Here is a 144,179-nt window from a genome sequence, read left to right as displayed (position 1 = left end):
ACCTGAAGACGGTAAAAAGGAATGATACCAAATATCTATGAATAAGTAAAAGTAGGTCCTAGGGAGACCATGGATCAATTTTATGAATATTTGTCTTAAAATAAGGTATTAATCAACTTAAAGTTCTAGACAGAAAAATAATTTCTTCGTTTTTTTTTAAGATTTTATTTATTTATTTGACACAGAGAGAGAGAGAACACAAGCAGGGAGAGTGGCAGGCAGAGGGAGAGGGACAGGGAGAAGCAACCTCCCCACAGAGCAGGGGGAGCCTGATGTGGGGACTCCATCCCAGGACCCCGGGATCATGACCTGAGCTGAAGGCAGTCTCTTAGCCAATTGAGCCATCCAGGCACCCTAATTTCTTCAAGTTTTGATATGAAAACCTTACCATTTTAAGAAGGGTTGAGCAACAGAATAAGCTCTTAGAGAAGAGAAGGGAATCCTATAATGTGAAATCCCTGAAGTCAGGTTAATGGATAGATTAATATTGATGACATCAATCCTCTAATGCAGGAGAATTGCTTAACTCACTTGCTGGGGAACATTACTGATTTAAATTATGTTTATCTGCTTGGAAATAATACTTCATGGGAGTCTGGATAGCTGGAAATATATTAATTCTTGCTTTTTCAAATCATCCAAAGTAAAAAGATGTTGCTAGAAACTCAAGTCAGTCAATAGAATAAAAATTTTGATCCTTGATTCTTTTTAAATTTTCAAACTATATATACTAAAACTTAATTTCCACCTTGATTTAAGTTGTAGGGACTTCTGTAATATTGTCTTAAATTTTCTTTGTCAGTGTCTTATCAGTAATAGCCAAAAGATGGTTTTTATATTTGCCAATTTTTTTTGCCATAGATTCCTATTTCTTATGTGAGATGTGTATTTTATTTTTTTAAGATTTTATTTATTTATTCATGAGAGAGAGAGAGAGAGAGAGAGAGGCAGAGGAAGAGGGGGAAGCAGGCTCCACGCAGAGCAGGGAGCCTGATGCGGGACTCGATTCCAGGACCCTGGGGCCATCACCTGAACTGAAGGCAGACACTTAACCGACTGAGCCACCCATGCACCCAAGAGATATGTATTTTAAAGAAGCAAAAATGTGGTTTGCAAAATAAACATATGCTTCATTGGTTGCAAAAGACAAATTTCTGCAAAAATGTGCACAAACTCAGTTTCTGGCTTAAAATGGCTTCTTGGGAACTCCTGGGTGGCTCAGTTGGTTGAGCATCCAACTGTTGGTTTTGGCTTAGGTCATGATCTCAGGGTCATGAGATCAAGCCCTGTGTCCAGCTGCACACTCATCAGGGAGTCTGCTTGAGAGTCCCCCTTTCTCTCCTTCTGCCCCTCTCCCCTCAAATAAATAATCTTTTAAAAAATTTCTTTAAAAACGGCTTCCTAGTATTCTCTTAAATTTCCATCAAATTACTTATGAAATCAAAGGAAAAGTTAAAAGAAAACAAAGCTTTGTAGATTTGATTTTGGAGCCACATAGTTAGAAAAACCACCAACCAACCAACCAACCAACCAATCAACCAACAGTTTCAAACTTACAAGAATGCTGTAAAGCTATTACAAAGAACATCCACATAGCTTTTTTCCAGAGACCCACTTCAACCCTCACTAGTTTCAATCAGATCCATTATAGCAAAAGAATTCGTTGCAGGATTATGTGTTCTACCTGATTGTCTTTTTAGTATCTTTTTTTGAAGAACAATTTTGTTCCCCAGTCTTTCCCTTATTTTTATGACTTTGACATGTTTTTTTAAGATTATAGGCCACTTTCTCACTTTGTTATCCCTCAGTTTGGGTTTGTCTACTGTTTCCTTATGATTAGACATAGATTATGTAGTTTTGGCTGGAATGTCACAGAAGTGATGCTGTGTTCTTTCCATTGTGTCTTTACCAGGTAGCACATGATGTTGAATCACCATTACTTGTAGTTGTGGTTTTGGTCACTTATCTGCAGGTTTTTCCACTGTAAAGCTACTTCTTTTCCCTCTTTAATTAAAGCTTTTTTGAGGGGTAGATATTTTGAAACTATGCAAAGTCCTATTTCTCATCCTACTTCCACCCACAAGTTTTAGCATCCATTGGTATTGTATGCATGAGTTAATTATTATTGTAATGGTGTCAAATACTCATTTTCTGGTTCCATCATTATTTCTGCATTATTAGTTGGCATTCTACTGTAAGGAAGTTTTGAAGGTTTTCTTTCCATTTATTTATTCATTTACTGATTTATGTGTGTAGACTTACAGATTTCTCTTTTTCTTAAGGTGCTGTGTTTTACATAATTAAAAAATAATATAAAAATTTAAAATAACTAAGAATGGAAAATAAAACAAAACACATAGACTTAGATTTGTACCTAGTGGTAAAATAGCCTCGTAGGGTTGTTCTAAGTAAATTTAAAATGAAAAAAGATGACTATTCAGTCCTGGTAGGGTATCTTTTTTTTTAATTTTATTTTATCATGTTAATCACCATACAAAATTAGTTTTTGATGTAGTGTTCCATGATTCATTGTGTGTGTGTATAACACTCAGTGCTCCATTCAATACGTGCCCTCCTTAATACCCATCACCAGGCTAACCCATCCCCCCACCCCCTCCCCTCTAGAACCCTCAGTTTATTTCTCAGAGTCCATAGTCTCTCATGGTTCGTCTCCCCCTTCATTTTTCCCTTCCTACTATCTTCTTTTTTTTTTTTTTAACATATAATGTATTATTTGTGTCAGAGGTACAGGTCTGTGATTCATCAGTCTTACACAGTTCACAGCACTCACCTTAGCACGTACCCTCCCCAATGTCTATCACCCAGCCACTCCTTCCCTCCCACCCCCACCACTCCAGCAACCCTCAATTTCCTGAGACTAAGAATTCCTCATATCAGTAAGATCATATGATACGTATCTTTCTCTGATTGACTTATTTCTCTTAGCATAATACCATCTAGTTCCATCCATGTCATTGCAAATGACAAGATTTCAGGGTTTTTTGATGGCTGCATAATATTCCATTGTATATATACTCCACATCTTCTTTATCCATTCATCTGTTGGTGGACATATTGGCTCTTTCCACAGTTTGGCTATTGTGGACATTGCTGCTATAAACATTGGGGTGCACATACCCCTTCGGATCACTACATTTGTATCTTTGGGGTAAATACCCAGTAGTGCAATTGCTGGGTCTTAAGTTAGCTCTATTTTCAACCTTTTGAGGAAACTTCATACTGTTTTCTAGAGTGGCTGCACCTGGTAGGATATTTTATTGTCAAAAAGAACATCCCCCCAAAATCAAATTTTAGTAATTTTTTTAATTTTTTAAAAGATTTTTATTTGTTTATCTGAGAGAGAGAGCATGAAGCAGACTCCCCACTGAGCATAGAGCCCATTGCAGGGCTCAATCCCAGGACCCTGGGATCATGACCTGAGCTGAAGGCAGAAGCTTAACCTACTGAGCCACTCAGGTGCCCCAAATATTTCAGTAGTATTATTGTTGATGACAGTATTGGCTGTTGTGATGACTATTGTGTCAGCAATATGGAATAAAGCAAATAAATAGTTATTTCCTGTTCTGTCTACTGAAAAGGCCGAGGGAACAGAGCTGGTGCAATAGCAATGAGCACTCCTAACTTAATTTTCCACTAAAATAAATCAGAGCTCCTTGAAGAATTAGTGATTCTAAGTCTGGGGCAAGATATGCCCAATATGAATTTTGAACAACTTGTCATATCAGAAGGCAGGACTAACTACTAGGGTCATGTCCAAAAATAACTCAGAAACCATTAGGATACCAACTCCCAGAAAATAGCAAAGCAGGTAGTAGGGATGTGGAGATGGGGAGGTGAGCCAGAATGACACATTGTACTCTGGGAAGTTTAATCCCAATATGTTAATTACTCTAGAGAGGAGTAGAAGAGTCTATGTTAGAAATTACAAATTTGCATGTATTTCACTGAGTTTGAGCATCAGTGACCAGATAGTGGAGTTAAAAAAAGACACTGACCTATTTCATTAGAGCATACCAAATGAACGCATGTTCTAGACATTGGAAACTGGATTAGGTAATGTCCCAGTTATAGATATCACTGTAAGTCTGAGGGGATTCCCACACTCTTATTAGAAGAGAGTATACAAAGTAAAAAATAGTAATAATTTATAGACTTGTCTCTTAGCAAATACCAGATCTGGAAGCCTCTTCTTCATTCCAAGATGATTATATGGAAATATCCAATATAGAGGCTACAACAAAATATAACAGATGATAGTAATATCATCCAGAACAATGTAAGTGCATAGCTCTGAAGACAACGTATTAAAGGAGCTCAAAGCAAGTATTTTCCAACATTAATATTTGAGAAAGCATGTATTCTATGTTCATGATGTCTATATGTGGTTATTGAAATTAAAATTAAAGGAAATTAAAAAAATAAAATTAAAAATTCATTTCCTCAGTTTCACTAGTCACCTCTCAGTCACATATGGTCACATGTGGCTAGTGGCTAGCACATTGGACAGAATAGTTGTAGCAGATAGTGCTGCTCTAAACAAAAACACAGAAAGCCATTTGGAGAGAAGAGTTTAAAATAAGAGGGAAACTGGCTTAAAAAATTTTCAAGTGTAAGAAAATAAAGAGAACAATTGAATAATTAAAATCAATATTGCAAGCAATAGAAAATGGAATTGGAATTGTAGAAGACTAAATTCAGGTTATGGCAGATGATTACAAAAATTTCTATCTAAATGGGGAGAAAGTAAAGATGCATGAAGATAGCATATGCTTTTGTGCGCCTGTGTATATGTACACACACACACACACACACACACACATACATACACACATAAAGATAAAGAACAGAGAGATAATCTAATAATTTTAGGTGTTCCTAAGGAAGAAAACTTAACAATTACAAGAGAGGAAATACAGACAAATTGTAAGATACACTTCTGGAGCTGAGAGAAGAGACTGAGAGGCTTTACTACATTATGAGGCAGAATAAATGAAAATGGATTTAGCCTATGGCACACCTGGCAAACCTTATGAATTAAAAGAACAATTTAAAATTCCTATCATCGAAGGAGAAAATTAGGTTACTAATGTAATGTAGTAGAAAATTTTTGCTCATCACAATTCTTAGGATGTTCTCTCCTTTTCTTTTGAAGAGTGATTTGATCAGTAACCCCTCCCCCAAAGTTACTTTCGTCTGTCCTGAATGGATCTTAATTTTCTCTTCTCATTCTCTCTCTCTCACTTTTCCTATCTCTCTCATTTTTCAGGAGCATTAAGAAAAGAATTTTGTTGGTGTTTGTTCTCCCTATAAGGACCCTCTATATAATGCTGTTTATAAAATTAATTGAGGGAGTACTCTAGTTTACTGGTTAAGTATCAATCAAAGCTAGGCAATCAAGGATAAGAATATTATGGTGAGCACTGAAGCAATTAAAACAGAATTTTAAAAAAGTATTTTTGGTTAATATGCTTACAAAGTTGTATGCACAGATTAAGTATATATATTTATGAGGATATATATTGTAGTCATGTTCAAAGTTATTCTCCTACTAAGCACATGGTAGGTCTAGTTTTCTCAATTTTTCCAACTCCTTGAAATTATTCATGGCCTTATGAATTTCTTTGGCCAATGAAATGCTAGTGCAAATGATGAGTGTTGTTTCCAGGTGAAAACTTGAACTGGTTCATGATTTACTACATTCTCTTTGTCCTGCTGTGACAATTATGGAAACAATGTGTAAATAATCACTACCCAAATGGCATATAATGTGAGCCATATGTGTAATTTGAAAGTTTTAGTAGTGACATTCTAAAAGGAAAAAGAAAAAGGTGACATTAATTTTGATAATATATTTTATTTAACTTATATATCTCAAATATTTCAACATGTAATCAATGTAATAATTATTGAGATATTTTCATTTATTTTTTAGCATTAGGTCATCAGTATCTGATATGTATTTCACATTTATAGCATATTTCAATTTGAACTTGCCACATTTCAAATGTTCAGTAACTCTATGTGGCTCCTGGCTTCCTTGTGGCATAACATAGACTAAGACAGAACACCAATCAACCTGAGTCCTTAATAATTATACTGAACAGAGATCCCAGATGACCTGCATTGGACATAGAGCATATGAAAACTAAATTTTGGTTGGTTGAGACCACTGAAATTCTGCAGTTCTTTGTTAGCATGGCATAATCTTGCTTGGCCTAATTGACACAACATATATTTATAAAAAGTACCATAATAGCAATTAAATATTTTATATATTTTTATATTTTTCAAATCTTCTACCATAATTATGTCAGTAGGTAAAGGAACAGTCAACAGAATCTTTAAACACAAAATCTTATTTTCCAAGGGATTAGTTATATTATTTCAGACACTATCTTCAGATTAGGATAAGGAGAAAAATTAGAATAAATAAAATAACTTTTGTGTTTGGAAGTTCACTTAAAATGAATCTTGCTATATGATGGCAGTTACTGTTATATTTAATAAAGCATTAGCAAACATGAAATGTATTAAGAGATTAAATAAAATCTGTGAGGTAAAAGTACTTTTGTCTTCCATAAGAAACAATGATAAGAAAATCCCACCTTCACTCTCCAATGTGAAAAAGGGAGGCTCCTTCATTGTTCCTGTTTGGTATGTGTATAATTTATTTAACAGAAATTATTATTACTAAATTAATGAGAAACATCTTTATACTCCTGCATTTTACCTAATAGTCATCTAATACTGACTGTGGTATTACTTGTAAGGAATTATTAAAAAAAAATTAAGAACTACTTGTCTTGCTTTCAAAAAGGTATGAGGTGATTGAGATGTGTATATATATATATATATAAAATACATATGTATTTTCTTTCTATTTATCACGTGTATATATGTATATACATACATGTACACATACACGTACATACACAGTTTAGTAAATCAAAAGCTAAACTGACCGTTATAAGCAAATTCACAAGCTGCTGATCTTGAATGGGAGTCTTAGTATTTATATTTTTCTTCTATTAATGTCAAAAATTATATATATTAAATGAACAGAGTATGCATACATTTATTTGTATGTGATAATTATATATCAGGATAAAATGGGCATAGCAGAACAAATAATATATATCAGGATAAAAAATGAAAGAGAAAATTATTGCAGTAAAAAGAAAAAAACTAGGGATAAGAAACAAAATTATGGACAAGGTGAATGCACAAAAATGCATGCCATATTGTCCTGTATAACAATAGGTGTGAAGAAAATTTGTTTCTGAGTTACCTACTAGTTCTGAGAGCAAAGAAGGGAACAGAATCATTAACATGCTTCATAATGTTAATAAAATAGAAGCAGACCATTTGTTTTGGATTAAACTGGAAAACATTTATGAATCCTCAGATTAAATGTACTGTAGTGAAGAATGTTTTAAGATCTCTAAAATAAATACATCAGCAAAATTTCAAGCATAATTTCTTGTTTATCATGAGAACTGATGGCAAAATATAAAATTGCATTTTTGTAAAACAATTCTATAATATACAAAATTTTTGAGATTAATGTAAGAAAAGTGCTAATACTAAAATTCATGTTTGGTGGCTCATGAAGCTGTCAGGGCTCTTCTGTTTAATTTTTGAGTGACTAAGTGCATTTTCAAAGTACTGGAGCTTCTCTCTAACAAATGAGAAGCTATGATTCAGCAAGGGCAAACCTTCCTTGGATTCCATCCAAAGAATTTTATTATTGAATGTACCACTAGGAACTTGTTACAGTTGTCTCACCTGTATATAATCATCCTAAGGCTATGTCATAAACCAAACTCTTTGTGGATACACAGTCTCCTATTTGTTCAAATTTTGTACATATTCAAGACCAAGTAGGCTATACTGATAGACCCTTAATAAATATTTCATTGACTAATTGAATTGGTGATTGCTATTCATCTACTTTACCTTCACTACTACCTCTGCTCTGTTCTCTCCATGTTCCAGAATCAGTTATTAGCTTATATTCTGAGTGAACTCTTAGCCTTCCAGGGCTGTGCTGTTAAATCTAGATTTGTCTTCATTTTTCTGCTTCTCCTCCTGCACCAGTCAGCCTCTGGTCCTGTTTTCCTGTAGTTGATAAGCTTTTACAGAGCATGGTCTAGTATATGACCTTAATACATGCCTTTAAAACTATAGTTGATAAACCGTAATTTGATAATGCACTTGGTGTTAATTGTGATTTAGTTCCTCACTGAAGTAATATATTTTAAATGGTATTTGATGGGAGAAAGCCCATTATATTGAAAGAGATAATGGGGATAACCATTTATCAGTAGGGCCAATCTCTTGAGTGGAGAAGCCACAGAAGCATTACTACTTCCCTGGTGTCTGTAGACCTGGCCATTAGCTAAAACATTGTCCATGGCATGGAATTTTGGAAAACCTCTTTACACTGAGTTGCCAGTATTATTTTACTTGTTAATTCACTAGGATATATGTAGGGGAGGTGGTGGACAGTGACTCAGAATGTGGGCAACTATTTTTATTGGTGATTAAATGGCTATGTCTATTTTACTTACTTATCTTAATCACTCCCTCTAAAAGACAAAGATTATTTGTTCAGTGCAATCAGTGTCTTTTCAGAACATATAAAGCCACTTGTAGAATAAGTTAAGCATTCCTATTTGAATTACTTAAAAGGGGGACTGTCTTTAAAATGAGTGGGTTTTGTACAGAACCCTACAATCCAGGGTTTATACAGAACTGAGAAGAAACATTGAATGTTTGCAAGAATAAATAATTAAAATTCTTTGTAAAAGCAACAGAATGTGGACACCTGGGTAGCTCAGTCGGGTAAGCGTCTGCCTTTGGCTCAGGTCATGATCTCAGGGTCCTGAGATCAAGCCCCGCATGGGGCTCCCTGCTCCTCGGGGAGCCTGCTTCTTCCTCTCCCACTCCCCCCTGCTTGTATTCCCTCTCTCACTGTCTCTGTCTGTCAAATAAATAAATAAAATCTTTAAAAAAAAAAGCAACAGAATGCATCACAATTATACCATTTCTCTTAGGCAATACAAGTTTGACCCTGGATCATATTCAATTACAAAAAATGCCAATTTATCAAAAGTTTAGAAAATTGTCCATATTACTCTTATTTAATTTGAAATTCATCTAGACCTAGTGGAAATTTAGTGTTCCGGAATATCAAAAACCTTGGAGGGGAAATTGTAAACAATGAGATGATATGACTTTTAATATGCTATCTAAAGCATTTTAAATACTAGTCTCTAGTACCAAAAGAGTTCTAAATTTTTTTCATAAAATGTCAAACTAAATGAGGAATATGGACTATAATAACCAAATGGCAAAACAATACTAATACTAATGAATAAACAAATGAATGTTTAATACAATAAAACAATATAAGCTAATTTTTCTGTCTTTCAGAATATTTTTGTGCAGATATGGTTGTTGAAAATGTCTGAGCTGAATGGATTTTTCTATATTATATAATGGAAATATATGTAATACATTTTATGGAATATATTATTCCATATATATTATGGGGAATGTATAATATATGGAAATAATATAATATATACATAATATATATAATATAGATGTAATATTATATATATATATACACATATATATGTGTATATATATATAATCTTGGGTTCCTAGTGAATTTCTCATCTTGTTTTGTTGGATGAAGAACTCTGGGACATGCAGATTCTTTAACAGGGACCACCCAGTAACCTAAAGCCACACTTCAGTAGACAGGCAGGCTTCTCTATGATTACCATTAAATATGATGTCAGAATAATCTCTCTACCCCTTGCCACAAATATCAAAAGTCCCTCAGCACTAAGCACTCTTAGCTTCAGTGGACATTGTGAATATTTTTTGAGTTGCAAAGGAATGGAAGACTATTTATGTCACTTGCTAACTTTCTATGTCTTAGTCAGAAGAGATCTGCTTTCATTCTTCATTCTCAGCTGTCCTGTCTATTAGCGTTACAGCAGGAAAAGACCTAGGCAGAGCAGACAGGTAGGTCTTAGAAAACTCTGGAAGCTTTCTAGCCAATTTAGTAAATTTAGCAGTTCTGTTCCTGAGCTCTAGCTGTCTGTAACTTTGAAGAAGCCAGGGTTTCCCTACCTGAGAGCTGAGTCACTTCTTGAATTAACAGAAATGAGACTATGTCAGATGAAAAGGGCACGGCATACTCTTTTTTAAATATCTTTCACCATAAAACCTTTTCCTGACTGATGACCTCCTGAAAGGAAATGCCTTGTTTTGCCTTGTCCTGAATCTCACTTCATGGAATATATTTTACCAGAAGTCAACGCTAACTGCCTTCTACCTCTGACAGAGTAAAAGGGTGCTGAGCTAGGAATTTTTTTAAAAAGCCCCAGAAAGGCCTTTACACGGGACCCAGAGTAAATATATATTCATACAAAGAGACACACACCAGCATGTGCATATATAATATTCACATATACATATATGTATGTACATGCGTCTATAATACATATTGCCATAAAAAGCTCTGTTTTGCCACTATTTTACTGTTTGACCTTGGACATGTTTCTTAGATTTTATGTCTTCAGCTATAAAATATGTGTTTATGAGACTAAGTAAAGTATAAAGTGTCTATTAAAGTGTCTGGTATCAAGAAGGTTTTTAATACATGATAGTTACAAACAGTACCTTGGTGTCTTATTAAATTTATGCAGCAATGCCAACCCAGCCTACCACCTAGGGTTATCATGAGACCCATGAGAGAATTTGTGTGGAAGTGTTTTAGATACAGGAAAGTGTCATCCAAATGAAATAAAACATTATTATGGAAGGAGTGTATCAGATGGGGCTAAAGAAGAAAATGAAGAAAACAGGACATAGATTGCAGCAGCACTTAGTCCGAATGGAGAGGTGACAAAGGAAAGTCTTGATACCTGCTGCTGTGATAACAGTTTACCTAGCCCACACAGTTTCATGATCTTCACAAATACTGTAGCTCCAGTAATGTCCAAAGTGGCAGGAGTAAGGTTTAAAGCATTATGACACCAACGTGGAGGCAGCACGTGCCACATTATCAGCTGAAAACCTTTTTTTTTTAATTTTGCCCCCTTTTCTCTTTCATAATTAACCTAATGCCTATCACAATAAAGAGGGAAGCACTGTGGCAAGAGAAACAGAGATGCTTTTGTGATACTTGAAGGCAGGCAAGTCCTTCCTATGCTAAAAAGAATTGTGGAAACAGGCTGGTAATCTATCACTGGGTACTGGGGTCTTTTCCTTTGTGTGTGTGTGTGTGTGTGTATGTGTGTGTGTGTGTGTGTGTGTGTGTTATCTAGTATAGCTTTAGAATTGTATTAAAGTAAAGGAAAATAGAATTGGAGATTATGTAGTAGTTCGATGATTACAAACCCTCAGAAAGAGAGCAAAGAAAGTATTATAGTCTCCTAGAGGATTTTATTTAGACATTTTACTTTCTTAATTATTACATAGAATATTATCTATCTATCTATTTTGTTTTTTTTTAAGAAGGGTGAAGGGGGGTCAGAGGGAGAGAGTGGAGCCCCACATGGGGCTCCATCTCACGACCCTGATATCATGACCTGAGTCGAAATCAAGAGTCAGATGCTTAACTGACTGAGCCACCCAGGCGCCCCTAAATGGAATACTTTTTAAGGATAAGAATAACCCAATTTGTAAGGATATTGTCTTGTGGTTGCTATGAATTAAAAATTAAAACAAAACAAAGTATAAATCACTCCCTCAACCTTTATTTTCTTAGATTACCACTTTTCATTCTAATTTGGCTAAATTGGAATAAATGGCTCAAAAATTAAATGATCAAATAGTTAAATGGTTAACATTTCAAAGAATGCCATTCATCTTACATAGTCATACTTACATTTAGTATTGGTTGAAAATATCATTCGATGTTTTTGAAAACTTTTCATATGCCAAGCACTGTGCTAAATGCTAAGGGCTTAAGGATAAGTAAAATATGCTTCCCATCACTTGCAAAGAGCATATGAAATGCTCACTGTTCAGAGAGAGAGGGAGGCAACTAGATTAAAAATTTTAATACAATGTGATAAAAAGTGATGTAACAAATATAAACTCTATAATCAAAATTCTACCGGAGCATAGTCCAAAGGAATATAAAAGTTATGATTCTTTAGAAATTTAAAGGGAATCCAATAAAGTGGTTATTCAGTTGAAGGAGGGGCATCTTGGGCAGGTGGTGAAGGGGATTCTATGCAGAGGTTATCGGAAGCTGGAGAAACAACAACAAAATGGAGCCATGGGTATGCCATTTAATGAGGAAGAGAGAAGTTCAGTGTAGCTGAGATGTAGAGAACCCTTGGGAAAGGAAATGGCAGGAACTCAGACTAGAAAGTACTGAAGAGTATTGAATGCTTTTCTAGGGAATCTGGTTTTATTTTGAAGGCAGGGATGGGGATAGCCACTGGAGGATTCAAAGCAGTAGAGTAACACCCACAGATTTTCATTCAGGAAGATCACTCAAGTAGATAAGCAGAGATAAGTGGTTGGGAGCTGGATCACACAGTGTCTTCTCAGTCATTGTAAGTGCTTTGACTTTTATTCCAACTGAGATGGAAAGTTTGAGCAAAGGAATGACATAGTCTATATCATTTTCAAAGCACAATTCTATCTCCTTGGGGTGAATAAACTATGTGGGTAAGGACAGCAGGAATACCAGTTAGAGGGCTAATGCACTTAAGTAGAACAGAGGTAGGGGTGGCTTGGACAAGGGTTGTAGTGATGGTGGAGGTGTGAGGAATACTTGTTTCAGGATATACTTAGAATGCAAGCTGAGAGGATTTGCTGCTGACTTTAACGTGACTGAAAGAACAGCTCTAAGGTTTTTGGCCTTAGCAATTGGAAGGATGGAGCTACTATGCTGAGATGCTGAAGAGACCCTTTTAGGAAGAGGGGTGGTGATATCGTGTGTTTCACTGTTACTGTTGGGATCTCTATAAGCATCCAGGTGGAGATTATGTGTAGAAAATGGTATTTATGAGACTGTATTTGGAGGAGAGATCTGGGCTGGGGAAATAGAGCCTTGGGAATTGTCAGCGTATTTTAAACCAAGGAGATGGGCCATTTTCCTTGGGAATGAGTGTACATTGAGCAGATGACTCAAGGACTAAGTGCTATAGCACTCCAACATTTGGTGGTTGGAAATAAAAAGAGGATCTGGCAAAGGAGCATGACCAGGAGTAGCTAATGTTATTGGCAGGAGGAGAAACCCATATTCCACAAATCAAACAAGAACATGTTTCAAAAAGGAAAGAGTAAAACTACAATATTAAATGCTATTAATAGAAGGAGGAAGAGAAGAAACCATTTGATTTTATACTTGTAGATTATTTGTGACCTTGACCATAACAGTTTGATGATGTGGTAGAGACAAAAGCCTGTTTGAAGTGGGTTCAAGAGAGAATTAAAAAAAGTGGAAGGAGAGAGAATGCCAAAAGAAGTGGAGGTAGAGTTTTGCTCTTCAGAGAGAATAGGGACAATGGCTGGAGGGTTATGGGGAGTCAATAGAGACTTTCTGGTTTTTACAATGTAAGATAATAGAGCTTGCTTGTACATTGATGGAAATGATCGTGCCACGAGGGCAAAATTCATAATGCAGGAGATAAAAATGATCAAAGGCCTTGAGTAATTAGAGGATGCTGGATCCACTGTAAAATGGAATTTAATGTTAGAAAGTAACATAGACAAAGTTATTCATTATAATGAGATGAAAAATGTATATAGGTACAGATGCACTTTTGTTGATATAGTTGGACAGTTACAGTTGTCCAGGTGAGAAATGATGGCCTAGATCAAGTTGCGCATGGAGGTCGAAATGTACAGAATCAGAAGATATGTAGAAAGCAGTATAGACAGGACTTAGCGCTTATTTTGGAGTGGGAAATGAGAGAGAAATCTCCTCAAACTATCTACAATTCAGTTAGTCTAATTTTAGCAAAAGATAAAGATTTCTGAGTCATTAATTATAAAAAATAAAGATGCACATAGAGGGGGATAGATTATATATCTTCTAATATGGGAGTTTCTTATGCATATTGTATTCAGAAGTGTGAGTCAGTTGAAGTAACAAGGTTCAGGGTAGGAAAGAGTGGATAATGGAGTAGAGAGAGGACAGTCTTTTAAAAGCCTGGTTTGAGGTGTGCCTGGGTGGCTGAGGTGGTTGAGTGTCCTACTCTTGTTTTCGGCTCAGGTCATGATCTCAGGGTCATAAGATCAAGCCCCGCATCAGGCTCCACACTCAGTGCAGAGTCTGCCTGAGATTCTCTCTCCCTCTCCCTCTCCCTCTCTCCCCACTCATAAATAAATAAATAAATAAATAAATAAATAAATAAATAAATAAAATCTTTCAAAAAAGCCTGATTTAAGAGCTCAGATGGATGGATGGATAGTATTTGAATAGAGGGAAGTAAGCCATTTTTTTCTGAGGCTGTAAAGACTGTAGAACTAGATACACACAGTGGGGAGAGAAGAAAGAGCCTTAAGGTACTTCCTAACTTATAGTTTCTACCCTATTTATCACAAATCGGAGATAATGGGATAAAGACATCCTGAGGAGTGAGTGGTGGATAAGTGCTTGGTATAGCCTCTTTGGGAAATGGTAGAAAGAGTAAGCCAAGTAAAAATCAGATACTATAAATTTTTAGTGACACCAATCTCTATGTTTATTAACCATTTTTAGCAGGATTCATAGGGCAGGAATAAGAATGGAAAACCTGATGGCAGGGAGAGAAGGTTCTTGCGAATAAGGGTTTTAAGGATAAATGAGACATATAGACGTGGAATGGGAGATGAGAGTTAACCTGTTACTTATTATTAACTTAAATTCCCTGATATAACAGAGTTCTGAGTATATGACCATAACTTAATACCCATTTCTGAACTAGTAGTATATTTGCTTCTAGGATATAACTTGGTCCTTTCCTATCCACATCTAATTGTTCAGAGAAAGATACCTCGTCCAGAGGGAACTCATCCAGGGGCTAGGTAATCCAGAATAATCTGCACATCTCCAGGTCAACTGATAAGCAAATGTTATTGCATATTCAATCTTAATTCTCTTTTATTATATAAAGTAACATATTCACAAGTTCCAGCGACTAGGGCATGGACATTTTTGGGAACCCATATTTTGCCCACCACAACATCATACCATGACTGCTAGTGCACCGCGCTATTTAAGATCTCATAAGATTTAATAAAAATACTCTTCTGCAACATGTGAACATTCTAATGTACTCTAAGATCCCTGCAGATTTTTGTACAACTTATATTTTAATAGTTATCCCTTATGCTGAGTTCTATTTCTACTAAAATGCTTCTCAGTCCCACCCTTTCTGTTTCTGTTCTGCACCATGCCAGACAAAATGGGAATTGTGATTTTGGGATTGAGGGTGGGAGTGCAGGGGTGGGGTGGTAGATAAAATTAAATAAAAATGTCGGTCCTACAAAGCCTATCAGTACAGAAGACTTTATTAAAAATTTGGTAAAATTGAGGGGAAGAGGGCATAATGGTGGCAATTATATATCCAACATCAAATATTTTAAAACTGAACATCCCTAGTCTTAAAAGATCTTTCATTCACCCCATCCCCAGGGCTTTTTACTTTTTTTGTTCATTTTTAATTTTTTAAAATTTTAATCCCAATATAGTTAACATACAGTGTTACATTAGTTTCAGGTGTATAACTAGTGATTCAACAATTCTGTATGTTTTCAGTGCTCCTCATGATAACTGTACTCTTACTCCCCTTCACCTGTTTCACCCATCCTCCCACCCACCTCCTCTCTAGTGACCATCAGTTTGCTCCCTATAGGTAAGAGTCTGTTTTTTGGTTTGTCTTTTTTCTTTGTTTGTTTTGTTTCTTAAATTCCACATGAGTGAAATTATATTGTATTTGCTTTTCTCTAACTTACTTCACTTAGCATTATACTCTTTAGGTCCAAATATGTTGTTGCAAATGGCAAGATTTCATTCTTTTTTTCTGGCTGAATAATATTCCATACACACACACACACACACACACACACACACACACACACACACACACACACCCCACACATCTTCTTTATCTATTCATGTATTGATGAACATTTAAGTTGCTTCCATATCTTGCCTATTGTAAATAATGCTGCTATAAACATAGGGGTGCATATATCTTTTGAAATTAGTTTTTTCATTTTCTTTGGGTAAATATCCAATAGTGGCATTACTGGGTCATATGGTAATTCTATTTTTTAATTTTTTGAGGAACATCCATACTGTTTTTCACAGTGATTGTACAGTTTGCATTCCCATCAACAGTGCATGAGGGTTCTTTTTTTCTCCACATCCTTCCTAATACTTACTGTTTCTTGTGTTTTTTACTTTAGTCATTTGAAAGGTGTGAAGTGATTATCTCACTTCACAAAACCACAAAGTGGTTTTGATTTGTATTTCTCTCTTGATGAGTGATGTTGAGCATCTTTTCACATGTCTGCTGGTCATCTGGATATTTTCTTTGGAGACCTTCCTGTTCACGTCTTCTGCCCATTTTTAATTGGATTATTTGGGGTTTGGGGGTATTGGGTTTTATCAGGTTTTTATATATTTTGGGTACTAACTCCTTATCAGATATGTCATTTGCAAGGGTCTTTTAGTTTTGTTTTTCCTTTGCTGTACAGAAGCTTTTTATTTTCATATAGTCCCACTAGTTTTTGTTCGTTTGTTTTTGTTTTGTTTCCCTTGCCTCAGGAGACATATCTAGAAAAATGTTGCTACAGCTGATGTCAGAGAAATTATTGCCTGTGTTCCCTTCTAGGATTTTTATGGTTTCAGGTATCACATTTAGGTCTTTAATCCATTTTGAGTTTACTTTCGTGTCTGGTGTAAAAGTGGTTTAGCTTCAACATTTGCATGTAGCTGTCCAGTTTTCCCAACACCATTCGTTGAAGAGACTTTTCCCATTGTGTGTATTTTTGTCTTCTCTGCCAAAAATTAATTGACTATATAATCATGGGTTTATTCTTGGGCTCTCTATTTTGTTCTATTGATCTATGTGTCTGTTCTTGTGCTAGTACCATACTGTTTTGATTACTGCAAAGTTGTAAAATATCTTGAAACCTGGGATTGTAATACTTCCAGTTTTGCTTTTCTTCTCAGGACTCCTATTGACCTAGTATACTTGAGCCTGTGGCCCCAGAAAATAACCTACATTGCAGAACTACCATAATTCCAATTCCTTTACCAGAGATTCTTGAGGCATACCTCCAGGGTCACCTCTAAATAAAACTTCTACTTTTTCAATGTGTAGCTGTACCTAGAATGTAAACAAAATTTAGCCATGCCCAACTGATTTGCTTTCAATAGTCTGTAAAAACTGATTTGGCCAAGGTACAAATAGGTTTGGTGAGTTTCTGCACTGACCATTTTTCCTGCCACTTGTGCCTTTCTAAAGACTAAGAAGAACAGGGGCAGTCACTACACTCTGTTACTAGTAACTAAAATGTCACTTCTGAGAAAATAAATAAAAATGAGACTATGTACTTTTATGGCAATTGAAAGAAAACAAGAGATTGAGACTAATATATATTGGATAGTTAGTATGTGTGAAGTACTACATCTGTCTTATGATAGATGCTCTTTAGATTAGGAAGCTGAAAATTTGTCTGGTTAAGTAACTGGCCCAAGGATGGACCATGGTGTTTTGCATAGTTTAAGGCTGGCCCTAGCAAAGTTTAAAGCTTTTACTTTGCCCACACTCCACCCTGCCTCTGTTCTTCTGAGATATTTTCAAATATTGAATAAAAATTCAGTGAGTAGACTATCATCTGTTTAACTTATAATAATGATTTTAAATTGACAAGAACTTATTTTTGCAAATATGAACTTTTCTCTCTTCTCAAACAAGTGGGTTATTCTAGTTCACTGCTTTGGACATCAGACCAAGTGCTTCATTTATTTTTTTTTATTAACATATAATGTATTATTTGTTTCAGGAGTACAGGTCAGTGATTCATCAGTCTTACACAATTCACAGTGCTCACCATAGCATAGCATAGCACATACCCTCCCCAGTGTCCATCACCCAGTCACCGCATCCCTTCCACTCCATCCACTCCAGCAACCCTCAGTTTGTTTCCTGAGATTGAGAGTCTCTTATGGTTTGTCTCCCTCTCTGGTTTCATCTTGTTTCATTTTTTCCTCTCTTCTCCTGTGATCCTCTGTCTTGTTTCTCAAATTCCTCATATCAGTGAGATCATATGATAATTGTCTTTCTCTGATTGACTTAGTTCTCTTAGAATAATACCCTCTAGTTCCATCCACGTCATTGCAAATGGCAAGATTTCTGGGCTTTTGATGGCTGCATGGTATTCCTGTATATATATATATATATATATATATATATATATATATATATATATATATATATATACACACCACATCTTCTTTATCCATTCATCTGTTGGTGGACACCTTGGCTCTTTCCATAGTTTGGCTATTGTGGATATTGCTGCTATAAACATTGGGATGTACATACCCCTTCAGATCATTACATTTGTATCTTCAGAACAAGTGCTTTAAATAAATGTACATCAACTTAAATGTTTTAAGCATGTTCTTGATGTTTTGTTTTTGCATTAGACATCTTCGAGGAACTAGAAAGTAGTATGAACGTTCCTGAGAAAATTACCCATTTGCCCAAAATGTGTTTAGAAAGCCCCTAAAGCCTTTCCTTATACCCAAGTTTTAAAATCTCTGAAAGAGAGGACTGGGGTAAAAGGGAGGTCTAAATAATATCACAAGCATTTGTTTACAAGCTTAAAAGAAATCATGGGTTAATTTTTCAGAAAACAAAGAGTTTTAAAAAGTAGCATGAATTGTTGAAAATTACTACTGATCGAAGCACACATTGCAAAAGGCATTAAGTATTAGTAAATGATGACAAGATTCAATGTAATTATTTTGCTGCTTAAAGACAGATATAAAAGTTTTTGTTTAGTTAAGAAATACAGTACATGTGCATTAGAAAATTTTATCATGCTGATTTTTTAAGCCAATATATGTGAAATCTCCATAGATAATCATTTTTAATTCTTTGTAAAAGTTGTATTTGTGCTATGCAATGAGTTTATTTTTGCTTTTTTCCTTCTTTGCTGCAATGTCTGGTTAATGCTTAAATCCCTCTAGACTTCAGCTTCTGCTGATGCTAGGCAGCCTTTCTGTTCAAAGAATAAGAGTAAATAATAGAAAGAGAACAAATAAGCTTCATTTGTCAGTGTTCATTGGTCTTTATTAATCCTCTGGGCCACACTCTATGTCTCCACAGCTAACTGTGCTATTTTCCTGGATGTGTGAAAATAGTCTTTAATCAAAACTATGGCAGGTCATCTGTGGGAACAACTCTTCCCATTTGGATGAGGATAACAAGCTGGACATTGGGTGCTATTTAAGTTTGGAGAGTAGCTAAAGAAAAACAAACTAATTTGTTCAAGAGCAGTAGCAGAAACTCGAGGGAAATTGCTTACTGCTGTTGGCATTAGAAGTATTTAAAACTCATGGTGCCTTGTGTCCAGGGACCATATTGACTAGGAAACATTAAAATTCCATACAGTCAGCCCTGGCCATGCTTGGAAGGATTCATGATCCTTCTTCAACAGGATAAGATTTGGAGAGTATAAATATTTTTAATGGATTCAATTTGAGTTCCCTGCTCTCAGTAATGTCAGCCAACAAGAAGGTACTTTATAAGTACATATCAGAATTGTTATTCCCTTTGTATTTTTGTTCAATTTTATCAGAAAAAAAGAACTGATAAATAACTAATAAATTGGCTGGTAACTCTTCTGAAGTGCCTAGATAAGATTTATTTTACTCATCTGTCAATGTTTGGGGCTTTTTTTTTCCTAAATACAATCTGTATTTACCAAAATATAAAGGGGCAATGTCTACATTTTCTAAAGAAATCTGAGCTGTACCTTTAATTTTCAAACTGTCTACTAACTCAAGGATACAAAGTCTTCGTATTTGAGAGAAAAAGGAGCATAGAACTTTCAGGGTGCATTGAATTTGCCCAAGTAGATTTCTTTACAAGTAGAACAAATATGTCAAAAATCAGAATCATTTTAATTTGCAGCTATATTTGGTTAATAACACAATTAAATTTTATCTTTTATATTAATCTTAGCATGAGTTTTATTTAGCCAACTTTAAACCATATCTGTAAGTTACCTTTCCATTCATTTCTGCCTTTCTTTTTTAAATAAAACTTTCAGACATCAAAAGCACATTTTTTTTCTGATGTCATTTTAATGAAGTACCTCCCTCCTGAATTGGTCTGGCATATAAAAAGTTTGGAGGTCATCACTGTCCTAATAACCATTAAAAAGCTGAAGAAACTAAAAAAGAAACAATTTTCAGATTCATAACAAAGAGAGGTCACAGGGGAAACTGCTGCCTCCACAACTGGACAGACAAACAGGTGAACACAGAGAATTACGACTTACTAGAGCAGAACACACAAGTTTGAAATCTCCGTGGGAGTCAGTGCCAGGGTAGGAAGATCTGAATTGTAATTGGCAAATTGATGAAGGCTCATTGTGGACAACTTTGAGACTTAGAAACAGCAGGGGCACCCAGTCATATGGGGGCCCCTTGCTACTGAGCTTATCACCAGGAGGCCCACATAGTTCTCACAGTGAAAACTATGAGAAAAAATCCTTTGTGCTTCCGCAGAGGTAGGGGGAAAGAAACCATTTTGAAATATACCAGAGCATTCTGTTCTTTTTGAAAATGTTTGCTTTCAGGAAAAACTAATGCCAGAGTCTAGTGTGCTGTGGTTTTATCAGAGTCTTACTGAACGGGGAGAAAGGAAATACCCAACTCTGGCCTGTTTAGCCATTCTGTACCTCTAAGAGGGGAGAAAAATAAACTGAGAAACACTTGTATAGTTCACAGTCCAGAGTCCTAGTGTCACTAAAAGACTGAGGCCTAATTATAGACCTATAGAATGACTCCCCTCCCCCAACACATTACCACCACATTCCTAAAGGCCTAGTTATAGCAGTTCCTGTTACCTGGCATATCATGAAGAAATTACAAGACAAACTATAAGGCAAAAAACCAGGATGAGGAGACAGAACAAGCATCAGAACCAGACTCGGCTATGGCAAGGGTGTTAGAATTATTAGACCAGGAATTTAAAACAACTATGTTTAATATGCAAAGCAGTCTAAAGGATAAAGTAAACAGAATGAAGGAACAGATGGACAATATAAGTAGAGAGAAGGAAATTCTAAGAGAGAATCAAAAAGAAAGGCTACAGACCAAAAACACTATAAGAGAAATGAAGAATTAAAAATTTGATGGGCTTCTTAGCGGATTAGACACAGTTGAGGAAACAATTTTTGAGCCTGAGTGTATCTCAATAGAAACCTCAAAAACTAAAAAGCATACAGAAACAAAAAATGACTAGGAAAAAAAAACAATACAACAGAATATTTAAAAATTGTGGGACGATTACAAAAGATATAACATACCTGTAATGGGAATCCCAGAAGGAAAAGAAAGAAACAGAAGAAATATTTAAAGCAATAAGAACTTTTCCAAATTAATGTCAGACACCAAACCACAGGTCCAGGAAAACTCAGAGAACACCAGGGAGGATAAAGGCCCCAAAAACTACACCTAGGCATATCAGTTACAAACTACAGAAAAACAAAGATTAAAAAAATTCTTAAGGAAGCCAGAGGACATAAACACCTTACCTAGAGAGGAGAAAAGATGCAAATTACATGTAACTTCTCTTCAGAAACCAAGAAGAGAGTGACATATTTAGTGTTAAGAGAAAAAGACTCATCAACCTAGAATTCTCTACCCTGTGAAATTATCTTTTAAAAAGTGAAAGAGAAATAAAGATTCTTCAACGCAAACAAAAATTGAGGGAATTTGTTGTCAAGAAACCTATCTTCCAAAAAAATTTTAAAAGTTCTTCAGAGAGAAGGAACATGATATAGGTCAGAAACTCAGATCTACATAAAGACGGGAAAATAATCAGAGAAGGAATAAGTGAAGGTAAATAAAACTTTAATTTTTTGTATCCTTAATTGATCCAAAAGATAAGTTTATTCAAAATAATGGTAGCAATGTCTTTGACTTTGTCCATATATATTATGTATGTATATGTATGCTTATCTATGCATACATATACCTATGTGCACTTGTATATAAGTGAAATGAATGATAGCAGTGATATAAGGGACAAGAGGGAGGAATTGGGATAATTTTGTTATTATAAGGTATTATACTGATGAAGTGGTATAATGTCATTTGAAAGCGGACTTGGAGTACTTATAAATGTATATTGCAAACCTTTAAAAAAGTACAAAAAAAGTGGAGAAAAAGGAGTAAAACAGATATGCTGGCTGGAGAGAAAATAGAATTACATAAAATGCTCAATTAAAACCACAAAAGGCAGAAAAAGAGTAGAAGACAAAAACAGGAACACAGAACAAGAGCAACAAAGAATAAACAGTAACAAATACGGTAGATATTAATCCAACTATATCAATAATCACTTTAAACCTCGGTGGTCTAAATGCACCAATTAAAAGATAAAAATAGTTAGAATGTATCAAAAAATGAGACCTAACTACATGTTGTCTACAAGGAACCCACATTAAATATAAAGACACATATAGATTAAAAGTAAATGAATGGAGAAAGATATGCTAACCATGCTAACATTAATCAAAAGAAGGCAGGAGTAGCTATATTAATTTTGGGTAGAGTAGACTTCAGAGCAAGGGATATTTATCAGGGATAAAGAGCAGCATTTCATAATGACAAAGGGGCCAGTACTCTAAGAAGAGATAATAATCTTTGACACGTATATGCTTAAAACAGAGTCAAACTATGTGAGGCAAAATCTGATAGAACTGCAAGGAGAAATAGATGAATCCAGTAGTATAATTGGAGGTTTCAACACCCCTCTATCAGAAATGGACAGATCCAATAGGTAGAAAATTACTAAACACATAGTTGAACTCAACACCATCAATCAACTGGATATAATGAACGCCTATAGACTATCTAACAACAGCAGAATATACTTTCTTCTCCAGCTTACATGGGATATTTACCAGGATAAACCATAAAGCCATAAAAAAAACCTTAACAAATTTAAAAGAATAGAAATCATACAAATTCTGACTTCAGACCACAACTAAATTAAACTCTAAATCAATAACAAAAAGACAGCTGGAAAATCCCAAGATACTTGGAGATGAAGCAACATACTACCATAAAACACCTGAGACAAAGAAGTAATCTCAAAAGCAATGAAAAGATATTTTGAACTAAGTGAAAACAAAAATATAATTTATCAAAATTTGTGGAATACAATGAAAGCAATGCTTAGAGTAAAATTTATAGCATTGAATGCATATATTTAAAAAAGAAATCTAAAATTAATCATTTAAGCTTTTACCTTAGGGAACTAAAAAAGAAGAGCAAATTAAATCCAAAATAAGCAGAGAAGAAATAAGAAAAAGTAGAGCAGATATCAATAAAATATCAAAAGGGAAATCAATAGAGAAAATTAAAAAAAATAAAAGCTGGCTCTTTTAAAAGATTAATAACATTAACAAGCCTGTAGTCAGGCTAACTAAGGAAAACAGAAGAGGACAAAAATGAGTATTATTACAAATTAATGAGGAATGATTAACAAAACTAAAAGGTGACCTACAGAATGGAAGAAGATATTTACAAATGACAGTCTGATAAAGGTTAATACCCAAAACATATAAAGAATTGAAAAAAACTCAACACCCAAAAAACAAATAATTGAGTTAAAAAATGGGCAGAAGTCATGAAAATAGGAATAGACATGCTTCCAAAGAAGACAAACAAATGACCAACAGAAACATGAAAAGCTGCTCAACATCACTCATCATGAGGGAAATACAAATCAAAACTACAATGAGATTTCACCTCACACCTGTCAGAATGGCTAAAATCAATAACACAAGAAACAACAAGTATTGGTGAGGATGTGGAGAAAAGGGAACCCTCCTGTGCTGTTGATGGGAATATGAACTGGTGCAGCCACTGTGGAAAACAGTATGGTGATTCCTCAAAAAGTTAAATTAGAACTACCCCACAATGCAGTGATTGCTACTAGGTATTTGCCCAAAGAATACGAAATGCTAATTCAAAGGGATATATGCACCCTGGTGTTTATAGCGGCATTATCTACTATGGCCAAATGATGGAAACAGTCCAAATGTCCATCGACTGATAAATAGATAAATGTGGTGTATGTATATATGGATATATATGGAATATTACTCAGCCATAAAAAGAATGAAATCTTGTCATTTGCGGTGATATGGATAGAGCTAAAGAGTATTATGCTAAGCGAAACGTCAGAGAAAGACAAATACCATATGATCTTACTCATATGTGGAATTTAATAAACAAAACAAATGAACATGGGGGACAACAACAAAAAAAGAGAGACAAAGCAAGAAACAGAGCTCAACTATAGAGGACAAACTGATGGTTACTGGAGGGGAGGTAGGTGGGGGGATGAGTTAATAGATGATGGGGATTAAGGAGGGCACTTGTAATGAGCACCGGGTGTTGTATATAAGTGATGAATCACTAAATTCTGTATCTGAAACTAATATTGCACTGTATGTTTACTAACTGGAATTTAAATAAAAAGTTGGAGAAAGAAAGAAAGAAATGAGGAGACATCACTAGAGATCCCATGACATTAAAAGAATAATAAAAGAATACTATGAACAAGTCTATGCCCATAACTCTGATAACCTAGATGAAATGAGCAAATTCCTTGAAAGATACAATCTGCCAAAACTCACACAAAATGAAACTGATAATCTGAATAGGCCTATACCTAGTAAATAAATTGAATCAGTAATTAATAACCTTTCAAAATAGAAAACACCACGCCCAAATGGATTCACTGGTGAATTCTAACAGACACTTAAGAAGGAAATTACATAAATTCTCTATAATCTCTTTCAGAAGATTGAAGCTGAAGGAATGAATACTTCCTAACTCAGATTGGCAGTTTCTTACAAAACTAAGTATAGTTTTACCATGTGATCCAGCAATCATGCTCCTTGGTATTTACCCAAATAAACTGAAAACTTAAATGCACATTACTAAGTGAAAGAAGCTACTCTGAAAAGCCTACGTACTGTTTGATTCCAATATATGACATCCTAGGAAAGGGAGAAGTAAAAGGATCAGTGGTTACTAAAGGATAGTGGGAAGGAGGGATAAATAGGTGGAGTGTAGAGGATTCTTAAGGCAGTGAAACTTGTCTGTATAATGGTGGGTACATGGGATAATTTAATAAGATTGTGCATACACCACAGAATGTGCAACATCAAGAATGAACCCTGATGTAACCTATGGATTAGATAACCTGTGGGTTTCCTAAGTGACCTTGGACAATTTATTTACTCTCTGTGAGCCTTAATTTCCTCCTCAGTTAAATAAATATATCTGTATAGTGAGTCAAAGAGTCACTGTTTTGGAGGGGGAAGTGATAATGATGTGTCAGTGTAGGTTTATTAATAGTAACAAATGTTCTCTCTGGTGAGGCATGTTGATAATGGCTATGCATGTGTAGGGGCAGGGGGAGTATGGGAAATCTCTGTACATTTCACCCAGTTTTGCTGTGACCCTAAAACTGTGCTAAAATATAAAGTCTATTTTAAAAGATTTAAATTTTCTAATTATAGATTCACATTTTCTAATTATAAATGACATTAATACAGTTTTTTTAGAACATGTTTTATGTGGGCATATATATTTTATACTACTTTCAAATTAATTTATGAGGTGAGTTCAAACTTCTTCATAAGATGAAGATACTGAAATAGTTCCAATTTGTGATATTTAATATGGGCGCCTGATTTTGTTTAGGTTTCTGAACCTAAGTGCATGTAAAAATATAAAAATATTTTATAATCTTCCCAGCTAAAAAAATTAAACAGTCATGTGAAGTACCTTACAATGCAAGTTGTCGTATATTTTTAGTTATTTTAGTACTTATTAGTTGCTTAATATTATATTGAATTTTAAACTATTCCAAAAAGGCAAAGCAGATACTGAGGTAGGCAAAATAATGGACATCAGAGATGAAAAATATCCAGGTCTTAATGGTTTGAGAGCTTAGTGATCTAATCTGCCAGAGAAGAATTCAGAGTATTTTCCTTTATTGTTGCTCGTTTTTCTTTATATCTAATGACACATAATGGCTCTAAACACAGAAGTATTCTTCTTGGAATGAAAAAGATAAGGTAGTTTTTACCAGTTTTTGGTGTTGCTTATTTTTTCAAAAGCTATCTTTCTTTTTAAAAAACAATCTTTATGAGTTTACAAAGAAGCAGAGTTTTGTAATCAAAAAGAACTGTTCAATCATACAATTATACATTCATTCCTTCATACATACATATATGTGTTCATTGATTCAACATATACTTATTGAACACTTCCTCCATGCCGAACACAATACTAGGCATCAAGAATATAAAAATGAATTACAGCTACTGTTCATAAGGATCTAATAGAGTAATAGATACGAACGTCTTATAAACTGGGAATCACTGAACATTGTAGCAAGCTCAATAAAAGGGATATGCATTTTCATACCAAAAAAGGTGTACCTAATTTAGGTTGGGGAAGATTCCTCAATTAGGAATCAAAACTCTATATCCTATTCTCAGATTTTCCACTGAACAATCTTATTAAATTATCCCATGTATCCACCATTATAGTATCATACAGATAAGTTTCACTGCCTAAGTGACTTGGAAAATTTATTAACTCACTCTGAACCTTAATTTCCTCCTCTGCTAAATAATTATATCTATACACGAAGCCAAAGAGTCACTTTTTTAAGACATTCTTTTATATTTTATTTTAATTCTAGTATAATTAACATACAGTGTTATATTATTTTCAGGTGTCCAATCGGAGTCACTTTATTTTTTATTTTTATTTATTTTTTATTATTTTATTATGTTATGTTAATCACCATACATTACATCATTAGTTTTTGATGTAGTGATCCATGATTCATTGTTTGCGCATAACACCCAGTGCTCCATGCAGTACGTGCTCTCTTTAATACCCATCACCAGGCTAACCCATCCCCCATCCCCCTCCCCTCTAGAACCCTCAGTTTGTTTCTCAGAGTCCATAGTCTCTCATGGTTCATCTCCCCCTCCGATTCCCCCCCGCTTCCTTTTTCCCTTCCCACTATCTTCTTTTTTTAACATATAATGTATTATTGGTTTCAGAGGTACAGGTCTGTGATTCAACAGTCTTACACAATTCACAGCGCTCACCATAGCACACTTTTTAAAAAAGATTTATTTATTTACTTTAGAGAGAGAGAGAGAGAGCACGAGAGGGAGGGGCAGAGGGAGAGGAGAGAATCTCAAACAGGCTCAACGCTGAGCATGGAGCCCAACATGGGGCTCGATTTCACGACCCCAAGATCACTACCTGAGCTGAAACCAAGAGTTGGACGCTTAACTGACTGAGCCACCCAGGCGGCCCCAAAGTCACTTTTGAGAATAAAATGTAAAAATCAATGTCCACGTGCCCCAGTGTTCCTCAGAGCACTAGTTTTAATTAAAAACAAACAAACAAAAAACTTACCTCCTTGACCAAATTAAATCTGGGTTTTTCTCCTCTTATAGAGTCACAATGCACCTTAACATAATCTGATTAATTCTGCAGAAATGATATTTCTTTAATCTAATTTAATCCAGAGTTTCCCTAATTTATTTAGTCTCTGACTTTGCTTATAAATATATTGCTAACATATCTTGGGTATTCTACTCTATGTGGTAACATTATTAAAATTTAAAGTACTCTATGGATGGCAAGCATTTAAATACATAAAATATCTTTTATGTTATTATTCTACATTTTAATATATGTAATAATGTGAAATTATTTATGCACGTATCTTTACTCTTTTAAATTATAAACTCCCTCAATTGGCACATTGTTTCCTATTTATATTCCCCAGAGTTTGGCTTTTTTTTTTAAAGATTTTATTTATTTATTTGAGAGAGAGAATGAGAGAGAGAGAGCATATGAGAGGGGGGAGTGTCAGAGGGAGAAGCAGACTCTTCACTGAGCAGGGAGACTGATACAGGACTTGATTCCAGGACTCTGAGATCATGACCTGAGCTGAAGGCAGTCACTTAACCCACTGAGCCACCCAGGTGCCCTCAGAGTTTCCCTTTTAAAGTTTACTGAATAAATGTGTGAATAAGTCTATATAAGGATTTATATATTTCACTTATTTAAATTATAAGCAAAACTGAATTGTGTAGGTGAATGTATGATTTTGTCAGTTTTTTTAATAAGATATTTTTCCTTAATATTTAATGCTCTTTTAACAAACATTTATTAAGCACCTGCTATGTGCCAGGCACTATTCCGTAAACTATAGATACACCAGAAAATAAAACAGCCCCAACACCAGCCCACATGGAGCTTCCACACTTGTGGGCAGAGAAAGACAATTAAAAAATAAGCAAATAAATTGAATAATGTGTTAGGAATTAGTCAGTATTATGAAGAATGTAAGTGGGGAAATGCTTCAAAGAGGGAGGGTCAGGCATTGTGGTTTGCAATTTCAAATAGTTGAGCCAGGGAAGGACACATTGGGAAGGAGACATTTGAACAAAGACTCTCTTGTAAGAGAGTGAGAGAGTGAGCATTCTAGGCTGAGGGAACAAGAAATGCAAAGGCTCTGAGGCAGGATTGTGCCTTGCATCTTCCCAGAACAACAAGGGAGCTGAGTGAGTCAGTGAATGTGAGAGTCGCAGATGAAGTCAGAGAGATAATGAGAATCTGGATCATGGAAGGCTTTGTAGGAATTTTGAATTGTACTATAAGTGAGATGGGAAGCACTGGAGGGCTCGAACCAAGAAATGACATAATCTGAGCTACATCTTACACAGAATCACTTTGCTAATAATGTTAGTACAGATTGTGGTGGGGTGAGGTGGAAGCAGAGAGACCGGTTAGACAGGAGATGATAGTGACCTGGATTAGGTGGGTAGCAGTCTTGGTCATGAGATGTGGTCAGGATGGATATACTTTGAGTTAAAGCCAGTATTTGGTTTACTTATGGAAAGTGGGCCAAGAAAAGGAATCAAGGGTAATAACAAGTTTTTTTAAACTGAGCAAATGGAAGGATTGTGAGTTCTCACTGAGAGGCAAAGGCTGACGTGTAGAGTAGAACCTTCTTACCTACTGACTTTTAACGCGTGTCAACAATATTTCAGAGTTTGGTCATTGGTCAGAAGATGTCCAGGTGACAGGATAGGAATAAATCAGCATAAACACAGCTCTACAACAGTCAAAGAGGTGAAAGGCTGGGGCCCATTGTTGGCTGGGTAGTAACTCCTTGCCATGTACAGAGATAAACATTTTTATCCTTCTAAAATGTTTTCTAGCACATTGGACAAAACCCAGCATAGAAATGCCAAAAAGCCTTATTCTTTTGGAGATGGATTAGGACTAAGAGTGATTGAATATTATTTTATTAGTTAACTTTTTAAACAGATTTAATTTGCCCCTTTTGTATGCTACTTAAGCGGTATCAGTGTGCAAAACTTAAAAAAAAAAATCCTCTGCTTTTGTGGAGGTTATATTATCTAGTAGGGACAGGTAAACAATGAGTAATAAGGATAATGGGCAAGTAAATGATATAGTATGTTACAAGTGAATTAGTGCTGTGGAAAAAAAATACATCAGGGTAAGGGGAATTGAAAATGGGGGGAATTATATCAGTTATAAATCTTCTCTTTGATGCTACCACTTTGAATAAGGACATGAATATTCTCAAAGCAGAGAATGACTCCCAAATCAGCAGAAAGAATTTTCTTATGTCTTATGTATAATGTTTTCTGTGTTTAGTCTGGAGACAGTAGTACTGAATTCTGGGATGGTACCACAGTTGTGTGGGAATTGGATGAACTTAATTGTCACCCTTTGAAATCCCTGTTTCTGACAGGTCAAATATTTCAAAATCTCTTGTTAAGAACATTTTGAGCATGTTCCCTTCCTGGGGACATTTTCATTTTTAATAACAACCAACTTAGAGAAAGTAGGACAGAGCAACCAGGATATTTTGAAAACAACAAAGAAATAGATGTTTCATTGGTAATTGCTTGGCACTCTCTAAGTCTACATGTTTAAAAAGCATCAGTTGTATTTCTAAAATTTGAGTAAGGTCACAGGCTAACAATATGATCCTGTAAAACTCTGATAATAAAACTAATGAAATAGGAAACTAGTGATATTTTATAGAGCAGTAAAAGGCAGAAAGAAGATCAGATAATTATTTTTGTATTTCCCCATACCCCACACTTGTCAATGAGAAGCTCCAGGGGAAAGAGTATCTTAGAATATTTCTGCATCCCTAGAGTGGAGCATAGGACCTAACAGAAAGTGCATGTGTTATCAGATACTAAGGTTCTAAAAAATCACCCAGAATACTTATTAAAAATATATGATATTGAGCTCCATTGTATGGAATATACTTCTACTAACAAAATATATCATTTATGAAATTCAGATTTAAATCTGACAAATCTAAGACATGATTAAAATTAAAAATGAGTATACTATATGTCTAAGGACAGATTTTGCAGCTATCTGATAAGCGTGTACCTAAGTAGCAAGGGTCTGTGAATTAATTCAGATTTCATGGTTCTAAACAGACTAAATTCTCTTACTTGGCCCAGGTGTAGGTTTGTTCATTACCTTCTGTTTTCAGGCTAGAAATTAAAAGTGGTTTCTCAGCTTGGAAGTAACTGATTAGTCATACAGTGGGACTCAGTAGGTGAGTGTGACTATATAAACACAACCTGTTACCATTATTAAGAAATCTCGTAAATCAGATATCCTGATGACATTATTGCAACTTCATTTTTCATAAAGGAAGATTGTATCACGATAAAGGAATGGAAAATCTAATTATTTCAGCTTGGGTGTGTTGATGTTTCAACAGAAGATGCCAACTATTAACCTATTTAAATGGAGATCAATGGTCCAACCACTCTAGTTCTAAACAATTCTCATGCTGAAATGATCATCAAGGGGGTGCCTGGGTTGCTCAGTTGGTTAAGCATCAGACTCTTGATTTCTGCTCAGGTCATGATCTCAGGGTTGTGAGATCAAGCCCCAGGTCAGGCTCTGCGCTGGGTGTGGAGCCTCCTTAAGATTCTCTCTCTCCTTTGGCCCCTGCCCTCTCTGTTTAAAAAAAAAAAAAAATGAAATGATCATAAAGTGTTCTACAGACTCGCTGATTATTTTTATTCCTCAGGTATGCTCATCTTTGTTTCATTTTACTCACAATCCAATTGATTTTCATTGGATGCTGCTCCACCATCAGGAATTCCAAACAAGCCAGTCTTAGAAAGTTGCCCTTATTTTGTTAGGGAAAGGAAATGGCTAGTTTAAGATCCCCATAGAATTAGACAGATACTGTATTAGTTTTCCTCTGCTGTGTAACCAGTTGCCACAATATATCAGCTTAAAACCATCTCTCTTTATTATCTCACATTCTCTGTGGGTCAGGACTACAGACAGGTGCAGCAGCCTCACTGAGTCCTCTGCTGGGGGCTCACAGGCTGCAGTCAAGGTGTTCAGAGCCTGGGACCTCGCCTTTGGCTCAGTGCCCTCTTCTAAACTCACATACTTGTTGACAGAATTCATGTATTTGAATCTGTAAAATTCAAGGTGGCTTGCTTCTCTAGGTCCAGAAAACAGAGTCTCTGACTTCTAGATGCTCTTTTAAAGAGCTCACCTGACCAAGTCAGGCTCACCCAGTATAATTTTCCTTTTGATTAACTTGAAGTTCACTAATTGAGGACCTTAATTACTTCTGCAAAACCCCTTTATCTTTGCCATATGGTGTAACATTATCACAGGAGTGACATCCCATCACCACATCCGAACGGAAGCAAGTGTCTCCACTACACAAACTAGAGGAGATTATACAAGGGCTTGGGTCATTGAGAGTTCTTAGAAGTCTGCCTACTATTTTGCTTATAAAATTAGCATTCATATCTCAGCAGTTTGGGAAAGTGATATGAAAAGAGAATTAAACTCCTCTCTATGAGATATAAATACGTAACTGGAGAACTAGTGAGCAAAAGAGAAAAGGAGGTTAAAACAAAGAAAAGGGAGTCGCAGCATTATGGTTTCAATAAAAAAAAGGTTATCAGTGAAAATTCAGAGCCCAGAGTGTTTAACAAATTTTATAAGTACCATCTAAAATTCAATGTAAAATTATTTGCTCATTTATGTGGAATGATTTGTTCATTTATATGTGGGATCTAAAAATGAAACAAAACAATTTCATAGGTACAGAGAACAGATTGGTGGTTGCCAGAGGCAGGGGCTTGGGGGGTAGACAAAATGGATGAAGGGGGTCAAAAGGCACAAACTTCCAGCTATAGAATAAATAAGTCATGGACATAATGAACAGTGTGGTGACTGTAGTTAACAATACTGCATTGCATATTTGAAACTTGTTAAGGGAGTAGATCTTAAAAGTTTTCATCAGAAGGAAAAAAATTTTGTATAACTGTGTGGTGACAGATGTTAACTACACTTACTGTGGCGATCATCTGGCGACATAGACAAATATTGAATCATTATGTTGTACACCTGAAACTAATGGTATATGTCAACTATACTCCAATAAGAAAGAGTTGCTTACCATAATGTTTTGTAGTATAAGCCCCCACAGTGTCCCAGAATCTCAGAAAAGTTTACTGCATGTAGGTTACAGGTAGAGACCGAAAACAGAGTGGAAATATAAACTTGAAGCTATAAAAAATTCATGATATATCATGAATGCTCTGGGTTTTCTACCATTTAGTGGTTAGGATTTGAGTCCATTTTTCTTCAATGCTAGAAGTTGAACCCAGCAAACTGTAAAATTTACAAAGTTAATTTATGGGTTGCATATGCTTTTAAGAGGAGAACAATAATTAGAAATTACCTTAAGATATATAACCAAACTTATGTCGAGATAGGTCCCGGAGAATATGGTTCATTCTGAAAAGAGGGCAAGCAACTAAACTTTGGGGTTACAAAACAAACAAACACTTAAAACTTTGGAAAGAAGTTAGGGATGTTTTCACTGTATTTGCAAGTGGTTACTGTTATATGGTCTTTACAACCTGGTAGCCCAATTCTAGATATTACTTATATCAGCAAAATGCTGCTGGTCACACAGATGTCAATTTATTAGATTTCTTAAAATTGTACTTTTTGTGATAAAGTCACCTCAAGGCTCAATTACAAAAGAAATGACACTTGTATGTATGAGTCTGACTCATGGATTAGAGGATATAAAATGTTAATGCTATTTACAACAGTCAACACCTGTTGAATATGAATTTACACAAAGTCAGCATAAGATTCCTTCTCTCAGTGAGAGGATTGGAATCATACAATACGAGTTCAATCTATCAAAATTAGGAAAATGTTTGGTGTTTAACTTGGATTTCAGGTTGGTTGACTGCCAGGGATATGAGAAGCAATATGTGGAAAGAACCAAAGGTTCTGGATTTGAAACCAAAAGTTTTTCCTTCTAATCCTGTTTGTGTGACTTATGTGTCATTCGATGAATTATTTAATATTTTAGAACTTTCGTTTTCTCTTCAGTAAAATGGGGACGGCCTCACAGGGTGAATACTGAATGTTTAAGGGGGTTTCACATTATAAATTACATAATTACACTATTTTTCAATGATTTCAAGCTAGCTACCACCCGAGTATTTACTTCATAGGGAAGAGGCAGGTTGAAATGGTCCAACAGTCAAATCACAGTATGGGATGTGGTAATCGGTTGCAGCAAAAAAAAAAAAAAAAAAAAGTATTTATCAAATGCAATCTGGGGAATCAGAAGCTCCATGAGATTCTGAATTTGTATCTATTCTCACTTGAGCCAAAGTCAGTCACAGGAGGTAACTGTCTGTGGGGAATCACTTAATCAGCTTAAAATATTTGTTCTACATGAAAAAAGTATAAAATGAGTAGGCTAAAGTCTGGGTAATGATCTCTATTTGCTACTTTTGTGTGCCAATGTTTTACATTGAACAGTACTTTTAAGTTTGGCAAGGTAGATGTTACCCCAATTATACCAAAGGAGCTGAGCTTTCTTACAGAAATTTTGCTGGCAAGATATTTCTAATAAACAAGATGAAAGGCCAGGATGAGAGGCAGAGCCACTTACTAGAAATTAGGCTTCATTGCATCACTTCACAATCCTCTCGTTTTTTTCTTTCATATCAATCTCTCCCTTCTCTCTCATTTTTACCTTATATCTAGAAAAGTTAAGTGAAAGAAAGTGTTTTGGCTAAATAAGATAAGATGACACTAAGAAACATTGCATACAAAACAGACAGAGGTCTAAAAAGATGCTTTTTTGGATTTCTCTCAGGATCTTTAAGAAAATTAGAGTCACTGTAAAAACAAATAACTCTATTTGGGAGAGACCTATTTACTTAATGGCATCAAAACACACATTAATGACAAGACGGTGAAGTAAGCTTTGTGCTTTGGCCAATTGTAGTCTCTATTAATAGATTTTAGAGGGTGATTTTATCAGTCATTTTCAAGATTTAGTATATCAAAATCGATAATTCATCTATAAATAACATTGCAGAAAAATTTCATTATTGGGATCCCTGCAAACATTCCTTCTCCTTAGGTCCTTCACTTTTCATTCTGCTCTCTCCACTGCTGCTGGAACTCTGTTTCTTAAATAGTTTAATCATGTGATTTGCTTTTGTTAAAGCATCTCTATGAGCTTCTGGCTTGGCATTCAATGCCCCTTTAATGTGGCCAGAAATTACCTCTTTGACCTTATTTTTTTTTTTAAATAGTACTCACTACCCTTTATTGAAGGCTTACTATTTTCTAGACAATCTGTTGCACACTCTGAAATATTATTTCTACCCCTTATGAAAATCTTACAATGTAGGTATTATTTTAACCATTTCACAAATGAGGAAAGTGAATTTTTGCATATCACTTAACCCTGCTGACCCCAAACCAATGTTAGTGGTGGACAGAGCGACACTTCACTGCCGTCTAAACCTCATTCTGTCCGTTGTGTGCACGGAAACTGTGCAAAGAAGGTAGATAATGTCTGCCCATAGGACAAGATCCTGTCCTCCATGATATTATGTTGAGGCAAGTCAACGTGTTGCCCATCTTCTTTTTTATTTTTTTTGTTTTTTTTATTTTTTATTGTTATGTTAATCACCATATATTACATCATTAGTTTTTGGTGCAGTGTTCCATGATTCATTGTTTGTTCATAACACCCAGTGCTCCATGCAGAACGTGCCCTCCTCAATACCCATCACCAGGCTAACCCATCCACCTACCCCCCTCCCCTCTAGAACCCTCAGTTTGCTTTTCAGAGTCCATCATCTCTCATGGTTCGTCTCCCCCTCCGACATACTCCCCTTTTCTTCCTCTCCTGTTATCTTCTTCTTTTTCTTTTTTCTTAAAATATGTTGCGTTATTTGTTTCAGAAGTACAGAACTGTGATTCAACAGTCTTGCACAATTCACAGCGCTCACCGTAGCACATACCCTCCCCAATGTCTATCACCCAGCCACCCCATCCCTCCCACCCCCAACCACTCCAGTAACACTCAGTTTCTTTCCTGAGATTAAGAATTCCTCATATCAGTGAGGTCATGTGATACATGTCTTTCTCTGATTGACTTATTTCACTCAGCATAACACCCTCCAGTTCCATCCACGTCGTTGCAAATGGCAAGATCTCATTCCTTTTGATGGCTGCATAATATTCCATTGTGTATATATACCACCTCTTCTTTATCCATTCATCTGTCGATGGGCATCTTGGCTCTTTCCACAGTTTGGCTATGGTGGACATTGCTGCTATAAACATTGGGGTACACGTACCCCTTCGGGTCCCTACATTTGTATCTTTGTGGTAAATACCCAGTAGTGCAATTGCTGGATCGAACGGTAGCTCTAATTTCAACTGTTTGAGGAACCTCCATACTCTTTGACCTTATTTTTACACAAGCACTCAACTCCAGACACCCACACATATGACTCTATTCTAGTTCATTCATATCTCACTCTTGAATAAATGTTCCATTCCATTTCATGAGACTAAGTTGGTGCAAATGCTGTCTCTGCCTAGAATATGATTCCTCCTTTTATGCCTCCCAACTCTGCTCAGGATTCAGAATCAAGTGTAACTTTATTTATGTGTAAACTCTCTCTTGAATCTCTTTTTTTTCAGATGTTATTTATTTATTTGAGAGAGAGAGCACATGAGAAGGGGGAGGGTCAGAGGGAGAAGCAGACTCCCTGCCGAGCAGGGAGCCCGATGCGGGGCTCGATTCCGGGACTCCAGGATCATGACCTGAGCTGAAGGCAGTTGCTTAACCAACTGAGCCACCCAGGCGCCCTCTCTCTTGAATCTTATGGGTAGGCAGTCCTTGTTTCCTCTGAGTTCCAGGAGATACTCTTCTCTATTGTAACAGGTGCTACATTGCATTGCAATTTATCTGTTTCCTTTTCTGACTCCTCTGTGGACTGTAAGTTCATCTGGTACCAGGGCTGTCTAACTTATTATTAATTGCACAGGACATGGTGTAGTGCTTGTGACCAGCAGATAATCAATAAAAGTTTGCCAAAGTAAATCAAGGCTCTAGGAGCTCTATTCTTTGCATTGCAAAAATTGCTTGGATTGATGCCTTTTTCAAAAACCTTCTTTACTTATTTTTACAAATATTTTAAGAGTCTTGATTTCATGTTCTAAGCAGGATGTAGGAGGTCACAACAGGCTAGTTTTCTCCTATAGGAATGTGGAAAAAAGTGGATAAATTACAAAAAATTATACTGTTTAAGTTTTGAGAAATCTATGGAATCAATAAGGACTAGGTGGAATAAAATTACAGAGAGGAAAACTATACAAATGAGCTTTGAGTCACCAGTTATATTTTCTTGCAGAGGAATTGCTAATTCTGGTTTGAGCTGAGGGTCAGGGTTGGCCCATGTGCAGCACCTCTGCTGGGGAGAGGGAAACCCTTTTGCCATTGCATAGGTCTGGAGCAACAAATTGGAATCTTGAGAAACCTGAAACATATGCAAGGAGCAATAACAATTTAAGTTCTCATGAAATATTTACTAAAATCCACCTTTTGATGGGTCATAAAGAATCTCCAGAAATTTATGAGACTGGAATCCTATATAAAGTTTAGACTTTATTCGCTGATCACAATGCAACTAAGTAAGAAGTCAGCAATAAGATAACAAGAAAAACCCCACTGTCTGGAAATTTAATAACACATCTCTAAGTCATACATGAATAATTAAGAAATCAAAATGAGGGATGCCTGGCTGGCTCAGCTGGTAGAGCACGCAGCTCTTGATCTCAGGGTCTTGAGTTCAAGCCCCACTTTGGACATGGAGCCAATTAAAAAATAAAAATAAAAATAAAGAAATAAGTAAAAATAAAGAAATCAAAATGAGAATTAGTTTGAACTGATTCATAACGAGGATACAACAGATTTAAACTTGTGGGATGCAAATAAAGCATAGTGAAATCAGTGTTTACAGGGACATGTATACTATAAGTATATATATTAGAAAGGGGGGTTAAAAATTAATAATTTAAAATTCCATCTCAAGAACCTAGTAAAGGAACAACATATCCATTCTATGAAAAAGAAAAGAAAAAGAAGATAAGAGCAGAAATCAGTGTAATAGAATGAGAAAAGCAACTAAGATAAAACCTTTTTAGAAAAGATTAGTAAAATTAATAAAAGCTCTGGCAGAACGTTTAACAAAAATAAAGGAAAAAATAAATTACTATTACCGGAAATTTGAAATCCATTATTAAAAACCTTCCCACAAAAAAAGTTCTTTACCAGGGGCACCTGGGTGGCTCAGTCGTTAAGCATCTGCGTTCAGCCCAGGTCATGATCCCAGGGTCCTGGGATCGAACCCCGCATCAGGCTCCCTGCTCAGTGGGAAGCCTGCTTCTTCTCCTACTCCCCCTGCTTGTGTTCCCTCTCTCACTGTATCTCTCTCTGTCAAATAAATAAATAAAATCTTAAAAAGAAAAAGAAAGTTCTCTACCAGAGAATTGTTCCAAATATTTAAGGATGAAATTAACACCCAGTTTATGCAATCTTTCCCAGATAATAAAAACAGAGGAAATATTTACCAGCTTTTTTATTTTAGTGATGGCCACATAACCCAAAACCTGACAAAGACATTATAAAAAGGGAAAATTAAAGACCAATCTCTCTCATAGGTATAAAAATTATTAGCATAACATTTTAATTAAGTCAAGTGCTAGTCAAGAAAGGAAATGCTACACAACAAAGCAGAAGTTACTCCATCTAAGAAAGGCTGATTAAACATTTCAAAATCAGTCTAATTCACCTTATCATCATAGAAAAGGAGAAAAAAACATGATTTTCTCAATAGGTGGAGTATAAACTTTTGTTTCAATACCCATTCTTGAAAAAAATCTTAGCAAGCTAGTTATAGAAGGGAACATCCTTAATCTGGTAAGGAATATTTACTAAACCACCAGAGTAAACATTATACTCAATGGTAAAATATTGAAAACTTTCCCCTTAATATCAGGGGATAAAATTATGCTTACTCTCACCATTTTTATCCATTGTACTGGGGCTTCTATTCAATGAAATAAGAAAAGAAAAGAAAAAATATATCTGACAAAAACCCATATCCAGAAAATGTAAAGATATCTTAAAAATCAATGAGAAAAAGAACATACACTGAGAAACAAATGAGCAAAAGATCATACGCTGAAAAACAAATGAGCAAGAAGTTGAACAGATCTTTAACAAAAAGAGAAATCCAAATAAACATATAAAGATGGGTCAAGTTTATTATTCATTAGAGAAATGCAAATTGAAACCATACGCGGTAATTGTACATATATGTCAGAAAGGCTAAAATCTGAATGAGAGAAAATGTTTAGTGTTGGTGATGGTGTGGATCAACTGGAATCCTCATATGATGTGGTTGGGAGAGTATATTGGTATGCTCATTTTGGAAATCTGTTTGGCAGTACTTTCTAAAGGTGAACATATGTGTAACCTTTGACCCAGCTCTTCTGCTTATGTTCATTTAAAGACGTGTGCTAAAATGCTCACAGCCCCACTATTTATATTAACCAAGATTGGAAAACTCAAATGCTTCTCAGTAGTGGAGTGGATTAATGTTAGCATGAACCATGTGCAAATTGTTGGTTTTATATGTCAAATAGTTCAAATATTGACAACAGTATATTTTTTTCAATTGATATATTGTGTATATAAACACAATGACTGCTATACAGCAATGTGGATAAAGATTCATAGCCACATGCAACAACATAGATGAAACTTATAAACATGAGGTTTAGCCAAAAAAAAGCCAGACATGAAAGAATAAATATTGAATGATCTCATTTAAATAAAAAAATTTTTAAGTTAATCCTAAGCTACACTGTTAGAAGTAAAGCTAGTAGCTCTGTTATCCTTGCTGAGAGAGAGTAACGGAAAGAGATATGCATGAGGCTTTTGGGTTATAGGGTTCTGGTAATGTGTTGATTCTTGATCTGAATGCTGATTGCACAGATATGATCAGTTTGTAAAAATTTATTGAGTGATACAATTATGATTTGTACTTTTCTATATATATATTACTTCAAAAAACTTTTAAAATTAAATCAAGAAGCAGATGCAAGAACATATGAAAATCATTATTAGTGTATTGTTCTATATATAGTGGCATTTAGAAAGTGATGTCATGAATGTATTTTATCCTTTAACCTCACAATAACTATATGAGGTAGGTATGATTATTTCCTGTCCACCTTTTATAGATGTGGAAACTGAAGTTCAGAGAGGGCCCATACGAAGCCACAGGCCTTGAAAATGGTCATATGACCTCTCCCCTCCCCGGCCCTGCTGGCTCATTAGATGTGCCAACTCTGAACCCAGAAGAAGCTCTGTCCCAGCTCAGGTTGTGGCCCTCATCCCCATGGCTTCACAGAACCATCTCTGCTCCGGCTTCAGAAAAAGGACTCCTGGGGCTGTGGGAGTCAGAGAAAGTGCCAGTTAGCGGGACAGTGGACAAGAATCAGTCAACACATCTCCAAGGTTGGGGGCGGGGTGGAGGGGGGAGCAATGTGCTTTGTTCCTGTAGATCCTCAACAAGCAAAAGATGAGGGTTGAACAGAGCAGAAAGTCATGTCAGACAGAAAGAAAAGGAAGAGGAAAAGTCTGGAGGCTAGGACGCAGAGCCTGCTTCCTGGGGAGTAGAGTGGGCGGAGGGTGTTCTGGCTAGAGAGTTGGGGAGTATGGAATTAGAGTGAGCCTTGAGTGCCACTATGAGGGTGAGTTTGAGGGGGAGGAGAGTGCATGGAAGACCGCTAACACCCCTCTAAAGCCCTGCTCAGGTTTCCCAGAAAGTGTGGCCATTGGGTCCCAAACACTAGGGGAAATTGCCTGTATCGAGGCTTGCCTGTTGGAGCCATCAGGGAGCAGGTGCTGAATGTGTAGGAATCATGAGTGAATCCATCAGAAACACCAGGCTGAGCCACTGGGAGGCTTTTGTCTTCATTTGAAGCCTCTCTCTGCATATCTTAGCAGACTGGAGCAGTGTGTCAGTCCATCGGTGGCAGGTAAATCCAGACTCACACAAGGGGAGTTTATGAAATTGGGGAAGTGACTCTGCAGACATAGAATTGGCTTCAGGCCTGTCTCCCCACTTAAAAAAAAAAAAAATCATGTCAGTCACTGAAAGGTATTGATTCTGCCTACCATGAATACCCAATGGGCTTGAGGCCTTTTCAAAACTTTTTCAAAAGATTTTTAATGTTTCCATTTCCATTAAGCAGATTTATCTTCCAAGGTCTAGCTTTGAAATCTGTAAAATGTTGTACCCAAGAGAAACAAAATGGACTCTAGTATCTGATTAGTTCAGTACTGAGTGAACTTGTCTGGATAACAGATGAGAAGTGAACATTCCAAGTCTGGTTCTGTAAGTTAGGAGTCTCTACACCATTGGCCCAGAATGTGATGTCCCCTCCTGCTCCAAGACATGCTTCATTGTCTGTCCACAGGGACCTGGAGAATGATGTTATCAGAGAGCTCCCAGGGAAGGCTTCTGGCTCCGGAAACTTCGGTACAGTCAGTTCTGCTATAACACTTGCTTTGAAACACAGATTTATTCCAGTGCTATTGATATGTTGGGGACTGATTTGAGCATAATGCAAATTTCAAATTTTCTGTTGGCTTTTGTGTAGTTTCATCTGGGATACACACTAGGTAAGAGCAGAAAACTATATGCAGCTGAAGTAAACTGTGTACAAATCCAGAAAACTCACATATGCACACATATCATTTCTCAGTTCTCTTTGTGCTGTGACACGCAGCCATCCACATCTGGTACTACATTTCCTTTCCAATTTCAATTCTCCTTATACCATGTCACAAAAACCTAACAAGCTGGGACCCCTCCAGTTTCCACAAGCAAGCTTCAGATAACTTTCAAAGTAAAGTGTCATAGTTATTATGCTACTTATGAATTTCTTAATTGTTTAATATATATAAAACTATTACCCCTTTTATTAGATTCCTATTTTTTCATATATGTATCAGGGGTGAAGTTTGTGATTGGTGTGCCCTACACCACCACCCCCTGAAGGCCTGTTATTTTTATTGTGAGATTTTCCCATAGTATAAGAATTTTCAGGAATATGTATATTGTATTATAGTAAAACTGCACATATTCACAAAAAGTCAGTAAGGGCTTTTGTGTGTAAAATTTATTTCAAGCCATTTGAAACGAAGTGGAGCTGTGCTTCATATTAGAAATAAAACAAGAATCTAGAAGTTACTAAGTATGTGACTCTGAACTCATATTCACATGTATTTAGGGATTCTTTTACTCATAGAATATGCTTTTACCATGTGTAGCACTGTTCTTTGCATAAAACATATTATAAAGCTTAAAGCAATTATTGACTTTCTATGTATCTTTCTAGTAAACATAAAATTGTGTTAAATGTACTGAACTTAGTTAAGTCATGTCACTTCTAACAAGATTTTCCCCCTTCCCTTTGGTGATGACACAATGTTGCAGCCTGTACTGAAGTGTGTTAACATGGATGTTAGTAAGTGGGATTTAGAACTGTCTAGAATGCAGTAATAGAAATAAAGAATATACTCTCCTAGGAGCAAAATGGTAGTTTTAAGGCCGTGGTACAAAACTTGACTGCTTTGGGATGGGTAGATATATGTTCTTAATTAGGTATTTGAGAAATACTCTTTCATGAAGAATGAGTTCTCTATGCTACGAGCTCTTTTATGTCATCTGATGGGAATATGATGATAAAAAAACAGCATTTTTTAGAACAGGCTTTATATAACATTGATTGCCACTAAAAAACATAATATCTGCACCCCAACTTTGTTAGCATAACACTAACAACAGTAATAACTGGACAGAGTTGAAAAGGAGCTTGGGGAGCCCTAGTGCCTTATGCATCTAATTATTGAGATGTCACCAGAAATCTGATTGTGTAGGAAGGAGGGAGGTGGGGAGCACTGATGAGATGGCAGTGCCTAAAACAAAGGATAACATTGTCTCTTTGTATCTGGATCACTGTTCTTTGGATCATGAGGGAATCTGCAATGTACATTCACCCTTTGCTGAATTGGTACAAGAGGCAAAGTGGGGCACTATATTAGGCCTCATCATTTGATGCTTGAGATGAATAAGACAAATGATTTTTATCTTGTTTGGGTTCAGGTTTTAGTGTTCGTGAAAACGTATTTTAAATTTCAAACCATTTGATTCAACTTGATGAACTTTCTACCTGCTTCTTCTGGGTACAAATAGGAATGGTAGGATTAAGTTTTGTTTTCTGACCCATCTCCTGGCCAATACAAGAATGGAGCCATACATCTATGGAGAGCACAGCCATCCTCCCTTCCTGCAGTGTGGCAGGTTCTAGGACTCCAGAGGATCCCATTGAGATTCTCAGACTCACCTTTGTGAATCTTTGGCAGGCTGGCTTTTGTTTCCAGGGGAAAAGAATCAATTAAATGGACTCTGAAAAAAAAAAATTAGCCTGTATTCAAGGGGCCTGGAATGCTGAAGAGCGCTTTGGTAAACCTCTGTGGGCATGAAAGAAGAGGGTTCTGCAGAGTCTCCTCCTGCTTCACTGTGCAGTTTTGAATTGGCTGCTGAGGTGTGCTAGAAGAAAGACAGGTCTGATTTTCCTCTGTGCCCCTGATGAACCTGTGTACTTGAAAAGGTCAGAAGTGAGATTAATGCAGGTAGACATAAGAAGAGTTTCCAAATTACCTCTCTACTCATATGTCATTCATACATTATTTATCAACGCTTCTGTTGTGCTGAGAGCTGGGATAAACATGGGGGAACAAAAGCAAGAATGATATGGACCCTGTTCTGTGGAGGACGACAGGCAGGAAAACAAGTAAGGGCCATAAACTGTTATGGGGACTCTGAAGAAGTCAGTGGTGGAGAGAGAGTAGTCATGTCTGCATAGAACATGGGTGATTAAAATTTTTGCCCTATGGACACATTTGACCATGAGCAAGATTTAATTCCTCATGCTTCCAATTTCAAGCAAATGCTCAACACAATATATATCGAATCTGACAGTATTTAGACCATAAGCTAAATTATAGAGCTACAATTACTGGTAGTCCGTGAGTGTATGAAAAGGAAATTAATGGATAGTCTAAGTTCTAAGTTGCTCTGAAAATACCAAGGAGCAGGGGAAAAAATCCCAGAACATCAGTTATTGCCTTGGCTTTGCAACTAACTAGTTGTATAATCTTGCCAAATCACTTAATTTTGGCCTCAGTTTCCTTACACATAAAATGAGAAAGTCCCCCATTCTCGATTGTAATGAGTACAGAAAAACTCAAAGGCAAAACTAAAAAGAGAAAAGAAAATCAAGAGTGTATATTCTTAATAGTATTTTTCTGTGTATAAACAGACTTTAAAGAGCAACTGAATGATTTTGGACCTCCCTTGAAATTCAAACCAAATTGGAAGCCAGACGGTGGTTACCCATAATCCCCACATAAGATGAATCTCAGGAAGCCCATCTGCTTGAATTCCCTGTTTCTACATGGAAGTTAGGATCTCCAGCTATTCATAATCTGGTGAGTCATTTTGTCTTTTTTCTTTTCTCATGTGTGCCAAAGAAAATTTCTGCTGAAGAATATAGGGATCTAAATTCTGCCTGGTGTCTCTGGAGTATATAGTAAATGTCTTTATCATGAATATCTGTAGAAAACTCAGAAGAGTACAAGGTAACATTGTGCCTTTTATAGATTAAATTCTATTCTCTACTACAACTACTCAGGACTTCTAACTCTGATTGTTAAAATCAAGTTCCCATTTCCAGTTTCCTCCCCCATCTGATCCATTTATAATGCACTACCAGATTAATCTTTCAAAGCAGCACTGTCCGATAGAATGAACTGTGATGATGGAAATGTTCTGTATCTTTCCTGTCTGATACGGAAGTTACTAGGTATTGGGCACTGTTGAGCATTTGAAATATGGTTAATGCAATTGAGAGCTGAATATTTAATTTTAGTTAATTTTGATTAATTTAAATTTAAACTTAGGTAATTACATGTGTTGCTGGCTTCTGCACTGAATATTACAGTTCTCAAGCATAGCCTTGACCTTGTCCCTCCTCTGCTCAAAACTTTAAATAGCTTTGCTTTTCCTAAAATGTACCATTAAAATACCTTGAACTGGTATTCAAGAAATTCTATAAACTGTCCTCAAACTTTGCCTTTCATGCAAAATAAATATTTCATCCAAAGTGAAATATTTGCTGTTCTCAAACATATCTCCTATTTTCCAGCAACCTCATTTTTTCTTAAGATTTTTTAGATGAGAATGACATTTTGTTCATTTACTTAATTATGTCTGATATTGAAATATCCATCTCAAATTTTCCCGCCTCTATAGTCTTACCTCATTCATAGAAATTGATGACTCTTGTGCTCATGAAATCCCATAACCCTTTTTTTTATGACATTTGGTACATTTTACTGTATATCTTCACTGGTTATGTACATTAAGTCCACTACTTGATTGTAATCTTTCTGAGACCGTTGTCCATGTCTGATTTAACTTTCTATACTTCCTGCCTCTTCTCGTAAAGAAGAAATATACATTACTCATTAGGCAAACAATCAACAGCATTGGGTTTAAATCCCAGCCACTTGAATTACTACCTAGGTAATCGATTAGCACAATGCCAGGCACATAGCAAGTGCTCAGCAAATGCTAGCTAATTTGTAAGTGCTAATAATAGAAGGTCAGGGTTTTTGTAGGCAGATTGTCATAATCATTTCTGATACACAAGCAAAAGGCCAAGTTGTTTTATTGAAAGAATAAGATCAGAAAATGTTCTCCAAGACTGTCATAGAAAGAAGCTTGTTCTCTCTTACTGCAGGAATTCTTGATCTACATTCACCTCTCTCTCCATCAATGAAAAATGGAGGTTGGGGCAGAATGTCAAAAAAGAAGACTTGAAACTTAGTCACAGGCAGGACCAATAGCAGGTCATCCTGAAAGTTCTTCTTTGGTAAAGACAGCCCCATGTCCACAAAGCATGTGGTTTCCTGTCCTCCTGCCATCTACTGTGTTCCCATGCCAGAACCCACTGTTTGCATGGCTGATTTTCTTTGGTCCTGGGCTTGAAGGGAATTATAAAGATATGTAGGTGAAAATGGAAGAGCACAGATTTAAAGAGAAGCTGCCCTTTTCAGCCTTTGAGAGAATTCTTTGTTCTCTGCTTTTAGATACTAATCTTCAGGTTGATTATTTAGACTGAATTTTTCACAGTGTTTGAAATAGAATGCTTTTGAAATGATACAGTAGAGAATTTTAAAGATTTTGCTCAAAGATGCAAAATTCTGCTAAAATATTGGTAATTATGTTTAAATTACCAAATTCCTGATTTTAAAATACTTATAAGGAAATGTCATTATTTTTATTTGCAAAAACCACATGAACTAACTTTTAATCTACTTTTAGCTGGTAATAGTAGCTGATCTTTAATGAACCAATAATATGTAAATCATCTGGGTTTGAATCCTAGTTTGCTATTTACTTATTATATAAATAATTATCTTATTGGTTATAGTTAGCTCCTTCTAGGTTTGAATCCAGGCTGGCCTGCTTAAAAACTTTACAGTCTCCCACAAGTTACTTAACTTCTCTGAGCCTAAGTTTCCTTGTTTATGAAATAAGCTATAAATGTATGATAATTCTCACTTCATTAGAATGTGGTTAAATTTGAATTGAATAGCATAATAAAGCATTTTATACAGTACCTGGTGCATAAAAGATAGTATATTTAACTATCTTCACTATGTGGTTTGTACTAAAATAAATGCTTTAAATTATTTTTTTTTGGAATTTATTTATGTTATGTTAGTCACCACACAGTACATCATTAGTGTTTGATGTGGTGTTCCATGATTCATTGTTTGCATGTAACACCCAGTGCTCCATGCAATTCGTGCCCTCCTTAATACCCATCACCGGGCTAACCCATCCCCCACCCCCCTAAATGCTTTAAATTATTAAGGAACAGTTCCTTCACTTACTGGGCTATTTATAACCCCTCCATATAACCTTAACTATTATTAGTTAATCTTTTATTTGGAAATAAAATAAAAATTTCTAGCTTACCAAAAAGCTGCAGTGTTAGTACAAAGAATCTCCATATACCATTTACCCAGAATCACCAATTTTTAAAATATTTTGCTCCATTTGCTTTATTACATATGCTCTCTCCCTATAATATACACCTATATGTATGTCATGTGTAGGTATGATATGCATATAGTATTATATTGAACCATTAGAGTAAAAATTATATACCTTATGCCTCTTCATCCCTAGATATTTCAGTGTATATTTCCAAAAAACATTCTCTAAGATAACTAACTACAGAACAGTTACTAACTTCAGAAAATTTGATACTGATACAATTTACCTAATCTACAACCCATATTCCAGATTTGTCAACTGACCTAATTATATCTTTATAATACCTTTTTCCATTTGGTGCAGGATCTAATCCAAGCTCACATACTGCATTTAGTTGTCATGTCTCATTAGTCTCTAATCTGAAAACCTTCCTGTTTTTTGTCATTTTTTGTAACATAATGTCAATGAAAAATCTTCCTAGTGATGATTTGAACCTAAAATCAAACTCTGTGGGAGGTAGGTTTGAGATGGTTCTCAATGATCCCTAGTATTTGTGCCCTGTTGTGGCACAAATGTGGACTTTGTGACTTACTTTTGACAAACAGAATATGACTAAAGTGATGAGCTGTCACTCTCAAGATTAGGTTACAAAAAGGTTAAGTTACTCACCTCACACCTTTGCAGACACCCAGATGGCCTCATCAATATGCCAATTCTCAGTATAAAGAAACTTGAGATTTACTTTTGTTCTCCTAAAATACCAAAAGTCCAAATATCAGTAGAACATTTTCTGAAAATTTCCAAAAGTTTTCTATCAACTTATCTGATCTTATTTTTGGAATCCTGCTAGGTCTTTTCTACTTTACCATTGAATATGGCCCATTCTCATCTCAGCTCCTGACTATTAAATAGTAAAGTTTTAGTAAATCTGGTGTTCTGTAATGAAATTTTCAAAGTTTATACATATATATACATATATACATCTCGTATAAACATATATATCTTATATATATAAAGCCTATATTTATATAATTTTATAAAGCCTATAAATTTATGTAAAGCCTATAATTTATATTATATATATATAAATATATATATATGTATAAAGCCTATGTCAATCCAGTCTATATTACCAGTCCAGGTAGCTCACTTAATTATCTACTCCTACCCTTTTGAATGATTATCCCATTTTCAAATAGAATTTCTGCCAAATTGAAACTCATGATTACAGAACTGTCCTTCCTCTTTACAAGCTATTTGTCAATGGTACAAAAGATTTTTCCAGGAGCTGGAATCCATCTTTTTCCCCATATCTAGCCAATTCTCAATTCCTGCTAACATGCTATCAAAATTCTTTTTTTTTTTTTTCAAAATTCTTTTTGAATTGTCTCTGTAATGATAGTTTTCTCTATCTTTTTGCTGGACTCCTAGGCTGGGTGTTTATGACCACATGTCCAGCTGTCTGTAATAGCTCAGAAAGTTTTTTCTGTTCTTGTTATTTATTATCAGTGAAGACATATGGGTTTCTTTTTTAACACTGAACATAAAAACTTTTGTAAAAACTCCATATTTCCAGATATTCCATAATCTGTTTATCCAATGCCCTACCTCTGTATTAAACCCCTCAGAACACCTGCAGTGAAGTTTACCCCTCTAGAAAGTGATGGGAAAGTTTAGATCAGCAATTCTTTTTTTTTTTTTTAAGATTTATTTATTTATTTGAGAGAGAGAGAGAGAGAGAGCACACAAGCCAGAGGGGAGAGGGAGAGAGAATCTCAAGCAGACTGCACTAAGTACAGAGCGCAACACTGGTATTGATCTCATGACCCTGAGACCATGACCTGACCTGAAACCAAGAGTTGGGTGCCAACTGTGCCACCCAGGTGCCCCTAGAGCAGCAATTCTTAAGCTTTTTAGTTTTAGGGTCCCATTATCCTCTTACAAATTACTGAGTATCTTGAAGAGCTTTTGTTTAGGTTTGTTATAGCTATCAATATTTACTATATTAGAAACTAAGCTGAGAAATTAATTTTTAATTAATTTTAACTAATAATATTGAACTCATTACATATTAATATAAATAACATACTTGTAATGAAAAATAACTATTTTCCAAGAATAAAATTATTGGTGGGAAGAATTGTGTTGTTTTACTTTTTAATCTCATTAATGTATGGCTTATTAGATGCCAGTTAGATTTTTATATCTGGTCTGCAGCCAACCCATTATAATATGCTGTTTTGCTCAAAGTATAAAAAAGAAATCTAACTGTAGGCAGACATCAAATTGGAAAGAGAAGTACATTAATAGCCTTTTCAGATAATTCCTCTTTTTTTTTTAAAGATTTTATTTATTTATTTGACAGAGAGAAAGCGAGAGCAGGAACACAAGCAGGAGGAGTGGGAGAGGGAGAAGCAGGCTTCCCGCTGAGCAGGGAGCCCAATGCGGGACTCGATCCCAGGACCCTGGGATCATGACCTGAGCCGAAGGCAGACGCTTAACAACTGAGCCACCCAGGCGCCCCACAGATAATTCCTCTTTAAAACTATACCAAAACTCAGTAAGTGGTAGTTTCTTTCCTTTTTTTTTTTTTTTTAATATTCTGTCAGAGCAAGAACACTTTGTTTTGAATTTCTCCCCTCCGCTCCCACACCCCCCACCTCTGGAATATTCCATCTGCTCAAGTACCCAAGATAAGAGTTACACAGATCAGGGCAGAGAACTGGGAAGGATGAAGGAAGATAAAAGGGAAGGAAGTCACCACTAAAGGGAAAAAAAAAATTTAAAAAGGTGCAAAATTGATTACCTCAGTCCTCCTTTGTCTACCCCTGGGCTCCTGGGTTAAAGACATATGTGCAGCCAAAATATAGTGTAAGGAAGAAAAACCCAACACGTCCCATTCTTGTCACAAAACCCAAGTGTGAGCCTCAGATGGTTCTGTCTGTCCAGAGGGTGCTCCCTCCAGGGAAGGGGGCGGAGCAGGTCAAGAGCACAGTTGCCAGGGCAGCAGAGGTGTGTGGTGGGTGATGATGGGGGAGCTGGTTTCCCGCCCACCAGAGGGCTGCTTTTCTGCTGGTTGGTGGTGCTTCCCATCCCCTTCCCTCCCCAGAGGCAGACATTATAGCTGGAAGCCCTCCATGGGGGTCTCAGGCTGCTGGAAGATGAACTGCTGTTATGTCTCATCCTAAGTGGTAGTTTCTTAAAGATTAATTTCAATGTGGATTTGAAGCCATATCTTTTAATCAACTTTTTATACCGTCAATAAACTCTTCTTACTCTATTACTTTTAAATCCAATGGCTTCTTTTGCACTTTAAATGAATCTTTTATCCATGTATGCATGACTTTGTAACCTCATTCATGGCCATTTGAAAAATATTGGCTCATTGTGCAGAACTTCTAAGTATTAACACATTTCATAAATATCAAAAACCACATTTGTTAATATCCCCACTAATCTCCATAGAAAAAAATCTAACACTGGGAAACTGTTAAGCACATGGTGGCAGATAAAAGTTTTTTTTAATTTGAATTTTTGCTTGAAAGTTTTAAATTATCTCACTGGCAACAAATACTGTCAGTTGTTTTCCTTAAAGTGACAGGCTCACTTCGTTCATTTTTGAAAAAATGTCTGCCAAATATTCACTTTTTCCAAGCAGTTTTATTGAGATATAATTCATCTACAATAAAAGTTACCAATTTAAATTTTAAAATTCAGTGGTTTGCAATACATTCACAGTGAACAACCACTACAGTAAATTTTAGAACATCTCATCACCCCAGAAAGAAACTTCACATCCATTAGCAGTCCCTCCCCATTCCAGCACAACCCCCAAATCTTATATAATCACTAGTCTACTTTCTGTCTCTGTGAATTTTTCCATTCTGAACATTTCGTATAAATGGAGTCATATAATATGTTGTCTTTTGTGACTGGCTTCTTTTATGTAGTATAATGTTTTCAAGATTTGTCTATGTTGTAGCATGTATCTAGTATATCATTTTTTATGGCTCAATAATATGTCATCCTATGGGTGGGTATTCCACATTTTGTTTATTTATCCATTAGTTGTTGGATATTTTGTTGTTCCACTTAAGGCTATTATGAATAATGCTGCTTTGAACACTTGTGTACATTTTTTTGTGTGTGTGGACAGACATTTTCAGTTTTCTTGGGTACACAGGAATGGAATGGAATGGAATGGAATGGAATGGAATGGAATGGAATGGAATGCTGGATCTTAAAGTAATTCTATATTTAAAATTTTGAGGAACTGCCTAGATGTTTTCCACAGTGTCTGTGCCATTTTACATTCCATTCCCAAAAGCAATGTGAGAGGGTTCAATTTCTCTATTTCCTTGCCAACAGTTGTTATTGCCTACCTTTTACTGTAGCTATTCTAGTATGTATGAAGTAAGATCCCATTGTGGTTTCGGTCTGCATTTCCCTAATGGACATTATTGGCATTTACATATCTTCTTTTGAGATATGTCTAATCAGAAGCTTTACCCCTTATTAAACTGGGATAGTTGTCTTTTTGTTGTGTCGTTTTAAGAGTTCTTTATATATTCTGGATACTATATTAGATGTATGATTTGCAAATATTTACTCCCATTCTGTGAGTTGTCTTTTCACTTTTTTTATGTGATATCCTCTAAAGCGCAAAGGTTTTTTTATTTTAATGAAGCCTGATTTATCTATTTTTTTCGTTTGTCAGTTGTGCTTTTGGTGTCATATCTAAGAAACCTTTCCTAACCTATGGTCACAAAGACTTACTGCTGTATTTTATTCAAGGTATATTTCAGTTTTAGCTTTTGCATTTAAGCATATGAGCTATTTCAAGCTAATTTTATGTTTGATAAGAGACACACTTCCAGATTCATTCATTTGTATCTGGATATCCAGTTCTCCTAGCACAATTTGTTGAAAAGATTCTTCTTCCTCCATGGCACCCTTGTCAAAATCAAATGACCATAATTGTGTGGACTATCTCTGGCTTCTCAGTTCTATTTCATTGAACTATATGCCTGTCCTTATGCCATTACCACACTGCCTTGATGACTGTAAATTTATGGTGAGTTTTGAAATCAAGCAGGGTGAATCCTCCAACTTTGTTCTTTTTCAAAATTGCTTTGGTTCTTCAAATATCTACCTTTGAACAACCATAGTTTTTTGTTGGTTGTTTTTTGGGTAAAAATTGTGTTCTATGATAAAAATGTCTAGTTCTGCTCCTAGCTCAATCAACAAGTACTTTTCTTCATCGTACTTTATAGCATATAGCAGAAATACTTTATGCTTCTCATTTTTTCATGCAGAATATTAAAGGATTTGTACTTAAGGGTCAAGATTTAATAAAATTAATAAATTTTGCTGCTTTATTGGAACATTCTTTAGAGATACTGGCTTTTTTGTTGTTGTTGTTAAGTGTAGGTGTCAGTGAAGAATGCAACTACTGGTACGTTTTGGTGGCCCTGCCTTGATTCCTAAGACGCCAGCAGTTTTGCCCACCATTGTTTTACACAATTGCTGCAAATGTCAAAACAGTAAAAAAGTAAAAAATTTTTGGCATATATTTGGTAATATCAAATCTGGTTAAAAGAAAATCTGTGATGAGTAAACTTTCAAAATGCCATTTTACTGGCCTCATAACTTCAGGAAAAAATATCAACAAAGTTTTAATTCATGTTTTACCACATATATTTTTAAACTACATATAATAAAAACAACTGTCCAAGTAATCTTGTCATTGTTATGAATATTTACCTCTGATAGAGAATGTAGTTGTTATTATTAGTGCTATTATTACTTGGATAAGGATGTTTTTAGGTCTTTTAAAATAATTCCTTGACCCAGAATAGTCTGATTGTGTAATAAAATATTTTCTATAAACAGTGTAGTTTGTGGCTTTTGCATTTGAGATAGCATAAAATATTTTAGACAAAGTGTTCTTTCAGTGAAATTTATAATTTTTCTACTACTAATTACCAAATGCCAGAATTAATTTTTCTCAGATGATTATTCCTCTAACATAGTTGACAATCCCAGGCATTTAACTCATTCATTAAAATGCAATATGATTTCTCCAATGGTTTTCTTGACTAGTAATGACATGCATTATCATGCATCACTAATTTCCATGAAGAACAATGAGATACTATTTTATTGGCATTTACATTTACAGGACTTTACTAACTGCATGCTTGTGAAGAAAAGGACAAAAGAACCCAAGGCAAATTAACCTCAGTTTTTTTTTTTCTTATGATTAAACAACATGGTATATTAGTATTTGATGTTAGAGTTGCTACTGGATATTTTTATTATTGTGTAGTTTTCAATTAATAATTGGAATAAATATGTGGCTAGAAAGGACAATAGTTAAATTATTAAAAATAAATATATGATGATAATTATGAGTAAACTTGGAACTAAAAATTTTTAAATATTTCAAATTCCAATTTTAAAGAAAATATTTGGATGAAATGTTCCAAAGCCTTTCCTTTGAAGTTTTGCATTTGCATTTGTTTTTATTACTTTCTCCAGTTATGAAGCGTTTTTTAATTTGAAGACAAATCAGTTAACTTACTGAACTATCTATAGGCATGTCTCCTTTTAATGCACTTTCACCTTATTGTACTTCATAGATATTTTATTTTTTACAAATTGACAGCTTGTGGCAACCCTGTGTCAAGCAAGTCGATCAGCGCCATTTTTCCAACATTTGCTCACTTTGTGTCTCTGTTGTATTTGGTAATTCTTGCAATATTTCAAGCATTTTCATTATTAGGTGATCAGTGATCTTTGATGTTACTGTTGTAATTGTTTGGGAGCACCACAAACCATGCCCACAGAAGAGTGGGAATCTAATTGATAAATGTGCGTTCTGATTGGTCCACTGACCAGCCATTCCCTCTTTCTTTCCCTCTCTTTGGACCTCCCTATTCCCTGAGACACAACAATATTGAAATTAGGTAATTAATTACCCTATAATGGCCTCTAAATGCTCAAGTGAAAGGAAGAGTCACATGTCTCTCACTTTAAATCAAAATCTAGAAGTGATTAAGCTTAGTGTAGAAGGCAGGTCCAAAGCTGAGACAAGCTGAAAGGTATACCTCTTGAGCTAGATAGTTAGCCAAGGTGTGAATGCAAAGGAAAAATTTTTGAAGGAAATTAAAAGTGCTACTCCAGTGATATGATAAGAAAGCAAAAAGCTTTGTTGCTGATACGGAGAACATTTTAGTGATCTGGATAAAAGGTCAAACGACATTCCTTTAACATTCCCTTACGCCAAAGCCTAATCCCAAGCAAAGAGCCTGACGCTCTTCAATCATATGAAGGCTGGGAGGTGAGGAAGCTGCAGAAGAGACGTTTGAAGCTCCCAGAGGTTGGTTCCTGAAGTTTAGGGAAAGAAGCTGTCTCCATAACAATCCAAGTGCTGGTATAGAAGCTGCAGTGTTATCCAGAAGATCTAGCTAAGACAGTTATGGATGACTTGGAGGGGTCCAAGACTTTGCTGGAGGAAGTAACCGCAAATATGGTGGAAAGAGCAAGAGAGCTAGAGTTAGAAGTGGAGCCTGACAATGTGACTGAACAACTATCCCCCAGATAACAAACAGTTGTGATATCATGATAACACTGACGGGTGAGGAGGTACTGCTTGTGGATGAGCACAGGTCTCTTAGGATGCAATCTACTCCTGGTGAAAATGCTGTGAAGACTGTTGAAATGATAACAAAGTATAATATACAAACTTAATTGACAAAGCAGTTGCAGAGTCTCAGAGGATTGACTCCACTTGGAAGTAGTTCTACCGCAGGTGAAATGCTATCAAACAGCATTAAAATGTTACAGAGAAATCCTTAGTGCAAGGAAGAGTCAACTGATGTGGCAAGCTTCCTTGTCTTATTTTAAGAAATTGCCATGGTCACCCCAACTTCAGCAACCACCACCCTGATCTGTCAGCAGCCCTCAGTATCCTCCACCAGCAAGATTATGACTCCCTGAAAGCTCAGATGATGGTTAGCATTTTTCAGCAAGAAAGTATTTTTAAACTAAGGTATATATGTTTTTAGACATAATGTTATATACTTAGTAGGCTGTAGTATGGTGTAAACATAAATTTTATATGCACTGGGAACCCCCCCCCCATTTGACTTGCTTTGTTGCGGTAGTTTGGAACCAAACCTACAATATCTCCAAAGTATGCCTGAGCTATATATGCTTTTTTGTGGTAAAGGTTAAATGTTTTATGGTACTATTTTCCAGTGTTTACATTAGTATTCACTAAAATCGCAATTACTTTTTGATAAAGATTAATTCCTGATTTGAGCCACTAAAACAAAAGAATTCAAGCTTTCCTCAGGTTTGTCTAGAAAAATCATCTTCAGGGGCATCTGGGTGGCTCGGTCAGTTAAGCGTCAGACTGTTGTTTTGCCTCAGGTCATGATCTTGGGGTCATGGGATTGAGCTCCGCCTTCAGTGCAGAGTCTGCATGGGATTCTCTCTCTTACCCTCTCCCTCCTGCTCTGTCCCTTTCCCCATCCCTCTCTCGTGCTTGTGCACTCTCTCACTAAAGTAAATAAATAAAATCTTTTTAAAAAGCCATCTTCAGTTTTATAAAATAAAAATGTAGAATTAATACAGTAGTCAGAGTTTATATCTAATGGACAATATGTCAAAATGTCCCCATATGCTCTTTGACTAAAACACTTATTCAGTTGGAAAATTATTAATTGATATGCACATATTTCATCCATTAAGGTGAGCTTTACTCAAAATGATATGACCTCTCTTTAAAATGACAGCTTCTCATCGCAAAAACATGTTATTTTCACCCTGATTGTATGAAGCAACAGTGACACGCAGGGACTGATTAGCTTAAATCACAGATGTGTTTGCCTTAGGAAAGTACCAGTAGCCTAGTTTTGCCCATAAAGATGATAGCCAGAATTCACATAATTTCCAGTCCAAAGCCACAACTGTCCCAATTCCAGTATTTCATTAATTAAATTGGAACATAGTAAAGAGGAAAGGAAGATTGAGCCTGCAAACATTTAATGTCTATATGCTTTTATCTAAGGCTAAAAATATTCTCTATATTACTAGGGATTTGCTCTCACTAGGCTAACATCAGTTAGGCAACTCGTTTATTTAGCACTTGAAAAATTCATTTGCATCAGTCATCAACACATGGATGCATAATGAGGGTGGGTATTTTTCAGAAAGAGAACACACATTTGATTTGACATTTTCTTGTTGAACTTGAGGCAGCCAGCTTCCCTGGCTTTCTTCCATCTTTTCATCCCACCAAACTTTTCCTCCTACTCATCAAATAATCACAGCATTCTTCACCATAAAACATAGGCAGATGGGTTCCTGTGTCATTATTTGTAATCCGATTGAAAAGATCTGTTTTTGCTTCTCCTGGCCCTCATTCCATAGTTCTCTAAAATCAACATTCAACTCCTTAAATTCACAATTTTTCTTTTTTCTTAACAAAGAAATGAAACTTACCAATAGCATTTTTTTGCAACTTTTTCATGTACTTTCTAGTCATGCATAATCTGTGAATGAGAGTTATTCATATAAAATGTTGGAAACTTTTTCCTCAATTCAATAACAATAGCACACTTTGAAAATGCAAAGTACCAAATAAGTATTATCTAATAACAATTTTATTGAAGTCATCCACCCTTTGCAGTAAATGTAAATGCTTCATTATTTAAGCATGCATTTAAGGACCATTATCATGGGTTCTATTTATTCATTATCATTTATTCTGAATTAGCTCATAATTGGATTATTTCTCATTTTCTTTTAATAATTCCTTGAAGCAACATCTAAAAAGCACTAAGTGTTAAGAGGTCATTCCTCTAGAGTAGCTGTTGGAATTTCTTGGAATGATTGTCCTGGGTTTCCAGGTTACATTTTTCTTTCCCTATTAGGATGCCCCAAATTCTCTGTTGAACAAGGGAAGGATATATATTATGTCTTTAAATTGCCCAATCAGTATTTTGTACCCATATCCTTGAATTTTTTTAACCTATAAAGAACTATATAAATCTAATGTGTGAAAAAACTAAAAGAGCAAGCCCCACTGATGACATATGAAATATGGAAAAGTATAGTGAGAATAAGTATCAGTTTACATACTGAGGTCTGAAACAATATTTTGCAAAAAGGCATTTTTCCATTCTACAAATTCATATCCTGGAGAAAGTAAGGATGTTTTCAAAACTCATGGCAGTTGATTAGACATAGTTAAATCTTTGCATAAGGAGTATGAGCCTCTGAATTTTTAGCTTTATTAAAGTGAAATTTCATATTCTATATTTAGTAAACTCTCCAACCTGATGTAATCACAAATTATAGAAATATCTCAGCAGGAGAAGGGGAGGGAAGGGTGGCAATTACATGAGAGAACCGGTTTCCCAGCTCTTTCACTTGTACTCTTCATCCTCAATCCATCATCTTGTTTCTATCTTGCCAACCCATTCATAAACATACTTTGAAAAGAGTGCCTTATAGGAAAGTCAAACTTTCTAGAGACAGGCAACAAAAAGACTGAAATTTATCAGTATGTGATTTTTCACCAAAGGACAAATACCCATTCACTGTCTTTCAGTCAGATAAACAAAATGCTTGTTATTATATCTGAAGCTGCCTACTGCATACAGAGCACATTGTTCATTATCAGGAAAAATAAATTCTGGAAAGGTAGAAAAATCTCTGCTTCAGAGAGTTTATATTCTAAAAACAACTTGACACAAGCTATTTCTGATAGATAAGTGATAAAAAAAATGAGGCACAAATGTTATAAAGATTTCTACTCAACTGATCCTTCTTTAAAAGGGTTATTATCTAGCATCATGTAGTAAAAAATTCATCATAGTGGGGATTAGGAAATTGTACTGATTTGGGCTCTGGCTTGATTGGGTGTGACCTTGGTTATGTTATCGAACATTTCTGGGCCTCAAATTTACTGTCTGAAGAAAACAAAATTGATTGAACAATCTCTAAATCACATTATTCTGTATTAGTTCACATGAAGAAAATGTCTTTTCTTTTTCTTTAAGAAAAATGTCCTTTTTAGTGACCAGTGTTTTCAGTTTTAACATGATGCATTTAATGTTAATACATTTAATGTCTCATTTTCTGTCATATCTTTTGAATTTCTGTCTGGTGCTTAAGATCCTCATATATATGTCTGTATATCTCCAATACATATATATGTACGTTTATTTGTTTACAAAATGAACAACATTGATTTTTTTTCACATGGCAAAGCACTTTTCATGAATATCTAATTCCCATAGCAGTCTCTGAGGTATTAATATAATTGTACTCAGTTTCCAGGTAAAGACTTGGAGACACAGTGAGATTTAGTAGCTAACCCACAGTCACACTGACAGTAATTGGGGAACTAAGATCCAAGCCCAGACTGTCCAACTGTAGGGCCGCTCTACTGTATCACCTTCCCGTATTACTGGCTTCATACTACTACTCTCTACAGTTTTCAAGTGCTTCTTTTTCTAGGCAGATTGATTTCCTTCTTTTCAAACAGAATCCTATGTGCTTGTTGCTGGCTGCATCTTTCCATCTTGTCCTCCACCTTGACTGACACAGAGTTTCAGGCAGCCTTTGTATCAATGGATCAGAGTTAATATCTGAGAAGAATCCTATGCATCATCATGGGTATAAGATAATGGCTCCCAAACTTAAAGCCTTGACTGTTCTGAGCACCTGTACTGTGCCATAGATTCCTCAGCTAAAATCTAATTTCCCGCAAATTTGCAATGCCCTTGTATTATCTTACAGATAAATATACCACCAAGTGTCTCCAAGCAGGAGGAATTCTAGATTTCTCCCTCTACCTCATCACCTGTACCCAGTCTTTGCAACCTGATATTTTTGCTTTCTTCCTGTCTCTCAATTCCCATTCCTCCCCTCCATTCTCATAGTCATTGCCCTAAATCATTACCACTTCTTGTCTGGATTATCACAATAGCCTTATCTGCTTCCTATATATCCTGCCGTGCCCTATTCCAGTTCATCCAGCATAAATCTGGCACAGTTATCTTCAAAAAAGATTAATCCTTCAGTTTTTCTAAAGTCCTTCAGATTTTCAGCAAAAAATCAAAACTCTGTATCATAACTTCTAAGGCTTTTTTTGACCTCCCTTTCTACCTCTCTCATCTCTTCTCCTGATATCCTTCACCTCAGATGAGGTTCAGTCACTCTCCCCATATCTCCCAGCTCTGCTCTGTGTTCCTCCACTAGAACTAATAAGTGGGATCATATTCCCTCATGGCTTAGAGCCCCAATACCTAAGCAGTTTAATATAGTACTTAAAAACTCAGACTTTGAAATTATACAGACTTGGTTTGAATTGCTCACCCACCACTTACTAGCTAATTTGGGTGAAGTTGGATAAGTAATGTGACCTTCCTGAGTCTTAATTTCTTCATCTGTAAAATGGGCATAATAAAGCTTATCCCACAGAATTGTTAGGAGAATTAAATAAGATAATTAGTGTAAAGCCCTTATTATGATGCTTGGAATATAGTAATTGCTTAATGAATGTTGATACTACAACTAATGCAGTGCATAAAATCAAAAGAATGAAACAATAATGAAATTTTTAAATGAATAAAAATTAATGAATAAATGAACACAATATATGGAATTAAATCTATGGAGGAGAGGTAAATGCTCTGGTTCAATGATGGAGAGGTTCAGGATGAGGTTAAGTAAATAAGCATTTCAGATTTGTCAACTTTCTGCTTAAAATTTGTTTCATAGTTATTACTATTTTAATACAAAAAAAAGAATCAAAAGCTTATTGTTGGTCAGTCTTTCATTTTATATTTCCACTGCCATGTTCTTCTTGTCACTTGACAAGTACTTTTTTTACTACTTCCAAAATTGTAGTCTTTGTACATCTTTAATGAATCAGAATCAGCACAATGTTCTTTCTATTGAGAGAGCCATATGAGGTTCCTGGCCTAGAGGGGCACAAATGAAGGAAAGCTAGTGTCAGCACATTTAGGGCACATCAGAGAACAATTGAGCAGTGTGCAGAGTCTGTGCAATTGCTCTCTCTCATTAGATACTTCTTAAATATTTGCATGCTTGCCAGTAGCAAAGATGGCAAACCTCAAGTAATTGATTGGGAACAAAATTTTTATTGTCCCCTCATAGTTCTATAAAAACTGTTATTTTATGGGTTATTCTTTTTTTTTCTGAATGGCTTTCCACTTAAAACCCTTGGTCAAGAGTCAATGTCTATAGTCAGTATGTGGAGTCCTTAGCAGATGGAATGACAAGGATTAACAGGCATTTCTGTAGGTGATAAAGTGTACACAGCAAGGTAATAGTAGCTAACATATTCAAACTCTTTATAATTTACCCTGTGATTCTCATATGTGATCTCACTTGGGCTGTTTTCTCATATATGATCTCATATGGGGAGGGGAAGTATTTTTATTAACCCTCCTTTATACTTGAAAAAAAGGGTAATAGAGTACCTGTTAGTTGCTCAAATTCACTTGTTATTAAGTGGTATTATTAGGGTCATTTATAGTGAATCACATACCCTTCCCCACTCACGTCCAAATCATTTCAGAGGCTGATTTTATAATGCATCTATAAATTGAAGAGGCAAGAAATATTTACTACCATTGGGAGAACAGAAATATGGCTGATGTACTTCACTATAGGCAATTTAAGACATTTATGGAAGTGTGTACTGTGGGGGTGATGGGGTTCATCTAAATAGTTACTACTTGGAGAAGGTGGGAGGCAAGAAAATTAGGTAGAAAAAAGTAACTACAGTAAAAACTTTCTCTCTTTCTCTTGCTTTATCCACCATTTTAACTGGCCACAACCACAGTGTTAACTGACTTGTTAGTGAGATTTTTGAACTTGACCTGGGATCTGTTTTACATGCTCTTACATTAGTTCCCATCCAGAGGAGAAGAGTCTCCTAGAGCAAACAACCTTCACTTCAAAATCATGTATGTAATTACGAATGCCTTTAAATGCTTATCATTATTCCTAGCTTTTTATCCTATGTCCTCTATCATTATTTTAAAATCTCCATTGGGACAATCTCAAAGTCTCTCCTATATCCAAGTGTCATTATTTTCTGAAGTGTTGGCATGAATAGTTGTGGTTCTCTGAATTCTTCACATCTTCTTTTTCACTTCAGTGATGTATTCAATAAATACTTTTGAGTACCTACAAAGCACTAGAGGCACAAAATGAATGCATAATATTCCCTGACCTCACCTTTGGTTGAGAGAAGTATCAATGTTATTTCTAAAATAGGGAAGGTAAGTATATAATAGTTGTGTCAATCCAGATCATTGCTGACTCCTTCTAAGGAAACTTGAGTGTCTCTGTCCACTAGAAACAGGAATTTCCTCTGGCTAGCAAGATCACACCTGATGTTGAAAAAGCCTTGGTACTCCCTATGCCTACACTCCACCTACCAACAGACTGCAGAAATCAATTCACTTGGAAACCCTGTGGTAAATGTAATCCACTAGGATTCATATTATTGTTATCTCTGGTCACCACCCAGTATATAAACCCCTCCAGTCATCTGCTGTTTTCTGCATTCTCACCTTTAGAATATTTTAGGCTTCCTGCCTCTGATCTATCCTTAAGTTACTCCTCTATGCACTGTCTCCCAGACCTGATCTCTATAGTCTACTCTGAAACTCTCTGATCATAGTTAAAAAGTTTTCCTATCTTCTTCCAACTGATGGCCTTAATTGAAACTGGGAATTTGCTTATGAAAACCTTCTCCCATTTAAGTGGGAAAATCTATGATCAGGAAGGAGGTGTTCACAAGAGTTTGTGTGGATTTATGACTTACCTACAAGAATTCTCAAAAACAGTTGTTTGTTTTACTGTTGCTTTTAGAAGCCATGAGGTGAAAGTTCCCCAGATGCGTTCCCACAGTCTTGAAGTCTATCAGTGGTAAGGACCTGACACTTGGCTAGATCTTCAAGTATCAGAGTACCTGAGAAAATAAGAACGTAAGAATAAACCGCTTAGTCAGGTTCAAGCTGTTTTATACAATCAAGTTTTGTTTCTCTGACCAAGGATGTATCCATCCTGCCTTATAATCAATCACCTCAATTAAAAAAATATATTTCAAATAGCCTTGTCTAGTACTACAATGTATTTTTTTCTTTTGTCAGTGAACTTTTCTATATTTTTTTAAACTTTACTTTTTTTTCTTTGTAATCTATTTTTCACTTCTACCTCTTAAAGTAGAGTTTGGAATGTTTGCTTTCTGGTGGGTAAAGTGCTACAAGAAATTCTGTGTTATTTTGTATAATTGAGTAATGGTTACAGAAAAAGTCAAATACACACACATTCAAGAAATAAGGGCATGATATAATATAGCTAGTCATAATGCTGTTCTAAGCCTAATTCATACTTTTTTGGGATGACTCAGAAGACAATTCAAGATCACGCAGAAACCTCAGGGACAACATGGCTTATTGTGATAAACATGCAGAAGTGTTAGTTAACAGAGTTTTCAGATTCTCTGAGAAATTTGCTTTAAGTTTAAATGTAAAAAAATATGTTAATGTAAAGTGCTTTATAAATAGAATTATATGTGCTATTCCTGAGAAAACGATAGAAGTGAAGGTCTCAAGGTCACTTTCTTGAACTCCAGAAACTTCTTGCAAAGAGCAAATCACTAATCTATTTTCTAGATTTCATTATCTTCTTTCAAAATCATATTCATATTTTTGCCTATGCCAGTAATACTTTCTAAATCCACCTCCTCCGTGCCAACAAGACACAACACTGAAGTATAAAGATATGGGCATTGAAGTCACAATCCTGAGAATGAAGTCCTCTTACTAGTTTTTGACCAAGGACAACTTAAAAACAATTTTGTAAATATTTCTTAGTTTTAGTTTCCTAATCTGTAAAATGGAGATAATTTTTAGCACATTAGGTTCTTGTAAGAAGCAAATGAGACAATTTGGGTAAAGCATTTAGAACTGTTCCCAACACATACTTTATGCTCAGCAAATGCTTTCTATTAACAGCTATCACTTTTTTTTCTTTAAAATTAGTAGTTCATAGGTGAGGTCCTATTATTTTAAGCTTTAGTGAAGACCTCTTTGCTAACTTGAAATGGACCATTTTCTAATGGTTGTTTTTCCATACAGAAGAGGCCTAATCCCCTTAATCTGTGCTTATCACTGATGTCATTGTGCCTGCGGCATCTGGCCACTGAGACATGATGAAATATTGTGGAGGCAGAGGGAAAAGTCAGTATTGTTCTAGCCTCTCAGTCTACAGGTTTGCTCTCATAGTGAAGCGAAGTCAGCTTTTCTAGATCTTCCTTTGAATTTTCCTACTCCTGCTCTTGGGCTGTGTGGAATGTATAATCATTCTCATCATTGGACAAGTCTTCTGATTTAAAATAGCCATTGTTTTTCACATACAGCTTCTCTTTTCCATTTCAACATGCCCAGTTCCTACAATCTTTCCTAATGACTGTTTTCCTAAACACTTATCATTCTGGTCACTATCCTTTGTTCATAGTGTCTTACAGTGTTTTGGAGCAGAATGTACTATTCTAGATATCGAAAAGAATTATAGGATTTGCCTTTTGTGGACACTGTGTTTCCATTAATGCAGCCTAAGATTGTATTCATTTTGGAAAAGCCTTGCTATCCTGTTAGCTACTGGGCTTGAACTCCATGACAATAGTTGAGGTTTTTTTTTTTTTTTGGAACAACTTGTTCTTTTTTTTTCTTTTGTTTTGTTTTTTTTATTATGTTATGTTAATCACCATACATCATTAGTTTTTGATGTAGTGTTCCATGATTCATTGTTTGCGTATAACACCCAGTGCTCCATGCAGAACGTGCCCTCTTTAATACCCATCACCAGGCTAACCCATCCCCCCACCCCCCTGCCCTCTACAACCTTCCATTTGTTTCTCAGAGTCCATAGTCTCTCATGGTTTGTCTCCCCCTCCAACATCACCCCTTCATTTTTCCCTTCCTGTTATCTTCTTCTTCTTCCTTTTTTTAAACATATAATGTATTATTTGTTTCAGAGGTACAGGTCTGTGATTCAACAGTCTTACACAATTCACAGCGCTCACCATAGCACATACCCTCCCGATGTCTATCACCCAGCCACCCCATCCCTCCCTTCCCCCACCACTCCAGCAACCCTCAGTTTGTTCCCTGAGATTAAGAATTTCTCATATCAGTGAGATCATACGATACATGTCTTTCTCTGATTGACCTCAGCCACAGCAACTTCTTCCTAGAAACATCGCCAAAGGCAAGGGAAGGGCAAAAATGAACTATTGGGACTTCATCAAGATAAAAAGCTTTTGCACAGCAAAAGAAACAGTCCACAAAACCAAAAGACAACCAACAGAATGGGAGAAGATATTGGCAAATGACATATCAGATAAAGGGCTAGTATCCAAAATCTATTAAGAACTTATTAAACTCAACACCCAAAGAACAAATGATCCAACCAAGAAATGACTGGCAGAAGACATGAACAGACATTCTCCAAAGAAGACATCCAAATGGCCAACAGACACATGAAAAAGTGCTCAACATCGCTCGGCATCAGGGAAATCCAAATCAAAACCTCAATGAGATACACCTCACACCAGTTGGAATGGCTAAAATTAACAAGTCAGGAAATGACAGATGTTGGCGGGGATGCGGAGAAAGGGGAACCCTCCTGCACTGTTGGTGGGAATGCAAGCTGGTGCAACCACTTTGGAAAACAGTATGGAAGTTCCTCAAAAGTTGAAAATAGAGCTACCATTTGATCCAGCAATTGCCCTACTGGGTATTTACCCCAAAATTACAAATGTAGGGATCCGAAGGGGTATGTGCACCCTGATGTTTATAGCAGCAATGTCCACAATAGCCAAACTGTGGAAAGAGCCAAGATGTCCATTGACAGATGAATGGATAAAGAAGATGTGGTATATATATATGTTATATATATAACATATATATATATATATATAATGGAATATTATGCAGCCATCAAAAGGAATGAGATCTTGCCATTTCCAACAACATGGATGGAACTGGAGGGTCTTTTGCTGAGCGAAATAAGTCAGTCAGAGAAAGACATGTATCATATGACCTCACTGATACGAGGAATTCTTAATCTCAGGGAACAAACTGAGGGTTGCTGGAGTGGTGGGAGGTGAGAGGGAGGGGGTGACTGGGTGACAGACACTGGGGAGGGTATGTGCTATGGTGAGCGCTGTGAATTGTGCAAGACTGTTGAATCGCAGATCTGTACCTCTGAAACAAATAATGCAAAAATGTTAAGAAAAAAAAAGAAGATAGCAGGAGGGGAAGAATGAAGGGGGGAAATCGGAGGGGGAGATGAACCATGAGAGACGAACTCTGAGAAACAAACTGAGGGTTCTAGAGGGGAGGGGGTGGGGGGATGGGTTAGCCTGGTGATGGGTATTAAAGAGGGCACGTTCTGCATGGAGCACTGGGTGTTATGCACAAACAATGAATCATGGAACACTACATCAAAAACTAATGATGTAATGTATGGTGATTAACATAACAATAAAAAATTTAAAGTAAAAAAATTTAAAGAGGAAAAAAGAAGATGTGGTGTATACACACACACACACACACACACACACACACACACACACACACACACACACACACCACAATGGACTATTATGCAGCCATCAAAAGGAATGAAATCTTGCCATTTGCAACAACATGGATGGAACTGGAGGGTATTATGCTGAGCGAAATGGAACAACTTGTTCTTACAAAAAGTTGTTGGTTTCCTCATCCTGTAATTGTGCTGATGTCTTTTGAATCGAATTCTAGGACTTCATATTTTTATCTGCCAAATTTTGTGTTATGTTTCATCATCTCATTGCTCCATTATATTGAAAATTGTATATCATTATTATAATATATATTAGTATTTGATCTTGGCATTATGGCATCTGAAAACTTGATAAATATACCTTAATATACAATATATAATGATGACAACCCTATTGATAAAGGAGTAGATTGAGACAAAGTCTAATACACAAGTGGTTGACATGCTGGACACCTCTATTCAGGTTGTAAATTGATAATCAATACACATTAGTCACTAGCATTATTTTATCTCTCTCTTCATTGATGATTACTCTAATTGGGTGATTTATTGAATGAATCTGCTGATTCCTTCATCATTCTGTGGGGGACAGTAGTTCCCCCTTATCTGTGGTTTTGCTTTCCAGGGTTTCAGTTATCCACAGTCAACTGTGGTCAGGAAGCAGATGATCCTCCTTCTAACATATGGTCAGAAGGTCAACAGTAGTCTAACACTTCATCACAATGTCCACACCATTCACCTCAATTCACCTCCTCACATAGGCATTTTATCACCTCACATCATCACAAAAATAAGGGTGAGTACAGCACAATAAGGTATTTCAAAAGAGAGAGAGATCATATTCACATAATTTTTATTACCATCAATTTTTTAAAGATTTTTTATTTTTTTATTTGACACAGAGAGAGAGCACGCACAAGAGCAGGGTGAGGGGCAAAGGGAGAAGCAGGGCTTGATTCCCAGGACCCTGGGACTATGACCTGAGCCAAAGGCAGACACTTAACTGACTGAGCCAACCAGGCACCCCTATTACAGTCCATTTTTATGGTTCTTCTATTTTATTATTAGTTATTGCTATTAATCTTTACATTCCTGGTTTATAAATTAAATTTTATCATAGATATGTACATATAGGCAAAAAATAGTATATATAGTTTTGGTACTATCTGTGGTTTCAGGTGTCCCTGGAGGATTGTGGAATGTATCTTCCACAGATAAGGAAGGACTACTATAAATCATTAGGACTGGAATGCCAGACTCACTTAAAGCATGTATATATTCTCTAGCTATTTCCACATCTCTCCTCAGCATCAAAGTTTTGTTCTGTGTGGGCATACACACACACTTCTTACTTATATAAGATTGAAATAATGCGATATAAAATATTTATCTTATTCTAGTCTTTTTTAGCATTTTTGAAAGTCATGAAATAATGTAGAATATGAACTTTAACGGCTACATGATTTTCCATAAAATAGATTCAGCATAATTTATGTAACAAATTCCTAGATTAAGTATATATCCAAATTTTGGCTATTATGACTAATTTTATGACAAAAATAATTACAGCCAAATAATTCTCAACACTTCTGGTAATTTCTTCTGGATAAATGCCTAGAAGAGATTAATTAAACAGTCATAAATTTACATATATATACAGCTACATCCATATTTATAGTTCTTTTAAGAAAGGATATATTTTTATTTTAGAAAATATGTAAAACACTAAGAAAGATTGAGAAGTTAAAAAAGTTATTGCCCACGACTCAGAAAAAAGTTATCAATTTAGTATGTATGCATATATTTCATGTATTTTGATATACCTACTTAAAATATAAAAAGGGAGTTATACTGCATATGCTATCTTTTAGAATTTTTTGGAATCAAAAATAAGTAATAATCATTATTCCTTATCATTTATTAGTTTTCTACAATACAATTTTAATATCTATACAGTGTTCCTTTGCATGGATTTAATCTTAAAAAAGAAATTTCTTTTTATGGGTTAGTTAGGTCACTTCTGTGTTATTTGGTATATAGACTGTGATGAAAATCCTTGATAGTAATCTTTGTATACATTCACAGTGATCTTCTCAGGATAAAATCTTAAAGGTAGAATTGCTTGTCAAAGAATATACACAATTCTAAAGCTTTATATGGAGGTTTTTCATTTGTTCCTTGGAAAATGTACACAAATTTTCCCTCCTAGCAGTATAAAATCACATTTTTGGGGCACCTGGGTGGCTCAGTCAGTTAAGCGTCTCCCTTAGGCTCAGGTCATGATACCAGTGTCCCGGGATCTAGTCAGGCATCAGCTCCTTGCTCAGCAGGGAGCCTGTTTCTCCCTCTGCCTGCCACTCCCCTTGCTTGTTGCTTGCATGCTCGGTCTCTCTCTCTCCCTCTGGCAAATAAAAAAAAAAAATCTCTATAAAAATAAATACATTCAATGTAGTTAACATATAGTGTATTATTAGTTTCAGGGGTAGAATTTAGTGATTCATCAGTTGCATATAACACCCAGTGCTCATCACAAGTGCCCTCCTTAATGCCCTTCACCCAATTACCCCGTCCCCCCACCCACCTCCTCTCCAGCAACCCTCAGTTTGTTTCCTATAGTTAAGATAGCAGGAGGGGAAGAATGAAGGGGGTGGAAATAGGAAGAGGAGATGAACCATGAGAGAGGGTTCTAGTGGGGAGGGGGTGAGGGGAGGGGTTAGCCTGGTGATGGGTATTAAAGAGGGCACGTTCTGCATGGAGCACTGGGTGTTATACGCAAACAATGAATCATGGAACACTACATCAAAAACTAATGATGTAATGTATGGTGATTAACATAACATGATAATAATAAAAAAAAGAAGATAGCAGGAGGGGAAGAATGAAGGGGGGAAATCGGAGGGGGAGATGAACCATGAGAGAGGATGGACTCTGAAAAACAAACTGAGGGTTCTAGAGGGGAGGGGGGCGGGAGGATGGGTTAGCCTGGTGATGGGTATTAAGGAGGGCACATTCTGCATGGAGCACTGGGTGTTATACGCAAACAATGAATCATGGAACACTACATCAAAACTAATGATGTAATGTATGGTGATTAACATAATAATAAAAAAATAAATAAAAGTAAAAAAAAAGAGTCTCTTATGGTTTGCCTTCCTCTCCGTTTTTATCTTACTTTGTTTTTCCTTCCCTCCCCTCATGTTCATCTGTTTTGTTTCTTAATTTCCACATATGAGTGAAATCATATTGCATTTGTCTTTCTCTAATTTATTTCGCTTAACATAATATCCTCCAGTTCCATCCACGTCATTGCAAACACCAAGATTTCATTCTTTTAGATGGCTGAGTAATATTCCATTGTGTGTGTGTGTGTGTGTGTGTGTGTGTGTGTGTGTGTGTGTGTGTACCACATCTTCTTTATTCATTCATCAGCTGATGGACGTCTGGGCTCTTTCCATATTTTGGCCTCTGGACATTGCTGCTACAAGCGTTGGGCGTGCATGTGCCCCTTCGAATCACTATTTTTGTATCCTTTGGGTAAATACCTAGAAGTGCAATTGCTAGGTCTTAGGGTAGTTCTATTTTTAACTTTTTAAGGAACTTCCATACTGTTCCAGAGTGGCCGCACCAGTTTGCATTCCCACCAACAGTGTAAGAGGGTTCCCCTTTCTCTGCATCCTCGCCAACATCTGTCATTTCCTGAGTTGTTAATTTTAGCCATCCTGACTGGTATGAGGTGGTATCTCATTGTGGTTTTGATTTATATTTACATGATGCCCAGTGATGTTGAGCATTTTTTCATGTCTGTTAGCCATCTATATGTCTTCTTTGGAGAAATGTCTGTTAATGTCTTCTGCCCGTTTCTTGACTGGATTTTTTGGTTTGGGGTGTGGAGTTTGATAAGTTCTTTATAGATTTTTGGATACTAGCCCTTTATCTGATAGTCATTTACAAATATCTTTTCACATTCCGTAGGTTGTCTTTTAGTTTTGTTGACTGTGTCCTTTGCTGTGCAAAAGCTTTTTGTCCTGATAAAGTCCCAATAGATGAGTTTTGCTTTTGTTTCCCTTGCCTCTGAAGACGTGCCTAGCTATTGTCAACTAAGACAAAGAATATCAGTTGGGGCGGGTGCCTGGGTGGCTCAGTTGGTTAAGCGACTGCCTTTGGCTCAGGTCATGATCCTGTAGTCCCAGGATCGAGTCCCGCATCGGGCTCCCTGCTTGGTGCAGAGCCTGCTTCTCCCTCTCCCTCTGCCTGCCTCTCTGCCTGCTTGTGCTCTCTCTCTCTATCTCTGTCAAATAAATAAATAAAATCTTTAAAAAAAAAAAGAATATCAGTTGGGGCAAACAAACATGCTGAAAAGTCTGGCAAGAAAAGCTGCAAAGTGAGATTATGAATGGATAAGCAAGCTTGTAGAGTTGTGATCTAAAATATGAGCTTCAGTACATAACTTTATTAATTAACTTGTGATCAGACCTCCAGAGGAAAACATTTTTTCTCTTGTATGAATCTTCAGTGACACTGGACATGCATTAACTATATTGCCTTGTAATTTATAAATTAATATAAAATTCTAGTGCTTCCATATTAGAGATGAAAGAAAGCAGTTATAAGGAAATGAAAATTAATAAAACTTCTAAAAACCTGAGAAACATAATGGCCTATCAAAGTGAATGAGATTAACATTTATAGGTAGGACATGAATGCAAATTCTAAGAAACATTTGTGTGTTTTTTACTTGCTAAAGACATATTCCAACTTTAATGCTGAACATATCATCCATACTTATCTTTAAAAGATAAATACTCAAAAATATTTAAAAATAAACTCTAAGTACTATAAGATCAAGTATTGAAGTTATATAAATTGTGGGCCAGTGCACACTCAACATGCTTCAACTACAGCATTTAACTTTGAGATATTATTTTTTAAATTCACAAAATTTCTGTGGGTTGCTTATGGGTATTTATTTACCCAAGATTTTTGGAAATGGAGTTAATTTCATATTATAAATAAGAAAGTCTTCTTTCTTAGATACAAAAGTCTTTCAGTTAATGCCAAAACCCACATAATTGTTTTGACATCCAATTTACTCTACAGGTTTTTGATGAATATTTGTTGAGATCGCTCAGCTTTAATTTGCTCTCTTCGAATATAATCCAACTTATTTTTTAACCCCATTTGGAAAGATTTCCTTAGGCCAATAGAAACATTTTTAAATCAAGCTGGAGATGCATAGGAAAGGAAGTATGTATTCTGCCAAATCATTCATTGCAGAGTACTTGAGTTACAACCAGCACCTAAGCAAACAAGGCTGGCATGCAGGAACGTAGTTTCTGAAGATGGATAAGACCCCAAGAAACTGACTTGTATTTCCTATTTAATTCATTTGACTAAGATTGGGTTTGATGAAAGCTAAGCACTCTAAATTTTGGATATCACATCTCTCCAAAAATCAGTGGCTTAAGAAAAAAAGCATTTATTAGGTCACAAATCTGTAGGTTAGTGTTCGCTTCGGCAGCACATATACAAATCTGTAGGTTAGCTGGGAGGATTTTCTGGTCTTGACTAGTGCTTAGGCTCTCCCACATGTTTGGGGTGGACTGGATTTGGGGTGATCTTGAATAGCCTTGACTGGGATACTTCATCTCTTTTACATGTGTCCCATCTTCCAGCAAACTAGCCTTAGCATGTCCTTCTCATGGATGGCAGGGAGCAAGAGAACAAACGCAATTTGGCAACTGATTTTCAAGCCTGTTTGTCTGAGCAAGACCCTTGCCTGACCCCAGAGTCAAAGTAGAAGGACCCTACAAGGCTATTTGGCAAAGGGCAAGGACTTAGTAAAGGGTGAAGAATTTGAGCCATTTTGCAATTTACAGCTGTGATTGTTTTAGGATCATATTCACCATAGCGAAATATGTGTATATGCATACTCTACTGCTTCCAGAGGGTAGAAGTACTTCAAAGGTGTTAAAACCTCACAGGGGAATACAGAGTTAAAGCTGTACTACCCTATGGCACCATGTCCGATAAACATTGCACTCAAATACTCAAAGCTCATATTGTTGACTGATAATAGGAAAGATGTCATTTGGGAACATTATTCTGATACTAAGTTCTGCTGAAACTTAACAATGCAATTCATATTTTTCTAGATTCATCTCTTAGGAGAAATAAAGAAAACACAATTAAATGTTGAAGTATCGCTCTCAAGTAACCCATTTGTGAAGGATAATGATCTCACCTAGAAGATAAAATTTTCATGTGATTAGGTTCTTCAGTCTATGAAGCATTATCAAACACCTGAGAGTAATATGTAAAAGACCTTCTTTCACTTCCTTGGGCTAATTAAGAAGAATGTTGTCTCTAGGGAGTCTTCACGTACAGATCTTCCACAAGTGCCTCAACTCCGGTGTTTTCAGTTACAAGTAGTGACTCATAGCTGCTGGGTTTTGTTCCAAATCATGCAGTTTATTTTCAAGATGTAGTATGAATTTTTTTTGTTAGGCTCCATTTGCAAGTAAACACCCTCATTATTTAGCTCATAAATTGTGCAACACAACTGCAAACACTTTTTAATATTTCCATTTTCTTCTATCCCCTGAAAAGTCTAACTGTTAAAAGTTCCACTTATGAAAAAGTTCCACTTATGATTTGCCATCATGTGCGTTTTAACAAGTTTCTCCCAATTTTATAGTCTTGTGATAAATACTCTGTTTCATGAAATTCTAAATTTTCTTCAATTCAATTTAGTAATCTCGCTATAAGTAAAAACACTGTGAGATATCTAATTAATAATAATAATAGTGAAGATTTATTGGGCACTTTTCATGACTTGGGTGTATATCGATATACATCTGTCTAATTCTGTATACAATGTAATTTTTGCAACAGTTCTAAACCAGGATATTATATTTGTCAGGAAATTGAAGCTCGGAGCAACCAGATTTCCTAGAGATCACTTCTTATAGGTGAAGCAGAAGATGGTGCTTATTTTGTGATTGTGCTTATTCTGGGAACCCCTTCCTGCATTGTAGTCAGGAAGTTGCCTTGAGGTAGAAAACCAGGAGTATTGTAGAACTCCTTTCCTTCATTACCCTTTTTATCTGGTATCACAGTCTTGCACTACCTCTTGTCCAATATCTGAAAACTGCTGTTTTATATAATATTTTCAGCTATTTGTTTACCACAAGAAAATAAGTCTAGCACCAGTTACTTGGGCATGATAGAAGCAGAATTCCTCTAGAATGTTCTTTATAGCTGCCCAACTTTTCCAAGAAGAAGGAAGATGTAAAGGAACTTGAAAGGGCTCACCCACAGTATCCCCCATGGCTTTCCACTCTGATCTTGAAAACCATCTGTTGGGTCACCATTGTCTAAACATCTCAGTCTCTGGGACAGTCTCACCAGCATTCCAGTCTTATAGAATTCTAGTCCGGGTCTTATACACAGGATGGTTTGGGGGCAGTTATTCTTTATCCTGCCTGTTAAATGCCTCCATACTACTGTACTTGAGAATTTTGCTTTCTTCTCCATCTTTAGTTGTGAATCTCAGGTCATCAGATTATACCAGCTCTTAGTCATCATTCTGAACCATCTGTTCTGAGATAAAGGTGGGTTTTGTTAATCTGTTAATGTAGAAATCCCTTCATCTCAGGGATTTTTGTTGATATTATATATTCAAATTCTTTTTCTGATCAATTGCTTGGATTCTCTCTTAAGAGCTCCAGTTATCTTCATATTAGTTCATTTTTGCCTTGCCTCAATATCTATGATTTTCTTGCAAATTGCTTTAATTGCTTAGTCTTTTTGTCTGCAGTCACTGTAATTATCTCAAGTCATTCTTCTATGTTATTATCTCAGTTTTAAGGCATATCTATTCTGTACTTTCTTTTTTTTTACTTCTGTAATAGTCTTATTTTGACCATCATATCATTTAATTGATTCTGTCATTTCTTGTTTTGATCTCATTCTGTTGTTTTATCATCTTGTGTTTGAGGTATTTTATGTATTAAATCCTCATTCTTACTCATTTCTCCTATGCTATAAAACACTAGTAGGAACATTTTCTCTGTTTTGGAGCTAACATCTTTTTCAAAATTTTTCTGTCTCATATGTTGTATCTCTTTTTGGGAAGGGTGGTTTAGTGTTTTTGGATGCCTGTGAGACCATTTCTTTGAATCTCACTGGATCTAAACAGTTCATTTCTCCTAAAATATTGTGAATGACTTCTTCATTCTCCTTTCCATCTCTGATCCTGACAGGTCTATGTTTCTAGCCAAGTTGCTTTTGGGGGCTTCGGGTATTTTGCTCTGTTTACTTTTCTCTTGCTTGTTTAGGAGACATCGGCCAGAGAGCTTCATGCAGTCTTTGTTGGGGAGAAAGGGCTCTTTTGAGAATTTCGTTACTCCTGTATCAATGTTTCCTTTACCTGGTAAAGACCAGGAGTGCTACTTCCACAGACGTGTTGATAGGAGTTTGGAGAAGCAGGGGGTATATACACCTCAGAATTTTAGATCATTTTTTTCAATTTATGAAGGATACCTGGAGTCTGTGTGTTGTTCACTAAGAGCTATTTTCGCTTATTCACTTTACTACCCTCCATCGTCCAAGATAAAAAATAAAATAATAAAATAAAATAAATAAAATAAAATAAAATCGGTAGTATTTGCAAGTTTAAATTCTGTAGTAACAAAGTGTCTATTTTTCCTGATGATCTAAAGTATTTCCCATTATTATGTCATTAGATTTATGCCATATTTATTGCCAAGGAGTTTAATGTAGTAGCTCTCCTCAGCCTAATTTTTTGGTATAAGCATCTACTCCCAATCTGCATAGCATGATTTCATGACTCTTATTACTTTATTTTAGTGTCAGTGGTTCTATGTACTTTTGCTTTTGACTGTAATCCAACTCACATTCTATTTGGAATTAGATAAAATATGTAATCTAAAAACAAAATCACTTCTTCGGAAACAAGATGACATACTGTAAATCCCTGTTATAACAACAGCTTTTATGCCAACTGTCAAAATATTTTCCCCCATCGGGCGCCTGGGTGGCTCAGCCATTAAGCGTCTGCCTTCAGCTCAGGTCATGATCCCGGGGTCCCGGGATCGAGCCCCGTATGGGTCTCCCTGTTCCGCGGGAAGCCTGCTTCTCCCTCTCCCACTCCCCCTGCTTGTGTTCCCTCTCTCACTGTGTCTCTCTCTGTCAAAAAATAAATAAAATCTTAAAAAAATATATTTTCCCCATCATCAAAAAGGGGTTCAAATATTTTCATTCTCTGGCTTTTTAAAGCTAAATGTGATTAAAGTAAAAATTAAATTAAAATATAACATGTTAGTTTTATTCAGCCAAGTGGTCACTATCTTATAGAATTTTTCAAATAGAAATTTAGTTGACAAATGAGGGCCCATTAATGTGTATTTTAAGGTTATTTGCTCTTGCCATTATGCCCTTGGTCTACATGGAGAGATAGTATAATGAATAGCTCTGTCAAAATAAGTTAAAGGGATGTCATTGGAGATGAAATCTACTTTATCAACCTGACATGTCTTCATGAAAATCCAAGGAAGAAAGTTTACTCGAGTCATAATATCTAGAAAAAGTATACCTACCCCTGAGAATAGCATTATTATTTTAATCCTAAGGGTTGGTACTCACAGGTATTGGGAATTGAAGTATATTTTCCCCTTTTTGGTTTGGCTATTCAGAAACTCCAAACAACCTTGTGACTTGTTTCTACTAACTGTATGGGATCTTATGCCATGGATTTCAGGCATTTATCTTCCTCTGGCTCTATTTCCTCTCTCAATTCTCATTTTTCCTGCTTTAATTTTCTTATTTACTTTTTCATTTGAAAGCTCTAATACTCATAAAATATTTGGAGTTGTATTAAGCATAATAAATTTAATTAAATATTTAACCATTCATTCCATCACTGGTGAACTGTATTTAGATATGCAATAATTGAATGAATATAATTACAAAGTCACTTTACTCAAAGTAAAACTTCAATATATGTATATTAATCTCAGCCCCATTTAGGATACCAAAAAAAGGAAACATCTTAATATACAACAATAAAGGAATTGTTAAATATATTATTGTTTATATATATGATTTCTTCCAAATAATATTAAATAAAGGCAGATGTTCATTGCAAAACATTATTAAAATAATGGGATGTTCATTGCAAAACATTATTAAAATAATGGGATGCAAAACAATATTACATTTTCCAATATGATCCTAATTTAGTTGATATAACATGAATAGAAAATGTCTTTAAACACATATATCAAATGTTAAATGTTACTTATGAGTGTTGATTATAGGTGATTTGTATTTTGTCTTGTGTCTGTAGTTTTCATACATTCTACAATGAGTATGCATTACTTTTATTAACAGAAACATACACTATTTTAAGTTAACTTTTAATTTTCAGCTTACTGCCATAATATTAACATGTATTTTATGTAGAGATATAGCACTATTATTTTGTTAATCCAAGATGTTGACCTAAATCCTACTTCCACTGACACCTTGTTAAGCTGACTAAAGGATACCAAGATCTTACATTCTGAAGAAATTGTGTTTTTCTTCTAAAATTATCCAGAGATGGTCTCCTTTTTAACATAATTATTGATTTTTTATCATAAAGGTGAACATCTAAAGTGTCAAAGTCAATATGTATAGGTATTCAAAATGACCACTTGTACCTAGAAATTTTCTCTAACTTGTAAAATAAGTAAAGTTGACAGAAATGTCAATGATAAAGACTTCCTCTTTCATAAACCAGACTTATTCTGCAGCATGCCAATTCTAAAGGAATTGAACTTTTCTACATTATTGAATTTTGCATTTGTACTCCACTTCAGTGGCTTTTATATGCTGAAAAAGTAGTGCGGAAAATCTGGTAGTGCAAGATACACCATGATTAGAATGTTGCCATTTTCTTCCATGCATAATTATGCTGCTTCCATTTTCATATTATTCTCTATTGACAGAGTATCATTCCCCACATGTTGAGAACATATAGAGTGTATTTTATTTCAACGGAGATAAAAACAAGAGATAGACTGAAATTGCTCATGTTGAGTTATGAGTGACTTTTTCTCCTCAACAAAATGCATGCTATTTTAGTGCAGCCTCCAGGTCATTGAACACTGGGTAATTTCTTTTTTTTTTCCTTTGGTCTTAATCTTTTTTTCACAATAAAAAATTCCCTCTTCAGTGTTGGGATAAATGTGCTTTCTTCCCTTCCCTTTCTTGTCTAGTCTACATTCATAGCCAAAATTGTTGCTTTAGGGAGACTTTGTTTTAGCTGTGTGTGTGTGTGTGTGTGTGTGTGTGTGTGTGTGCATGCGCGTGCGCACGCGCATGTGCCCACATCAGAAAAAAGAGGATGGAAAAATTCTAACCAAAACATATGTTGTTATATCTAATTATTTTAATATTTTCAATAGTATAAGTCAACATTTTAAAAAAGATTTCTTCTTTAATCTATAATATTAAGTTGCTCAACATTCCCTGACAGAGTCAGTGTCTTTGAACTTCCAATAACACACAGTGAGAAGAATTCTTTTAGCTAGCATTTTTTGGCACTAGGACTTAGTGACAGCTATAGATGGTATTACTTAGTTATTAGTTTTCTCTCCTTTGCTTGTTATCAAAAGTGTTGTTTAATTTCCATAATAATTACCATGAGATTGTTCAGCTTTTTTTCCCAGAGAGGATTTTATTTCCTTAAAATATATACCAAAGGGGCGCCTGGGTGGCTCAGTCGTTAAGCGTCTGCCTTCGGCTCAGGTCATGATCGCAGGATCCTGGGATCGAGCCCCGCATCGGGCTCCCTGCTCCACGGGAAGCCTGCTTCTCCCTCTCCCACTCTTCCTGCTTGTGTTCCCTCTCTCGCTATGTCTCTCTCTGTCAAATAACTAAATAAAATCTTTAAAAAATAAATATATACCAAAAATAGGTTATCCTCTGAAGTTTTGTGCAAACTTCTGAAAATGAAAACATTTGTTCAGCTGAGATTTGGCTTGCATTTTTTCTGGAGTGACTTATACAAAACATACATAAATGTGAGGGAATTTTAATATCCTTGGACTTTCTCATGCACTTGAAACACTGCTTCTAGTCTCAGTCATTTTGTTTCTTAAGATTCATTTAAGGATTTGGGTTTTGCTTCTAATATGTTTTAAACATAGAAAGAAGAAGCTTAGTGTGTTTGAAAGAAGGTCATTTTGTGTTTATGAACTATAAACTACTGCTCTTACAATTACACCAACATTACCCCCAAACATTAATGCTCCTGGCCCAAAAATAGGCTTTCAAAGATCATATTACCTTGCATTTCTCTTTGGCACATAGATTCTTAAATAAATTGCCTTTTCTTTAAATGAATTCTCAAATGCCCACAAATAGAGGAAAATCCATCTTATTTCACCCATTTAAAAAAAAAAAAAGAACACTTAATAGTGCTCATTTCTCTTTTGTTTTCCTTTGCATCAAGGCTCTTCAAGTTCTTCTACTCACCATCTCTGATTTCTTTCCTTTTATTCTTTCTGAACCATTCCCACTAGCTTTTATCTCCAATACTCCACTAAAGCTACTTTTGTCAAGGTCACGAACAATCTCTATGTAGTTAAATCCAATGCCAACTCTCAGTCTTCAACATGGTTGACATACCAGCAGCTTTTGACACAATTGATCCTTCCCTTCTTAAGAAACTCGTTTTTATTTTCTTTTTTGGCTTACAGGATTTTGTCTCCTTCTCAGTTCCTTTTGCTAGCTCCTCCTCATTTCTCCAGTCACTAAGCAGTGGAGTGATCAATACTCAATCTTTGAATTTCTTCTCTCTCTCTCTGTTTTCCTTTTACAACTTCATCTAATCTCCTTGACTGAAATCCCTCTTACAAGTCAACAATGCCTCAATGTACACATCTTGTCTGAAACTCCTTTGAATGCCAGACTTATATTACCCATTGCCTAGTCTAAATTTCCCTTGAACATCTAATTGACAGCTCAAACTTAATGTCTAAACCTGCCCCTCCTGTAGTCTTCCCCATCTCAGTTAATGGCCATTCCATCCTGCAGTTGATGAAGCCAAGAAATCTTGAAATCAAACTTTAACTCTCATATTTCACGTTCACTTCAATAGCACATACTGTAGGATCTATCTTTTAAAGACACTTTTAGTGCTGTTGACCTGATCAAAGCTGCCAACATCTTTCAGCTAAATCATTATATGATAACCTTCCACGTAGTCTTTTTTTTCCCTTGCCTTCTTATTTTGCACAATGCCTCTGGTGAACTAGTTAAAAAAATCATTTCACCCCTCCACTCAGAACTCTCTAATAGCCTCTTATTTTGACCTCAAAGTCCCTTGGATATAACTACCCTGGAATCTCTCTGTAAAATATCTCTCACTCTCCTCCAGCCACACTGACCTCATGGATTTTCCTTGAATATTCCAGGTGTATTCCTGCCCCAGAGCCTTTGCACTTGTTTCTCCCTTTGTCTGGAATGTTCTCTTCCCAGGTATCCACAAAGCTCACTTTCTTACCTCCGTCAGGTCTTTACTTAAATGTCACATTTTCAGTGACACCTTCCCTGGATCTCTTTCAAGTTTGCACCTCCACATGTCCTCTGGTTCATTTCCCTGCTTCATGTCCTTATTTCAGTCATTACCATCTTACACACTACATATTTTTTTATTTAACTTGTTTGTTGTCAGTCTCTTCCCAAAACAAGAATGTAAGATTGAGTTTTAACTCTTCTGTTCAGAACTGTATCAACAAAACTTAAAACAGAGTCTGAAATATATTGGGTACACAATAAATATTTGTAAATACATTAATGAATATAACAAAACAGTGACCAGTGTAGCATGCTTGTAACTTTGGAGTGAATTACGTTATTTTGTGTAGTAGATTTAATCTTCAAAAATATTTTGCATGATGGGTATTAAAGAGGGCACATATTGAATGGAACACTGGGTGTTATACGCAAACAATGGATCATGGAACACTGCATCAAAAACTAATGATGTAATGTATGATGATTAACATAACATAATAAAATTTAAAAAATATTTTGCATATGCTGATATCAAATTTAGGTTTATTACATTGTACTTCCATTACCCTACACAAAATAGACCCTTTATAAATATTGGATGAATAAAAATTTTGCATGCATATAAATATAAGTGAGGAGATAGGCTAGGAGACATGAACAAAGTAGGAATAATCAGGCTAGGATTTAAAAATGTATCATATAACTAATGCTGAGATAACTGAGTCAAATCAATAGGTGAGATAATGAATACAAAATTTGGAGGATCCTGTTCCTTAGGCGATGAAATAGAATTGTTGTAGAGCTTTGTTTAGAGACATCTTGAGAAAGCTAAGTAGTACCAAAATGACATACTGAGACTGATTTTCTTTGTAGTGTCATGCTGCCTTGATTGAGGCCATTTTTCTAGGCAGACTTACCTCTAAGTTTAGATATACATTTTAGTTTATCTATTTTTAGGAGAAACACATTTTTTTCTGTAAGAGAAGTATGAACTAACGCCAAAAATATGTCCCTATTATGTTCCCTGAACCGGGATTCTGCCGTCTGTAGCCAGTCTGGTTGTCATTCTGGATTCATGGTAAGAAGACCTGGCAAGGAGTCTGGAGACAGGAGTTGTCATTTCAATTCTGCTTATCCCTCCCTTCCTTCACGTACCACCCATATCCAGTGTTCAACCTTAACAGACTTTAATGACACATTTAAATATTGTAGACTAAAATCCTTGTGTATACAAAAAAGCTCATTAGTGTCTTAGTAGGAAGCTATAATTTGATTATTTGCCAGGGGTATTGTTGAAAAGATTCTTAATTTGTATGAGAGGTTGGGTAAATGTCCTCTAAGTTCTATTTTAAGTTTCTAGATTTGATCATCTTTAAAAGTTATCTATTTACATACTGCATTGTAACATTTATGCAAGGAAATGGAATTTCATTCCTGGACCTTATTTATAGTTTCTCTTTATTGGAAAACTGTAGTTGAAAAAAAATTTTTTTTACTCCATGAATTTTGCATGAATCAATAATAAAGGCTGGAAACAATTGACAAATACTTTCTATAACAAAATGATAGCTCTCAAGTATTTTTTAGCATAAATGACACATTGCAGAAATGTACTTAAGACAGAAAACTGGCTCCAGTTGAAGAGCAATGTAATATATCAGTTGGCAAGTCTGCTTCTTTCTAAGAGAAAAGGTGGCAGAATTTAATTGTTTTCTGGAAATGTAGATTAAAAACTAAGAAGTATTTTGATGTGCAGATACATCAACAGTCTCACTAATAAAAATGGGCATCTGGCATTTGTGCTCCTTAAAAGAAAAATTAACATACCATGTAGTATTTTGGCCAGAGTATAATAAACAAAAAATAAAAGTTTATGTAAATCAGTCTATAAACATCAAACAAATTTTGAATCAGAGTATGTTTAAATTTTTTGTAGATCCCGTATAAAGTTAATAACAAACTTTGGGCATCAAGGCAAAACTAGATCAAAAATTACTATGTTTGATTAAAAAATATATTTGGGAACTTCAGTTTTATGTCCAGCATGTTAGGAGTTTAGGAGTCAGCACTCCATCTTAACAAGTAAAAAGCTAAACAACAATGACAACCAAAACTGAAAAAATCTACAATTCTTCTTAGATCCATCAGACAAATGAGGTCACAGGGAAAACTGCTATCCTCAGAACTGGAGAGACAGTCAGGTAGAGAATCAGACTTACTGGAGTAGAAAACCTCTGTAGGAATCAGTACTGGGGTAGAAAAATCTCAACTGTAATTGATGAATTGCTAAAGGCTCAGTGTGGATAAGTCTGAAAGTTAAAAACTCCAGCAGGACTTAGTCATTGGGGAGCCTCCACACTTCTGTGAATTTTACCTACAGGAGCTTCATAATGAGTATCAGAGAAAAATTCCCTCAGACTTCTGTCAGAGGAGAGGAGAAAGAACCATTTTGATGTTTGCCTGAGCATTCTAGTCTTCTTAAGGAAAGTAAGTTTCTCCTGCTCTCAGGAGAAGCTATTTCACCAGAGACTAATATAATATGACTTATCAGAGCCTAACCTACCTTGGGGAAGGGAAATATACCACTCCAGCACTCTCTAGCCAATTTGTCCCACATAAAGGAGAAAAAAATTCTGAGAAGCACCAATGAAATTGGCAGTTCAGTTGCACAGGCTTACAAAAAGACACACCTAATCACAGGACTATAGAACATATCCTCTCCCAGCAAACCCCACATTACAACAGGCCTAGTCACTACAAATTATTTTACCCAGTACAGAAAGCCCACCTTTTCACACACAAAAATTTATAAGACATACTAAAAAGCAAAAATTATAGTTTGAAGAGATAGAACGAACATCAGAACCAGAGTCTGTTAAGGCAGGAATGTGGAATTATTAGACCAGGAATTTTTTAAAAATATAATTAATATGCTAAGGGTATTAATGGAAAAAATAGACAACATGCAAGAACAGATGGGTAATGTCAGTAGGCATATGGAAATCCAAAGAAATAATTTTTTGAATTACGAGAGATTAAAAACATTGTAACAGAAACGAAGAATACCTTTGATGGACTCATTAGTAGACTAGACATGGCAGAGTACTAAACCTCTAAGGTTGAGGATATCTCAATAAAAATCTCTAAAACGGAGAAGAAAAGAGGAAAGAAAGACTGAAAACTCAAAACAAAATGTCCAAGAATTATGAGATGACTACAAAAGGTATACACCACCTTATATTGTTTCAAGCCAGATTCCTGATATAAAATTCAGGCAAGCACAGCCAAGGGAAAAAGAAGTTTATATAATTGATTCACTTAAGGAAAAATGCACAGATGTAATAACCATGAGGAATGGCTGCTTGGGAAGAAGAGCCCCACCTCCTGTGGATGAAACATAGAACACATTTGTGACCCCAATCTTCTGTCTTCACGCAAGTAATCCACAAATGCTGATCTCTTCTTGTCTTTCTCCTTTCACTTTAGTTTTCTGAGGGTTAGTTCTTAGATACTGTGTAATGCCCCACAAATATATATAATTGTCTGCCTTGTATACCAAAGTTCTCTGATGTGGCTCAGGCCTCTTCTAGTCCTTAGTGTTCTTTTGGAACACTTAATTACCCCTACAACATAGATCCCTTCAAGAGCAACAAGAAAGACACAGAGAAGCTCTCAAGGAAGCTGATTATTTTCATTTTGCTCCATTGCCTTTGGGTGAAACTGTCTCCACAAGATTCTCATTGATGTCAGAACAGTAGAGCTTAGCCGTGGCCTATATTGTGTGCCTGGGCTTATATCTGGCCAAGAATAGATGCCACCAAAGATTTGAACTACTTTTCAAACAGCTTCAGCTTATAAATATTTAAACACGTTTTACCGAGTTTCCTACCTGCCCCCCAACCCAATCCTTAGGAAAATGTATCTACATATTTGTGTTTCATGCACAAATGACAAGTGTTTCTAATGAGTGGAATTAAAAGCTGTTCGATCCATTGAGCATATTGGGTTTTTTAATTTTTTGTTTTTGATTTTTGAGTTTTGATTTATATTTGCTTTAATTCAGTAAATCGTTTCAACATACATATTAGTGCATGCTTGATGTGACTAGAAAATGACTTTAGTAATATAGCCACAGCTAATCACTACTGAAAATATAAAGTAAATTTTTACTGCAGGGTACAGTCAGTTTAACACATTCTCTATTTGACATGATGGAAATGTGTGGAAAATAATTGAGGAAAAGAAAAATAATTATTTTAGGCCCTTTAAGTAAGTCTTTTCAGAAGACATTAATGGAGGTCAAAGTCATCCCATTAACCCACAAAAGCAGAGTCTATGTTGTAGGCAGAATTCTAAGATGGTCCCCAAGTTTCCCAGCCTGTGATGTATACAATGTATGTTTTCCTCTCCCATTGTATGTGGGCAGACCCATGCATATGATGCAATAATCGCTCACTTGATTAGATTTGATGATAAATGTGAAAGAATTTTGAATATATAATTAAGGTCCCAAATGAGCTGACTTTGAGATAATCAAAAAAGAATGAAGGAAGGAGATAACAATGGTAAGAGCAGAAATAAATGAAATAGAAATTTAAAAGACAGTAGAAAAGATGATTGAAAAAAGAGGGTTTTTTTTAAAGATAAACAAAACTGACAAATCTTTAGATAGACTCACAAGAAAAAAAAAAGAGATGACTCATAAATAAAATCACAAATGAAAGGGGAAACATCAACTGATAACACAGAAATATTAAGGGTCATAAGAAACTATTATGAACAATTACATGCCAACAAGTTTGGTAACCTAGAGAAAAAATAGATAAATTCCTAGAAATATACAACCTACCAAGATTGAATTAAAAAGAAATAGAAAATCTGAACAGACCAATCACTAGTAAGGAGATTGAATCAGGAATCAAAAGTCTCCCAAGAAAGAAAAATGCAGGACCGGCTGGCTTCACTGGTGAATTCTACCAGACATATAAGGAAGAATTAATGCCAAACCTTCTCAAACTTTCCAAAAAAATTGAGGATGAGGGAGCACTTCCAAACTCATTTTATAAGGCCAGCATTACCCTGATACCAAAGCCAGACAAAGACACTATGAAGAAAGAAAATTACAGGCCAATATACCTGCTGGACATAGATGAAAAAATCCTCATCAAAATATTAGCAAACCAAATTGTACACTACATCAAAAGGATCATACACTGTGACCAAATGGGATTTATTTCAGGGGTGCAAGAATGGTTCAACATCCACAAATTAATCAATGGGATACAACCCATTAACAAAAGGAAAGATAAAAGTCATATTATTACCTCAATTTGTGCAGAAAAAATATTTGACAAAATTAAAAATTGTTTCATGATAAAAACTCAGCAAACTGATACAAAGACTGTACCTCAACATAATAAAGGCCATGTATGGCCTTTATTCAACATTGAGTATGTATACTCAATGTTGAAAAGCCAAAAGCTTTTCCTCTAAGATCAGAAACAACACAAGGGTGCCCAGTGTCACCTCTTCTACTCAATATAGTACTAGGAATCTTAGCCAGAGCAATTATGCAGTAAGAAGAAATAAAAGGCACACAAATCAAAAAGGAAAAAGTAACATTATCCCTGTTTGCATATGACATGATATTATATATAGAAAACCCTGGGGCGCCTGGGTGTCTCAGTCATTAAGCGTCTGCCTTTGGCTCAGGTCATGATCCCAGAGTCCTGGGATCAAGCCCCGTGTCATCGGGCTCCCTGCTCTGTGGGAAGCCTGCTTCTACCCTCCCTCACTACCCCTGCCTGTGTTCCCTATCTCACTGTCTCTGTCAAATAAATAAATAAAATCTTAGAAAAAAAAAAAAGAAACAAAACCCTAATGACTCTATCCAAACACTGTTAGAACAAATAAATGAATTCAGTAAAGTTGCAGGATAAAAAATCAACAAACAAAAATCTGTGACATTTCTATACCCTAACAATGAACTATTGGAAAGAAAAATTAAGAAAATAATACCATTTACAATAACATCTAAAATAATAAAATACTTAGGAATACATTTAACCAAGGAAGTAAAAGCTCTCTAAACTGAAAAACTATAAGATGTTGATGAAAGAAACTGAAGAAGACACTAATAAATAGATATTCCATCTTCATAGATTGCACAAATCAATATTGTTAAAATGTCTATACTACCTAAAGTGATCTACAGATCCAAGGAAATCCCCATCAAAATTCTAATGGCAATTTTCATAGGCATAGAAAAAAAAAATCCTAAAATTCATGTGAAACCACAAAAGATCCCATATGGCCAAATCAATCTTGAGAAAGAACACAGCTGGAGGTATCATGTAGGAGAGTACAACTTAAGTGTTCACACCAAAAACAAACCAAAAAAGGTTAATATGTGACGTGATGGCTGTGTTAATTAACTTTATGGTGGGGGATCCTCTCACAACATGTAGGTATATCAAATCATCACATTATAATACTTTAAATATATAACAATTCTATTTATCAATTATACCTCAATAAAAAGATTATCCTGGGTGGGCCTGATCTAATCAGATGTACCTTTAAAAAGAATTCTTCCTAATGAAAGTGACTCAAAGCATCAAAGAAATTCTGCTGTTGTCCTTGAGGAGTAAGTTTCTATGGTGTGAGGGGGCTAAGGTGGCAAGAACCTGAGAGTGGCCTTGGCAGCTGAGAGTGGTTCCAGCCAAAAGCCAGCAAGAAAACATTGCAGTCATACATGCAAGAAATGAATTCTGCCCACAACCCTAGAGAGTATGGAAGTGGATGTTTCCCTAGTTGAGCTTCAGATAAAGATGCATCTAACTGACTCATTGATTTCAGCCTGGCACAGAGGATGCAACCAAAATATGCTGGATTCTTGACCTGTGAAACTGTGAGATAATATTTGTGTTGTTTTAAGTTGCTGAGTTTTTGGTAATTTGTTACACAGCAATTTATTACACAGCAGAGAACACACAGTCTATGAAGCAGAAGTGTTTCATACTTGAAGGATTCTTACTTTACTCGGTCTCCAGAATCTCATCAGTAGTCCTTGGTGCAGATTCTTCACCAGGAGGTCACAAACGTCTTTCACAGCCTCCTTTTTTTCTGCTTTTCCCCCAACACAAACCTTTCCCTTCAAGCATATTAAATGTCTCTCTGTGCCCAGAGTAAGACACACTCTTATTATTGAACCTTATCACATACTTTGCTTTTTTCATGGAATGCCCTCCCCACCTACTCATAGTTCAAAATCCAGATCCAGTGTCAGTTGCCTTATGAAGATGCCCCATGTCAGCCTAGCTATTATCATTCCATTATGCTGTCATAATTAAATAAAAGTTTTTGTAAATCTTCTGTAGCAGAGAAATGTTGGATATGTCTTTATGTCAGCAAACACAATGACTGGCACATATTGGATTTTAAGCAACTGGTAACTATTTGCTGAATAAACAATATTGGGTGGATTAATTGTTGAATAAATTGAGTGAATAAATAGATCTAGATCAGGACCAAGATTAATCACAGTGTAAAAATGAGAGTTGCTATATGAAACTATTGGAATAGGTATAGTCTTGGTTTCTTTTTTTTTTTTTTAAATCTCATAACATAGAACACTTCATTCTGTTTGTAAAGCAGTCATTACAAGTGTGGCTTGTATGGCTTGTAGCATCACCAATAAGTTAAGATTGAAAGAATTTTAGGTACAAAATTGTTACAGTTGTAAACTCAGCTTCCATTCCTTTCACCCCTAAGGGTCCTGTTATAATAGTATTACTATTAATAATCATGATAAAAACTAACACATACCATGTATGTTGTTTAAGCATTTTATATGTGTTAGCTAATTTAGTATTTACAATAATTCTTATAATAATTCTTTAATGTAGATTCCATATATTACAGATGAGGAAATGTAGGCACAAAGAGACTGAATCATTCTGATAGTGTTTAAGCTAGAATTTGAATCCAGGCAGTCTGACTTTTTGTGCTCTTGGCTACTTGATTACTACCTTATAGTAGTAACTAGAGTAACTATGTTACCTCTTTAATGATGAAAGTGATGGCGATAGTGAAGGTGCATTGGTTTCTTGCATATACTGATTTGGTGGAAGGGGAATGAGTGCAGAAGATTCCATAGACTTTTCTCCACTCAAACCTACTTTACTTGGCATAATCCTGCTTTCCTAGGGCACCGTCAAATCCCATCTGACTTTAGAATTTGGAATATTCCTATATTCCCGTCAAGCCTTGCAAGTACTCTGTCAAAGTTTCCTGTGCTTTTTCATTTCTGCCGTAGAAAACAAGTTTGTAAAAGCTGCTGTTTGTTGAAAACTTACTCATTTAGACATGACAATTTTAAAATTACTTGTAAAGGCCCTGATTATGTTTCTCAGCACTTCCTAGCTGAGGGGAAGGGAGTGCAGATTTGTTTGTGGTATTTTTAGAGCCAGAAATATTTAAATCCTTTCATGGAGTGAACAGTTGATAGAGAAACAAGGCCCTGGGTTCTCAGAGCCACTTCCCAAGGCCCTAGATCAGCAGCAGGTGGAGTGGTGTCCAAACACAGATTAACATTTTCTCTTACCCTTCTGATCCCTTTGGCAGTTCCCTTATGAGACAAGAATCAATGGTGCAGAGCCATATTTGATCTCTTTTATATGGGTGATTTCCATAAAATTTGGAGGAGTGACGGGTGTCAGGGGCCAGAGATCACAAAAGGGAAAAAAGCTTTTCACAGGCAAAGGACAATCTTAATTAGCAAAATCATTTCATTTTATCTCTGACAGTTTTGAAAGCATACTCTTTGGAGGCACACCTGAAATAAAGTTTTCTGTTGTTTTCTCATCCTTGATAAAGCTCAGAGGTGGTTTTTGTTGTTCTCTTTTGGTGCTTCTGCCACCCTGGTCTGCAATCTACAGGAAAATGAATGGCTGCTTTTGCATTTAGTACAAATACAGTGATGTACTATGTATTGCACAGAATTGGCAAGATTTTTAGCATTTTGAAACAAAGCAATCATTACAAGTATTGCAAAGGATGGTGTTATGCTATGGGTGATAATTGTCAGCAGTATAGCCAACACAATTTTTCTTAAACTCAGTGCAAAAGTGAATTCGTTTACACAGATTCTAAATTCATGTCAAAGGGCAAAACTCTGAGAATAACAAAGACATATTCAAATCGAACAGGAAACGGGACTTGATCTAACAGATACAGACTCACTCTAAACCAGTAGTAATTGTGAGAGTGTGGTACTGGTGCAGAAAGAGGCAAATCGAGCAGTCAAATGGAACTAAGAGCCCCAAGACACACTCAAGCATATATGGAACCTGGATATGTGATTGAGGGGGCATGGCAAATTGAGGGGAAAGTGGGGTTTTTTTTAAGTGACACTAATAGAATGTTGGTTTTTTTTAAAGATTTATTTATTTATTTTTAGAGAGGGAGGGAGAGAATGCCGGGATGGGGGGAGGGGCAAAGGGAGAGGGAGAGAGAGAGAATCTCAAGCCGACTCCCAGCTGAGCACAGAGCCCGAAGTGGGGCTCGATCTCAGGACCCTGACACCACGACCTGAGCCGACATCAAGAGTCAGGCGCTTAACTGACTGGAACCACCCAGGTGCCCCATAGAATTGTTTTTATATGACAAAATAAAATTATATCCTTAAGTCCACTATTCATACACCAAACATAACCCCAAATGGATTAAGATCTTAAATGTAAAAGTTCTGTGTAAGAGAATATTTCTATGTTGTCAGTTAAAAGAAGTATTTCATGATAATAAGAAGGTGCAGCTATTCATTCTATGACTTTTTTAAAGTTTTACTGAGGTATAATAGATATACAATAAACTGCACATAATAAAGTGTATGATAAATTGAAATATATATATATATATATATATATATATACCTGTGATAGCACACCATAGTCAAGACAATAAACATATTATCTGCCCCCAAAGTTTATTAATGCCCCTTCATAATCCTGCTTTCCGACATTCTGCACCCAGAACCCATATGACCATTCATTTGCCACTGTCACTATATAAAGTGTCACTAAAGAAGCTAACTTGTGCCACATAAACATGCATGTAAACACATACATACACTATGGATCTCTGCATTACAAATCAGTAAATAATGCATTCTGAGATATGGAGCCAGATTTTACTGGGTAACACTCATCTGACAAGGTAAAGGCAAATCTAAAAACAACTTATTTAATTGATTATGCATAATTATACTCTTAATTTGAATTGAAAAAAAATCTAATGGGCACCTAGGAAGCACTTTCACAGGTAAGCCCAGTAGATTGTTAAGACTTTTAAGTGAGTATTTCATGTCTCAAACTTTGTGCTTGGAAACAACATACCCCCTCAGCCTCCCGGGTTGGCAAAAAATAGCTCTAATTCATCAGCTAACAGCTCATTTCTCCACTGTCTTAGGTGTAATCAGACATAGTGTTATATGTCTATGGGCTAATGCTGTTTTTAAAATTGATTTTGTAATTTTGGTGTCAGGACTTATAGGATATTCATTTGCTATTCAAGAAGCCATTAAGGTTCTTTACCAGGTCTGATTTATTTGCGAATATCTGACTTTAGTCAACTTAGCTAACATTCCACTTGTCTGTATGCTGTTTGAGAAGGGAGATCAGATCTTATTCATCTTTGAGTGTCCTACAACACTGGGTCAGTTCTTTGCACATAATAGGTTATTTAGTCACTATTTATTAAATTGAATTAAATAAAATTGAATAGATCATTTTAATAAGTCATGGAAACACTGCTTTTAGGGCAATTCTATTGCCTTAAGCCCAAAAGGAGCATAAGAAGCAAAGATTCCGGTCTCTCCCAATGTAGGAGAACCCAAAGAATTTAACTGAATTGCTTTTTTTTTTAAAGAAGACTTTTTTTTTTTAAGTAAACTCTACCCCCAGTGTGGGACTTGAGCTCATGACCCTGAGATCAAGAGTCACATGTCTATAGACTGTGTCAGCCAGGCACCCCTAAAAGAAAACTTTTTAACTGTTAGCCATTCCTTACATTTTATTCCTTACTTCCTTTGGATTACTGGTTCTCAGAATGGGTTGCACATAGGATTATTTGGGGGAATTTTGAAAGATTTTTATGCCCAGGCCACAACCAGATCAATTAAATGAAAATTTGAGGATGAGACTCAATCATCAGCAATATTTAAAACACTTTAAGTGATTCAGTCACTTCAGAACACTGCTTTAAGTGGAGGTGAAGAGTAACTTGACAATCATTCTTCCCCTATCTTTCTTCATTGTATCCTGAAACAACTACCAACCCTCTCATAGCTGGAGAAGGTTAGAAAAGTTATCTGTTTTGACATGACACTGAACATAAATCACTAAGTTTCCAAAGTTAAAATGTGGTCCTGGCCACTGGTGGCAGTTGTCCAAAACTGGAGAATGCTTGGTAGGATAACTTTAAGCAAAACTTAAAAAGATTCCAGCAGATTGTGTTGCAGATTAATTAAACCTTTATCAGCATATGGGTGTTATAATTTAGAGATTCCCTTTCCTTCCGTCTCCTTTCCTTACTCATTCTGTTCACACATATTCTTGAAGTGAGAGATATCAATTTACAGTGGTTCTTGATAAATTATCTTTCAGTTACCATTATTTGGGGCTTTGAGTAGGGCATTTAAATGTTTATTTGGTTTTAACAATGTAATACAAAATAGGTCTTTCAAAGAGGATAAAGGAACTTGCCAGAAATATTATCTCCTCTAGGTCAAATGAGTTCCCTTGATACCCCTACATGTACATGTTTAAAACAAGAAATCAGTATACATTATAGATACAAATTATTCATCCTGTGGCTCTTATTCTGTTTTTATCTTTCATCTAAACCAGCATATTTATAAGATCCTTCTTCATTGGAAACTGACTTTAGTCAAAATGTTTCAAATCATTTTTTAAAAGAAGCCAAAATATTTCTGACTCATGACAAAGCAATTTTCTTTTTTAAATCACAAGCTAACTTGCAGCACATTTTATGCTATCTTTCTCCCTCCAGTTTATCTTGGATATTATTTTTGTATCTCTCCCAAATGAGAACTGATTATAGACAATTGTGCTTTGCTATGATCTGGTTAAGGAAGTAGGTTCTGTATAATCTAGTATATAGTCACCAGAAAATATAACTAAAAATAGCTTTGTTTTTAATTTCAGGGGAAATATATATAAGGAAATTATTTCAACAGGGCATCGCTTACAATTTATAAGAGAGCATTAAATGTTTAGATCAATGGTGCTAAATACAGCTGTATATTAATACCTAGATATTTATTCACTTGTGTATTTCATAAGCATTTGTTAAGCATCTAGATTATTGCAGATGCTTCCTCTTGAAGATACAAGTATGAATATGAGAGTCTCTTTTCTAAATTTATAAAATAGTACTATAAACTGCATCCTGGTGAGGGTTCACCAAACTCATGTGGGGAAGAGGGTTCTTCTGTAAGTAATCATTTTTGTTTTGTTTTTAAGCATATAAAAAATGCTTGAAAACGGAATATAAGTTTCATATAACATTGTGTTTTATATGGACACTTATAAGGTTGTTTTATTATGATGATGATAGTGCCTTTTTAAAAAATCATAAAAATCATAAAAAACCTATGCTTTTGCATGGCTCTGGATGATAAAATTTGCATATAATCTCTCTCTGGAACTTTATCAATGGAAGCAATATTATTCCAATACAATAACAATTTGTTTTTCCTGTATAGCACATCAGTGGGCATAGAGTAAAACAAACAAAAAACAAAAAAAAAGACATGGAATATTACTTTTTCGGGTGATCTGAGCACATAAATATTTTAAAGCAGTGATTCAGAAGAAATTTCAAAGCAGCTAATATAGACACACTTTGTGAAGATAACAAAGAATTAACCATAATCTTAACTGTGATGTAAGTGCTTTATGAAGAAAGTTATGCTTGTTATAGTAGAGATGAGGGGTTGGAGGGGTTTTTACTGAAAATACAGTTTTACTTGATTATATGTAGCTCAGGAAAGCTCATCTCCCAAGGCAGAATCCAAATTAGGGTATTACTCACTTGAAAGAGTTAAATCATTTGGTCTCTGTGTCTGCTCCCCCACAGGAACAATGAGACTTGTCATTTTCTTATGATCTAAGGATCCCCTGCAGGCTTTACTGACACCTTGTACATCATACAGTGTTGGCCCACTATGTCCAGATGCAAAATCAATAAGGGGTCTTCAGATGAGCCAAGACCATGCACATGCAGTTGGTTGCCAGAGAATCTGTGTCTCAAGGAGTCAGATTTTCTGGGTTAGAATCTGGTAGGGCATCATTCTGTGAATGACATGAAAATATATGATGACCATAAGCAGCTTTGCACTTTTGATCAACACGCAACTAGTTAGCAATGTGATAGAACGGGGAAACAAAAACAGTACTAGCTAATACTTACACAATGAATAACGTATTCCAAGCACTGCTCTAAGGGCTTTTATATCTTAATTAATTTAATCCTAAACACAATCCTATGAGGTTGGTACTATTATTATATTTATTTTATAGATGAGGAGACTGAGGCAAAGAATGATCTTGCTTATGCAAGACTTTCTTATGTTGTCCAGCTAATTAATGGGGAAACAGGGAATCAAACTTAGGCAGTCTGACTCCAGAGTGTGTGCAAATTAACCATTATGCAATTCTGTCTGTCATGGGAAATACAGGTAACATCAATCTGCTTCAAAACTAAAAATAAACTGTTTACATTGTGCTTTTCAGGGCATTGGGGACAAGAATAACAGCCAAACAAAAGTAGTTAGGAGGAGGTAAAAGAGAGAGAGAGAGAATGAATTAATAAATACATGATTATGCCCCAGGGGAAATGTAAACTGTAGAATAAGTTACTTAAGCCTAGAACCCCAGCCAATAGATGACACATAACTTTAAAACAAATGTCATCTCTGCAGGACTTTAAGAAGATATAGAGTGTCATACAAATCAGTGAAAGGGCATTATAGCTCCAAAAGTTTACAAATTATTTACTTTCAGGAAACATATATTTATTTTCTCAATCTCAATATTTCTTTAAAAGTTAGTACATCTCAAAATGGATGAGGAAAGAGGTTTGGGGCAAAGAAATAGATTTTGACAATAATGGAGATTTGACTCAGGGTTTGTCTTCCAGTTTGTAGAAATTCCCTACTCTTTTTGCTGCTGCCTGAACTTTACAATCCAGTGGAAGGAAGTCAGACCCTGAAATTGTTTTTACTTCATCAGGTGACATTTTGTTGTGGCTGGATAAAGCATTTCATTTCCTTGTGATTCAGATTCTCCATTTGTTAAATGGGGTCAAAGGATCATTGTGTACTTTCTTGCAAAAAGTTTTGAACAAATATATTTTGAGACTTTTAAAAGAAAGAGAATAGAAAACCCATGAGAGTAACATGATTTCTGAGAGATTTTAGAATGACTTAGACTTGGGTGTCATTTAAATAATTTTAAGCTTTGAGTTTTTATTTGATTATGCTATATTTTGACATTATTCAGTTTATGACATAATAGAAACTGACATTACAAAATATGATGTTTTCCAGCCCTTCTGCATGAATTAACCTTTGGGGCTGTTATTCCTCGTTATCTCATTGGGGTCTTTCTCTGCTTCTCCAGGGCATTTGTACCCTGTTTATACAGCAGAGCCTTTCAACAGAAATATAAGTCATTTCCTGTAAAGTGTACCATCTACTTCTAATCTCTTGCTTATTCCTGTGAGCTGCTGGAGGATTTTAAGAAAGCCATAATGCAATTTTCCATCCTTCCTTCTATTCTCAAGAGTAAAACTCCTGCTACATATTATATGCCAGGCCTCAGTGAAAGAAAAACAGCTATACCACACAGCTCCCACCCTTTCAGGTGATAAATGGAGGCAAAATGCAAGGCTAGTGAGGAAGACAGCCTTTCTTGCTGGACTGGACAGTGGTCAAGAGTTTCAAGCAAGTCCTGCCAGTACAATCAGGACACATCTTTTTTTTTTTTTAGAGATGTTATTCACTTTAATATTATTTACTTTCATATTTATTTCATATTATTTATTATTTATTTTTTAATTTAAATTCAATTAATTAACATATGATATATTATTTGTTTCAGGGGTACAGGCCTGTGATTCATCAGTTGTGTATAATACCCAGTGCTTATTACAATACATACCCTCCCCAATGTCCATCATCCAGTTACCCCATTCTCCCACCCCCCTCCCCTCCAGCAACCCTCAGTTTATTTTCTGAGATTAAGAGTCTCTTATGGTTTGTCTCCCTCTCTGGTTTCATCTTGTTTCATTTTTTCCTCCCTTCCCCTATGATCCTCTGCCTTGTTTCTCAAATTCCACATATCAGTAAGATCATATGATAATTGTCTTTCTCTGATTGACTTATTTCGCTTAGCATATAATACCCTCTAGTTCCATCCAAATCAAGCACACATCTTTTTAAGTAAAGGGAGAGGAAACCGGGTTAGATTATCCTAAAACAGAAACTATTGACTGATTGAAGGAATATTGAGAAGTATGGGGGCAGTAGATTTATTCAGAATATTTAGACTTCGATAAAGTTAGAAAATAGCAAAAGACCAGGCTTCTAGTGATTTTAGTTATTCTGTATTCTTCTTCCAAAATCTTTCTGTTTGCCCCCAGCGTATTTCACTGAACCTACCTGATACCCCAGTGCATCATATACTACAGAGCTCCATGCAGGTGTAGGGGCCAAGGGCAGGCCATCCCAAGATGGGCCATACTGGCATAAAGATTATTTTGAGTTAAAAAAACAGTCAAAACACAGCAGGTTCAGGAAAAGCTCTTTACCTCCCCCACAACTGCCTAAAAACAATTTAGATAAGGGACCTGCTCCAAGAAGAGAGCTATCACCATACAAAACTACATCATGATGTGCTTTGGCCTGGTAGAGAGGGAAGAATCTAGGAAGGCCTGTTTGATCAAAGTCCTCTATGCCCCATTGTTTCTGCTGGTCCAACAAACATTTGTTTACCAAACATTTACTCTCTTTCAGCTTCCTGTGAAATGCATTCCTTTTCTTTGAAGTCCCAGACCGCTACCCACTTCTCCTTGGTTCAGGATGACATACGTACTTCATTTTGTCTGACTCTCTTTGGAATTTCCATGTCTATCTGGATTCTCTGTACATACAAAATTGAATTTTATTTTCTCCTGTTAATCTGCCTCATGTCAATTTGATGCTTAGTCCAGTTTTAGAAAGACTTTGAAGGGGACAGGAGATTCTTACTCCCAGATACAGGTTTATTTATTTTTTAATCTGCTGTGATTCTGAGTTTAATTTTTTTTCCCTAAAGCTTTCTATTACAATTATCTTCATCTCATACTATTTTGTTATTTACATGTAGTCATTTAACCAATTCATTAGTCATTCTTTCTAAGTAGGCCTGTTCCTTCTGATGAGGGAGCAGAAGGCCAGCTGAAGACAAAGCATAAGCTGACACCCTACACTCCCCCGCCCCCCACTTTGGGACATATGTGACATTCCTCAGGCACTCCTGGCTGCCCTAAAGGAAAAACAAAAGGTTCAAAAAAAAAAAAAAAAGGGTTAACTGATAGAAATCACAATCCTGCAGGACAGAAGTCTCCCTCAGTTTACAAATGTCCTAGTGATTTACAAGGAAGAAGCTTTCTTATCAGTAGCCTAACTTCCAGAGACCCATAACTCAGTTCCTGAAGCCCTAACATCACCCTTCCCCCCATATAACTAAGGGAGGCTAAGGCGGAAGGAAAAGTAAATAAAATGGAATTTCTTTTGAACCTGAAGTCCATTGACAAGGACGTGTGATAGGAGGAATGTAACATTCCTCCCGGAAACTCCCAACTGTCTTCATGTTAGTGCCTCATTAGAGGGGGAAACAGCCTTGGCTTGACAATAACCAGGCCTCCAGTATCCTGAGAGTCTTTAGCATATGACAGTCCTTCTGGACACCCCCTTTGTCCTCACCCCCCCCAGCTCCTGAGCATAGAATCACCACCACTCACGACCCTGGGGAAGCAGCTCTTTCTGCCCACGGATCCTGTCCCTGTGCTGTAATAAACCACCATTTTGCACCAAAGACGCCTCAGGAATTCTTTCTTGGTGGTTGGCTCTGGACTCCACCCCACTGAACCTCACCTATGTCCCAAAACTGCCTCACTTTCCCCCTTCTCCTCCTGCTGCTCCCTTTTTATCTCCTTGTCTTTCCTTACTTCCTCTCTTCTTCCTCCTCCTCCTTCACTTCTTTTTTTTCCTCCCTCCTCTTCCTCCTTCCTTTTCTGAGCTAAATGCCCTTTTGAATGAGTGACTTAAACAAAATATCCTTATCTATCTGAAGGCTTTTCTGAAATTTTCTGTCATATTCATCACACAAGTTAAAAAAAATTTTAAGTGTTTCTAGGGTGTTTTTTTTTAAACTCTATACTCTTTTGTAAGATACATACACAATGGAAATCATAATTTCATAGCTTTTTTTTATTTTATTATTTATTTATTTGTCAGAGAGAGAGCACAAGCAGGGGGAGAAGCAGGCTCCTCACGGAGCAGGGAGCCCGATGCGGGACTCGAAACCAGGACCCCGGGATCATGATCTGAGCCAAAGGCAGACGCTTAACCAACTGAGCCACCCGGGCATCCCTCATAGCATTATTTAAATAATATTTTTGAAAAGGAAATTTTTATGAATTTTAGTTTTTTATACTCTTTCAAAATGCTAGTTGATGGAGTTTGAGAAGACACAAATCTGGGCTGAGACAGTATAGTGCAGTAGTTGAAAGCAGGGGTTTTGAAGTCCAGAAGCCCAGTGTATGGATCCCTGTGTGATAGCCCGTGTGACCTTTGGTAGATTACTTCAGATCTTAATCCCCTGCTTCCTCAGTTGTAAAGTGAGGATAATAATGTGCCTACTTACTGAGATCATTACCGTGGCTAAATAAGGAGGGTAAATTTTTTTGCAGGGTGTCTGGCATGTAGTCAATGAATCAATAAATTGTAGTTATTGTTTGTAGTTGCATTGTATTACCTATCAATTCTTTTCCTCTTTTTCTTTTTCTTCTTTTTTGTTTTTCTTTTCTTTAGTTACCAACAACAAAGAAATTAAGACAGTTCTTTGTGTTCCATGTGTTGGAGTAGAGATGCTAGGAATAAATGAACTGCAAGGCCTACTGGAAGATTCAGAATTTGGTGGTTCTTTTTGATGGTATTTAAACACTATAGATGAAAAGAGAGGAAAGGTGTAAAGACAGTAACTCTACTGGGAGTTTAGAAGACATTAAATATCACAGGAATAGATGCAGAACTAAACAGACCCAGGAGTAAAATCCACAAATAGTTTATAAGAACTATTACAAGGAAAGCAAATTAAAAATGCAAAAAGGTAAAAAACATATGATTGTGTAAAAGTGTGCACACATGGGTATGTATGGGGAAAACGGAACAGGAATAAAGAAATGAAGTAATGGCTATTTGACAATATTAACATACTCTATGGACTATTTTTTTTTAAATTAATGTACGGCCCAGGTAACCTTAGACACTGGTGAGACTTTTTCACGTGATTTCCGTTTTCAAATTTTATAGCACCTTCACATTATCTTTTAGTTTAAAATACTTACAGGCTTCTCCCTGATTCTCATCACTATAGTGACTAACTTGCTGTCACAGACCCTCACTTTAGCTCTTCCAACATCCTTGCCATTCTGTGCATCTCTTGTACATGACAGAACCTCTATTCCTTTGTTAAAGGTAGCATTTTAACCTTGAATGTCTTCCTTTCACCTAATACTCATATCTAGGTTGCCTTCTGCCTTCCTTGGAATATGCTTTTAAAAAAAAATCATATTTTTAGGTTTTACTTGTTAGAATCTATTTTTGCTTTCTATTTTTTATGCTTACTACTTTTTTTTTAAAGATTTTATTTATTAATTTGAGAGAGAGAGAGAATGAGAGATAGAGAGCACGAGAGGGAAGAGGGTCAGAGGGAGAAGCAGACTCCCTGCTGAGCAGGAAACCTGATGTGGGACTCGATCCCAGGACTCCAGGATCATGACCTGAGCCAAAGGCAGTTGCTTAACCAACTGAGCCACCCAGGCACCCTATGCTTACTACTTTTTTATAAAAGATTTCATTTATTTATTTGTTTTAGAGAGAGAAAGAGAGTGCAAGTTGGGGGAGGTAGAGAGCAGGGTCGGGGGAAAGAATCTCAAGCAGACTCCATGCTGAGTGCAGAGCCCAACACAGGGCTCAGTCTCATGACCCTGAGATCATGACCTAAGCCAAAACCAAGAGTCAGTTGCTCAACCAACTGAGCCACCCAGGTGCCCCTAATTGGATTTTAAGCTTTTTAAGGTAAAGTGTCTTATTTTCTGCTTCAGTTGTATCTTCCACAGTAATGAAAAGAGAAGTAGCTCAATAATTGTTGATTGACCAGCATTTTCCAGTTTTTAATGTCTTCATATTTGTTATATTTTAGTCATTTACACATGATGCATCTATTCATCTGTTTACCAACACAAAAATGTAACTAATACTACTCATATTTGAAATATATTATTTACATTTTTTAAAAAATCTTTTCTTCTATAAGAATTTTTGCATTTAATATTCTTATGTGCCTTCTATGAATGCAAAAGATAATGTTTCTTTTTCAATCACAAAGACATCCTTTTGCTCAGCTAATTAGGTCCTCTTGATTATCCTTTGAGACCTATCATCCATGTCAGAAGTTAAAGAATATTTTGTTCTCACTTATTCTACCAGGTTCTCCTACATTAGTTTAATTTTGAATGCATTCTTGCAGTGAAACTCTTTGATCTTTAGTCATGGCTTATTACATCTCTCTTCTGAAATGCACCATCCCTTCATTTTATATCATGGTGCCATTCCAAATCATGTGTATCTTTCAAGATCCATTTCAAATGTCATGTACTTCATGACACCATTCACAATTCATTTCTCTCTTTTGGACTTCTTCAGTGCTCTGATTTCACCAATGAACACCACATTTTGCTTTTCATTCATTCAAATTCATTGAGCACCTTTCACTTGTGCCCTCTATTATGTCATAGAGACACAAAGATGAATGATTCAGGATCTCTGCCCTCAAAGATGCTGCAACTAGTGGGGAAGACAAAACATTATGTGGTAGGTTTAGTAATGTAACTAGCCACATTAGTATAGGAAGCTAGAGGGGAGAATCTTCTGGGCCCTAGAAAAGTGTATCTAATAAACCACTGAAAGTAGAAGCATTTCAGTTAGTGGGGAATACTTAGAGGAGACAGAGAGAAGCGGTTTGGAATGATGACAGGCCCAGGGTGTTTGGTGAAGTAAGAAGCTAATGTACCGAGAAGATACATTTGAATTCTGGTCTAAGAATGCTTGAAGTCTGCTCCCTCGGAATGATAACAAGATTTAAGGTAGAGAAGGAGCCCACTAGAGCATACCATTAGCTTGAAATTTAATTTTTTTCAAATGAGCCCATACAGTTTGGGACAGGACTTGCATTCATTTTATAGTTTAACATACTAAGAATTATTGCATGGAATGAAGCCTAGGGAGCATTTAGTAATAAATTAGTAGTAAACAGATTTCTGTTACTATGCTGTGATTAAACATATTGCTTAACTGAACTGACTAATCAATATTTTGGAGGCTACTATGGTGGAGCTAAGTAACCTTAAAATAAAAATATTAGTTATTATTTGACTTATATACTCAAATTTTGTAAATGACACTAGTGCCTGATAAAGTGCTGAGTCTAGACCATGGAAGCATTCAACTATTTTGATTTGAACCACTAATGAATCAAGTATAAGTTTTTTAATTCATTATTCTATGTGTCCTTTTGAATCTTTTATAATAAGTAAACTATGTATAAGAAAGTTACCAATAATTTCAGTATAAGAATTTTATGTTCTACCTCTCTTCAAATTTCTACATAGAGGATTACCAGTGAATTCTTTAAAGTCAAGCCCGTTGTACAGCTTGGTGGTTATCAGATCAACTTTCTTATCCTGTTTAATATTTGTGAATTGCTTGATAATATAATGAGTATCATACCCTATGTCTGAATAAATCTGAAAGGAATAAATATTATATTGGACAAAAATAAATCAAGGAGATTATATTTAAGAAGACTATGGAGGCCTGTAGTCAGGGTTAAAAATATCATACTCAGATATTGTGCTTGGGGAAGGTCTACTCTGATAGTAGTTATTGTAAAAAAAAAAAAAAAAAGACCTTAGTTGTCTATAAGCTCAGTGTGAACAAAAAAAATTGTGATTGGATGCTTAAAACAAGTGAATGCACATTAATTTATTATTAAGCTGCAAGAGTGGGGGGGCAGTATTTCAATCAATGAAGGCAATAGACCCATTTTCCCATTGTTCACTGCCATTGTCAGACCACTTATGGACTAGTCACGTGGAGATGGTTCATCTTACATTTAAAAGATGGTAAAAAACTGTTGGTGAAAAAGCAAGCTCATGTAGCCACTCTGGAAAACAGTACGGAGGTTCCTCAAAAAGTTGAAAATAGAACTACTCTATGACCCAGCAATTGCACTACTAGGTATTTACCCCAAAGATATAAATGTAGTGATCCAAAGGGACACCTGCACCCCATTGTTTATAGGATCAACATCCACAATAGCCAAACTATGGAAAGAGCCCAGATGTTCATCAACAGATGAATGGATAAAGAAGATGTGATACACACACACACACACACACACACACACACACACACACAATAGAATACTACTCGGCCATCAGAAAAAATAAAATAAAATCTTGCCATTTGCAATGATGTGTATAGAACTAGAGGGTATTATGCTAAGCGAAATAAGTCAGTCAGAGAAAGACAATTATCATATGATCTCACTCATATGTGGAATTTGAGAAACAAGGCAGAGGATCATAGAGGAAGAGAGGGAAAAATAACATAAAATCAGAGAGGGGCACAAACCATAAGAGACTCAAAATCATAGGAAACAAACTGAATGCAAGTCCTGTCCCAAACTGTATGGGCTCATTTGAAAAAGGGGAGGGAGGTGGAGGGATGGGGTAACTGGGGGATGGACGGTAAGGAGGGCACGTGATGTAATGAGCATTGGGTATTTATAAGACTGATGAATCACTGAACTCTCACTCTAAAACTAATAATACATTATATGTTAATTAATTGAATGTAAATTAAAAAATAAAAGATGGTAAAGAACTTAGAAACTATGAAATATGAATAATAAGGAAATTTTGAATGCTCAACCTGGAAAAAAAATTAACAAAAACATGGTAGGAGTTTTTGAAGAGGAATTATTTGTATCATTTGTTACTTAGAGACTAATAAAATCAAAAGACAGATGTTACAAAGACGCATTTCATCTTCATGAGCAGGTTTACCCAAATTTAGAGAATGGAATGTGTTTTATAAAGTGGTCTTTTCTCAATCACTAAAGGTTTTTAAATAATCTAAGTGAAGTTCTAGTAGGGATTCATTTGTGATGAAATTGGACGAGATGTCCAATAATATTGTCTTCAATGTTCAGGTTTGGGGAATATGACTTCCATAAAGTAAATAAGATATATTTGCTTAAGATGATATTCCAATGAAGATTTTTTTAAGGCTATGCTCTTAGATTTGTCTTCACTTCACAGTGAAAGGTGATAGAGTTTTATAAAACCATTAATTTGTATTGAACTTGTTATATTTTTTAAAGATTTTATTTATTTATTTGAGATAGTGAGAATGAGAGAGAGAAACCACATGAGAGGGGGGAGGGTCAGAGGGAGAAGAAGACTCCCTGCCAAGCAGGGAGCCCGATGAGGGACTCCATCCAGGGACTCCAGGATCATGACCTGAGCTGAAGGCAGTTGCTCTAACCAACTGAGCCATCCAGGTGCCCCAGAACTCATTATATTTTATTTTTACTATCACTTATTATTATTTATTATGTACCCAACAAAATGCTGTACACTTCCTAAGTATTGTAATTAATCCAAACATCTCTGCAAGGTACAAATTATTGGTTTCATTTAGGATTAAGGAAAAATGGTTTGGCAAAGTCTAGATAACTTGCCTAAAATCACATAGCTAGTAAATAACACAAATATGTTATTCCATGCAAATCAATAAAAGAATAAACTTGGAAGTGATACAGCATTATGATTTCAAGTAAGGGTGATTGGGGCTCAATCCTTGCTTTGAAGACCCCAAAGACTTCCTCTTTCAGTACCTAGGGATGGCCAGATCAGATTCACATTTCACTGAGACAGACTCCAGAAAGCCAAATGATAGATAAACATAAACATTCTGGGAGTATTCACAACAATACTCTGTTCTCTTAGGCACGTTAGAAAAAAATAAGTGGTTGATATTTTACTTATTTACCAAGAGAAATTATAGTCAGGAGGTGTGGAAATACAGGAGAATGAATACATTCTCTCTTGCTAGGTTATTCATTCTATATGTTGAATGACAAAGAGCTGAAGATCAACATGGAAATCATGGACATGCTTGGAGACCATGAAATTTGAGGAAGAAGAGTTAGATAACTCAAGATTTTAATGGTTTCACTCTAAGATAGCTGTGCTTTCATTCCAGTTGACAAACTATCTTATATCTATATTAACAAATATAATTTGCTTACCAAAAAGTATTGTGGCCAAGTTTTCAATCCTTTTTTTGTCATTGACAACCCACGTTGTAACCCAGTGTTGATATTACATTGTAAATCTCAGAGGACAAACGTATAACCCTAATTTTCTAGTTAGTACAGCTTCTAAGTACTGATCAGAGTTAAAATTTTTCTAGCTCCAAAGCCCAGTGAAAGCCATGTGAGTCAAGGATAATGTCATTATAAAGTATTTGTGCTGAATTAAAGAATATTTACTTTGGATACAACCATAAATTCTTAAACTGATGATTTCAAGGGGGAAATAGAAACCTCTAAGTCACTAATGTGACAATAAGAATGAACCTGGGTGATTAAGGAAAAAAAAAAAAAAAACAACTTCTTTTAGAAGCACCATAAATTATGTTGGTAAATTGTGGCTGGGTTCTAATGCAAATCTAGTTTACCCAGGCATAAAAGACAGCAGCAATTGGCAAACACTGTGTTATTTATTTTCTGGATAAGCCATCTATCAAACTCTTCTTTCCTCAGTGAAATGCACTCACACACCATGGAGAAAAAGAAATTGGTAGTGATGGAGTACAACCCTGGGAACTTCTTTTCTGAACTTTAGTAGAATCGAGTAAATATCAAAGTTCTCTGTAAATTCACAGTTGCTTACTTGTCTAAACCAAACAAGAGGGCGATAGTCACTTGGTTGCTAAGTGGAGAAAGTGGTTACTGAAATGTTTCATGACCTGTTTGATGAGCTTGTCAGGTGCCTTCTCTGAATCTGATGCCATAAAGCACACCAATTTAAGTCTCAAAGTCACAGAAATGGCAACTCATCATGAAAATTGCCAATTCATGGGGTGCCTGGGTGGCTCAGATGGTTAAGCGTCTGCCTTTGGCTCAGGTCATGATCCCAGGGTCCTGGGATCAAGCCCCGCATCCGGCTACCTGTTCAGCAGGGGGCCTGCTTCTCCCCCTCCCTCTGCTTCTCCCCTTGCTCATGTTCTCTCTCTCTTTCTGTATCTCTGTGTCTCTAATGAATAAAAAAAAAATCTTAAAAAAAAAAAGAAAATTGCCAATTCTCTCAAATCTCAAAACAAGGAAAAAGTGCGTGGAGATACTGTATTTTATAGGTACTTGAACATACTAATCAATAGTAAGGGGCACCTGGGTGGTGGAGTTGCTTAGGCATCTGACTCTTGGTTTCAGCTCAGGTCTTGATCTCAGGGTCATGGGATTGAACCTGCTTGGAGCCCCATGTCCAGCTCTGCGCTCAGCATGAAGTCTGCTTGGATTCTCACTCCCTTTCCCTCTGCCACTCCCCCTTGTGCCTCACCCCCTCCAATAAATAAATAAATAAATAAATAAATAAATAAATAAATAAATCTTTTTTAAAAAATGGGATTTTTCCAAAGTCTGAGCAGAGGGATTTGGAAATAGCATTTCAAGTCAGAGAACTTCTGCTTTATATGTTATTCCAGAAAAAAGAAAAATGTGTTTCTTTACCATGATTTTATTTATTTAATAATTAACAAGATTTAGGAGAGTTAGTGAGTATAAATCTTAATCCACGATCTTGAAGGTGCAAGAAATGAATTATTATTTTCTTTAAATCAGTAATCTGATTGGAACCTCCATTCAGACATTTGATGGGAATGTAAGTAAATTTGGGGGTTATTCTCCTTTTCACTCCCATCATAATAAAGGGATCCAGAATTACCTGGTATCAGGAGAAGAGGCAGGTGCCCTTCACATGAATCTGTTATGATTGCTACTAGTTTAATAATTACCCAAGTCCATAGAGTTACCAGGAGGTTGTTGCTCTTCTATGTCTTTGTTACATTGCCACATCTGGAATTCAGAATCTTGGTGGGAGCTGAGAATTCCAGTGCCCTGCGATCACTCTTGAGGAAAAGGAGCATAATCACTCCTTATAAAGGATGCAGATGCTAAAGTAAAATGTCACCGGAATTATCGAAAAACAGCAAACACCAAACACGAATAAATGTATCAGTACATTATACCTACAACAGAAGTCTTGTCTAAAGTTTTTGCTTGAGGCCCAGAATTTTTTTAACCTTTATTTAAAATAATTTTAAATTTACAGAAAAGCTGCAAAATAGTAGCTTCCATATGCCCTTCACCCAGCGCCCCCTAATGTTAGCATCCTACATAACCACAGCAAAATGACCAGAACCAGGAAATTAATATAGGTACACTACTGTTAATTAAAATACAGACCTTATTCAAACTTCACCAGGTTTTCCACTAATTACTTTTCTCTTCTCCAGTTCTGGTCCAAGATTCCACACTGCATTTAGTTGTCTTGTCTCCTTTGTCCAAGACTGAATGTCCTTCAGTCTTCATCTTTCAGGACCTTGATATTTTTGAAGAGTATCAGTCATGTAATTTATAGAATATCCCTCATTTTTTTATGTTATTCACATGAGGTTATACATGTTCAGACAGAGAAGTGATTTTTTTTTTGCCCTTCTCAGTCATATCAGCGGGTACCTAATGTCAATAAGTCTTATTATTGGTGATATTACAGGTGATCACTTGGCTAAGGTTCTGTCTTTAGGTCTTCAGTTTCTCCACTGGAAGTTACTCTTTGCCCATTTGTAGTTAATAAATATCTTGGAGAAAATATTTAAGAGTATGCAAATATTCAATTTCCCCTCAAAGTTTCGCTCACTAATTTTAACATCCATTGGTGGATCATGCCTGCAACGATTATTATTATTATTATGGTGTTTGTCAATGCTAATTTAGTTTTTCCTTTATCCTTCTTATGTTTATTAATAGGAATTTTTCAATAAGAAAAAGCTGTTTCTTCTCATTGATCTGTTTATTCAACTTATATCAGTATGGACTCATAGACACTTATTTTATATACGGGTTATAATCCAATAACATCAGAGGTTCTGGATTTTAAACTGTGATGATACTCTAGTTCTTCTTTAAAAAAGATTTTATTTATTTATTTGAGAGAGAGAGAGACATAGGGAGAGAGAGAGCATGAGTGGTGGGGAGGGGCAGAGGGAGAGGGAGAAGCAGACTCCCCGCTGAGCAGGGAGCCAAATGTGGGGCTCAATCCCAGGACCCTGGGATCATGACCCGAGCCGAAGGCAGATGCTTACCTGACTGAGCCACTCAGCTGCCCCATTTCTTTTTTTGAGTTCCACAGGTTCCCTCCCTCTTTTTACCATGATGATATTTGTCTCTGGTTCATTACAGCATGTCTGTTTATTCCATTCTTCTTTTACTGCTTTCTTTGATTTTACTTCTCAGTCTTATTATGATTCCTCCTTTTAAAAATTTTATCTCTAATATTCTGTCATCCTTTATTAAAACCTTGTTATTTTTTCTCCCCCTCCAACATTGTCATTTTCCCCCATTACCCCCACCCCCCACACTCTTTATTTCTACTTACTTTATGTATAGGGGCTGATGGGCAGGCATAGTTCATCCAGTATGAGCAAAGATAAATTGCCTATTCCCATCTTTTGAAAATAGTCCATTCATTCTTTTGACTTTCAAGATGAATGTGAGCAAATTAAAGGAGTCATTCTCTATTTTGGCCATCAGTTTTCAGTCGGCACTGAGTAAGGTGACTGCTAATGACACTGGCAATGGGTTATATTTCTTTTTGTTGTATTGTTGGTGGTTGACTTTAGAGAAAGATTGACAATACTTTTTGAACAACTACTGATTCCATCAATCTTTGAACTAAAAATATTTTAAAACAACACATTTTTTCTGTAATAAATTTGAAGCAAAATGTTGTCCTTTGAATCTCTGTATGACAGTTGCTTAAATCACCCATATATTCTTATAGTTGGATCCACATCAAATATATAAATTTCCCCTATTCTAACCAAAGGTTATAAATCTGACTTTTTCAGGTACATCAAAATCTATTCCTGTGACACATATTTTATTGTAGTTGTAGAAGAGAAATCTTAAAAGGAAATTAACAGAACCATAAAACCCTTTCTATATTCCTTGGAAATTCTAATAAAAGCTTATTCAGAACATTTTTTTCTTATTTTGAATTGCTAAAAATATCTTTATAAGGATGGACAAAGGCAATTATACTTCATTGAGACAACAATCAGCCAAACATATCCAATTGTGTCTATATACTTAATTTAGAGAACAGACTTAGATCTTTGAAATTCTGAATGGCTCATTACAACCAACAAATAATAAGTAGAAAGCAGAGATCTTTCAAACTACAGACACTGAAAATTTAGCAGTGGATAATTTTAAAAGTTTGAATGTCATTTACAAGTTCCTACATTGTTAAATAAAGATAAAACTTATATGCATTTCAAAAGTATAATTAATATTTACTTTATTAAATGTTAGTTAAAATTCCCTGACTGTAAAAATCCTGAGGCCATCCATTTAAATACTAACAACCTAGACAATATGTGTTCTGAGATTCTTTCCTATTAAGAAAAAGAATCAGTAATTATAATTTAAAATAATTTTCATTCCCAAGAGTAGAAATAGGAATATCAAATAATAAACTAAGAAGGGAATGTGAAGAACTTCTGGAGACGAGGCAAAGTTTAGCTTGTGACTATTAATGACTCTTTAATACATAAATAAATTATGTGGATGTCATAATCCTGAATAGGAAAACAATTATGGCAAAGTCCTGATAGGTACAGGTTAATCTACATATCTAAACACATTTCAAACAAAATCTTAAAAAGATATTGCTTGAACTTGACAAAATGATCACAAAATTCATGCAGGAGGGAAAAAAAGCACACAGAATTAATTTGAGTAAAAAAACATAAAACACAAGGGGTAGAGACATGCCTGATAATTTTTAAACTGCGTTGTAAAGTCGCAATACATCCAGTCCTTGTCCTCCTACATGTGTTTCTGTAAGAACTGGGTATTTGGACCCATGTTGGAATTCAGATATATGATAGACTGGAGTGTGTGCAGGAAAGACAGGTATTTAAGAACTTGCTTCTTATTCCCCTACCAAGATCAAAGAATGCATCACCGCAGAGAGAGAAAGGGCTGCGAGCAAAGCAAAGTGGCCATCCATAAGAAAAGCACAAAAGCAACACTTACTTAAATGTAAGCGATTTTTTCTACCCTTTTCCAATCTCATCCTTAAGACATGTTATTTAGTTTGAAAGAAAGTAACTTTCAAATAGCCGAGGTAGTACAGGTGAGTGATATTGGTTCTTTTAACTGTAACTGGAAAATTTTTCAGATGACCCAACTTTTTCAATGTATGTTGGTTAAAACTCAGAGGTAAAGCTTTAACATAATTTATTTCAAATTTGACACACTTATCCAATAAGATATTTCAAACTATTTTGTAAAAAGGAAATATTTATAGCAATTATTGGTGATCCTAATTTTATTTCATGTTATAAAATGTAGAATATTTTCTACCTCCTACTAACAAAAAATAAATAAATAAATAAAACTACATGCCAGTTGCCAGATTGATTAGATTTTGGCAATATGTGCTTTTCTCTTTTTCCTTTTTTTGGGGGCCTACAGGAAATGTTTAATCATGGTAACTAATGAACTCAATTGAATTACGTCTGATATTTATATTTGATTCACATTTAATTATTTCCAATAGCTGGAGTCCACAAAATCTTTTGTGCACACAGTGGTAGACTGAATTATTCCCTCCATTCTCCATTCCTTCCGGTATTCATGTTCCCATGCAGCTGTGTTGAATGCTGTCTCTAGGACCCAGCATGATTTCCCACTCCTCAGGTTTGGCTTGGTGACCTGCTGTGGCCAATAGAATGAGAAACTACAGGCCAATTTCTATCTGAAGCCACAAGAGACTTAAGTGCTTGAAAACACTTATTCTTTCTTGATTCTGCCATCACCTTGTGAAGGACATGCCCAGGCTAACCTGCTCATCTTAGAAAAAAACAGTTGAGAGATATGTGCTAAAAAGCTGGGCCAGTCCTCTGAACAGCCTAGATCAGCCTACTCCCAAACAAATTAAGGAGTCTCACTAAGAATAGAAGAGCCACCCAGTCCAGGCTAGCCTAGATCAGTTGATGCTAGAAATAAACGTGAGAAATAAATGTTTATTGTTATAGGACACTAATGTTACGTGGTTGGTTGTTTTGCAACCATACTATATCAACAGCTAATTGATAAATCCTCAAATATATACTAAAAGATCTCCAGATCTTACCCTATTCCTCCCTCCCTCTTTATAAAGAACTTACAGTTTTAGCTAAACATTTCACTAAATTATTACAAATTAAGTAATAGGCTTACTGGTTTATTACGTTATTTTCATAACACATTAATTACTCATGATTGACATCATTTTAATCCTCATGACTGCTTATGGAAGTCTCTATATATAACTTATTTCCTCGAAGCTTTTAATAAGGACACTTGAAAAGTGAATTGATACATTTGCTTAAATCGAAACAGGAAGGCAAAATTTTTCTGACAGAATGTAAGTCTGATTAGCTTAGGGATGCTACGCTGATTCGTTTATAGGACAGACATTCTCCATAAATTTAATTAGTTAATTTTACAATGCCAAAATATTGATAAAAATATATTTAAAGCATATAAGATATAAAGAATTTCATACAAAAATATTGTATTAGAAAGAATATAGTAACATTTTGATTTTTCTCTCTTTTGTGTGTGTTGGATTAAATGATTCCTCTAAACAAAAGAGTAATAGGTATAATTTAGAGTCAATTAGTATGTGTTTGTAAAGTGTTTTTTTGGTTATGTCCGGGATATTAAGAAAGCATGGACTAAAATGACAGGCAACAAATTATGTTTCAAATCAAATCCAAATCAGGTGGTTTCCAATTCTTTGCTTTTGCCAATTTGAAATGAGAATTAAAAATGGCTAAAAGTAATTTTTGGTGACATACCATTATAATTTTGGCCTTCAAAGATGTGTCCAACAGTCTATAATTAAAAATAATTTTTTGATAATAGATCACCGTGACTTTTGGCATTTAAGAAATTACATGATACTTCTATGAAAAAGAAATAAAACTTCCTTCCATTCCCCTCTACTGATTTCTGTGAAAATAATTTCTTCTGTTCACATCTATAAAACAAACCAAATCAGAATATAATTTGTGCAGAACTCTGTCGACTCTAGCAATTTCTTATGCATTCACAGAGACAAAAGCTAACTGAAAAAAAATCACTAATCTCAATAAGAAACATTAAAATTTTACTTTTAATGTTCAATAATTATGCAGCAATTTAAAACCATATTTATGATGCACAGTAATAATACTACTAATAACTTCAGCCTGAAAAACTTTTTTGAATGTTTATAACCCTTCAAAGAAACTTTGCATGTAAAAATACATACATTTTCTTTACAAAGAATAATGGTGAGATTATCAATAAAAGTCTTTCAAGAATAAAAAATAGGTTATATTAGGATAAAATTTTATGTTTAAAATATAATTAAAATATGAATTCAAGGGAGAATAAATCAAAAAATGCAAAATTCCTGAATGTCCAGGAAGAAATTGTTGGTGTATTATTTAGAATCTTTTTGGTTACTTAAATTTCACTGGATATTTAAAAGAGTACTATAACCTTATTTTTTATCAAATGCCAGCCATTATATCCATTTAAACTCATTATGAGAAATCTTAGATGTGAAGTTAAAAATGTGCAAGAGGACACATAGATTTCCAAAAATTATTTTAGGAAGTACTACATGACCCCTGATCCAGGCTCTGAGAGCCTCTGGGAGGCTCTTGCCACTCTAAGCAAGCGTCCAAATCTTTCTCTCTTGCATTATGGCCAGGATTCTGTTTGAAGTGTTTATTTATGCTTTAGGCAGGAAAAGAGCCCCTTGGGTTGCCAATGAGAGAACAAAGTATGGATAATGAATAGAAAATAAATAGGCCAGTACTAAAAAATAAAACCCTGCTATGTTTTATTTGTGGATAGTGGCTAAATTTTCCTGAGCATTCATCATGTTGCAAGTTCTATCTACATTTAATAACTCATTTAATCTTCATGCCTACACATGAGGTAGACACAGTTGTTAGCCCCATTTTACAGATGAAAACTGGGGTTCAGAATGGCTAATGAATACAGCCACCATTCTGTAGCCACTTAGCGTGAGCTTAGGCCCAGAAACAGACTGTTTTAACTAATATCCCACTACACTGTGGGAACTACCCTAGGCTCTCCCCTTCGTCCCTCCCCAGGACTCCTTTACTAATGCCTTCCCACCACTCACTTCACTTTGTGCCCAGAAAGAAAAAAACGGGAGGACTGTACACCAAAGATTAATACTGGTGATCTCTGGATGATAGTTTAACCAGTAATTTTTATTTTTGTCACTCTTAATTACTGTCATTTTCTGAATTATGGGGGGGGAAGATGTGTTGGATTACCTCTTTGTTCAGAAAATAGTCATTCTCTTTCCCCCATCTCCATGAAGAAGCAAATATTTCTATGGAATTGGACCTGAGCTTGGCCAGAGGAATGTGGAAAGACATGATTGTGGTTTTGATGTTAGTCATTCTGACTGGTGTGAGGTGATATCTCATTGTGGTTTTGATTTGTATTTGCCTGATGATTAATGATGTTGAGCATCTTTTCATGTGTCTGTTGGCCATTTGAATGTCTTCTTTGAAAAAATGTCTATTCAAGACTTCTGCGCATTTTTTTAAATCAGATTTTTTGTTTCTTTGGTGTTGAGTTGTATGAGTTCTTTATATATTTTGGATATTGACCCCTTTTCAGATATATTATTTGCAAATATCTTCTGCCATTCAGTGGGTTGCCTTTTAATTTTGCTGATGGTTTCCTTCACTGTGCAGAAGCTTTTCAGTTGGGTGGAGTCCTAATACTTTATTTTTGCTTTTGTTTACCTTGTCTGAGAAGACACTCCCCCCTCCCCCTGCCGTGCACTGTTGGCGGGAATGTAAATTGGTGCGACCACTATGGAAAACAGTATAGAGAGTCCTTAAAAAAATAAAAATAGAACTATCGTATGATCCAGTAATTCTACTACTGGGTATCTACTCGAAGAAAATGAAAAAACTAATTTCAAAAGATATATCACCCCTATGTTTATTGCAGCATTATTTACCATAGCCAAGCTATGGAAGCAACCTAAATGCCCCTTGATAGATGAATGGATGTAAAAGATGTGGTATATATAGAATGGAATATTACTCAGCCAAAGAAAAAGGCATCTTGCAACAACATGGATGAACCTAGAGGGTATTTTACTAAGTGAAATAAGTCAGACAGAGAGAGACAAATACCATATGATTTCACTTATATGTGGAATCTAAAAAACAAAACAAATGAACAAACAAACAAACAAAAAACAAAGACTCATGACTACAAACTGGTGGTTGTCAGAGGGGAGGTGAGGGGATGGGCAACAAGGGCATTAAGAGGAGTATTAAGGGGATTAAGGGGTACAGGCTTTCAGTTATAAGTAAACCACAGAGATGAAAAGTACAGCATAGGGAATATAGTTAATAATATTATAATGATGTTGTATGGTGACAGTTGATGACATTTATCGTGTTAAGCATTGAATAATGTATAGAATTGTTGAATCACTATGTTGTACATACACCTGAAACTAATATAACACTGTATGCCAACTATATTTCAATAATAACAAAATTTTTAATTAAACAAAAAAAGTGGTTATATGCCAGATCCAAGCCAAGGCTTCAGGTGGCATCTCTCATCTAGGTGCTTCCATCCTCTGCTAAGAGAAGATGCCTCAGATAAGAAAATGCCCACCCCCAAACTCTAGACAGAAGCAGAGATAACCCAGTCTACCTGTAGGCATATGAGAAAGAAAGACATGCTAGTTGTATTTTGAGGCTGAGTTTTGCAGAGCAAAACTGAGGAACATGATACATGCCTACTGCGTTTAAACTCTCTTCTTTAATTATCATGCATCTTATAAATGTACTGCCTCCAAAAACAACAAACTTATAAACTATCCCTCATAATACTTCAGAATTCTTCATCATTGACATTGCTCATTACTCTCCAGTGTTTTTGTACTGTGAGCATCTAACTCACTGGTAGGTATTGATTCTATATGTAAATTAGATGTTGATTCCACAAAGGAGAGCTAGAGCTAGAGCTCATTTCCTGAAGCCCTTACATTCTGCACTCTACCTCCCCACAGCCCTTTGCTCGCCCCATGTGGAGAGGCTGGCTGTGCAACTCCATTCTGCCTGCACTTAAAACAGCTGCAGGTTGCCAGAAGTCCTGCCGGCTGCAAGCAGTGAGGTGAGATTTCAACTTTCTGGCAGTTAGATGCACTGGGTTAATAACCCTGCACATCATGGTACTGTTCTTCTGTGTGCCTCCAATAGGAATCAAAATCCAGACTTAAAAAAAAAAAATCTTGATTTGTTATTTGTAAAACTTTCAAGATTTGTCATTTCTCCAACTAGTGTCAGGTGGCCATTTTCCTAAGTGGGGTGCCATCCCAGATCTGCCCATCTTTTGTAAGAATAAGGCCATGACTGTGTATTTGGGAATGAGAATCAAACTATAACAGAAGGTTGTTTGTTTGTTTTCTCCTTTACTCATTATCCTGGTCTATTTATACAAGTAGTTTCAAAAAAAGAACGGAGATACCCATGATGAATCTGAATTAACCAAAGAAGCCACCTCCAGCTTCAGACAGCAGGAATCAATCTGACTGATGCAGAGGGTGGGAGTGGGGGGGATTGGGCTAACAGAGAACTGGCAGATTGGGCTATGTTCAAACTTAAGCTTTTATTCTATTACTCTCATTATGTCCCAGTTTGCTTGACAAAACACCACTGGAGATATCTATCACTGAGAGTCCATGGTAACGCTTCTGTGAGGTTGCCTTCTCTTATTCAGAGAACACACTTTGCCATGGAAGACATTTATTTAAGTGGAAAATATCTCTTCTTAAAAAGGAGTCTATGCCTTTAATTACCTCACTTGGTAGGCAGTCTCTACAGTTAAAATCTAGCTAGCTAGCTATCTGTCTGTCTGTCTATCTATCTATCTATCTATCTAAATCAATAAATCAACAATAACAAAACCCCACCTACAATTGTTCCAAGTTGGGAGATTATATATATTCCTTTTAACTGTAGAGACTGCCTACCAAATAAGGTAATTAAAGATATATATATATAAAATAATGAATATAGATTAAAGGAGGAGAAAATGATCATTTCTGAGTTCTATAACTCGTTATCTTTGACAGAAACAACTTCTTTGAAAGGAAATAACATTTAGTAAAACCTTTCAGATTTAACCTTTTAATGGCATTAAAATTGAATCATATAAATTCTGTTAATGTAATGGATGCTTCTCAGCTGAATCTCTCTCTGATATTGTGGAAAACTGCTCATTTTCACAATCACTCTCTGTAAAGAAATTGTTGAAAATGGTTTAACTCAGTGAAGTCAGCTGAGATTATCAGTTATTAAGCTACAAAAAAAATAAGTAGAAAAGTTATGATACCTATCCTGTATTTTATGATATAAAAGAACTCTTAAGCAAGGTATTTAATGTCCAAAGACAAAGGCAGTCTTGCAATTCATGTCCAAGCAGAATGCCTGACAAGGGGCAGGTACCCAGCAATGTTTTCTTAATCTAAATTGACTAGACCTCTTTAATTTTTCTAATTGTTTGTTAAAGAAGTTATTAATTTGACATCTGATCTCCTCCTATTCTTGACCCTATAATTTTTTCTTGAAATTTTAATTTAGTAGAAGAAAGAACATCAACTTTTTAAAAAAGGGAATATTTAATATTTAGTGAGGAGAATTACTATTTGATTAAATTTAAACTTGACCTGGGGGTGATGTGATGTGCATGGGAAGAGGCTGGAATGTAGAATCATAACCAAAGGTGACTTCCCAATAGAAATTCCTGCTAGCTATAAAGAGTCATAGAAGTCAAAGGCTCAATCTCCAGACCTACTCTGCTCTTACTTAGGTCTGTGATGCCAGACATATCACTAAACTTTAAGTTTCAGTTTCTCTGAGTTACCTAACTCAGAGAGTTTCTGTGGAAATAAAGTGATGTTTGTGAAGTGCTTAATGCAATACCTAAAATAGAGTAATAATGTTATCCTCTGTTGTTTGTAAGAAGGATTCAAAAGTTAACTTTAGATACCAATCTACTGGGCATTCTGCCTGCATAATTTAACCTAAGGCCATGAGAAGTGTTGTTCTTTGGCACTATTGTTCATAGGCTCAGTGGAGTGGATGTATCTCTGGTCAGACCCAGTGGAGGGCATATGGTGAGTCTTGACTAGACAAGGACTATGAGGGCCCTGGGCCACAGTGGGCATTGCCAGGTCTGAGAGACCTTTTCAGAAGTGCTACAAATGGCTTGGATGATAAATGGGCAAAATACTTTGTCTGCCTTTGGTTTTATACTTATACCTAACATGATGCATATGTATATTCTTCTCGGGTAAAGAATCTGCCAATGGACTGCACAGACTCCTACCAGTCTGACGCCAGAGCTTTAAGTAGCTTCCCCTTATTTTAACAAGGTTAGCTTTAATAATATTAAAAGCTCTGCCTTCCAGGGCAGGGAACTGGGGTGGAGGCATATGTTAGTATGCCTATGTATGTGTTAGTATACGTAGTGGTTTTTTTCAGATCCTGGGACCAAGGTTTCATACTTTAAGGTCTGTGCATATATTTGGTTTCTGAAAGCACAATGGACTGAAGTAGTTAAATGAATAATTTTATAGAGGTAAAATGGAACTTAGAGATTTTAATCACCTCATTTTAGTCACTCCATAAGTGTCTGTCAGTCAACATTTAGTAAGAACTTTCATGTGTGGGACCTTTTACTACAGTGGAAAGATGCTGTAGATCAAGGAAAGTAGAACTCAGAATCTGTTTCTAGGGGACATCACATGTAAATACATTAACTATAGACAGAAAACTACCTGGGGATTTTTTTGATCAATTATTATCATTATTTTATTAAAGTATAGTTGGCATACAATGTTACATTAGTTTCAGGTTGTTATGTTTTCCTAGTTCAGTAACGATGATCTTTTTTTTTTTTTAATTTTTTATTGTTATGTTAATCACCATATATTACATCATTAGTTTTTGGTGCAGTGTTCCATGATTCATTGTTTGTTCATAACACCCAGTGCTCCATGCAGAACGTGCCCTCCTCAATACCCATCACCAGGCTAACCCATCCCCCTACCCCCCTCCCCTCTAGAACCCTCAGTTTGTTTTTCAGAGTCCATCATCTCTCATGGTTCGTCTCCCCCTCTGACATACTCCCCTTTTCTTCCTCTTCTGTTATCTTCTTCTTTTTCTTTTTTCTTAAAATATGTTGCATTATTTGTTTCAGAAGTACAGATCTGTGATTCAACAGTCTTGCACAATTCACAGCGCTCACCGTAGCACATACCCTCCCCAATATCTATCACCCAGCCACCCCATCCCTCCCACCCCCGACCACTCCAGTAACACTCAGTTTGTTTCCTGAGATTAAGAATTCCTCATATCAGTGAGGTCATGTGATACATGTCTTTCTCTGATTGACTTATTTCACTCAGCATAACACCCTCCAGTTCCATCCACGTCGTTGCAAATGGCAAGATCTCATTCCTTTTGATGGCTGCATAATATTCCATTGTGTATATATACCACCTCTTCTTTATCCATTCATCTGTCGATGGGCATCTTGGCTCTTTCCACAGTTTGGCTATGGTGGACATTGCTGCTATAAACATTGGGGTACACGTACCCCTTCGGGTCCCTACATTTGTATCTTTGTGGTAAATACCCAGTAGTGCAATTGCTGGATCGAACGGTAGCTCTAATTTCAACTGTTTGAGGAACCTCCATACTGTTTTCCAGAGGGGTTGCACCAGCTTGCATTCCCACCAACAGTGTAGGAGGGTTCCCCTTTCTCCACATCCCCGCCAACATCTGTCATTCCCTGACTTGTTAATTTTAGCCATTCTGACGGGTGTGAGGTGATATCTCATTGAGGTTTTGATTTGGATTTCCCTGATGCCAAGCGATGTTGAGCACTTTTTCATGTGCCTGTTGGCCATTTGGATGTCTTCTTTGGAGAAATGTCTGTTCATGTCTTCTGCCCATTTCTTGATTGGATTATTTGTTCTTTGGGTGTTGAGTTTGGTAAGTTCTTTATAGATTTTGGATACTAGCCCTTTATCTGATATGTCATTTGCAAATATTTTCTCCCATTCTGTCGGTTGTCTTTTGGTTTTGTGGACTGTTTCTTTTGCTGTGCAGAAGCTTTTTATCTTGATGAAATCCCAATAGTTCATTTTTGCCCTGGCTTCCCGTGCCTTTGGCGATGTTTCTAGGAAGAAGTTGCTGCGGCTAAGGTCGAAAAGGTTGCTACCTGTGTTCTCCTTTAGGATTTGGATGGACTCCTGTCTCACGTTTAGGTCTTTCAACCATTTGGAGTCTATTTTTGTGTGTGGTGTAAGGAAATGGTCCAGTTTCATTCTTCTGCATGTGGCTGTCCAATTTTCCCAACACCATTTGTTGAAGAGACTGTCTTTTTGCCATTGGACATTCTTTCCTGCTTTGTCAAAAATAAGTTGACCATAGAGTTGAGGGTCCATTTCTGGGCTCTCAATTCTGTTCCATTGATCTATGTGTCTGTTTTTGTGCCAGTACCATACTGTCTTGATGATGACAGCTTTGTAATAGAGCTGGAAGTCTGGAATTGTGATGCCGCCAGCTTTGCTTTTCTTTTTCAGTATTCCTCTGGCTATTCTGGGTCTCTTCTGGTTCCATACAAATTTTAGGATTATTTGTTCCATTTCTTTGAAAAAAGTGGATGGTATTTTGATGGGGATTGCATTGAATGTGTAGATTGCTCTAGGTAGCATTGACATCTTCACAATGTTGATTCTCCCAATCCATGAGCATGGAACGTTTTTCCATTTCTTTGTGTCTTCTTCAATTTCTTTCCTGAGTATTTTATAGTTTTCTGAGTACAGATCCTTTGCCTCTTTGGTTAAATTTATTCCTAGGTATCTAATGGTTTTGGGTGCAATTGTAAATGGGATCGACTCCTTGATTTGTCTCTCTTCTGTCTTGTTGTTGGTGTATAGGAATGCCACTGATTTCTGTGCATTGATTTTATATCCTGCTACTTTACTGAATTCCTGTATGAGTTCTAGCAGTTTTGGGGTGGAGTCTTTTGGGTTTTCCACATACAGTATCATATCATCTGCAAAGAGTGAGAGTTTGACTTCCTCTTTGCCGATTTGGATGCCTTTGATTTCTTTTTGTTGTCTGATTGCTGTGGCGAGGACTTCTAATACTATGTTGAATAGCAGTGGTGAGAGTGGACATCCCTGCCGCGTTCCTGACCTTAGGGGAAAAGCTCTCAGCCTTTCCCCATTGAGAATGATATTCGCTGTAGGTTTTTCGTAGATGGCTTTTATGCTATTGAGGTATGTACCCTCTATCCCTATACTCTGAAGAGTTTTGATCAAGAAAGGATGTTGTACTTTGTCAAATGCTTTTTCTGCATCTATTGAGAGGATCATATGATTCTTGTTCTTTCTTTTGTTAATGTATTGTATCACGTTGATTGATTTGCGGATGTTGAACCAGCCTTGCAGCCCAGGGATAAATCCCACTTGGTCGTGGTGAATAATCCTTTTAATGTACTGTTGGATCCTATTGGCTAGTATTTTGGTGAGAATTTTTGCATCCATGTTCATCAAGGATATTGGTCTGTAATTCTCTTTTTTGATGGGGTCTTTGTCTGGTTTTGGGATCAAGGTAATGCTGGCCTCATAAAATGAGTTTGGAAGTTTCCCTTCCATTTCAATTTTTTGGAACAGTTTCAGGAGAATAGGTATTAATTCTTCTTGAAATGTCTGATAGAATTCCCCTGGGAAGCCATCTGGCCCTGGGCTTTTGTTTCTTGGGAGATTTTTTATGACTGTTTCAATTTCCTTAGTGGTTATAGGTCTGTTCAGGTTTTCTATTTCTTCCTGGTTCAATTTTGGTAGTTGATACTTCTCTAGGACTGCACCCATTTCTTCCAGGTTATCTAATTTGCTGGCATAGAGTTGCTCATAATATGTTCTTATAATTGTTTGTATTTCTTTGGTGTTGCTTGTGATCTCTCCTCTTTCATTCATGATTTTGTTGATTTGGGTCATTTCTCTTTTCTTTTTGATCAGTCTGGCCAGGGGTTTATCAATCTTGTTAATTCTTTCAAAGAACCAGCTCCTAGTTTCGTTGATCTGTTCTACTGTTCTTTTGGTTTCTAGTTCATTGATTTCTGCTCTGATCTTTATGATTTCTCTTCTCCTGCTGGGTTTAGGCTTTCTTTGTTGTTCTTTCTCCAGCTCCTTTAGGTGTAGGGTTAGGTTGTGTATTTGAGACCTCTCTTGTTTCTTGAGAAAGGCTTGTATTGCTATATACTTTCCTCTCAGGACTGCCTTTGCTGTATCCCAAAGATTTTGAACAGTTGTGTTTTCATTTTCATTGGTTTCCATGAATTTTTTTAATTCTTCTTTAATTTCTTGGTTGACCCATTCATTCTTTAGTAGGATGCTCTTTAGCCTCCATGTATTTGAGTTCTTTCCAACTTTCCTCTTGTGGTTGAGTTCTAGTTTCAAAGCATTGTGGTCTGAAAATATGCAGGGAATGATCCCAATCTTTTGGTACCGGTTGAGACCTGATTTGTGACCTAGGATGTGATCAATTCTGGAGAATGTTCCATGGGCACTAGAGAAGAATGTGTATTCCGTTGCTTTGGGATGGAATGTTCTGAATATGTCTGTGAAGTCCATTTGGTCCAGTGTGTCATTTAAAGTCTTTATTTCCTTGTTGATCTTTTGCTTAGATGATCTGTCCATTTCAGTCAGGGGGGTGTTAAAGTCCCCCACTATTATTGTATTGTTGTCAATGTGTTTCTTTGCTTTTGTTATTAATTGCCTTATATAATTGGCTGCTCCCATGTTAGGGGCATAGATATTTACAATTGTTAGATCTTCTTGTTGGATAGACCCTTTAAGTAGGATATAGTGTCCTTCCTCATCTCTTATTACAGTCTTTGTTTTAAAATCTAGTTTGTCTGATATAAGGATTGCCACCCCAGCTTTCTTTTGGTGTCCATTAGCATGGTAAATGGTTTTCCACCCCCTCACTTTCAATCTGGGGGTGTCTTTGGGTGTAAAATGAGTCTCTTGCAGACAGCATATGGATGGGTCTTGTTTTTTAATCCAATCTGATAGCCTGTGTCTTTTGATTGGGGCATTGAGCCCATTTACATTCAGGGTAACTATTGAAAGGTATGAATTTAGTGCCATTGTATTACCTGTAAGGTGACTGTTAACTGTCTGTTGTCTGTGTTCGTTTCTGCTCTTTGCTGCTTTTAGGTTCTCTCTTTGCTTAGAGGACCCCTCTCAATATTTCTTGGAGGGCTGGTTTCGTGTTTGCAAATTCCTTTAGTTTTTGTTTGTTCTGGAAGCTTTTTATCTCTCCTTCTATTTTCAATGATAGCCTAGCTGGATATAGTATTCTTGGCTGCATATTTTTCTCGTTTAGTGCTCTGAAGATATCTTGCCAGTCCTTTCTGGCCTGCCAGGTCTCTGTGGATAGGTCTGTTGCCAATCTAATGTTTCTACCATTGTAGGTTACATATCTCTTCTCCCGAGCTGCTTTCAGGATTTTCTCTTTGTCTCTGAGACTCGTAAGTTTTACTATTAGATGTCGGGGTGTTGACCTATTTTTATTGATTTTGAGAGGGGTTCTCTGTGCCTCCTGGATTTTGATGCCTGTTTCCTTCCTCACATTAGGGAAGTTCTCTGCTATAATTTGCTCCAATATACCTTCTGCCCCTCTCTCTCTCTCTTCTTCTTCTGGGATCCCAATTATTCTAATGTTGTTTCGTCTTATCGTATCACTTATCTCTCGAATTCTGCCCTCGTGATCCTGTAGTTGTTTCTCTCTCTTTTTCTCAGCCTCTTTATTTTCCATCATTTGGTCTTCTATATCGCTGATTCTCTCTTCTGCCTCATTTATCCTAGCATTCAGTGCCCCCATTTTTGATTGCACCTCATCAATAGCCTTTTTGATTTCGATTTGGTTAGATTTTAGTTCTTTTATTTCTCCAGAAAGGGTTTCTCTAATAACTTCCACGCTTTTTTCAAGCCCAGCTAGTATCTTTAAAGTCATGATTCTGAACTCTAGGTCTGACATCGTACTAATGTCCGTATTGAGTAGGTCCCTGGCAGACGGTACTACCTCTTGTTCTTTTTGCTGAGGTGATTTCTTTCGTCTTGTCATTTTGTCCAGAGGAGAATAGATGAATGAGAGAACAAAATGCTAACAGGTTAACGTCCCCAGCAAATATACTCTATACAAATCAGAAAAGACCTGAAACCAGGGGAAAGGAAAGGGAAAGAAAGAAAAAAGAAAGAGAAAAGAAAGAAAGAAAAAAAAACAAAAAGAAAAAGATTAAAAACAAAAACAGAACAATACAAAAAAACCCAAATATGATCAAATATGACCAGGCTAGTGCATAGATCAGTGCCACACACTAGATTTTGGGCGTATTTTGGTCTGTTAGAAAAAAGTGCCTCCTAAAATTTTAAAGGAAGAAAGACATATATGTACAAAATAAGGGTTGATACAATGAAGGGATGGAAGATGACTGTAAAGATGAAAATTATAAAAGATTTTATAAAAGGACTTGGTAAGATAAGTTGTTTGAAAAAAGAAAGAAGATTTAAGGAAAAAAAAAAAAAAGGAAAAAGGGAGAGAATGTGATCAGGCAGGAGACTAGAACAAAGCCATACACTAGTGGTTTAGGGTATATTTTGATCTGTTAGAAGAAACTGTACCTCAAAATTTTAAAGAGAGAACAACTTATATATATATGCCAAAAACAAGGATAACTACTATGAAGGGATAAAATATGACTCTAAAAATGAAAAAAAAATAAAAAATGTTTTTTTTTTTTAAAAAAAAGGGATTTATAAGATGTTGGTTGAAAAAGGGAAAAAGAAAAATAAAAAAAAGTCAACAAAAATTAACTTTGATGAAATAATGAATCATGGTAAAAAAAAAAAAAAAAAAAAAAAAAAGAAGCCATGAATCTATGTGCAGTATTCCCCTAGCGCTGGAGTTCTCCTATTCTCCTTGATCGATCAACTTGGTCTTGGCTTGCTGGCTGTTTGTGCTGATCTTCTGGGGGAGGGGCCTGTTGCTGTGGTTTCCAAATGTCTTTGCCGGAGGCGGAATTGCCCCGCCCTTGTCGGTCCGGGCTAAGGAAGCTGCTCCAGTTTGCTCTCAGGAGCTTTTGAGTAACGATGATCTTCTTTATTAATTCTTCTTCTTCTATATTGCTTTAGTAGTCTAGTTAGTATAACTGCATTATCAGTCATTAATTTTTCATCCTGTGAGCAATTTTTGATAGTAAAGGCAATGGGGAAAGTCAGAAAAGCTATGAAGTGTCTCAAAGAGAGGAAAGAGGTTATTACCAAGAGAGGAGAAACAAGTAGTAACACAAGTAACACACAGAGGTAGTGTGGCTTATGGAGGAAGGTCCAGCTGGTTCTCATTTATTCCTCCAACTCTGATATGAGACAAGGTGTTTTCTTTACCACTCCAATTCCACATAAGTTGCCCACATTTTCCTACCCTTTGTTCTGGGATGTCAGACGTGGCAGTTGGTTAGCATTATTGTTCACAGGCATTGGTTCAGTGGAACTCCATGCTCTGGGACAGCTGAAGTCCATAACACTTTCTCCCTGATTCTTGCAAGAGAAGATTCTGATTCATGAGCCCCCTTCCAGGAACATGGTTGTTTCTCTGCTTCCTCCTCAGTTTGAGTCACACACAGCAACACCTCCCTCCCCCGTACATACCTTCTATGCACCACCTTTCTTAGCCTCATCTAATCTTTGGAGAATGAAAAACTCATTCTCTGTATATATTTGAAATATTCTCTGAGTGTTCTTTTTTTCAATTGCTTGTTATGGGGAAAGGTGACTGAGAAATAGTGAGCAAGCTGAGGAGGGAGGAAATATACTAACATGCAGAATAATGCTTTGATATATTTTTGCAACATAAAGTTAATCCATGAGATGCCTCACACCATGTTGCACTGGAGATGGACTGGAAAGTTGACTCCTTTCTTTGTATTTTTATATACTACCTATCAATCCTTACACACACACACACACACACACACACACACACACACACACACACATCATTCTTTCTCCTCTCTACACAATGGTGACTATCATGATTCCTCTTTGACGGTAATTGGCAAAGCAGGATGATACAGTCTACTGCGTATTAGGATATCTCACCTAACCTGTGCTAAAGCTTCTTCATTTGACTCTCTGCCTGTCTCCAGGTTTGCTTTAGTTCAGCATTCCCCATACTGTAGACTGGGTGTTTCTCAAAATCCACCAAGTCAGTCTCTGTTTAAAATCTTGCTATAAGCTGGTGCAACCACTCTGGAAAACAGTATGGAGGTTCCTCAAACAGTTGAAAATAGAGCTACCATACGATCCAGCAATTGCACTACTGGGTATTTACCCCAAAGATACAAATGTAGGGATCCGAAGGGGTACATGCACCCCAATGTTTATAGCAGCAATGTCCACAAGAGCCAAACTGTGGAAAGAGCCAAGATGCCCATCGACAGATGAATGGATAAAGAAGAAGTGGTATATATACACAATGGAATATTATGCAGCCATCAAAAGGAATGAGATCTTGCCATTTGCAATGACATGGATGGAACTGGAGGGTGTTATGCTGAGTGAAATAAGTCAATCAGAGAAAGACATGTATCATATGCCCTTGCTGATATGAGGAATTTTTAACCTCAGGAAACAAACTGAGGGTTGCTGGAGTGGTGGGGGGTGGGAGGGATGGGGTGGCTGGGTGATAGACATTGGGGAGGGTATGTGTTATGTGAGCGCTGTGAATTGTGCAAGACTGTTGAATCACAGATCTGTACTTCTGAAACAAATAATGCAATATATGTTAAGAAAAAAAAGAAGAAGAAGATAGCAGGAGGGGAAGAATGAAGGGGAGTAAGTCGGAGGGGGAGATGAACCATGAGAGACAATGGACTCTGAAAAACAAACTGAGGGTTCTAGAGGAGAGGGGGGTGGGGGGCTGGGTTAGCCTGGTGATGGGTATTAAAGAGGGCACGTTCTGCGTGGAGCACTGGGTGTTATGCACAAACAATGAATCATGGAACACTACATCAAAAATTAATGATGTAATGTATGGTGATTAACATAACAATAAAAAAATTAAAAAATAAAATAAAAAATAAAATCTTGCTATATCCCAGACAAGCTGGAGGTATTGGGAACAAATTTACCCTCGTTCCTGAAATAATAACATAAAAAATAGGAAAAAATGAAACAATACTTTTTAAGACACTGGACACTAGGCAAAAGGAGGCACAAAGCGTAGGAGATGGGACACAAATGAAGTGGGCCCTACAATTGCAATTATAAGTTTAATGCCTTGAAAGTGTTTCTAGGTCTCAGCTGGGAAAGGAGAACCTAAGTGTAACTCAGCAGACTTCCCGTGCTAAGGAGACAAAGTTGAGGGAGATCACAGTGGTTAGAGTACACAGAACCGAGTACCAGAGAGTAGAGAGCACGGAGGGAGAGCTCCAGAGATATATAGAGTATCCCTTTCAAGTATTCATCTGAGTAGTGACCAGCGCGTGCATGTAGAAAAACTACCTGAAGCCAAGTGAATAACTACTCAGAAGAATTGGGGAATAGTAGTTGGAGCTCATATGGGGCCAGGAATAGTGCCTTTTTCTACTAGCCAGACTGGAAAAACTCATAATTCATGGAGCATTGTGTAGAATAATCACAAGGTTCTTCCTCAGTAGCAGTGAATAATTAGACCTAGACCAAACACTGCTCTATATTGGCCTAACAAATGATAAAAGGAAGACCAAAACTTACAATTTAACCATATCCCAGAACAAAGCTCAAGAATATTTATAGGGATTCCAGCATCCAACAAGATCAAAGTCACAACTTCTGGCATACAATAGAGTTACCAAGCATGCAAAGAAGCAGGAAAATGTGATCCATAATGAGGAGAAATATCAATCAACTGAAATGGAACCTGAACTGACACCAACATTAAAATTAACAAAGGATGTCAGAAAGGTAATTATAACTGCATTCTATATACTGACGAAGTAGAGGGAAGGCTGAATATGTTAAGTAGAGACATAAAACATATTTTTAAAAAGACCCAAATAGAACTTCTTTCTACAGATGAAAACTACAATGTCAGAGATGAAAAATACACTGGATGGGATTAATGGCAAAACACATGTTGCAGAAGAAAAGTGATGAACCTGAAGACACAGCAATAGCAACTATTGAAAATGAAACACAGAGAAAAGACAATCAAAAAGAATGAGCAGAACACCACAGAGCTTTGGGACCAAGTATACATGCATTTGAACTCCGAATGAGAGGAGAGAGAGAGAAGAATGGGACAAAAACATATCTGAAGAAACAATACTGGAAATTTTTCCGAACTTGATCAAAACTATAAACCCACAGATCCAAAACTTTAATAAATGCCAAGCATATGACACATTAAGAAAACTCATCATAACTAAACCAAGACTCATCATAATTAAATTTAGAAAATTGAAATTAAGAAAACTCATAACTAACCAAGACTCATCATAACTAAATTTCTTATAAAATCTTAAAAGCAATTAATATTTAAGGAAATGCAAATTGAAACCACATAAGATACCACAACACACCTGTCAGAAGAGCTAAAATTAAAAAGACTGATCATACAAAATGTTAGTGAGGATTTGAAAGAGCTGAAACTCTTGTACACTGCTTGTGGGGTGACATAATAATTTAATCTCTGAAAACCACTTCGGTCCTCCCTCCTTGGATTTCTCCTATTGTAGCAAATATTTCAATTTAGTATAACTACCTGCTTCTTTTCTTATGAACCCATCAGTATCCCCATACAGTCAGGCATCACATCTGTCTTATTTACCATCATATCCCCAGCAATTAATACTATGCCCGGCATAGTAGAAACTTGAAAAATATTTGATGAATTAATGAATGGAGGGACTTATGAATGAGGGAATGATGTCTTTGTAGTGGGGCCAAGTGTCCCAGGGCACTGGCGATGGTGCAAGTTGGGATCCGAGACTGAGTCTCTGAAATCTCCACACAGGAGCTTTGTTGGTGAATGTTCTTGGGAACCACACTTGTGAGGAAACAGAAAAGCTGGAATGGGCAGAGAGAGGTTGAACTGTGATACATTTGCAACTGTAGCCTCCACTGGTCCCATGGAGCATCTTGGATGTGGAATGGACATTCAGGTGCCCAAAGAGAAGCAAGGAAGCTGGGCTTCCATCTCCTCACGTCTACTATTCCATGCATGAGGTAAGACCCTGATTGAGGCAGCTCACTTTTATAGAAGTTTCAGAGAAGGCTCAGGTGTAAGCCCTCAGCCTCTAACATGCCCAGCAGCTGGGGAATGAGTCTTAAATCTGGAAGGGGATCTAGGCCATGGTTGTGATGGCCACATCCAAAACGTAATGAGGCAATGCATTTCAACATGAGGCAGAAGCTTCGTGTTTGCTTATGAGGGCAAACCTTGTGATGGCCTAGGAATCCAAGTGAATAGAATGTCATGTTCTGAAACTTTTTCCTTAAACAAAGCTACTGCTCTCAAAACTATTTGTAATATGCAGTAGAGAAAGCATTAAATTAACCTTTTCAGCTAACGAAGATAAACTAGAAGTGTCAAATGACTGTGGTCTAGAGTTTTCTGGTAGAAATAAATATTGGCTCCATAGGGAAGAAAATGTGAGAGACAGCTGTCTGGCTAAGAGGAATGGCATTCAACTGCTATAGAATTTTGTAATTATGCAAGTAAATTTTAAGAAGTAAAATCTCTGGGGCTGAGACTTACATGGGAGTGTATTTTTCTCCTCTCCCAGAGTCCATTGGGAGCCTCAGCTTTCTTCAGTGACATCAAGTTTACTTCATAGAAAAGAGATGATTTGTTCTACCAGTTTTCACATCCTTCTGTTAAAAAAAAAAAAAACAACTTTGTCACAGTTTAGAGCAAAATTTGCTCCATAAATTATTTTCAATTTTTTTTTCTGTAATTGAAACTGAATTTCTCACAGATGGTGATAAAATAACCCTTTCAAAATCTCTTCTTCTAAAAGGGGATACAAGAACACTGTTACCAGTGAAATGGTTTCTATTTATTTTATTCTGGTTTCATCTCCTTCTGCTACTCAATTCTCAATCTGGCCTTTACATGGAGAACAGAGGATACAAAATATAAAGCCAGAAGGCCAAAGGGTGTTAATCAAATTTTCCTTCTGATTAAGACAGCAAATTCTAAATCAAACACCCAAGTTTTTAAAAATGAAAGACAGTTTTCAGTAAGACTTGAACAATAGCTTTATTTATTTAAAATTCTTACACTGATTTAAAATCTAATAGGATATCACAGAGGTTGAGAATAAGTATCTAAAAATCCTTGTTTAAATCCTGGCTTTCCCACTTATTAATTTTGTGACTTTGGGCAAATACTCATCTGACTCAAGTTCCTCCTCTATAAAGGAGAAAATAATAGTACCTATTTTATTAGGTTGCTTCAGGATTAAATTTGGTAATATACATAGAAATAAATTTAACTATTCAACTATTAACTATTTAACTATCACTATTGAAAAAAATCTATGTAGGAATGACCATAAGGAAATCAAACCTCCTTTTCCCCTTTTCTTCACTCTGGAACTAGAGTTAAGATGTTTGTCAAAACCCAGAATGCCAAGGAGCCACAGGACTGAGAAAAAGTTGACTACTCTTATATCTGTGTCCTGAGTTCTCTTTTAATAGCACTTGCGATTCTTCCTTTTAAGAACCCCTCTCAGTTTCTTTTTTTTCTCATTTGGGTAGTATAATCTGGAGCATTTTCCTAACTTGGGCGGAGGTATTTGCCAGTGTCTTCTCACTAGAGCTTAAAAACTCGATACCTAAAGTGAGGGCTATTGGCACCACCTGGGTGCTTCCTGGAACTGCAGATAAATCTCCGACACACTCAAGACATATGAAATCAATGAGTCTGATTTTTTTTTAAAGATTTTATTTATTTAATTGACAGAGAGAGAGAGAGAGAGAGAGACAGAGAGAGAGGGAACACAAGCAGGGGGAGTGGGAGAGGGAGAAGCAGGCTTCCCGCCGAGCAGGGAGCCCGATGCGGGGCTCGATCCCAGGACCCTGGGATCATGACCTGAGCCGAAGGCAGTTGCCTAACCAACTGAGCCACCCAGGCGCCCCAATGAGTCTGATTTTTAACAAAATCCTCAGTTGATTTGTGTACACATTAAAGTTTGAGAAGCACTGTGATATAATGCCAAGGAGAACTCAGCAGAAGATCATGGAATACATGTTATTTAGAGAGAAATTCTGTTCTTTTTACTCTTTTCATTGAGTTTATTTTCCAAGGTTTGTTTGATTGATTGATTGATTGATTTAGCATCAAAACTAAATATAGAAAAAAGGGAGTTGAAGTTAGGTGAGGCCAGCGAAGGTAAAGAACCTCTTGAAACATGTTATTCATCCCTGGACTCTGGAGAGGAGTTCGGAGTAGGACACTTCATAATGCACAGTAGGCCATTGGCCTTGTCCTCTGCCCAAACATCTCAGGGAGCCCCAGTGAGGTGTTACTGGATGATGATGTAGTGACTCACAGTTCCAGCCATGAGAGCCAGAACCATTCTTTTTTCTCATTAAGGTATATCAAGAATATATTTAACAATCTCTCAACAAACAAGAGCCCAGGGCCAGATGGCTTCCCAGGGGAATTCTACCAAACATTTAAAGAAGAATTAATACCTATTCTTCTGAAACTGTTCCAAAAAATAGAAATGGAAGGAAAACTTCCAAACTCATTTTATGAGGCCAGCATTACTTTGATCCCAAAACCAGAAAAAGACCCCGCTAAAAAGGAGAATTACAGACCAATATCCTTGATGAACATGGATGCAGAAGTTCTCACCAAAATACTAGCCAATAGGATCCAACAGTACATTAAAAGGATTATTCACCAGGCGCCTGGGTGGCTCAGTTGGTTAAGCGACTGCCTTCGGCTCAGGTCATGATCCTGGAGTCCCAGGATCGAGTCCCGCATCGGACTCCCTGCTCGGCAGGGAGTCTGCTTCTCCCTCTGACCCTATCCCCTCTGATGTGCTCTCTCTCTCTCTCATTCTCTCTCTCAAATAAATAAATAAAATCTTTAAAAAAAAAGGATTATTCATCACGACCAAGTGGGCTTTATTCTTGGGCTGCAAGGTTGGTTCAACATCAGCAAGTCTATCAATGTGATACACTACATTAATAAAAGAAAGGACAAGAACGATATTATACTCTTCATAGATGCAGAAAAAGCATTTGACAAGTACAGCATCCTTTCTTGATTAAAACTCTTTACAGTGTAGGGATAGAGGGTACATACCTCACTATCATAAAAGCCATCTATGAAAAACCCACAACGAATATCATTCTCAATGGGGAAAAAACTGAGAGATTTTCCCCTAAGTTCCGGAACACGGCAGGGATGTCCACTATCACCACTGCTATTCAACATAGTACTAGATCCTAGCCTCAGCAATCACACAACAAAAAGAAATAAAAGGCATCCTAATCAGCAAAGAAGTAGCCAAACTCTTACTCTTTGCAGATGATATGATACTTTATGTGGAAAACCCAAAAGACTCACCCCAAAACTGTTAGAACTCACACAGGAATTCAATAAAGTGGCAGGATATAAAATCAATGCACAGAAATCATTTGCATTTCTATACACCTACAAGACAGAAGAAAGAGAAATTAAGAAGTTGATCCCATTTGCAATTGCACCCAAAACCATAAGATACCTGGGAATAAATCTAACCAAAGAGGCAAAGAATCTGTACTCAGAAAACTATAGAATACTCATGAAAGAAATTGAGGAAGACAGAAAGAAATGGAAAAACATTCCATGCTCGTGGATTGGAAGAAAAAATATTGTTAAAATGTCTATGCTACCTAGACCAATCTACACATTTAATGCAATCCCTATCAAAATACCATCAACTTTTTTCAAAGAAATGGAACAAATAATCCTAAAATTTGTATGGAACCAGAAAAGACCCCAAATAGCCACAGGAATGTTGAAAAAGAAAGCGAAAGCTGGCAGCATCACAATTCTGGACTTCAAGCTCTATTACAAAGCTGTCATCATCAAGACAATATGGTACTGGCACAAAAACAGACACATAGATCAATGTAACAGAATAGAGAGCCTAGAAATTGACCCTCAACTCTATGGTCAACTCATCTTTGACAAAGCAGGAAAGAATGTCCAATGAAAAAAAAGACAGTCTCTTCAACAAATGGTGTTGGGAAAATTGGACAACCACATTCAGAAGAATGAAACTGGACCATTTCCTTACATCATACACAAAAATAGACCCAAAATTGATGAAAGACCTAAATGTAAGAAAGAATCCATCAAAATCCTTGAGAAGAACACAGCAGCAACCTCTTTGACCTCAGCCACAGCAACTTCTTGCTAGACACATCTCCAAAGGCAAGGGAAGCAAGGGCAAAAATGAACTATTGGGACTTCATCAAGATAAAAAGCTTTTGCACAGCAAAGGAAACAGTCAACAAAACCAAAAGACACCCGACAGAATGGGAGAAGATATTTGCAAATGACATATCAGATAAAGGGCTAGTATCCAAAATCAATAAAGAACTTATAAAACTCAACAACCAAAAAACAAATAATCCAGTCAAGAAATGGGCAGAAGACATGAACAGACATTTCATGTGAAGAAGACATCCAAATGGCCAATAGACACATGAAGAAATGCTCAACATCACTTGGCATTAGGGAAATACAAATCAAAACTTCAATGAGATACCTCATTGACTGGTGTGGTAACCTCACACCAGTCAGAATGGCTAAAATTAACAAGTCAGGAAACGACAGATGTTGGCGAGGATGCAGAGAAAGGGGAACCCTCCTACACTGTTAGTGGGAATGCAAGCTGGCGCAGCCACTCTGGAATATAGAGCTCCTCAAAAAGTTGAAAATAGAGCTACCCTATGACCCAGCAATTGCACTACTGGGTATTTACCCCAAAGGCACAAATATAATAATCTGAAGGGGCACCTGCACCCCGATGTTTATAGCAGCAATGTCCACAATAGCCAAACTCTGAAAGGACCCAAATGTCCATTGACAGATGAATGGATAAATAAGATACACATAGACACACACACACACACACACACACACACACACACACACACACACACACACACACACACAATGGAATATTATGCAGCCATCAAAAATGGAATCTTGCCAATTGCAACGATGTGGATGGAACTAGATAGTATTATGCTAAGCGAAATAAGTCAATCAGAGAAAGACAATTATCATATGATCTCACTGATATGTGGAATTTGAGAAACAAGGCAGAGGATCATAGGGGAAGAGAGGAAAAATGAAACAAGATGAAACCAGAGAGGGAGACAAGCCATAAGAGACTCTTAATGTCAGGAAACAAACTGAGGGTTGCTGGAGTGGAGGGGGTGGGAGGGATGGGGTGGCTGGGTGATAGACATTGGGGAGGGTATGTGTTGTGGTGAGTGCTATGTATTGTGTAAGACTGATGGATCACAGACCTATACCCCTGAAACAAATAATACATTATATGTTAATAATAATAAAAAATATATTTAACAATAAACCATTTTGCTGCATTTTATGACCAAAAAATTATTGCTCTTATTATTAATGAAACAGACATCAGTGTTTCATTGTTCTCTTCATGGTATCAGTGGGTGGGAAGAAATGAGAATTTGTCACAAAATCATATATAATTGTTCCAGAACTCTCTCTTTTATTTCATTATTTTTAATTCTAAATTCCTTTGCCATTTAAGAAAATGAAGCAATCCAACACCTCTGTCCTCCAACATCACTATTCAAGTGGCTTGTATAAACTTTGCCATATGTAAATTCTAAGCTAATTTAATATCAAAGTCTGAAGAGAGAGAATGAGATCAATCCAACTTGGGTCAGGTGCCTGGTTCTGATGTAATCAGTTATGGTCTGAAGGTAGGGGATATACACCATGAATAAAGATAAGAGGGGTCCACTTTTGTGGGCAGGGTGTCAAGTTCCAAAGAGGTAGGACTGGAAAGATATTCAGTGGGTCCCATATACCATCCACCTATGAATATAGGTCATCCCAAATGGATTTGTCATCAACAACCATACCAAACAAATGGATAAAGATGAATTCATATTGTGAGCCCTATAACAAGCATGATGGAACATGTCAAAGCTAGATTTGTATTTAGATCCTCAATATGTTTTCTATGAAGGCATTTCTGCTTTGTGAGTATGTGTAGCAAGGCAATCATAGGAGTTCTTTTTCCCCCACCTAAGTAATCATTATACCTTTTGGCTACCTCATATCCCTCTGCAGCTCACTAGTTGCTATGTGAATGTTTCTGCTACTCAAGAAACCTAGCTGCAAAGATTTCTGGAAGTATCCTGCTCTGATGGCTCAGGGCTGCATCAGATCCTTTAAAATGTTTGTAGCTGTTTCCTTTCCAACTGACTATATTGGAAAAATACCACATTTGTCCCATACTGGGACATTTTAACAGACTAGACTTCCTTTTAAAAGTCTTTTGCCAGATTGCTGACATTCTTACATAAAAAATGGTATTTCTGCTTGGGCGGAGCAAGATGGTGGAGGAATAGGAGACTTGGATTTCATCTGGTCTCAGGAATTCAGCTGAATAGGGATCAAACCATTCTGAACACCTATGAACTCAACAGGAGATCGAAAAGGAGAGTAGCAACAACTCTCTGAACAGAGAAGCGACCACTTTCTGGAAGGTAGGACGTGCGGAGAAGTGAATCTGAGGCGATATTCGGGAGGATAGACGGCGGGGGAGGGGGCCTCCGTCGGCTGCTTCTGGTAAGTGCTAGAGCCGCGGGGCACAAAATCGGAACTTTTAGAAGTTGGCTCCGCTGAGGGACGTCGCTCCAGTGGCTAAGCGGGAGGTGGAACCCTCGCGGGACAGTGTGGTCTCAGGCCCCTCGGGGTCACAGAAAGACCGGGGGTGCCTGAGTGCGGCAGAGCTCCCAGGTATCGGAGCGGGGAAGCCGGCTGCAGAGACTGAGCCGAGGCGCGGGCTCTCAGCTCGGAGTTGCCATAAACTGTGATCCGCGGCCCAGTCGGGCCACTGCGCCTCCAGCAGGGACCCAACGAGCAGCAGAGCTGGGGAGACTCCCCTTCCTCCCCTGGGAGGAGCAGCGCGGGAGTGCACCGCAGGGATCTGCTGGGTTTGGAGACTCCACATGGGGTCGGGTGCCAGAGATAGAAACGATCGGTCACAGGCCGGGTGAGCAGGGATTGGGCCGGAGACCAGGGACACGGGAGTGACTGGTTGCTTTACTCTGGGGGCACACTGAGGAGCGGAGCCCCGAGTTCTTGCCTCCTCTGGGGCGGAGATTGGGAAGCCGCCATTTTCACTCTCGTCCCCCAAAGCTGTACCCAAAGCTTGCAGGGAACAAAAGCTCCTGAGAGCAAACCCGAGCAGCTTGCTTAGCCCTGACCGACAAGGGCGGGGCAATTCTGCCTCCGGCAAAGACATTTGGGAACCACGGCAACAGGCCCCTCCCCCAGAAGATCAGCATGAACAGCCAGCAAGCCAAGACCAAGTTTACAGATCAAGGAGAACGGGACAACTCCAGCGGTAGGGGAACACTGCACATAGAATTCATGGCTTTTTTTACCATGATTCATTAGTTTTTCAAACTTAATTTTTTAACTGTTTTTTTTTAATTTCTCTTTTTCCCTTTTTCAACCATCTTATCAATCCCTTTTTTTAAAAAAACATTTTTTATTTTTCATTTTTAGAGTCATATTTTATCCCTTCATAGTAGTTACTCTTAATTTGGCATATATATGTAAATTCTCTCTTTAAAATTTTGAGATACAGTTTCTTCTAACAGATCAAAATATACCCTAAATCACTAGTGTATGACTTTGTTCTAGTCTCCTGCCTGATCACGTTCTCTCCCTTTTTTTTTTTAAATCTTCTTTTTTCTTTTTTCAAACAACTTCTTATCGTATCAATTCCTTTTATAAAATCTTTTATAATTTTCATCTTTACAGTCATCTTCCATCCCTTCATTGTATCAACCCTTATTTTGTACATATATGTCTTTCTTCCTTTAAAATTTTAGGAGACACTTTTTTCTAACAGACCAAAATACACCCAAAATCTAGTGTGTGGCACTGATCTATGCACTAGCCTGGTCATATTTGATCATATTTGGGTTTTTTTGTATTGTTCTGTTTTTGTTTTTAATCTTTTTCTTTTTGTTTTTTTTTCTTTCTTTCTTTTCTCTTTCTTTTTTCTTTCTTTCCCTTTCCTTTCCCCTGGTTTCAGGTCTTTTCTGATTTGTATAGAGTATATTTGCTGGGGACGTTAACCTGTTAGCATTTTGTTCTCTCATTCATCTATTCTCCTCTGGACAAAATGACAAGATGAAAAAAATCACCTCAGCAAAAAGAACAAGAGATACTACCGTCTGCCAGGGACCTACTCAATACGGACATTAGTACGATGTCAGACCTAGAGTTCAGAATCATGACTTTAAAGATACTAGCTGGGCTTGAAAAAAGCGTGGAAGTTATTAGAGAAACCCTTTCTGGAGAAATAAAAGAACTAAAATCTAACCAAGTCGAAATCAAAAAGGCTATTAATGAGGTGCAATAAAAAATGGGGGCACTAACTGCTAGGATAAATGAGGCAGAAGAGAGAATCAGCAATATAGAAGACCAAATTATGGAAAATAAAGAGGCTGAGAAAAAGAGAGAGAAACAACTACAGGATCACGAGGGCAGAATTTGAGAGATAAGCGATACGATAAGACGAAACAACATTAGAATAATTGGGATCCCAGAAGAAGAAGAAAGAGAGAGAGGGGCAGAAGGTATATTGAAGCAAATAATAGCAGAGAACTTCCCTAATGTGAGGAAGGAAACAGGCATCAAAATCCAGGAGGCACAGAGAACCCCTCTCAAAATCAATAAAAATAGGTCAACACCCCGACATCTAATAGTAAAACTTACGAGTCTCAGAGACAAAGAGAAAATCCTGAAAGCAGCTCGAGAGAAGAGATATGTAACCTACAATGGTAGAAATATTAGACTGGCAACAGACTTATCCACAGAGACCTGGCAGGCCAGAAAGGACTGGAATGATATCTTCAGAGCACTAAATGAGAAAAATATGCAGCCAAGAATACTATATCCAGCTAGGCTCTCATTGAAAATAGAAGGAGAGATAAAAAGCTTCCAGGACAAACAAAAACTAAAGGAATTTGCAAACACAAAACCAGCCCTCCAAGAAATATTGAAAGGGGTCCTCTAAGCAAAGAGAGAGCCTAAAAGCAGCATAGATCAGAAAGGAACACAGACAATATACAGTAACAGTCACCTTACAGGCAATATAATGGCACTAAATTCATACCTTTCAATAGTTACCCTGAATGTAAATGGGCTCAATGCCCCAATCAAAAGACACAGTCTATCAGATTGGATTAAAAAACAAGACCCATCAATATGCTGTCTGCAAGAGACTCATTTTAGACCCAAAGACACCCCCAGATTGAAAGTGAGGGGGTGGAAAACCATTTACCATGCTAATGGACACCAAAAGAAAGCTGGGGTGGCAATCCTTATATCAGACAAATTAGATTTTAAAACAAAGACTGTAATAAGAGATGAGGAAGGACACTGTATCCTACTTAAAGGGTCTATCCAACAAGAAGATCTAACAATTGTAAATATCTATGCCCCGAACATGGGAGCAGCCAATTATATAAGGCAATTAATAACAAAAGCAAAGAAACACATTGACAGCAATACAATAATAGTGGGGGACTTTAACACCCCCTTGACTGAAATGGACAGATCATCTAAGCAAATGATCAACAAGGAAATAAAGACTTTAAATGACACACTGGACCAAATGGACTTCACAGACATATTCAGAACATTCCATCCCAAAGCAACGGAATACACATTCTTCTCTAGTGCCCATGGAACATTCTCCAGAAATGATCATATCCTAGGTCAGAAATCAGGTCTCAACCGGTACCAAAAGATTGGGATCATTCCCTGCATATGTTCAGACCACAATGCTTTGAAACTAGAACTCAATCACAAGAGGAAAGTTGGAGAGAACTCAAATACATGGAGGCTAAAGAGCATCCTACTAAGGAATGAATGGGTCAACCAGGAAATTAAAGAAGAATTAAAAAAATTCATGGAAACCAATGAAAATGAAAACACAAGTGTTCAAAATCTTTGGGATACAGCAAAGGCAGTCCTGAGAGGAAAGTATATAGCAATACAAGCCTTTCTCAAGAAACAAAAAAGGTCTCCAATACACAACCTAAGCCTACACCTAAAAGAGCTGGAGAAAGAATAGCAAATAAAGCCTAAACCCAGCAGGAGAAGAGAAATAATAAAGATCAGAGCAGAAATCAATGAACTAGAAACCAAAAGAACAGTAGAACAGATCAACGAAACTAGGAGATGGTTCTTTGAAAGAATTAACAAGACTGATAAACCCCTGGCCAGACTTATCAAAAAGAAAAGAGAAATGACCCAAATCAACAAAATCATGAATGAAAGAGGAGAGATCACAACCAACACCAAAGAAATACAAACAATTATAAGAACATATTAGGAGCAACTCTATGCCAGCAAATTAGATAACCTGGAAGAAATGGGTGCATTCCTAGAGATGTATCAAGTACCAATATTGAACCAGGAAGAAATAGAAAACCTGAACAGATCTATAACCACTAAGGAAATTGAAGCAGTAATCAAAAATCTCCCAAGAAACAAAAGCCCAGAGCCAGATGGCTTCCCAGGGGAATTCTATCAGACATTTCAAGAAGAATTAATACCTATTCTCCTGAAACTGTTCCAAAAAATAGAAATGGAAGGAAAACTTCCAAACTCATTTTATGAGGCCACCATTACCTTGATCCCCAAACCAGACAAAGACCCCATCAGAAAGGAAAACTACAGACCAATATCCTTGATGAACATGGATGCAAAAATTCTCACCAAAATACTAGCCAATAGAGTCCAACAGTACATTAAAAAGATTATTCACCATGACCAAGTGGGATTTATCCCTGGGCTGCAAGGCTGGTTCAACATCCGCAAATCAATCAATGTGATACAATACCTTGACAAAAGAAAGAACAAGAATCATATGATCCTCTCAATAGATGCAGAAAAAGCATTTGACAAAGTACAGCATCCTTTCTTGATCAAAACTCTTCAGAGTATAGTGATAGAAGGTACGTACCTCAATATCATAAAAGCCATCTATGAAAAACCTACAGCGAATATCATTCTCAATGGAGAAAAGCTGAGAGCTTTTCCCCTAAGGTCAGGAACGCGGCAGGGATGTCCACTCTCACCACTGCTATTCAACATAGTATTAGAAGTCCTAGCCACAGCAATCAGACAACAAAAAGAAATCAAAGGCATCCAAATCAGCAAACAGGAAGTCAAACTCTCACTCTTTGCAGATGATATGATAATGTATGTGGAAAACCCAAAAGACTGCACCCCAAAACTGCTAGAAATCATACAGGAATTCAGTAAAGTAGCAGGCTATAAAATCAATGCACAGAAATCAGTGGCATTCCTATACACCAACAACAAGACAGAAGAGAGACAAATCAAGGAGTCGATCCCATTTACAACTGCACCCAAAACCATAAGATACCTAGGAATAAATTTAACCAAAGAGGCAAAGGATCTGTACTCAGAAAACTATAAAATACTCATGAAAGAAATTGAAGAAGACACAAAGAAATGGAAAAACTTTCCATGCTCATGGATTGGAAGAACAAACACTGTGAAGATGTCAATGCTACCTAGAGCAATCTACACATTCAATGCAATCCCCATCAAAATACCATCCACTTTTTTCAAAGAAATGGAACAAATAACCCTGAAATTTGTATGGAACCAGAAGAGACCCGAATAGCCAGAAGAATATTGAAAAAGAAAAGCAAAGCTGGCGGCATCACAATTCCAGACTTCCAGCTCTATTACAAAGCTGTCATCATCAAGACAATATGGTACTGGCACGAAAACAGACACATAGATCAATGGAACAGAATCGAGAGCCCAGAAATGGACCCTCAACTCTATGGTCAACTCATCTTTGACAAAGCAGGAAAGAATGTCCAATGGCAAAAAGACAGTCTCTTCAACAAATGGTGTTGGGAAAATTGGACAACCACATGCAGAAGAATGAAACTGGACCATTTCCTTACACCACACACAAAAATAGACTCCAAATGGTTGAAAGACCTAAACGTGAGACAGGAGTCCATCAAAATCCTAAAGGAGAACACAGGTAGCAACCTCTTTGACCTTAGCTGCAGCAACTTCTTCCTAGAAACATCGCCAAAAGCAAGGGAAGCAAGGGCAAAAATGAACTATTGGGACTTCGTCAAGATAAAAAGCTTTTGCACAGCAAAAGAAATAGTCCACAAAACCAAAAGACAACCAACAGAATGGGAGAAGATATTTGCAAATGACATATCAGATAAAGGACTAGTATCCAAAATCTAAAGAACTTATTAAACTCAACACCCAAAGAACAAATAACCCAATCAAGAAATGGGCAGAAGACATGAACAGACACTTTTCCAAAGAAGACATCCAAATGGCCAACAGACACATGAACAAGTGCTCACCATCGCTCGGCATCAGGGAAATCCAAATCAAAACCTCCATGAGATACCACCTCACACCAGTCAGAACGGCTAAAATTAACAAGTCAGGAAACGACAGATGCTGGTGGGGATGTGGAGAAAGGGGCACCCTCCTACACTGTTGGTGGGAATGCAAGCTGGTGCAGCCACTCTGAAAAACAGTATGGAGGTTCCTGAAACAGTTGAAAATTGAGCTACCATATGATCCAGCAATTGCACTACTGGGTATTTACCCCAAAGATACAAATGTAGGGATCCAAAGGGGTACATGCACCCCAATGTGTATAGCAGCAATGTCCACCATAGCCAAACTGTGGAAAGAGCCAAGATGTCCATCGACAGATGAATGGATAAAGAAGAGGTGGTATATATACACAATGGAATATTATGCAGCCATCAAAAGGAATGAGATCTTGCCATTTGCAATGACGTGGATGGAACTGGAGGGTGTTATGCTGAGTGAAATAAGTCAATCAGAGAAAGACATGTATCATACGACCTCACTGATATGAGGAATTCTTAATCTCAGGAAACAAACTGAGGGTTGCTGGAGAGGTGGGCGGTGGGAGGGATTGGGTGGCTGGGTGATAGACATTGGGGAGGGTATGTGCTATGGTGAGCGCTGTGAATTGTGCAAGACTGTTGAATCACAGATCTGTACTTCTCAAACAAATAATGCAATATATGTTACGATAAAAGAAAAAGAAGAAGATAGCAGGAGGGGAAGAATGAAGGGGAGTAAGTCAGAGGGGGAGACGAACCATGAGAGACGATGGACTCTGAAAAACTAACTGAGGGTTCTAGAGGGGAAGGGGGTGGGGGGATGGGTTAGCCTGGTGATGGGTATTAAGGAGGGCACGTTCTGCGTGGAGCACTGGGTGTTATGCACAAACAATGAATCATGGAACACTACATCAAGAACTAATGATGTAATGTATGGTGATTAACATAACAATTAAAAAATTTTTAAAAATGATTTTTCTAAATATCTTAGAAATTAAGGCATGCCTGTTTTTTAGGTACCCATAGCCTTGTTCTCTTAGGGTTGGAAAAAATATTCCCACATCTCTCACCCTCACTTTCTGATTAATGACAAGGACTGGCCAAAAAGCTGGCTGGATTTAGGGGCTGAGGCCATCAGCTATGGAACCAGTGAAATAACTGACATCAGCAGGAATTAGAGATGCAACTCCCATGGTCAGTAATATCCAGTGGTTATGACAAGGGTACCTTCAAACTTTGCAGATAGCTTAGTCAATGCTACAAAAATCTCATCTGAAGACAGTTTTCAGGCTTGAAACAGCCCAAATTTGCCTCTTCTCAGGATCTCTGCTCCTGTTTAGAATGCAGGGTCATTGTTCATCCAATCATTTACTTATTTACCATATTGGGGAAAATATATAGAAAGATATCAATGGTCATAACAGATGAGTAAGGAGAGAGAGAGAATAACCCCCAGTGTGTATTCTCCCCATATCCCCCACCTGCCCCATGAGCTTAGAAGTCAGTGCTCTAAAATGACACCATGGTTACATATGCTAACTTATGAGGATTGATCAAATAATCTGGCTGATAAATCATGAAGGAAATCAGAGGAAGAGATCCTAAGGAAACTACAATATCTCTATTTGTCATCTGAATGACCAGTTTGGTATTATATGTGACAAATTTAAGACTGCTACCAATAGCTGAGATCTTTGTTGAAATATAGATTCCTGGGCCAGGGATCTTCTGAATCTGAAGTATCAGAATTGAGGCCCAAGAATCTATATTTATTGCAAAACTCCCAAGGTGATTCTTATGCAGCCAGACCTACAAATGACCTTTGACTGAAGTTTAGAAATGAGACTATCAGAAATTAATATAGTTAACTTAGGCTGGCAGAGGGGAATCAATCAAACCAGTTGTTTAATTGAAATTTGTGTATAAAGAGATACATTGATTGAATGAATTTCCTTTTTTAAAATCATCAGTTTTGTTTGCACCATATAAACAAAAAGGAGCACTTTTTCCCCCTCCCTAAATCAAAGCAAGAGAAAAGGCAAATTTGGTCAGTTGAATTACAAATGTCAGCAACATTTGTGAAACACTAAGAATTGTTTTAAAATGATTTTTTAAAATGACTTTATGTCTGCCTTGCTGGAACATAATGATAACTTTCCTGAATAAGCAGAAGAGTGTAAGATTAGTGGCCAGTGACATTAATCTTTCCAGCAAGCTGCCCACCCCACCAAATTTACAGGATGTTGAGGGAGCAATGTCACAGCTTTGCATACTCTGGAAGAGGTGGCTCAGGTTATCAGGAGTTAAGCAGGTAACTGAGGCAGCCAGCCGGCTATGTATGGGTCAGGAGCACCCCTGTATCTCAACCTTATCTTTCAAATTTAAAATATCCAGGTTTTCTCTGGGAAGATATTTCACTCAACCAAATTACCTAGGAAGTCAAGGAAGCATGGACGTAAAAATCAAAGAGGCAAAATAGGAGAGCGGAGCTCTTCCTCTCTGTCACTCTGGGGCCTCTACTGCATGGGAGTCCTCCCCACTTATGAGAGATCATTCCCTAGGATTGGGATAGAAGGAGTCCTTAGAGAAAGTCACAATGACGATTATGAGTTTACTTTTAGTGACATATATATGTTTGGGATCAGTGAAGTGTCAGAAGAGAAATGTGGTTTCAGTAGGGCTTCTCTGGAAGATCTTGCTATATTTTAATCTGGAACAGGGACTAAAATATTATCTACAAAAAACTAAATTATAAGAATTTTTATCAAAGAAGGATTTTCACTGGCTCACTAGGAGTATTGCTACTAGTGATTCCACCACCACTAATACTGACTACCACTTACTGAGTGACAACTATCTACTAAGCGAGGGGTCAGGGGCCAAGAATTTCCCCCCAAATACTATGAGCCTATAAAAACTAGGAAATTGAGTCTTATGGTAAGGGTAAACTCATCAGTGGTTCTTCATATAGCTAGTGGAGGAGTCTGGATTTGAACCCAGATCCACCTTGACTCCAAAGGCTGAACTCTTCTTGCCATGCATTACTATTCTCCAAATATAATGATATAGTCATTTGCTAAATAGTCACCAAGAGCCAAGCACCTTGCATATATCATTCTTATCCTTATCACAACTCTATTAAAGCAAACACAAAAGAAGTCTCTTATAATGATAAAAGGTATCATTTCTATTTTTCCAGAGGAGTAAATTAAAATTCAGAAATTAAGTAACTCATTCAAGGTCATATAGTTTGTAATTTGCAGAGATAGAATTTTAATATAGGTCAATCTGATTTGTTTTTTCTATTGCACAGTCTAGAAGTGGTGGGTGTTTGGATTGCTTGCTTTGGAAAGCATGTTTCATGAAAAACAGATTCATAAGTAACATAAAATTCATTAAAAAGAAAAACATTGGTCTCTCTGCCCTGTCCTATCACATCCGTTTATGGTCATTTCAAAAAATGAGTTTTACTCATTTGTTCTCTAGGATTAACTTTTTATGTGAGGAGATGAAGGCACACTAGTGATCGAAGAGAAAAAATAAGGGGCGCTTGGGTGGCTCAGTCGTTAAGCGTCTGCCTTCGGCTCAGGTCATGGTCCCAGGGTCCTGGGATCGAGCCCTGCATCGGGCTCCCTGCTCCGCGGAAAGCCCGCTTCTCCCTCTCCCACTCCCCCTGCCTGTGTTCCCTCTCTCCGCTGTCTTTCTCTCTGTCAAATAAATAATAAAATCTTTAAAAAGAAAAAAGGAAGTAAATAATTAGACTTTTTTTTTGTTTGCTTAACCACAGAAAGGCCAATTTTTTCTTAAAGATATTTAAGCCACAGAACCACTCCCTTCATGTGCTGAAAATATTAACTTGAATTCCTATAGAGGAAAGTTTAATAGTTATGTCTAGGGGGATGATGTAGGGTTTCTATTGGAATATGTCATTCTCCCATTAATTTCATGGAAACTCAAAGTAAGGGAAACACCTGGGAGATAAACTGTATGGTAGTCCATCATAAACCCGTGAAAACCCAAAGCATAAATTGGATACAGATACAAAATCCTAAAAAAGAGTAAAATCATTATTGTCAAGTAGTATGAATTTCACCTTTTCCCTTATAGCATTAATTCCTTAATGTGTCTCCAATAACAAACCAATACAACATGTGTCCACCAAAGTGCTGTGTAAGTTACCTGCTCCTTCTACATTCGTTACAGTAAAGAAGAAATCTGTAGGAAGTCTTTGAAAACTTGTTCAAAAAGTTAAGTTGTTGGGTAATTCCAACAGTTTAGAGATATCTGCCATCAGATAAGCAAGAAGACCATCTGCAGCTCAGTAAATGTGTGGTGAATGAATTCCGGAGTGATTCTGGGTGAGATTTGCAGGCTGTTCAGTACATATCACCAGTCACAGCTGTAATAGTATTTTTTTCTGTTATAGCAATTCCTTTTTTATATATTCATAGGGTTTATGTCAAGAAAGAAAATGTTCTTCCTTCCAAAAGCTTCTGATTGACCTATCTTGTCAGCACATCCTGCTTTCCTGAGATATAAAAAAAGAGTCTTGTAAATTTTAAAAAATAATAATTTTTGTTTTCCATCCACACTGCAAGAGAAGGAATAGAAACTCTTGGCTCTGCTAGGTTTATTGCCCTGATTATCAATCCACACTTCCCATTCCTGTTAACAAAATGACAAACTTGGTAAGGAGTTTGCCTAGCAGCTTCTATTTTGTCCTGGAGAGTCCTAAACTCCTAGAAAAAAAAAACAAAAAAGCAAAAATACTGCAGCTCCAAATTCAGTGAGGGCTGGCTTAGCTTTAAATTGGATAAATAATTGCATTTCTACGTTAGTATTTTCTCCCTTCATTCCTCCCTCCCTCTACATTATGTGTACATGTATGTGTATGTTTATTTGTGTGTATATCTATTGGGTATAGAAGAAGGAGCTATTAATTTAAAAAATAATTAGGGGCACCTGGGTGGCTCAGTTGGTTAAGCGACTGCCTTCGGCTCAGGTCATGATCCTGGAGTCCCGGGATCGAGTCCCGCATCAGACTCCCTGCTCAGCAGGGAGTCTGCTTCTCCCTCTGACCCTCCCCCCTCTCATGTGCTCTCTCTCTTTCTCATTCTTGCTCTCTCAAATGAATAAATAAATAAAATCTTTAAAAAATAATAATAATTTTAAAAAATTCCAAATTCCAAAACATCAAAACATCCCCTTCCTGCTGCTTACAATGAGCTTTTGAGAAGCAATAGTTTATTTTATCACTTGGGAAAAATATGTCAGTTTCCAGGAGGGGACAGTATATAATATAAAGCACTATTAAAATGTAGTGGAGTTTCCTGTTTTAAAATATAGAG

General features: G+C 36.4%; 1 long non-coding RNA gene across 2 annotated transcripts; it reads right to left on the bottom strand.

The window, feature by feature from the left end:
• Positions 1–43,237: 43,237 nt before the first annotated feature.
• On the bottom strand, positions 43,238–104,743 carry LOC113911501. 2 transcript variants are annotated; one of them, XR_003516496.2, is made up of 6 exons: positions 104,614–104,743; positions 92,308–92,567; positions 61,823–61,969; positions 56,455–56,504; positions 47,614–47,696; positions 43,238–43,470 (listed from the first exon to the last, which is right to left on the bottom strand). It is a non-coding gene; the product is annotated as an uncharacterized LOC113911501 (long non-coding RNA). The 2 variants fall into 2 exon arrangements; XR_003516495.1 differs by having other exon boundaries at positions 43,398–43,477.
• Between the last annotated feature and the right edge of the window lie 39,436 nt (positions 104,744–144,179).

Source organism: Zalophus californianus, chromosome 12 (genome assembly GCF_009762305.2).
Source record: "Zalophus californianus isolate mZalCal1 chromosome 12, mZalCal1.pri.v2, whole genome shotgun sequence".
NCBI classification, from domain to species: Eukaryota; Metazoa; Chordata; class Mammalia; order Carnivora; family Otariidae; genus Zalophus; species Zalophus californianus.
Note: the sequence above shows the minus strand (reverse complement) of the source record. Positions and strands in the feature narration are given on the sequence as shown.